At 41.6% G+C, this 115375-nt stretch overlaps 3 protein-coding genes and 1 long non-coding RNA gene across 9 annotated transcripts; 2 read left to right on the top strand and 2 right to left on the bottom strand.

Moving 5' to 3' along the window:
• The first annotated feature begins 28832 nt into the window (after positions 1-28832).
• ilf2 (interleukin enhancer binding factor 2) lies at positions 28833-38155 on the top strand. The gene is made up of 15 exons (XM_031278658.2): positions 28833-29003; positions 29560-29619; positions 30026-30068; positions 30854-30958; positions 31083-31160; positions 31576-31678; positions 32477-32542; positions 32897-33013; positions 33713-33791; positions 33912-33999; positions 34196-34257; positions 34351-34465; positions 34668-34758; positions 35528-35681; positions 37944-38155. The coding sequence occupies exons 1-14, from the start codon at positions 28999-29001 to the stop codon at positions 35677-35679; spliced, it is 1164 nt and encodes a 387-aa protein (XP_031134518.1). The 5' UTR covers positions 28833-28998; the 3' UTR covers positions 35680-35681; positions 37944-38155.
• Positions 38156-38247: 92 nt separating this feature from the next.
• On the bottom strand, positions 38248-50600 carry pex11b (peroxisomal biogenesis factor 11 beta). The gene is made up of 4 exons (XM_031278659.2): positions 50331-50600; positions 42276-42391; positions 42000-42201; positions 38248-40021 (listed from the first exon to the last, which is right to left on the bottom strand). The coding sequence occupies exons 1-4, from the start codon at positions 50384-50386 to the stop codon at positions 39640-39642; spliced, it is 756 nt and encodes a 251-aa protein (XP_031134519.1). The 5' UTR covers positions 50387-50600; the 3' UTR covers positions 38248-39639.
• A 9730-nt stretch (positions 50601-60330) lies between these two features.
• Positions 60331-114547, bottom strand: si:dkey-222b8.1 (uncharacterized protein LOC560317 homolog). Of its 6 annotated transcripts, none has more exons than XM_031278942.2 (13): positions 113369-114547; positions 90183-90258; positions 80620-80860; positions 72782-72956; positions 72555-72578; positions 69679-69891; positions 68584-68841; positions 64798-64899; positions 64255-64308; positions 63648-63831; positions 61616-61784; positions 61222-61360; positions 60331-60981 (listed from the first exon to the last, which is right to left on the bottom strand). In XM_031278942.2, exons 1-13 carry the CDS (start codon positions 113370-113372, stop codon positions 60770-60772), a joined length of 1851 nt encoding a protein of 616 aa, XP_031134802.1. In that variant the 5' UTR covers positions 113373-114547; the 3' UTR covers positions 60331-60769. The 6 variants fall into 6 exon arrangements, with proteins under 6 accessions (XP_031134802.1, XP_031134804.1, XP_031134803.1 ...); XM_031278944.2 differs by having other exon boundaries at positions 69679-69888; positions 80620-80863; XM_031278943.2 differs by having other exon boundaries at positions 64798-64896; positions 80620-80863.
• LOC116035688 lies at positions 89237-105606 on the top strand. The gene is made up of 3 exons (XR_004101429.2): positions 89237-89248; positions 103593-103597; positions 105427-105606. It is a non-coding gene; the product is annotated as an uncharacterized LOC116035688 (long non-coding RNA).
• Positions 114548-115375: the final 828 nt, after the last annotated feature.

Here is a 115375-nt window from a genome sequence, read left to right on the forward strand (position 1 = left end):
CCTGTTTCGGCGGCGAAACACACAAAATGCCACGCCCTATGACGAAAAGTTTTTCTTTTAACAACTTTTCATCTTTAATGTCTTAAGATGGCACAGACCGAATTTGAAGTTGATCAGATGAAATCTCTAGGAGGAGTTCGTTAAAGTACGACATGTGGAAATGGCCAAAATTGCACTAATTTCGAACTTTCAATTCGAAATGGCGGACTTCCTGTTGGGTATAGGATATGGCTCCAATGATGTCTTGTGTGCGTCCTGACTTGATACACATGTGTACCAAATTTCGTGAGTCTACGTTAAACGCACTGCAGGGGCTCAATTTTTTTAACTTTGTAGGCTTTGGCGCTAGCGAGCCATTTTTGGGCGCCTATTCCCGAAACCCTTAAAATACGTAAATTTTCACCAGACTTGATGCGACCGCCAAATTTGGTGAGTTTTTGAATATGTTAAGCCCCTCAAAAAGCCAATTCATTTGCCGGGAAAAAGAATAATAATTCCTTCAGTTTCAACAGGGCCTTCGCCGCTGTCGGCGCTCGGGCACTAAATATGTATCATATGTATATGTATATATCAATGGAAGTCGAATATCACAATAAGCAATAAACAAATAATGAATGAATACAACCTAAATTCAGTTGACATTGGCATTAACAGTTAAAAATAAGAAATTGTCTTGTAGGGAGGTAACGGCAGCATAGGCAGCGGCACTAGGCTATTTTTAGTGGTGCTCAAGCCATTACAGCAGGGTATTACAGTTTTTCTCAATTGCTAAAACACAATTTTCTCAATTGCTCCATTTTCTGAAAACATTAAACACAAAACCTCATCTTCCAGCACTATTTACAAAACCTACGACTCCTCTTGCAAAATGAAACTTTCGCCTCAAAACAGTTTTACCTGTGTTCAAAATCAAACGCTGCTCTCAAATCATAAACAAAGTGATCAAAATTATATACACTATCAAGAAGTCAGTAAACAATACACCAACAAATAGAAAACACATTGTTCAAAACATATAGTTCTCAGGGAGAAGTACATTTTTAATCTCAAAACAAATTTCATATTTTTCAGTCATTGTCTTTAGATGAACGAAAACATGTTCCATCATATTAGCTCAAAATAGCCCGAAATTACTACTCTGCTTTGCTCTTTGCAATTTGTTTTGTTCTTCCTCCTCCTTCTACACCTATTTTTACAGTACTGTACCCTGCATCTCACAAACTTGTCCTTTGTCTCTGTGACACTGTAAATCTTGTAATTCTTGTTGATATAAACCTGCAACCAGTCAAAATCTATTGAGCAGTCAGTACTGTTGGAAAGCACAATGTTTAGGGCCATACAATGTGTTCACTGTACAGTATACAGCCAACAATGCACTGTACTACAGTATACAATACTAAAAGGGACAAAAATCAAAGCAGTAAACATTTCACTTCGTCGACATCACAAGCAATATTGTCCCTCCTGAGGCACCAGGGGAAGAAGCCTCTTGTGTGCCATATCCAGCCCTGACACCTCGCATACGCACTCGTCAAATTACATTTCGGTAATATTATACTCGTTACAATCTCAGTAACGCGAGTTACAACGCATTTTAACGCAACATTTAGTGGTGCATTGTTTTTTTTAAGAATTCACCAACACCGTGACACATTTCTTCACAGGAAAAAAAAGCTGTATTATTTCCTGTCGCTGTATACGATGGTTGAGATGACTGCAGAGACAAATACATTTGCGAGATGGTTATTATTTTCAGGAGTTTATTACGCTGCGTGGAAGTGAGCTGTCCTGTTTCTGTTCCCGTGGTCAGAGCCAGAGACGGTACGGACAGCATGTATGTCCCAACAGGTGACGGTACGTCAGCGGCTGACAGATATAAACATGTCGGGAATTAATGTTGAGGCTTGCTACACGTAAATATCATTACATTTTATCAGCCGTGGAGAGTAACTCTGCCTGTAGTGGAATGGCTTCGAATGACGACCAAAAACGCTTGTCTTTTACTGTGACCATTTACTGTTCTGAAGGGGGTAAGCGTCTCCTCACAACCCAAACCCCGACAGCGAATAACTTTACATCTGAAGCATAGGTGTGATTGGCAAAGGACAAAAAAGCAGGAAAATATACGCCGCACCCATGACGCTGTGACAGCACCCCATTTTTTTTCAAATGCTATAACATTGAATGAAACACCCCAAATTCAATGAAAGTAATCATTAATATGACTTGCATAGAACGTTGTATGCAGGGGTTAAATTGGGATTTGTTATGTGGGGGGGGGCTCTCCCTAGGGGGTTCCGGGGGTATGCCCCCCGGGACATTTTTTTGAAAAATAAACAATTAAATGGCACTTTCTGGAGAGTTTTGTGCAAAGAAATGGAGAAATTGAGTCTTACATGATATGTGCAAAACTGCAAGGTTAAGAACCTATACTTTGCATTGTTGTAGTATCAACAGGTATTAGGGCATTTAGCATTAGACCTGCCTTGGCGCCGCTTACGCCTCTTGCCAGTTCTGCATCCGCCTGCCATCTAAAGAGCTTAACGGCGGGCGGAAGCTTTTCTGGAGTGTCAGGCTAGCGGGGAAGGGGATGGCAGCTGGGCAGACAGACGGCAATCCGTCAACACCCTGGATCCACCGGAGGAAGGCTTTATTGACGAGCACGAGTCCGATGGCTCGATTCTCTTGGATAACGCCTCCGTCACCGGCTGTCCCTCCTCCCCCTGGGAGATCTGGACCTCAAAACGGGGATCGATGCCCTCTCATTGCGGCTCTCCCCATCTCCGGAATGGCCAAGGGCACTGCTCCGGCGGTCTTCCCCTCTGCCTCAGGCGGCTCCACCCTCTCTTTTGGATCTGCCGGAGATCATCAAAAGGCGGCAGACCAGAGAGGCATAGCGCTCCCGGCTGAGCTTCCAGCCCCCGCTCGTGGCCTTTTGAGCGGGGATGTTTACGCTCAGGAGCCGCCCTCCTCACGGGCCCCACTCTGGCCGCGCTTCACGGAGCTTCGGCCGTTTGTGGAAGAGGCGCTCTCCCAGCCCGGGAAACTGAAGGCTCCCGTCTTTCGCTACGCCCCATTTACCCGGGTTCAAGGCGACACAGAAGCGGGCTTCCCTTCGGTCCCCCCTCTGGAGCAGAGTCTGGCGTCCATCCTGCTTCCGAAGGCCACTTTTTTTCGGCCACCGGAAGCCTACGCCGCCTTCGCCCCATGGTTCAGGTATGTGCTCAGGTCACTGACCGGTCACACCAGTGTGCGGCCCAGGGTCTCGCGGCACAGAACAATATAGCTTTGCTAGCCGCCTCCGCCATGGCCATTAGCCTACTCCGGGAGCTCCTCCTCCGGAGCTAGTCACGGAGATTGGCAAAGCTATGACCGCGATCCTCACCCTGACCACGGCGTCCACGGTGGCGTTGTCCAGAGTCATGGCATGGCAGACTGTGGAGCCAGCGGAACATCTGGCTCCACATGACACAGCTACCCACTGACATCAGACGCAAGCTTCTGTACAGCCCCATAGCTCCTGATGGACTATTTGGGCCCCGCCTACAGACAGCCACGTCCCATTTGCACCAAGCGGAACGATTTCGAATGCTCGGCTCTTGGAAGGCGGCTCCTCCACAGCAGCGCCGTCGCCATGACAACCGGCATGAAAGGAAGCGCGCCACAGCCTCTGCTGCGGCTGCCTTTTCCCAGGCTTCGAGCTCCGCTCCTCCGCCCGGCCCCCCTCCGCAGCGACTGCCGGCTCCACATGACCAGCAGGCCTCTCGGAGCCGGAGGACCATGAAGGCGGCCCCCACCTGGTCTAACCCACCCCCGAGCCCCCCAACAAACAGCGGCGTCGGGGCGCGGGAAACGTCTGTCCACATACAGTTGAGAGATGGAAACACAACGGTCTTTTTAAGGGCCACCCCCACCCATCTAAAGAGCAGTTTCCCCTCAGCCAAGCAGCCCCTGTTCCCATTGAACAGTGCGCTGACAACATGACAGTCGTTCCCCACACAAGCACACCAGCCCACCGCTGCACGCGGAGCTCTACCGCTCTCTCACTATGCAGACAGCGGGAGCGCTCCCACCTCTCACGGCGGTGACCGGCCCTTTCGACAGAGCCCTCCATGGGCTGGGCGTCACAATCTCACATCTCGCCCAGCGGTGGATGACTGCTGACCATGTCCGTAAACAAACATACAGACATGTGCACGCCTGCTCTCAGAGCACAGCACAGCATGGATCAGGCTGACACACATGGACTCATGGATGTCAAAGCTGATAACACGGGGCTATACACTTCAGCTCGCCTCCCCCCCGCCTCGCTTCGCGGGCGTATTGGAGACAACCGTGTCATCCCAGGCAGAGCCAGATGCCATGACAGAGCTAGGGGAGCTACTGTCATGGAGCGCCCATTCCACATGCTGACCATCAGATATGTGTTGGAATGTGTGCGCCACCAAGAATGATTTACATCTGTGGATCTGAAAGACGCATACTTTCACATCCAAATCATTCCCAGACACAGGAGATTCCTGCGCTTCTTTTCCAAGGGGTCCATTTTCAGTACAACCGACTACCGTTCGGTTACTCACTGGCACCCTGCACTTTTTCCAAGTGCATGGAGACGGCACTTCAGCCGTTGCAGAAAAAAAGGCGTCAGAGTCCTGTTTTATCTGGACGATTTGCTCATCCTGGCTCCCTCTCGGAAACGGCGGAGCTGCACACTGTGGCAGTTCTACAGCACCTGCAGACACTGGGTTTCGCCATAAACTGGCAGAAAAGCTCATTGGTTCCCACACAATCGATAGTTTATCTGGGCGTAGTGCTAAACTCGATTGTTATGAGAGCCAGGCTGTCAACACCAAGGCAAGACGCGCTGCTCTCTCTCCTGTTGCGCACCACGCCACGCGCAAAGGTGTCAGCGCTGTCCGTCATGCGCCTTCTGGGCATGATGTCCTGATCATTCCTCCTTCCCTACAGTCGGACCTGTCATATTGGGGGAACCCCCGGACCTTGTCAGCTGGGGTTCCCCTGGGCAAGGTGACGTCATACGTGACAGTGTACACGGACGCGTCCCTCACTGGCTGGGGGGGGGAATGTGCGAATCACAGGTGGTGGGAGGACGCTTTCTCCCACCACCCCTGGCCCAAAACCCTCCTATATGCTTTTCCCCCGGTCCCTCTGATTCCTCGTCTCCTGGAACGCATCCAGGAGGAGAATCTGTCGGTCATCTTGGTGGCGCCGGAGCGCATCCTGGTTCCCGACACTGGTCCAGCTGTTGACGGGTCCCCCCTGGCAATTGCCGTGGCGCGAGGACGCCCTGTCACAGCTGGACGGCGCGATATCTCACCCCCCCCCCAGTGATAACCCAGCGACTGTGGGGCTGGCTGCTGAGCGGGAACGCTTGCAGAGGTTAGGCTTGCCTCCTGCCGTGGTGCGCACTATTCAGAGCGCGAGAGCTCCCTCCACAACAGCGTGTTACGCGGCGCGTTGGTCCGCTTTCCAGCGCTGGTGCACGGAGAGGGAAACAGACCCTATATCGTGTCCCCTGCCTCTCGTGTTGACTTATCTCCAAACATTGGTAGATAACGACCTGGCTCCGTCCACAGTCAAAGCCTACGCAGCGGCCATTTCATCCTGCCACGAAAGCTATGGAGAGAGAACGGTTTTTGCGCACCCCCTAGTAAAGCATTTTTTGAAAGGGGTCAGACGACAAAAACACGCCGTGCGCTCTCTCACTCCCCAATGGGATCTGGCCCTGGTGCTTCGAGCTCTGGGGAAGCCTCCTTTCGAGCCCTTGGCACAAGCCTCTCTCAGGTTGCTGTCCCTAAAAACGGCGCTTCTCCTTGCCCTGACGTCAGCCAAGCGAGTGAGCGACTTATGTGCGCTGTCAGTTTCACCGTCCTGTCTCTTCATTAGAGGGGACGGGAGCGCAGCCACCCTACAGCCTACCCTTCTTTCACACCGAAAGTTTTAACAAATTCCTTTCGGTCGAGGGTTTTTTCCCTCCAGGGTTTTTCCCCCCCGCCTCATTACAACGACGTGGAGGTTTCCCACCGATTGTGCCCGGTACGTGCATTATCACAGTACGTTTTACGCAGGGTTAGGGTTCGGTCCTATCCTCACTCAACGACGGATGATGCCCCGTCGTATGTGGGCCGGGTGCCGAGAGGAGAGCGGCGTCCCACATATATGTGTAGCCTATGTATATATGTACATATGTATATATATATATATATATATATATATATATATATTTGTCGCTATCACATATCCTCTCTCACTGCCATGCACGCCTACAATCATGATATGTGCCACTGCATGTGCACTGCCTGGGGTCCTCCCCCCCTCCCCCCCTACTCTGGGTGGCTGGGAGGGACTCGGGCGTCCCATAATTATCAATCATGTACTACCCTCACCAATCATGCACGCCTGCCCTCTCGGCTAGGCCAAATTATTACCATGGCAGGCCCCGTTACCTAGATAACGGATTATCTGATACAGTCCCCTGTCAGTGCATGAGAGAGAGACAGAAGGGAAAAAAAGTTTAGTCTATGTTCCACTGTGGGCTCTGGGTCGCAGGTGGCATTGACTACATCAGCTTCGCCCTAACCCAATAGCGTGGCTTAGAGGGCGAAGCCTATACGAAATAGAACGATAGTTACATTATTGTAACTCCAGATTCTATGAGTATAGGCGTAGCCCTCTAAGATCCGGGCCACCTGCTCCAGTTACATTAGCTGAAGAAAAAGCTTATGTTGGGAGCAGAGCTACGGGTCCGCTCTGTTTATATACAGTATTTGCGGACATAGTTGAAGCCCGAGCGGCACGCTAGGGCGGGAAAGAAAATCTTCATGACTGCGCATGCGCGAAAGGATAAACCCAATAGCGTGGCTTAGAGGGCTACGCCTATACTCATAGAATCTTGAGTTACAATAACGTAACTATCGTTAATCAGTTATCACTTGATTACACATTGCATTACCTTCTTATAATATAAATAATGTGCCACATGAAGACACAGTGCAGCATATGACAGCAGCAACAGCTGAGAAGATTTGGGTCTGTGGTGACCAGGTCCACCTCACACAAACTTCCTTCTCCCATTCTCTGTCCTTACTACCCCCCTCCCCCCCCCACCCACCCACCCACACACACACACACACACAGGCACTGTAGCCACACCAGCCCACATTACCACGCCCATGCAGCCCCACCCACGGACATGTGCATTCACTAATTACATTTGTGTACAGATGGTGAAATAATATAAGCAGTACCTTATGTAACATATTTTTAAACATTTAATGTAAAAAGCAAACAATGCTTTCTACTTTCTAAAGAGCACACGTTTATAACAAATTTTTATTTATGCCGTTTGTATGCCGTTACTGTCATTCTCTACAGTATGTAGGTATGTAGTATGTATGTTGTCACTGTCTGTTCGATTGTCCGTGTTTCTCTCTGTTGACACTGTACATATTGTCTGTCTGGTTGTCCATCTTTTCATCCGTTTTAACTCTAAAGACGCGTTCTATCTACCTCGGAACTCGGAAGCCGCAACTGGGAATGACATCATACCCGAGTTGAATGCGTTCTATTTAAAAGTCAGATTTTCATTGTTTTCATTAGCTCTAGCCCGGTTAGCTATTGTTAGCAACCAGTTGGTAACAACGCATTACGCCGTTTTTTGTGCATGCAAACAACGTAACAACATGTCCAAAGATAGAAGTTGGACATGCCTGTGTGACAGAGACACAAATAAGACAGAAGTGCTGATAACTTTATGTTACTGCAGCTTTCACAACTGTTGATACAGGGAGCAGCCATGTTGGATTTTGAACTCGCACTACTGCAAGGTTGTACGAGTTCCGAGCTCGTAAATACGAGGTCAGGGGGCGTGTTTACGACTTTGACCTCGTAAAAACCGAGTTGCGAGGTAAATAGAACGCGGCATAACTCTGCAATTTAAATGTTTTTTATGGCTGTCTGTGATTATACTTCAGGGTTTTTCCTTGCTGAGAATTGGTCTTTGCTGGAACGCACAAAGCTGGGGGGGAGGGGGTCTGGGGGTCCTCCCCCAGGAAATTTTGAGGGTAAAAGACTTAAATTCCTGCATTCTGATACATTTTTAGGCACCAATTTATGGTAAAAATGACAATATTTATTGCAAGGAAATCACAAAATTCTGGTGGCAGGTAACAATTCAAAATACAAAATATAATGGAATATTATTATATTCAGTAGTCCAGTAAGGGGGCTTTCGCATCCGGGACATGGGCCGGATACGACAACACTTTACCCCAAGGTCCAGTTGTTTAATTAGCATGAACAGGGCTTTATGGTCACTTTTTTTCCCCAGGAGCATGTTTTGCTTCCAAGTTGAAAAATGTAGGATTGACTTAGGCTACTTAATCAGTGATGTTGAATATAGCCTACAGTGTAACGGACCACCACAGTTCATACATACATGTGAAAATACATGTAATTGCAGAGTTTAACCTACATAGTGTAAAACTACTACGTGAATGGGGCACAGCAGGAAGACGGAGCAGAGCGACGCTGCTTGTTCAGGGTTGTCATGTGTACTCCTATAGGCATACACTTCGCACCAGGCGTTAAAACCAACTGTACCGAATTAGACTACTATCCCCCGAGAAGAAAATAAAGGGAAAACAACATTTTCCCGGTGCTAAAACGATACTTTTAAAACGGTGCTATATATAATACCGTATATACCCGAATATAAGACGATCCTGAATATAAGACGACCCCCCCATTTTCCAGACTTATTTTTGGGGAAAAAAGAGATTTTTGTGGAAAAAATCTGGTTTTCAACAGAAAATAATTTTATTGGAAAATTCTAGTGATAATTCATTGGAAAAAAAACATTTTAACACCATTCATTAAATATTTGGATTAATTTGTCACAAAATAAAGTGCACTCATGTCAATGAGTTCAGAAATGAATGAATGAGTGACAAAAATTAATAACCTTTTCACAAAAATGCAATAATTACGTAGGCCTATGTATGTATGTAATTGTGGTACTGTGAAGATAGATAGAAAATAACCATCTGCTTTTAATCAAACACATCTGACATTAAAGTCTTGAAACAAACCAAACTGTGGGGTTGCAATAAGAACAGCAGTGCAAATGGACCTTTATGCTGCACATTAAACTAGGCCTAGTCCTCACAAAGATCCCCTGCCTCGCTATGCTCACTCTCACTGTCATCACTATCATGATGCTCCACGAGCCCATGAGCCAGTCCACAACCAGGTCAGTGTCCATCCAGCCCTTTTCCTGGGCACGTACGATAATGCCAGCTGGCATTGTCTCCTTCGGCATAGTCTTGCGTTTCAAAATCACATACGGGGCGAGACACGCCAACATTACAGTGATTCGGTTTTTTTAATTTCCAGTAGATCGCACAATAACTGATTTGTCCCCTTTCTTGGCAACAGTGACAGATGTTGGCATGTCAAAAAACACTGGTGTTTGGTCAGCATTCCCTATCTGATCCAGGGGGTATGAGTGAGTTTTCCTCAGTTTAAGCACATATCGCTGAAAAGACAGCAACTTCTCCTCGAAGTGTGAGGGCAGGCGCTGGGCCAGACTTGTTCTACGACGCAGTGTCAGCCCTTTGCGCCGCATCATTCGTGTACACCACCCAGTGCTAGCTTTGAATTCATTTGTCGGTATGTTTAGCTCCTTGGCTAACTCCAGAGCCCTCAGCCGAATGATTTCTCTTGTGATTGGCATCGCATCCCGACGTTTTTCTATCACATATTCATAGATTCTATCATCAAGTTCTGCAAACTTGCCACTTTGAGGTCCACGGAAAGCTTTCCTTTGGCTGTTGGTATTTTTTAGTCGTTCTTTTTGTGCTCGCCACCTCCGAACGTTGCATTCTGTGACTCCAAATTTTTTGGCAGCTTTGCAATTATTAGATGATTCCGCCTCATTCACGACCATAAGTTTAAAGTTGGCGTCATAACTGTTTCGAACGTGTTGGTTTATTTGACCAACTTTTGAAGCGCTTTTCTCAAGATAATCTCTTGACCTCTCCACTTTACTGTTTATTTAATTCATAACATTGTCACTACCTGTAATTACCGGTACATAGCCTATCTTGTTGGCGCACTCTACTGTTTCCCCCTGGGTATATACGGTATATATATACATATATATATATTTTTTTTTTTTTTAAAAGGAGCACCTTGTTCAATTGTATTTGTCTGTTCAAAAATATAAAACAATAAAAAGTTGATCTAAAAAAAAAAAGGAGCACAAAACGACAGTCGGCGTGTTTATTGCTAAGGCCACAGGGTAAAAATGAAATGATTTATTAAAAATTTAATAACAATAACTTATTTCACCAGTAAATTCCTGTTAAACAACTACTGGATGGGAAAAGGGTATTTTACAACAACTTTGAATGCACCACAAGGCTGGCGAGGCGAGGCTGTGTTGTCTTTCAGACAGCGGCAGCAGCAGACTGTTGTTGGAGTCCTACACAGTGACATACAGACTAACTTTTACACCGTTTAGCTACATTGTAACCAGAGATCCAAATTAGCATCATCTACTAGCCAAATGCTGGTAAAATATGCAAGTGGCTGGTAGATTTGCTACACTCACCAGCCAAAAAAACAATGGTACTCTATTGAGTGGCTGGTAAAATGTGAACATTGACTAGCCATTTGGCTGGTGGACGAAAAAGTTAATTTTGAACCCTGATTGTAACCGTGTTTACTCCAGCTGCTAGCTAACGGTAGGCTGCTGTCGAGTGTAGCGTCCCGTGCGGCGATGTTTCAGTTGCCTCTAACATCTGTTTGTGGAGCATGAGGGAGAAGCGCAGGCATTTAAGAGGCACCGAAATCCACGGTCCGGCAGATAACAGTCGTTAAGGCACGGAGGTCTCGGATCGGACCCCCCCCCCAAAAAAAAAAAATAAAAAATGGATGACATTTTCCCATTCAAAACGGCGATTTTCGCCGAAAAGCTAGTTTGCAGGTATGTAAGAAGATAGTTCGCCCCCACACGTCCAAAATTCTTATTCAAATAACCTTCCGCAACGATTGCAGGCTCTTTAGTGGAGCTCTGCTCTGAATGAAGTTACATCGTGACAAATTAATGGACTACTTGCGGAGTGATACGAAGACATGAGTCAGAGGCACAAAAAATGTTGACAGCAGTGACCGGTCATTAGGTTTACCAATACCCCCGACCCGTGCCTTGCGACCCCACCCCCCCCAAAAAAAAAAAAAAAACTGAAGAGTTTAAAGACTTCATTTGTCCATTGTTTATTTCTAAAGAAACACGACAATGTATAAAAGGCTCCATTACCTTGTACCTCACGTTATGGCTCCGTAGCAGACGTTTTTATAAAAATAGGCTAACGATTGGGTCATAACCACGAGACTTACTGTCTCATAGTAGAGGAATTACCGTATAGTACAGGAGAAGCTCTCAGGCAGTTTGGACTTCCATTAGCTGTTTAAGTTTAATTACTAATGTTAACTATCATTTTAGTGATCAATAATTAGCCTGTGTCTATGTTATCTCCTTACATATACCTACGCTCTCCGTCTCTGCTAGATTGGGAATGATTGAGATTTCTCTTGGCACAGCTACCAGAAGACTTCCAACTTTCAGACAGGTTTCTCACGTCACATCTACGTCTTCAAGCTCAGTTGGAGGCTGCTCAGTAACGCTCAGCCATCACCGGAAAAGTGCTTCTAATATCCTTCACTGGTCTCCGTCCAGAGACACGGGATCTGGTGGTCCACTCTTATATACTGTCTATGAGTTTTACACACAAGAAAGTGAACAACTTGAGCCTGACAGACATGTTGCATCTCAGTAAGCTAGCAAGAGTAGGCTACACAACAGACAACTTCCGTGTAGCCTACTTCAAAATAAAAGCACTTCCTGTGACGGTTCACAGTAAAACTAAATTACTGTTAAAAAAGGTTGTGTAGGCTACCTTTTCACAAATCAGCTGTAAATCAAGTATTATAAATAATGTAAATAGTGAGTTTTAATCACACTATAATTGAACATTTCCTTTAGAGTGTTTTAACCTAAACAACATGAATTTCTTATTCAAGTGCTATAAACAAACATTTTACAACAATGCCGTACTTTTAATTGAGTATTTTCATTTTCTCCTACTTGCCTATTATACGTTTTACTTATCTATTTTGTATAGCTTTAGTTACTTTGCATATTTATATTAATTATACAAAATATGAATAATCTATGATGTATTAAAGTGGATAAAGAGGAGACTTTATTGATCCGGTGGTGAAATTCACAAGCTAGCTGCCAAATCAAATTTCCCCTGTTATTTTGGTGAAAGTAACTCAAAAGTAATGCAAAAGTAGTGTAACGCATTACAATTCAGAGACAGTAATATTGTAATAGAACTAATTACTCTCAAATGACAGTAACTAGTAATCTATAATGTATTACATTTTGGAAGTAACTTGCCCAACACTGTTTGTAAATAGTGCTTGAAGATGAGGTTTTGTGTTTAATGTTTTCAGAAAATGGAGCAATTTTCAAAAATTGTGTTTAACAATTGTTAATTGTGTTCATTTATTGTGTGAATTAATGTTCCTAAAATCGTGCAGGGAACATCATTAAAGAAAACACCAGATCAGTTATTCATCATTGGCTTGTAGAGAAAAATTGCTATGCAGAAAAACAATGTTGACATTATCTATCTTAGTATTTACAATATTTATATTATACTTATATGTGTCAACATTCTGTAAAAAACTGAAATATGGCAAAAATAAAACAATAAATAAAAAACTATAAATAACTAAATAATTGTTAATCCATGATGTTTTTCAGTGTTGATGGAGTTCATGTTTCTTTACTCTGCCTCTGCTCACTGCAGTCTGCATGGAAGGACAAACACAAATCAGATTCAGTAGGAGTAATAACACTGATACATTTTCAGAGCTGGAGTAGGTCCATAATCACAGAGAAAAGGAGATGTGTAAAGCTGGTACATAAATCCAAAACATCACCTATCTTGCTCTTGAGTTCGTTGTCAAAATAGCAGGATCATTTTAATTCTTTTTGAGTGTAAAAGCTCTGGCAGTTTGGGCATCGAACATGTGAATTACTTCTTCATAATGTTATTTTAATTCCATGTAACTTGGCTCTATTTGGTACCAGTTTTGACATTCCAATTACAGGTTGAGAAAAATGCAATGAATAGGAGACTATGTGATTTTTTTTTTTTTACCTTTCAAATGAGAGCATGAGTAAAAGTTTGGGAACTGGCATTACTAACATGGTCAAACCAAAGAAAAGATGCTGCGTTTAAGTCATCATTTATTTTGACAAATTGGCTATATTTGGTTACATTAATGGCACAAGTAAACGCACAATGAATAAATGGTAGGTTTCTGTTGACATTGTGAACAGAAACCTATAAGCTTAACAGAAATCTTGCAGATTTGTATTATTTATTAAACTATGTGCTCTGAACCCATTTTTAGAACATTTTGATTTATAGAAGGCATGACTTTGTTTAATAAACTCGTACATTCATAGAAAAACACAAAGCCCATCCGCCTTGTATTGTCAGACAGCACCTTGGTGTACATGTCAAACAAAAGTAATGATAAGTAAACTGTGATTAAGACCTATTGTTGAGAGATAGGGAGAGGTCAGAGTAAATTCACTCCCTCTGCATTTCAACATAGCATTAGATAACTGTCAGTTTCAAAGCATGCTGTCCGAATTCAACTGTATGTATTTATTTAGCCATTTATTATTATGTTGCTGTAAATAAAAACGCCTGTATCACCAACATGTCAACTCCTCAGGAACTATTCTTGTGTTGCTCTTGGTGACAATGCATATTATGAAGATAATGCATTGGGTAGGAGCATTTCCTAAACCCATAAAAGAGAATGTTTCAACTTTTCAAAAAAAGTTTTAAAAACAAATCATGAAATATGGAGATAGTGCATTTTCATAAACATGCATGCAACTCAAATCTGGCAATGTAAACCACCATTTTCAAGCTATGTGGTTTTCACAAGCATGTAATTCAATACAAGTTTAAAAATGAATGTTTTATTTCCATGAAAATGTTAATCAAAGCATCAAAGGACTTCACGGATACAGGCAAAACTTTTTTTTTTAAATCAAAGCTACCTTATTCAGTATAAAAGCATGTTGGATAGCTCAAACAGTCTACCAAACCTAGCATAGCAGAACTAACTATAGAGCCTCGGAGCACAGGATTAGCATTCACATGGTAACATTCATCAAAAATCCCATAATTCTAAACACATCACAATGTAAATATACAGTATATATTACTTTTTTCATAAATCATATTTTGTGCAATCAACAGAATATCAAACTAGTGTTGTTTTGTAATTTTTAGAATGACTTTTATCTGTTTTTACAAATGAACTCTTCCATTTGAGGTTAGCTTTAAAGTACTTGTGGACAGATCACTGCGTCATTAGAATCAAAAAGGTGTATTCCCCTCACCTGGCTGGGCACCTATCAACATACTTGGATGAATGAAGTGTGCTACCTTGTTGCTTGATGGCTCCCGTTTATCCAGTGATTCTCAGGGATTTACATTATAGAACCCAGTCCTGTTCTTCTTAGGTGTGCCCCCCTGTTAAAAAAACATGAGAGGACCAAATGTGTTTAAATGCATGTAACTGTGTCATTTAATTTACAGAGTAATACAAATAATAAATAACACTGTGCAGTACTTACAACAATGACAGAGGCCGACCCCGGTTTCTGTGTCGCTGGAGACTGAGGTGAGTACACAGGCAGAGGGTCCTGGGGTGGTTGTTTCTGTTCAGTGTAATATGGAGCCTCAGTAGTGTCCATTTGATCACTTTCTGTTTTCTTACAACACCATCGAACCAACTGAAATAACAGAGCATCAAAACAGAGTTCAAAGAGTAGAAAGTAGAGTAAACTTCCACATCAGGAAGCTATGTCCCAAATTCCTCCAACAAATGACATGGTCTATAAAAGGTGTCTAAGGTCAAAAGAGTGAACCTATACCATCCTAAAATCCTGCACTAATTCTTACACAGACCAAAATGAAACCAGCACTCATTGGAATTTGGGGTATAAGGGCCACAAAGGCAAAAGACAGCTGCATTTCTGTCATATTTGGAGCAGCCATCAGAATTGGACAGCCTGGCTATAATGTATTCTGTCATGTAATGGAACATGCACTTTAAATGATGCCGCCCCATGGATGTATACTGTAAACAGTTGTAAACAGAGTGATCCAAACGTGGCTTCCCATTTATTCCATTATATGCACATAAAAACATGTCTATCACTCCCTACTTCAGTTTAGAGCTTTTTCACTGAAAACAGCTGCCTGCCACTACTGGAAACAACACTGATGAGAACTGTGGGACTGAACAAAAACAGTAAAGTTTGCTGTAAAACCAAAACAATGAGCCGAAAGAGTCCAAAAAGCTCTGTGGGCTCTGAACAACAACTTTTCACATTCAACATAATCACTTGTTCCATTGTTACATTAACATAAAAATATTGGCTAGTGCAGCTATAATTATGGCACTGCACCAGTGAGTTGGTATTCACAATACTATGTATATGTTATATATATATATATATATATATATATATATATATATATATATATATATATATTTTATTTTTTTATTTTTTTATATTGCATAACAAAACAAAACATGCAAGAATTAAATTCCCTTCAATGCCATGGATATAGTGCCACTCAGCCAGCCATGCTAAAACAAATTTATTATTATTTCAAACCGGAGAGCGGAGTTCATTTTGCGGTGAAAACAGAATACTTTCACCCAGGAAACGTTTGTTCCCCGGGAGTGTTTTACCACAATCTTTTCCCTAAACTTAACTAGTCTTCTGAAAGGACTGTCAGCTGGCGGTGCCTGTAGCCAGATTTTATGAGTATAAGATTGTATATGTAAACCAGTTACTGTAACATGTCATATAGAGCCTAGCAACAAAAACTGTGAAATGAAGAAGTATATTGTGTTTAACCTGCTTGATAACTCACCATCATGATGAAGATAATTATGAGTAGCAACAAGACGACAGAACCTAATACTAAGAGGGCAATAGCCCATCCAGGTACCCATTCCCTGCTCCCATCGCTGTTGCTGCCACCTGATGTCAGGGGATTATTGGGCTTTCCAGTTGAAACATTGTGAGAATCTGTGGGTTTTTCATGTGGATTGACAGTTGTAATGTTGTTCTCTGCTGGGTCTTGTGTGGGATTTTCTCTTCCATCTGTTGTGTAAATGTCACTATGGTTTCCATGATTTGTCTTGGTGGTTGGAACCAATACGTTGTCATCAGGAGAGGTGTTTGTTTTGCTTGAAGATGTTGTAGGATCTTGGATTTTAGTATGAGCAGATGTGAGTGCTGGAGTTGTGGGTGCAGTGGTAGTAGGTGTTGTTGTAGGCGTTGTGGTCATTGTTTCAGGTGTTGTGGTTGTTGTAGGTGTTGTAGTTGTAGGTGTTGTTGTATTGGAAGGTCTTGTAGATGTAGGTATGGTTGTTGTAGGTGCTGTGGTTGTTGTTATAGGTGTGGTAGTTGTTGTTGTTGTAGGCATTGTGTTTTTTTTAGGTGTTGTAGGTGTAGTAGTTGTTGTTGTTGTAGGCATTGTGTTTTTTTTAGGTGTTGTAGGTGTAGTAGTTGTAGGTGTTGTGGTTGTTGTTGTATGTGTTGTGGTTGTAGGTGTTGTAGGTGTTGTGGTAGTAGTTCTAGATGTTGTGGGTGTTGCAGTAGTTGTGGTAGGTGTTGTGGTAGTAGGTGTAGTAGTTGTAGATGTTGTGGGTGTTGTAGTTGTAGGTGTAGTAGTTGTAGGTGTTGTTGTTGTAGTTGTAGGTGTTGTGGTAGTAGTTGTTGTAGTAGTAGGGTTTGTGGTGGTGGTAGTAGTTATGGTTGTTGTAGTAGTCGCAGGCACTGGAATGAACGTGATTCTGTCACCTGAAGAAAAACAAGAAGTACTGATTCTATATGTAGAACACCACTTTAACACCCAGCATGTACATCACTAAAGAGGAACAGTTGGAATGATATGAACAAAATTGGATCTTACGGGTTGTATAGTCCAGATTAAGTTGGAGAGTTTTGGGTTCGACCGTGTTAACATTTAGATGAAAGTATGCAAAGACAATGGTTGGATTGATAGAGCCGGTATTGAAGACTACAGTTGCATTTGCAATCACTGATCCAGAGCTGTGAAAGAAAGTTTTATTATAGAGCAGTAAAGAAGAAGTTATACACAACTATATTCAGCATTTGTGATATAATATTCTGATCAGATAATTATTTCAACTCTTTTTGCAAATAACTACACCTACTTCCATTGTATATGCATAAGTAGTAGTTCTTCTAAAATAATGAAATACTAAGTATTGAGGCTAGAATACTGGAATAGTGCAGCAACATTTACAACCTTCTGCTATTACACTTATGGTTTGGCTAGGAAGTGGAGTCTGTGCTGCCTGCCACTATTATCTGGCGTGGCGTATACATCCAAATGTAGTCCTCCCTGATTGAGAGGTCAATGATATTGATGATACCTGAACGTTATTGCCCGAACACCTCCATAGAAGGTATTTGTTGGACATGTATCATAGTCAGGGCAGTCATAGACGTTTTCTAACTGCAAGAGAAGAAACAAAAAACAAATACAGATCAACACCTTATACCTTAACTTCATAATACAGACACAATAGTACAGTGTAGTGACAACTGACAGCATGGACATTTATATAATTTTGAGCACATATACTGTATACTTACTGCTGGGCCTACCTTCTGTACAAACTGCAGCTGGATTGCATCCAGACTATGTAAAACTCAAATCACAAAGTGGTCTTGGCCAATGTGTGGATAGCAACAGTATCTATACATGGAATGAAAGTCTGAATATATGGGATGACAATCTGAATATATTGAATGAAACTTGAGAATATTTAGAATTTAATCTCACATCATCGAGGCTCTGGTGCCATCTTGTGTTTTATATGTGATTAATCAGTACGGATGTTGCTGCAACAAGTTTATGATTGCTTAAAAAAGTCCCTTAAGGCTTTCCAACTGATCCAGAATGCTGGAGCATGTGTACTGACAAGAACTAGAAAAATAGATCATATTTCTCCAGTATTAGCTTCTCTGCATTGGCTTCCTATAAAATCCAGAATTTAATTTAAAATCCTTCTCCTGAATGCTCTTAATGGTCAGGAACCATCATATCTTAAAGAGCTCATAGTGCCCTATTGCACCACTAGAACACTGTGCTCCCAGAATGCGGAGTTACTTGTGGTTCCCAAAGTCTCTAAAAATAGAATGGGAGCCATAGCCTTCAGTTTTGGTTCAGGAGACAGACACCATCTCCACATTTAAGAGTAGGCTTAAAACTTTCAAGCATTCTGGGATGGGGAAAAAAACATGCTCTGGTTTATTGTCCTTTCTTGAAACCAATCACAATCATCTTGGGTGGTGATAAGCACTGGAGAAAAGCCACGGTGCCGCTGCAAAATAGTCTCAGGAAGGAACTTGTTTTGGTGGAACGTGTGTACGTTCAAAAGTAGTTTTAGTTGTGCAACAGAAAACTCAGATTGGACAGATAGTCTAGCTAGCTGTCTGGATTTACCCTGCAGAGATCTGAGGAGCAGTTAACCATAGTCCTCAGAAATCCACTAAAAGCCATCACAAAGGAAGCCCAAGGCAACGGATACCCGGCCTAAATGAATGAAATCCGGCGGATTTTCCGGTGGCAACGGAGCAATCCCAGAAGTGGAACGTCAAGGATATAGACTAAGTATAATAGACTAGGGTTAGGGTTAACCCTAACCCTAACCCACTAAAAATACTTGAATCAGACTATAAAATACCACTGTGTGCACATTTTCCATTGTGGAATGACAACGTGTTTCAGGTTGCAGTACTTGCCCTGGTGGTACTAAAGTGAATTTATCATCATGTATTGTTATTAATCTTACCAGGTCGCAGACTTCTTTATACAATGTCTGATATTCTTCAGATGTTGGGTTGAGCAGTGCAGCGGTGAAGACTCTGTTGGTAATCTCCATTGGCAAGGAAAAGGCTGTAGGGTTGGATATCTCTTCACTGAGAATGTCATGCAGATGAAGAGACTGAAGAGCCAGAAGCCCTACAGGTTTAAATGTGACATATTATTTGTTAAATTGAGTGAGAAACATGTACCAGAATATCACTCACACATTGATGTTTCCAATCTGATTTGTCACTTCAAAGCCCTGGATATGGCCACAGTCTTGCACCCTCAAAAATGTCGAAATAAATGAAAGGGGACTGTCATAGTCATCCTCACTCTTAGAACCCAGATGGATATCAAGCAGTTTTACATAGAGTCAACCCGGAGTTATGGCCTCTGATCGGCCATTGAGACAGTAAATTCATACCTGCATCTTAATTTTGCCACTAGGATTTTGGCATTTAAAACCTGTAGTATCTTGAGCATGATCAATGAATCACCGAAGATTCACATTTTAGAGAACCATATCATAATTACTGTAAGTAAATGTAAGTAAATGGGCTAAAATATGCAAAAACACCAGTATCAAATAATCAGCAGAACACATTCATTTTATTCTTTCAAGTAGTTATTAATGCATGAGTATTTCTTACCTGAAGTAGCCATGGTCACTAAACACAGAGCATGGGTCCACAGCCATCTCAGTTGTACCATAGTGAATACAAGCCAGAAAACTTTAGTCCAATATCCAATATCCTCTGGTGATCTGTGAGATGTTCTTACTTGATTACAAAAATGGTATTTTCGTCCTTTATGTCAAGGGTTTTATTCATTCAGGATAAGAATGGGCAGGGATTAGAGGCTGGTCCACAGATGAATGATGTCTCTTTTACATGACTGATTCTATAATTCAGACGTAAAGGCAAATCTGCCACACCCTTAGAGTTTACTTTGGCTAGAAAATAGAAGATAGAGCTTTGATTAGTTTGTGTAGATATCTGTGTTCTGTGTGAACTTTGTATTACAATTATTATCTAATCTTAATTTTACCTGAGAAAGAAGGTATAGGAGCCTGTTGTATACGCCATTGTCTGGGTTGATTGTCAAACTAAAAGCCTTGGGAGAATGCTTCATTGTTGTTTAAAATAAATCAACTGAAACAACACTCCATACTTTCCCACTCCCTCAGGTTGACTTGAGTTACACACACAGTTGTTATTGGTAGGTAACTGTACCTGTATATAGCTCTTTTGCTACTGGTACTCCTGCTGCTATTACTACACATGAGAGTTTGTTGTAATAAAGACACTGTGTGATAGATAGATAGATAGATAGATAGATAGATCGATAGAGACTTAATTGTCATAACAAAAAGAATTACAACTAAATTCAGGTGCACTTAAGTACTACTTTACAACAATAAAATGTAAAGTAAAGTCTGGGGCCCTGAGGGCTTCCATCAATCATGATAATAAAGCTGCTGTGGGCCGTGCTTTATTCCGCTGTTCCAACTGCTTTATTTTATCATTCAACTCTACTCTCATTTGGTTGTTTCTCTTCTTTTTGCCAATGTTGTAAAGAAAACTGCCGTTTGCAAAAAATGTAATGCGACACAAAAAATGTGCTGGGATGTAAGAGCATGTCTACGATGGGTGATGTTAGTGATATGAGGACGGATAAGGTTATGTAGGCTACATAACTGATGGGAAGAAAAACCATACCGCTCAAATAGGTAATGTATTAAAATACATCTACAGTCTGGGCCTCAATATCATCTCCAGACGTATGTTTAAGTCCCTGAGAAGTAATACAGCTTCTTCATCAACAGGATCGTCGACACAAGGAAATGCCATGTTTTGAGAAAAAAAAACGTTTTATAGTCTAAAATGTGCCTGATACAGACTGAATGAATGAATGAATGAGGAAATGAAAGAGCGCTGTGTCAGAGGGAGGAGACTGAGAGAAGAAAACCTGCTCCCAACCAGGTTAGGTTCACAGGCTCAGTTACCATAGTAACTGACTCTGAGGTTAAGTTACCATAGTAACTGACTCTGAGGCTGGAGTTGCCCCTCTCTCTCAGGTTAGATTAACCTCTCTTTCTGTTTCCCTCATCTCAGAGTTTTCACTAAACCTGCTTTCCGCCGGCTCCGTTTGTCAACAACACACTCACTTGTGTTGTAGCTTTTGTGTTTGTGTTGAACCGTCTCAGCCACCGTAAAAATACCCCCGCGAATCAAATCCATAGGCTACTTCAACGTTAACCGTCAAGCCACTAAACCTGTATGGAAATGAACACCTCTGGGTCCGTTTCAGAAAGCAGGTTTAGTGAAAACTCTGAGTTTGTTAAAGGTGCTCTAAGCGATGTTGGGTGACATCACTTCTTGTTGACGTTCAAAGTATTTTCAAACAAAACAAGGCTAGCTCTCCCCTCCCTCCTCCTCATCCCGTCCCCTCTCCCTCCCTTCCGTGCTTCCGCGCACTAACCCCCCCAACCCCACCCCAAAATCCATCTTGTCGGTTATTGGCTGGAACACTGGAAGACGTTTGTTATGTTTGGTGGTGCAGGTTGGCGCAGTTTGTTTTTGTTGGCGTTTGCGGAGCCTGGGCTGTCTACAGAGACCGTGTTTTTTTACAGTGTGTTCAAGGGACAGGCAGCCAGCAGATATTGAGGAGATGTTTTTTTACAGCGTGTTCAGGGGACAGGCAGCTAGCAGATAGTGAGGAGATGTTTTTTACAGTGTGTTCAGGGGACAGGCAGCTAGCAGATATTGAGGAGATGTTTTTTACAGTGTGTTCAGGGGACAGGCAGCTAGCAGATAGTGAGATGTTTTTTACAGTGTGTTCAGGGGACAGGCAGCTAGCAGATAGTGAGATGTTTTTTACAGTGTGTTCAGGGGACAGGCAGCTAGCAGATAGTGAGGAGATGTTTTTTACAGTGTGTTCAGGGGACAGGCAGCTAGCAGATAGTGAGGAGATGTTTTTTACAGTGTGTTCAGGGGACAGGCAGCCAGCAGATAGTGAGGAGATGTTTTTTACAGTGTGTTCAGGGGACAGGCAGCTAGCAGATAGTGAGGAGATGTTTTTTACAGTGTGTTCAGGGGACAGGCAGCTAGCAGATAGTGAGGAGATGTTTTTTACAGTGTGTTCAGGGGACAGGCAGCTAGCAGATAGTGAGGAGATGTTTTTTACAGTGTGTTCAGGGGACAGGCAGCTAGCAGATAGTGAGGAGATGTTTGCTGTATGTGACAAAAAATGTTGTAGCCTAAAAAACGCGTGACATTGCTTAGAGCACCTTTAACCCTGAGATGAGGGAATCTCTGGGTTTTCTGTTTCTGAAAAAGAGGTAACACCTCAGAGTCAATTACTATGGTACCTTAACCTCAGAGTCAGTTACTATGGTAACTGAGCCTGTGAACCTAACCTGGTTCATTTCCTCATTCATTCATTCAGTCTGTATCAGGCGCATTTTAGACCAGTTTGTTATCGGCATGAATAAATAAACAGGGTAGGTTTATTAACCGTGTTAGGCAGACTATAAAACATTTTTGTTCCGAACATGGCATTTCCTTGTGTCGACGATCCAGTTGATGAAGAAGCTGTATTACTTCTCAGGGAGTTAAACATACGTCTGGAGATGATATTGAGGCCCAGACTATAGATATATTTCCATTTCCAGATAACTACCTATCAGAGATGGGGACTCGAGTCTGAGACTTGTACTACTTAAGTCACACAAACAGTGACTTCAGACTTGACTTGCGACTCGACCCGAAAGACTTCAGACTTGACTCGGACTCGAGCTTCGAGACTCGTCAACAACCTGTTTTCATGCAATTATTGCTTATTAAATCTAAATGTATTCATGTATTTCTATATTCTTTTATTGGCGCATATACGTTGGGGAAATGTATGACGAGCTGCATGTCCCCCGCCCTTTGCTATAATTGAATTTGAAGTTGTTCCTTTTGTCATTAGTTTTGCTTTCAATAACTTGGTAAACAGTGGCAGTAAGAGAACAGCTACATGCAAGGTGTGTGACACCAAGATAAATGATGCTGGATCAACAACGTCAAACTTCATCAGGCATCTCCAAACGCACCCAGATAGGTCAGTCACTGGATAATGTGAAAGAGACGTTACATTTAGCATATATCGTCACAGGTAACAAGCTAACCACCCAAAGTGTTGTGCTAATGCTGGGAACAGGCAAATAGTATCTTTATAGTTGTATCCATATGATGTGCCAGACTTAGGTTCATATTTCACCAGGTTGTTGTTAAATAGCAATACGGAAAGTATCAGTTCTCACATGTTTGCACCATGGTTGGTGTATTAACTTTCTATACAGAGGTTTCCCTCACACTTTGAACACTGAAAAATGTAATGCATGATGAGGTTGGGCTTTACAGCCAGTTAGTAACACAGACAAACATGTATTATTTGGTGGAGATACCAAAATGTTGAAAAATACAGTTATGAAATTGAAACAGAGTTCTTAATTTGTGTTTCTTCAGATTGCATTGCAGTAGACCCCATAAAGTTCTCCTACAACTGATGTTGATACTGGACTGTATGGATGACAGGACATGCTTTGAATTCATAAGATTTAACAATACAGTGTTAGGGACAGATCAGATGACCAGAGACTTGAGACTTGACTTGGACTCGAGCTCAAAGACTTGAGACTCGACTTGAACTCGCCCCTCAAAGACTTGAGACTTGACTTGGACTCCAAAAATGACTTGTGAACATCTCTGCTACCTATTTGAGTGGTATGGTTTTTAGCGGTATGGACACAAACCAGTAAGAGCCATTAAAAAGGAGTTCCACAATATTGCAGGTAAATGATGTAAACCCTTTGAAATAAAAGATTATGAATTATAATTTTGTTAATGATGGTGCTGCAGCCTCAGAATGGGATTAGTAGGCCTAGGACTTTTTCGCCCGCAGGATTGCACCTAAATGAAATAGATTATAGGTTCAATACCATTTCACCAGTAATATTATACTTATGATTAAATTTGATATTAATACACTATATTGGAACTTACGTATTTACTCGAGCAGCAATTTTCTCCCACGCAATTTCTCTCTCTTTTGCAGCAGCTGCTGTGTTGTTTTTTAACGAAATACATATAAACATATATTCAAACTCGCTGTATGTGCGCATGAGTATTTCCGCCGACCAGTTTGTTTGTGGTTGTTGCCATGGTGAATCGTAGTATCATGGCTCCATTCATGCTGCCTTTTTATAGTGGTGGTGCACGAGCGAGAACATACTCTGAGTTGATTGAACTCAAATCAGCTGTTCTGGAACGGAAAACTAAGAGTTTCTATCTCAGGGTAAATCAACTCAGAGATCAGGGTTAGACTCAGAGTTTGTTAAACCTCCTTCCTGAAATGGGGCCCTGGTTTTCATTGTGATATTTTGTGATTACGTTCTGCATCTGGCCCGTTCAAATATAGCCTAGTAGTACAATGGCCCTCATTTATCAACCTAACGTAGAAACCAGCGCAGATATGAGCGCAGAAATCATCTTACGACAGGCTTCACGTGTGATTCATGAAACGTTTGTATCACACCAATCAGAGCGTAAGAATGGTCGTACATTGATAAATGCAGCGGCTGGAAACGATCGTAATTTAAATATCACGCCCCAATATATTCTCGGTTCTGAGGCCTCGCCCCTACAATTTACGACATGGCGAGACGTAATCTGGCTGAGAAGAGGCACTTTTCAGAGGTAGAGATTGAAACCCTGATATCTCAAGTTCATTTGCACTAACGTTTGTAGTTTTGTCAGCCTGAAAACTGGTATTTAAGGCTGTAGAAATAATGCGGAATGGAAAGAGATCACTGATGCAGTGAACAGTGTTGCCGTGGTAAATCGGACTCCAGCTGAAGTTTATTTAATTTATACATCCTTGACATATGTATGCTATAGTCCCCATAGTAATATACAGGCTTATATTGCAATCTCTTAGGCCTACATGGTTTACGTATATTTAAATAAACACACAGTAGCGGAGTTTATGCAGTGTCTTTTATTTTACTCGTGTTTTTTTCATGAGTCAGAACTGTGAGGGAGAGCGTGTGTCCTCCGCCCCCCGTGCTGGACCACCACCTTGACCCTGACTCCTCCAAAACAAGCCGAAATATATCGGTCAATGGCAGAAATAAATGTTGTGCATCGTCATGTTTCCTGTATTGAGTATCATTGCCAAACATAACACTATACCTTTTAAAAATGAGGAATAATATCCTGTCTCCTTCGTATAGACCCAGTTGGGGCTGTGCTGGACACTGCTCTCTGGGCATCGGGTCATCTGGCTCCAGAACCCCACAGGCTAAAACAATGTTGCAGAATTTTTCTGCCGTGTAAAGTAGGGTCCCCCCCGCTGATGCAAGACCAAGCCATCTACCCTTAATCAATCCGATGGAGCGCTCCACCGTGGCCCGTGTGCGTACGTGTGCACTGTTGCACCGGCGAATAGAGGTCTTATAAAAGAGCCAGATCTGCCATTGCTGATAAGTGATCAACTGATGACTTCTCCTTCTCCTGATAAACTTTTTATATGCTGCACCGCAAGTCCACACTGACTCGAAAACTTGCGTACACGACTTCAGACCAGACGTGAGATTTTATCGCAGCTTACGCTCACGTTCAAATTGATAAATCCCTTGCTTTGCGTAGGAATCGGCGTACGCCCGTCCTACGCCTGTTTTTGGTCGTACGCACGTTTCATAAATGAGGGCCATTGTCTTCCTTTTGATGTAGAAGTAGGGGAAAACCGGGACGATTGAAACGGGGGACGAATGAAACATTCCAGTTTTCTCTGAGTGCAACGACCACAGACAGACATCATTTGGACAAAACATAGAACATATTAACCTCCGTTGCTCAGCCAAATACCTTCCTGTTACGTCCTTTTATCACGGAGTTACAGGCGATAAATGATTTTTGATAGTCAAAAGTAAACTTCATTAGCGGTTTATTTTTTTGATTATTAAAGAGTGTTTTTCATCTAAAGGTTCGACATCATGCTTATTCAGTAGACCATTTAGTGCTCTCTCCAATCCCAGACTTTCACATTGCATGTTTGTTTGCAATGGATGCTCAACAGCTTATAATGCTAAATGTCTATGGCGACCAGGCAGTAAACCCTATGTATTCTAAGTAATTGCACACATATCTGTGTTGATAGTATATTTTATGCCGGTGAGACATAGAAAAGTGGTTTTACAAAGATGTAAATATATTTGGGGCTATCAGGTAGGGGGTCGAGTTTTGCCATGTTAACCTATGGAGACTGACGGCCTGTGGGTCATGAAGGGCACTTATTTGGATGTGCGGTGGCCTTACCCACATAAGAATAGAGTGAAATAACATTTTGTACTATAGAAACATTATATAGTTGGAAACATGTATTATTCTAGCTATATAAATGGCATAGTGCCATGCTATTTCCATAACCGTGAGATACGCGCTTCACGATGACAGCAATGAGTTGTTAACAGACATTCACCAAGACGTATAGCCCTGCAGCAATCTATCACCTGCAAAATAAAGATCAGATAGGTGAAATAACACCTATCTGATAGCCTAGAAATCTAGACCACCCTAGCAGCAGCAAATGTAATTTGCAGCCAGGGTCGTCTAGCAACTCTCTGTTGGCTTGTGAGCTGGAAAAACCAAACTCTAGTCAGGCCAATCACATCGTGTATAGAGTTGGTGGGCGGGCTTAACATAAGGACGGCAGAGTTGCGATGGTTCCGCATGAATTCCCTGCTACTTGAAAACAAAGAAGATGGCTGCTGCTGCTGGCGAACAGCGGTCGACTCTGGAAGACTTGGAGTTAAGCTTTTCTTTGAGAAAAGAACAAAGAACGCCACTGAAGTCATTCTTAAAAAAGGAAGATGTCTTCGGAGTTTAATCTATCAATTAGCGTTGCTCTGGTTAGCTATGAGTGCAGAGGGAATTTGAAAGACAACCGTTTATCCCGCCCCTCAGATTGAGCCCAGCCAATGGTGAGTTCCCAGACCCAACATCTGGATGTGGGTCTGGCTTGTCAGTAGGATTGGGCATCAAGAACCGATTCCTACTTGGAATCGTTTCAAAAATTACGATTCCAGTAGAATTGTTTTTTTATTGGAATTGTTTGGAATCGTTTAGAGGATTTGATTTCAAATCATCGCTTCCCAATTTAATATGCGCAAGTTTTGGTTTCCGTAGTGACCAGGCACTTGTTGTGTTGCAGCCATGGAGCACAGTAAGCGGCGCTCTAGTGGGGCTTTATTTTACGTTGAAAAAGCTGTAAAACTGCAAACCACCATGAATCAAAACAAAACTGTCCTCTTATTTGTGAAAATAGGCATGTGACCCGTTTCAACTCCACCCTCAAAGAATCGGAATCGAGAATCGATAAGAACCGGAATGGAAAGGAAGAATCGGAATTGGAATCAGAATCGTTAAAATCCAAACGATGCCCAACCCTACTTGTCAGGCTACCTATCAGAAGTACCATTTGTGATATGTTGCCAAATATTGAAGTTGTGGGAAGTGTACATAGCTTAAACTGTAAGTTTCTTTCGTCCCCCATGCCTGTTTCATTCGTCCAGGCCAGGAGGGACAAATGAAACAAAACGCACGTCCGACTTCTGCTTAAATAACTCCCGAACGGTTTCGTTCAGAGCTGAAAATGCAACTGTATTTGACAGAGGACAGATGTAGGTTGCTAGTGTCAAAATATTAGCTTTCATTGTTTTACGATGTCTTTGTAAATGACATTTAATTAAAAACTGTTTCATTCGTCCCGGTTCTCCCCCACTGTAAGTCAGAGTTGCATATTAAGTAGTTTGGTGTCATTCTGTAAGTCATTTCGGGGTAGGCCCTACAATTTGGTTTTGAAGAATGATGTCACTGCCCGATGTGAGTCGAGTGCAGATGTGAGTTGCGCATGCTCAGATTTAAACGGTTTACGGCATAACACCAAGGGATCCGGCAAACGTTTAGCTATCTATGATTGTTTGATTGCTAACGTTAGCTCAAAACGCCATTCAAGTAACAGCCTTTGTTGTCTTTGATTGAACGTGTAGCCAGCAGTGAACCAACTCCGTTATGTAGGTCCATTTTTATTGTATTGACATTACAGAAGTCTCTGTTAGCAAGTTCTTGGAGGCTACTTCAGCCTCTAATCTACAACTGAGATCAGGGATCATGCCGTGAAAATGTGATGCCTTATGTATGTATGTAGGCTAACGTATGTACCTATCTCATTATTCTGTGGCTAACAGCAAAACAGATCTGCGTGAAATCGTCATTGACGCAAAGTGACGCATGCGCAACTTACATCTGCACTCGACTCACATCAGGTAGTGACAATTCTACAAGCAGCATTAGCACAGGCCAAGCAATCGCCCGTTCCAAACAGGCACATTTTTAACGGGCTCTGTACTAGTATTGACAATGCGGAAAATATAAAATAATAGATGAACCTGGTAGAGATTTTATTTCTTAGGAAAGGTTTTGAGTTTTTTATTTTTGTGTTTCTGCTGCTTAGAAAGCTATTTACAACATAATCCAATGCAAATTTCTAAACCCAGTCTACCATAGACAGTTAAAGAAAGCACTCGACGCCATAGATATATAGAACTATATCTATACTCTCTACGCCATAGACATATATAGAGGGTTATATATATATATATATATATATATATATATATATATATATATATATATATATATATATATATAAAAATATATGTCTATGCTCTACGCCCTCTAGTACAGTAGGTGGCGGTGTGCGCCCTAAAGTTGTTTGCTATTCGTCAGTTTTCCGAGAGAAGAACAGAAGAAGAAAACAGGCAAGCCAGCCAGCAGCAACAGCCGCCGCAGAGAGATCCATACTTCTCCAAGGATTTTCGCAATAAATTATCAAAACGTCGTACGCAATGAGGTAACTATATTTGAATACATGTAACATTTATTTCCATTGAGTTTTACATGTGTATACAACCAAAGTGTTGACTGTAGTCGCGTAGCTCCTGACGTTAGAGTTAGATCGGCGTACCTGGTAATACGAATTATGTTATCTTAGCAAGAAGCTAGCGGCGTGCATTGTTTGAACGCTCACGTTAGCTAACATGTTAGAGAGGTACTTAAAGGTAACGGATTCATTCACGTTAGCGTTATTTATTATGTGTCGTCGCACTGAAGCGTGTTAATGGTATTCTGAACTGAGAAACGTTAATTTAACAACTACATTTCATAGTGGGCTGACGTTAGCTAGCAAGCTAACATTGCCTAGCCAAGTAGCTAACGTTAGCTAAACGAATGAATGAATACACTGATGTGGATGGTAGCGTAATGCTAGCGGGGGAGTAACGTTACGTTAGGGCATTCAACGCAATGGCAATACATAGTGCCTAAAGCGAGTCGTCGTGGCGCCATTAACCTTGTTGTAATGTAACGTTATGAGAGCTGTTCCCTCATGTCGCTGTGTTTGTGTCCAGAGGAGACCGCGGCCGGGGCCGGGGAGGCCGCTTCGGATCCCGTGGAGGACTGGTCCAGGGGTGAGTTCAGCCACAGAGCTGCTGTTTGCTTGTATTCATTAACATCGTAAAAACAAAATGATTGAAACAACCGGGGCACGTTCTGAAACGTCAATGGAGTAAATTAATGGAAAACTAACTTCCGGAGCCGTTTAAAAGTGGGCGATCACTGTTGAGCTCTGTTGAAGAACTCTTATTTAGCACTGTTGCAATCATGTGACACCCCTAATGACATTGATATGTTGTTGTGATAATATGAACTTTTGTTCCTTAACCTTTTCCATATATCACCCACCACTACTGTCTGTGAAATATCCATCCAACCATCCTAGATACCCCTGTTCTTACATCAGATATTCTCTCTAGGACCACTCCTTGAAGTCATTACTACAAACAAACTGTCGATCTTTTCTATATTCCTGTTTAGGTACCGTCCATTTGTCCCACACATCCCATTTGATTTTTACGTGGTGAGTAAAAAAAACCATGTGTGTGGTGGGGGGGTTATATTTAGACATGAATGATGCTTTAAAGAGTAACTTAACAACAGGCTGGAGAGCAGGCTTTCACTGCTGTCTCTGGTTGGACCTTTTAGTCTGTTTCTCCTCTGACTGCAGTAAGCATTGCTTTTAGATGTGCTTGGCACTATTTTAAATACAATACAATGGAAGGAATATGGCTGGATATTTTTTTTCTTTTATCAAAATGAAAAGTGCCACTGCTATGGCAACAAGTGACAGCTGCTGCTAGTATAGCTTTAGCTCAACAGTCCGACCAGTAAGCACATATATAATTACAATTTGGCATATCTAAACACAATCAACAATTGCATTCAACAGCCATACCCCTTAGGATCTTAGCCAATGTTAACAGACACGTTGTAATTTTAAAGATTAGTAAAATAGGAGCCCAAATCCCAGGGAACTATGCTAGCATAATGAATTGCAGTGGTTTCCGCTACATCGTTGTCATTTTTGTTAAGGTTACTAATTTAACAAACTCTGCTCTACCACTCTCATATAACACAAAAATAACTAACAGAAAAAATCGGAGTGACATTTGCGATATGTCCCAGCCTTTTGCAATGTGTTTATTGCGCCATTTGATATCGCGATGACGATTTAAAAAAAAAAAAAAAAAAAGCGATATATTGTGCAGCCCTGATATAGTCAAACTTTCATTCAAATCAAAAGAGATGAGAGACCCAGTAGTGTCATAGTATACGTACTGAAGTAGGCTGTTGTTTTTTCACCAGTGTGAGATGGCCTTTCCCAGAGTAAAGCCTGCACCTGACGAGACGGCTTTCAGTGAGTGTCTGCTGAAAAGGAACCAGGACCTGAGCCCCACCCCTGCAGAGCAGGTCAGTCCACAAACCTACGTTAACTAGATAACAATCCATCTCACCAATTTCTGTTTTGGTAATGCAGTATGTTGGTTACGTTCACTGATATGAACACTGTTTTTTGGTGTTTTCCTGCATATAGTCCTCCATCTTGTCCCTGGTCACAAAGATCAACAATGTCATTGACAACCTGATCGTTGCACCAGGCAACTTTGAAGTGGTGAGTCATTTTTCTCTTACTGTACAATCTAACCTTCTTAATGACTCCGTAATGAGCACATTATTGTAGTCCAGATCAGTGTGTGCAGTGTACCACGTCACTACATATTGCAATTGCATGATAAACGTGACAAATAAAAAAAAATGTTCTACCCGAACATCGCAGGCTATCAGGAATGTTTAAATATTTAGAAAACTATACAGCATTTCTTTGAAATAAACACATTGAATGTGACATGTTGTGTATAAAAACCCACCGTAGTTCAGTGTAAATATTTGCTGACTAGACTGTTTAATTTCTATTTGGCCAAATCTGAGAAGTTTTCAAATATGAGTAAATAGATGTGGAATGTGGAAATATGATGAGCTAGTTAATAATGCTAGTACATGCTAATGTTATACTCTCTTCTTCATAGCAAATTGAAGAGGTGCGTCAGGTGGGCTCTTACAAGAAGGGAACCATGACGACGGGACACAACGTGGCTGACCTGGTTGTAATCCTCAAGATCCTCCCTACACGTGGGTGATCAGTAGTGGCATCTGTTTAAACATTTAACAGGCAATCAATGTAATAATCCAAAGTACAACACTGTCTAAAAGCAAGCTGCTGGTAATGTACCTGTACTTGTTTTGGATGTAACTCTGAGAATGTCACATTAAGGTGTTTGCAGCCAGTGAACTGCTAGTGATGGCCGTGATGGGGCTTTTAAAGTAACATCATCTTATTCTGTTCAGAGCCTCAGATTCAGAAAGCTCCACTAGTGTGCATGCTTCTATATGATGTGGACGCATCAGTTTTTATCAGCCAAACAAACTGAGATCCTCGAGGTTTTCTGCTGCGTCACTGAATCGTGAGGTCAAGTTTTCTGTGCAGTGGGTCTGTTTTTTGGTAGGACCATTTCACGATTGACTACTGTTTAATGGCATGTCATATCAGGGCTGTGCCTTCCTTTGAATTCCTTAATTGTTTAAACACAAGCAGCCAATGTATAACTAACTTAGCCTAAAAGTTAAAAGTGTACCTCTCTGATTAAACAAGTCTATAAATCTGCCCAGGCATTTGACTCCAGCTTTGGGTATCTTGACAATTTTCAATACTCATGTGCAACAGACTCATTTTGATTTGTAGCAAAACAGTATTAGTTTAATACAATACCCCCATTGCTCAAAGAAACAGTCTTGAGTTGGTCAGTGTGACTGGCCTGTTTCTTACATTAAAGACCCCTGTGCATCAGTCAGTAATGTAACAAGAGCTTTATTGAGAGCCCTTTGTAATTTAATTTGTGTAATGTTTGAAGATGAGGTTTTCTTTTACAGTGGAGGCAGTTGCTGCTCTTGGGAACAAAGTAGTGGAGACCCTTCGCACACAGGACCCTGCTGAAGGTAACACACCGAGGGACTGTCGGGATAAATAAGTGTACGCTTTAAGTTTCACAAGGGAATACAAGAGATCAGATCTACTGAGGCCCGTTTATCTAGCAGATATTTAATGAGGTTTCGCTGGACTGTAAGCAATAAAGAAGGGGTTTTATTGATGCAGCAATTATGAGCGACATTATTTTGTTTAATTTAGGATTCAAATAATATACTTGATTGTGAGACCTTGTTTTGTTGTGGGGTGTCCTGGGAAAATAAAAAGCATGCACTTTTAGTATTTCTCAAGCTTTAGTGATTGATTGATTCATGTAATACTGTATGTACCTGCTGGGCAACTGACTGTGTATCTGCTGGTTCCAGTGCTGTCCATGCTGACCAATGAGACAGGCTTTGAGATCAGTTCAGCTGATGCTACGGTCAAGATCCTCATCACCACTGTCCCTCCCAACCTGCGCAAGCTGGACCCTGAGCTGCACTGTAGGATCTTGCACACATGTCCACAACACACACTTGCACTTAGTATGTAACCCCGTAGCTCGGGGGTTAACACGAGTCCCCAAGTCGCAATGTCTCCACATCTTTAATGTAGTCGTACATCTCGTCATCTCTCCGCAGTGTGTGATAAAGGCATAAAGATACACAAAAATATTTTTAAAAGGAAATTGTCTCTGGTTGTTTTTGTATGCCCACTTCAATCTTGGACCATTAAGTTCTATACAAATGGGAGAATATGGGTACATTTTAAACTTCTACTTAAGGGTATGCTAAGTAGAATTAGCTGGCTGTTTGTTGCCACACAGAGGCAACAAACAGCGCCCTGGCTCAACTAGAGCGAGCACTAGAGAGTGGCGGTGGTCAAATGGACCGCCCGGGCAAGAACACACCGTGAATCAGAGGAATAAAACCCTTTCCAACAGGGTCTCTGTCGATACAATCACCACCACACACTTCTAGTGGGTCATAAGTAATTGAGAGGGATTACTTTTGTATTCTATATATTGATTTTAGTAAAGCGCTGATGTGTTAATACTCATAGAATTCAGTTCTTCATTATAATGATCAGGTAGCTTGTGGAAACAGCCAGCACACAGCTCCTGTAGTCTACAGCTTAAGGTTGTCACTGTACACCACAAGGTTCCTGGTTCATATCCTGATGGTTCATTTTCTTTTCTTCAGTGGACATCAAGGTGCTGCAGAGCGCCCTCGCTGCCATTCGCCACGCACGCTGGTTTGAGGAGAACGCCTCTCAGTCAACGTGAGGAAGTCTACTTTCACTACCGTTAGGCTTGCTGTTCTATGTATAATAATACATGAATATGACCACACAATAGGCTCACATGAATTTATTGGATCATGTGATGTTCATAATCTTCAGGGTCAAGGTGCTGATTCGCCTGCTGAAGGACCTGAGGCTGCGCTTCCCTGGTTTTGAACCCCTCACTCCTTGGATCCTGGACCTGCTGGTAAGACCACAAGTCTGCTGCTTCACACTCCCCAAGTCCTGACGTTTGACCCAACACGGTCAGATTACATAAAAAGAAAAAGTGTGATTGCATGTACAGTTTACGGCTTGAATTGCATACTTGGCAGATGTAGTGGGTAGGTGTCATCAGCTGTGATGCTGTCATAATGGTGAGGTTGGTGTCTGTTGTGTTCCAGGGCCACTCTGCGGTGATGAACAACCCGTCCAGGCAGCCCCTGTCCCTGAACGTAGCCTATAGGTTGGTTTCCACTCAACTCAGTTTTCATTTGGATGCAGTCTCTACAGATGGGGCGTTGTTTTAAGATTTGTGTTGGACTCCTGTGTTTTGAAGGCGCTGCCTGCAAATGCTGGCTGCTGGTCTCTTTCTTCCTGGCTCTGTTGGCATCACTGACCCCTGTGAGAGTGGAAACTTCAGAGTGCACACAGTCATGACTCTGGAACAGCAGGTAGGTTGGCCATCCACAGAGCTAGATCATGCTTCTTTATGATGGGTGGCGTTTAAAGTGATACGTCGCTGCTGTTTCATCATGGATTACATTAGTTGTGTAACAGCGTTCATGTCTAAAACTCTTCTCTTTATTAATGTGTTGAGTGTTGCATGAACCCAATGACAGTGTGCTAATGTTCAATTTGTGTGTGTTTGTGCAGGACATGGTGTGTTTCACAGCTCAGACACTGGTGAGGGTGCTCTCTCATGGAGGGTACAGGAAGGTCCTTGGCCTCGAGGGAGACGCCAGCTGTAAGATAACCTAATTCCTAATTATGAGTATAGCCTGCTTTTCTGTTTCCAAACTCATCTCTGCAATGTCATGATAGCTTATATATAAACATTTTCAGCATTTAGAAATAAAGCAACATGCTGGAAACCAGTAAAGGTTTAGGCATTAATAACCTAACCCAAATAGCACAAAGTTAGGAAGTGAGAATAAATCTTTAACAGGCAGCACAGGTTAAAAGAACAGCCACAGGTCTAAACAAAAACCACACATGAAGTGCTATATAAACATGTTGATTGAGAATGCATGCACCTCCTGCACACTTCAGACCAAGTGGAGACAAAGCTTTATAAATATGATGCGTATGCATCTTGACTATTGTAACAATATATTGGTGTCATTTTCAAAATTTCTGGGGAGAGTACTAAAAATCAGCCAGAGGTCTTCAGAAATGTGATTTTCAAATACTCATTTTTCATTACACTGTATCACTGTTTTTGTCCACATGGGCTGTGAAATGATTCGTTTCATGACAAACAATTGTACTTCCAGTAATATTTTGTCCAAAATGATGATCTCTTGATAACATGTTAAAAAACACAAGAGTTTTAAAATAGATGAATATGGCAATAAGCAGCAGCCTCAGGCCTTTAATCTGTGTATTTCTGTTTTTACATGGGACTTCCAGTTGCATGTTTTATAAAGAAGGCTGTCATTCTACAAATTATGCCTGCATGCACACTAAAATGAATAAATAATACTAACCAGACTGTTGTATGTCTGTTGTTGCAGACCTGGCAACAGAGATGTCTACATGGGACGGTGTGATTGTCACTCCGTCAGAGAAGGCCTATGAGAAACCTCCAGAGAGGAAGGAGGAGGAAGATGAAGCTTTGGAGGAGGGAGGAGATGGAGAGGATGAGAGCATGGAGACCCAGGAGTAAAGGCAAGAAAAGCCCCAAATAATCCTATATAAAGAAAGCATTTGTTATGACCGTAACCATGTGTGTCCATGAACAAGAGGAGAGAAGAATTTGTTTGAATGGTCTTAAGCGTGAAGCCTGTATGAGTGGGTGTGTGAACACACCCCTATATATAAAAACTATAATTTGTAGGGATGTTGTGATCAAGTTTTTTTGGCCCCTGATCAGAGTAATTTAATATTGAGTATCTGCCGATACGGAGTTCCAATTAGTGCATTTTCATAGATAATACAGTTGCAAACAGTGCAGACTTCAAGTACATTAGACATGTCATAGTAGGAACAGCACAGGTGTATTAATAACTATTAATGATGGCTACATTCCCCTTAGGAGAGGTCCTGGTGTTGTTCATGCTGACTCACTGAAATGGCTTACTGGGACACTAGATGGAACTGATTCATCGTTAAGGTTATCAATGTCAGCTGTGCTTTTCCTACTATGACAAGTCAACATGTCTGCTGTGAAGAAGGTCCATTGTGGTGTGCATCTGATCTGATATGTATCTACATACATGGGCTATGATATGGCTCACAGACCATACATTTTAATATGGAACAATTCAATGCAATTTGATTTTATGTTGAATCGATTCAGTGTGATTCGATAAGATACAGTTAATATTTGTTCAATGTAAACACATTCATGTTCCATTATAAAAGAAAAGTTGCCTATCTTTAAATAAATATACATTTATATATGTAAAAGGTACCAGGGAATAGCAAAGCTAGGACATGCTAATAGTATAACTTAGTTTAATTATTTAGCCACTTATACTCGTGTTGCCAGACCTTCCTCCACGGCGCTGCAGAGGAAGGTCTGGCTAGTCCACGCAGCATTCTGGGATGGAAGAAAAACGTGCTCTGGTTTATTGGCATTTCTTTAAACCAATCATCTTGGGCGGGGCTAAGTGTCGGACGGAGCCACGGTGCCTCTGCTAAATAGCCTCAGGAAGGAACTTGTTTTGGTGGAACATGTGTACGTTCAAAAGTAGTTTTAGTCGCGTAACAGAAAACTCAGATTGGACAGATAGTCTAGCTAGCTGTCTGGATTTACCCTGCAGAGATCTGAGGAGCAGTTAACCATAGTCCTCACAAATCCACCAGAGGTTAGAACACCAACACAAAGAAAGAGGAAGGGGACGGCACCTGAACAATCCCAGAATGAAACATTGTTGATATAGACTACACCACTGTAATGAAACCCCTACTTGCTGCTGTAATCTTGAAGGCAGTAACTCAAACTTAGGTCCACGTGACACAGCACTCCAAGCTAGAATGTCTGGTTTCTGTCTGTGGACAGATTTTGTTACCGTGACAGCTTCACAACCATGCAAGAGGCAGTCACGAATCTTTACAGGTGTGTAGTTGAGATCAAAATGAAGGCTGAGTTCAGGGGTAGGGGCCATTGACAGCTCTGACACTTCACTGGCAGCCCTCTTTACCTCTATCTTCTCCACCTCTTGAATGAGAGCATCCTTAGAAGGCCTCAGGTTGTCTGAATTTGTGAACTATCTGAAAATAGATGTTTTCTTATTTAAGTACATATCATTTATCTATTATTAGAACTATTAAAATGCCCTACCCGCAAAAAAAGTCACTGCATTTGTTATTTAAAAAGACAGTTATAATGTTGTTGATGGTGGAGATGGAGAGCAGTATAAATGTGGTGAGGTTTGGATATGCCAGGGAGAGCGGTGTACTGACTGCAACATTGTAGCAGTGAATGGGTACGTGGAGCTTGTGTCATGGTCTGAGCTGAGTTTGTTTGGTGGTCATACAGACCTACTGTATGTGTGTTCAGCACAGTGGGCGAAATGGCTGTAAGACACGGCAATTAAATCCTGGGGCCGTATTACAGAAACTTCAGAAAAGTCTGAAATCCTATCTTCTCGGTTTAGGATGACATTTAGGATTTTTGGTTTTACAGAAACAGATTTCCTATCTACATTAAGGGGAAAAAAAATCCTAGCTTATGTTAGGATAGAAATGTAGCCATTACTGAACTGGCCTAACTTTGATGAATGGACTTTCCCAAGTTGGGATGGTATAGACCACGGGTGGAAAACGTCCGGCCTCCGAGACAGTTTAATCCAGCCACAAGTCAATTCAGAAAAAAATAAAATCGATGCATTTTCAAATGATATGAAATTAGCCTCCACAATACAATAGTTTGAGTAAAGTGACAATCATAGGTTCACTAACACGCTTGCTCTGCTCTTTCTACAGTCAATATGCTTACCAATAAGCCTATTGAGGAACTCCTTTCCTCTGGGTCATGGTGTGTACTTCTGATGTAACCTGGACAGAAACACCAGCAGGAAAAATGTTCCACCTGAAAGCTACCAGTCCCTCATTTGTCAGTTTTTATTGTTTTTACTTTCCCCGTTTGGTTTTTACTTCCTTGTTGTAACATCCTGAATTAAAAACTTTTTTATTTAGCTTGAGTCTTGTTATTTGTGCCAAAATGAAAGCAGGAGGAGCAAGGATCAAACAGCCCAGCCACAATTATAGTAATCAACAAAGTCACGGATTTCAGCACACAATTTTATATGGGTGTAAAATTTGCCTGATGGTATCTGACATATTTGGGTCGAGGTTCCCAAATGACAACATACTGTAGATGCTTACTGCCGAAAAGTGATACGGGTGACAGAATGTTATTTAAAAAAAAAGAATCATCATAATTAGATCATTAAGTCCAAACAGAATGTAACAACACAAGCAGTGATATTTCAGATTCTAGGTCAGAAAATATGCATTTGTTCATCTGAGTACGGGAGACATTTCAGTTTTTTCCTATTTACATGTTAAACTGGGAAGGTGTTCTCTTCTCACACCGGCACTCACTTGACAAATAGACAAACTGACAAAGGGTGAAGACCAATGTACTGTATACCACATGGGGACAAAAGAGAATGGGTGTAGTCCAGATCAATGACAGGATTCTATTCTCCCTATTGAATCTTCCCTTGGGCCTGCTACAACATGCAACACAATTTGGTATAACATGACAATTGAAATATTTGTCCTCCTAAGGCATTGTGTTTTGGCTTTAGAATCAAATGCTTCAGCTTTGTACTCTCAACAGTTGATGGAAGTCACTGACCTTTTGAAGGTACACAATTTAAAAAGCTATTTTACAACATGACCAAAAGGCAGCATGCTGCGGCCTCCATCAATTATGTCGCCAAAACCTTGCATGTTGATCCCTCATTTTGATTGGTTGTCAAACATCAAGATGGTGGGTCTTATCTAATATGAGCCTGTCAGAGGGGAGACGCAAGAGGAGAGAGTAGAGACACGGTCATGTGAAAGTTGCGTGCTGCTGATAGTCAGTAACCGTTTGTTAAAACTGTGAACAATGATAACCCTCATCACTAAAGAATTCTTGGCTTTAGTTTCTGTCTGTGTTTATTTGTTGACTAAATTAACTGAGGCCAACACCAAGGGTAGGCAACATGACCCATCTATGTAGGGGTAAATCAAGTAGGTCACTAAGAAGCCTCCCTACCACCAGGTGAGTTTGATGACTCAGGACTGACATGTAGAATGACTTAATGGATGAGGGTTAGCTTTGTGAGTGGGGGGTCTGTGCAGCACTGCTACACTGCTGGGTCACAACTTTCATCTAAAGCATGACGTCGTAACTTTGATCAGTTCAAACATGCAGGTCAGTAATAAGCTGTGAGCTGTTAATCAGTGTAAGCCGTATGTAATGCAGAGTGGAAGACACTCCTCGTGGATGCAACCTGTTTGAGGATATTTGAAGGATTTTGTTGCCCTGCCACTATTCCAAAATGTGATACCAGTCACTAGCACCTGCTGCATTTACAGAATGATGAGGGTTTGTTAGCTCCGTTAGATTCTCATCTGAGTCCTCCTCGTAGCTCCTCAGATGGACCCCTCCACTGTGTATCTGGGTTCATGGCTTAAGCTTGAGCCAGGGATGGACCATGGTGAGGATGGAGAGGACAGAGGAGGCCAGGCCACAGGCCCCGACAAAGCCTTGCCCTGTAGGGTAAATCCCCAGCCGGTCCAGTGGGATGAAGATATCGCAGCTGTTCTTCAACAGGTCCAGCAGCAGTGGCGGGTTGCTGTACAGCACCGTCACCAGCAGGTGGAGCTGTCTGCGGAGCCAAGCCAACATATCAGGTGTGGAGGGGGACAACAAGTGGTCAGTGGGCAGGGTGGGGCTGGGTGAGGGTGGCGATCTGGCAGCTCTGTAACGTGCTTCACACTCAATGAGGAGGCGCAGCTCATAGACATCCCGAGTCAGGTTGAGGATCAGAGCAAAGAGGTAGTACCTGCAGATTTCAACCCAACAGTATTATTAGCACAGTACAATCATCATTTACAAATGAGAAAGAAATATTCATGTTTCAAACTCCATGATTTGATTTCTTTGAATGCTTTAAATCTAGTTTTGAAAAAGCTGGAGAGAGAATCGTCAGGGTGTCATGCTTAAACTGATAACTGATATTTTGGATGCATGGCTTGAACTGGACTTTGTTACTTGGGATGTTATATATTGTATTATGGCTGTTATCTTCTGTTTTGTGTCTGTTTCCAATTACTCGTTTGTATCTTGTGCTGCTGCCTATCTTGGCCCGGGCTGCGGTCGAAAAGTCAAAAGAATTACATCGTGTATCTTGTTCTAATCATTTTTCTTTGTCTCCCTTGTAACTATGCAACAACGAACGTTATTGACATAGGCCTGCTTTGGTCAAACTGCCATGTTCTGAAGATGGACTACTAAAAGCCTCCTAGATACTTTGCCCTGTGTGTTTCTTACTAGGTTTCATACATGCTGTACTGGTGAAAAATATGACTTCACTACCAAGGTTGGAATTGAAATAAAAAAGAATATAGACTACCATACATTAAGAATGGTTGCTCACGCTCACTCTCCTGTCCTCCTTGGAATCGGTTCAAAAATTATGATTTCATTAGAATCGTTTTTTTATTGGAATCGTCTAGAGGATTTGGTTTCAAATCCGATCATCGCTGCCCAATTTAATATGTGCAAGTTTTGGTTTCCGTAGCGACCAGGCACTTGTTGTGTTGCAGCCTTGGAGCTCAGTAAGCAGCGCTGTAGTCTGGCTTTATTTTACGTTGAAAAAGCTGTAAAACTGCAAACCACCATGAATCAAAATAAAACTTTCCTCTTATTTGTGAAATAAGCATGTGACCCGTTTCAACTCCACCCTCAAAGAATCGCAATCGATAAGAACCGGAATGGAAAGGAAGAATTGGAATCAGAATCGTTAAAATCCAAACGATGCCCAACCCTAATGAATATGACGGTAGGAAAATCAAGGCTGCCAACCCTTACGCACTGACAATGAGATGCCAAGCATCCTTTTTGATGCGTGGAGAAAAACAAAGTTGTAACTGAGAGCCTACCATTAAACTGCAACAAACTCAGCCGCTGCTGACTTGGTCACAACTGAACATTCAGACAAGTACAGGACTATGGACTAACAGTTCATTGAATACGGCGTTTAAGCCACCACCATTTCCAGCAGTGTCCTAACTGGTATACTTCGCTCCCGGGTTGTGACCCAGGTCGGATCAACTCGTGTTGACTTGCTGAAGGGTTAAACATGCTGGTCCGACCCTGGTCATTGGTGTGAAACAGGGTCATTTCACTCAGTTAGAAACCTTCCTAAGCAAAAAAGACAATTCGACCGCAGCCCAGGAGTCCCTTTAAAAGAGATTTTTGATCAAGATGGGACCTATCCTGGTTAGATCAAAATAGATCGATGTTTTGGAGCTTTACATAGATAGGCCTGTGCAGAGCTTAGAGTCTAACTAGTGAATATATGCACAATTCTGCAATAATCAATATGCAGAATTGTCCAGGCAGTGTGTGGGTCACTTGGCGCTCTTTATTAACCCCGTCAGAGCTTATTGGACCAGCAGAACCAGCTGCTGTTACGTTGCTGATGCTAAGAGCAACTCATTCAAACTCATCTAAATGTTGGCAGGCAAATCAAACATTTAAGAGTCTATTTTAAACTGCAACAAAATCATGTGGTCTCTTAATCCCAGGTCAGATTTCTACAGCTCAGATCACTTTATTAAACCTTTTCCATGTAGTGTCTTATGAAGACAACATATCAAACGCAGGCTATTGTGTAGTTCTATTTAAAAAGTGTTGAATAGCCTCGGTTACGTTTTTACTGATTATTATTTTATGTATGATTATTTGAAATAAAAAAGTGCTATGAATATAAATATAAATTTGTTGTTGAAATGTACACAAAAAATAAGGTGACTCACCTGAAAGATCTCTGACTCCACTTGTGCTGGTCCAGTTTGGAGACGAGGCCAGTTTTTCCAGCCCACAGGACGTTGTCACAGGCAAAGTACATGGCTCTGTTGAGGTGGCCGATTGTCAGGCAGAGCCTCAGCACGCTGTCAGAAAGATGGATGGCCCTCTTGGCAGCTTCCAGCGCCTCCACAGAGTTTCCCAGGCGCAGCACTGTGGTACACAAACACACATGAGCCACAATCCTTCACCTCTGGTGCTTAGAAAATAACTTCTGCTTCACTCACACTTTCTCGATAGGCTCATGTGTGCTTCCAGCTGACTGACGGTTTTACGCAGTTCAGCTGCTGCCCCGCCCTTCTGCAGCGTGTAGCCCAGCAGAGTGCAGGCATATTGAGCCGCCCTGTGAGTGGACAACACAAACAAATAAATCAGACTTATTGTAAAAAAGTAGACCGGTAAATCAGCCAGGCCAATATATCACTTCATATCAGCTTACTGCAGATACATGGTTAGATTTGGGGTCATTTAGAAAAATAGCTGTGTTCAAAACCGTTACCTCATTCACTCACTCACTATTCCCTATATAGTGTTTATTAAATAGTGAACTATATAGGGAATGACTAGGGGATGACCAAACCAGTCTTCTGCTTCTTCTCTTTGGGAAAAAAAACAGGATTGCGTTGCATTGTGGTATACGGGAGTAAAATGTAGGGTACATCGTATGTACACTCAAATTAGCTGTGTATTGTGGGTATTTTATAGTCTATACAATGAATGAAATCCACAGCTGAGATTCAAACTCCACTACAAAATGGTGAACTACACTATATAGTGCACTATTTCCGTGATAGGGAACGATTTTGTACACAGCTAGTGTCTACATTACAGAGTTAGTTATCCTTTCGTCACCTGTCAGACAAATATCAGAACAGACATGGAACAGCAGAGTGCTCCACAACAACATCATCATCATCACCTCTCTCTGGGTGGTTCCACAAAGGAACGATAGGAGAGAACCAGTACGTGTCTACTCCAAAGTAGTGGTTGTAATCCTCTTTTGTAAATGGCACCTGACAGTTTTACATCAGTTACTGGCCCTAGATATTTATATTCATTTACACTTTCAATACAGTCACTATTAATAACCACTTGATGGTGTGTGTTCCTCCTTGTTCTGAATCAGAAATCCTTCCCTTACTTTTCTTCTAGCTGAAGAAATCTGGACACCAATCAACACGCTTCTTTACTCCACAATACTTTTTTTTAGCTTCAGTGATTTAACCAACAATTACTGGGTCATCAGCAGATTAGTTAGCCCTACTTGCCAGGGCACAAGCAGGAGCACTAGAGACTTTCTGTTTAGACTCTCCACTAACATGAGGATACAAGTATTTAATCATGCTGTGCAGCTCTTCTAGAGTTTGCTCTTTCAAATGTTATCGGACCCAATGGATCAAATTCTGATAGTGAAAGGAGGCATTTGGCGGGGTTGGACCAGGGGTTGATGCAAAGACTGTATAAGTAGAGCTAAAACATCTGGATCGCCGCCTGGTGGCTGTTCTGCAGTATAGGTAATAAATCCCACCCCCTCCATGTAAGCCAATGGGACATAGACCAAACAAAAAGTACAAGTCAAATAATTTATTTCCAAAGATGGTTTCTGTAATTTTAGGTAGTTCTTATTATGCTGATGTTTGTGAAAGTGTTCATTTCTCAAGTTTGGTTTTTATTAGTTATTTCATGCTATGAAAACAGCATGATACGTCATGATTGACTCGTCACGAATCAAATCACACCTGTCGGATGTATGGGTGGGACGTCTCCACCACCCAATCACTACGCTCCAAAATTACAAGATGGCAGCGCCTGTATTCGGAATATTTTGGCTTTACTTTTGTGCAATGGAAGGAAGTGGAGACGCTTCTTCCATCTTTATGTACAGTTTTACTGTGTTGTCACAATAATAGAGTTTAGATTCTCTGCCTGAGCCCGAACTTGAGAAGATATTTCCCGCCCTATCTGGCCCGGCCGGGCTGTTGATCAAGCATTTGTGTTTTTTTAATCATGACTTTATTAGCCTTATTCGGTGGGGAGAAAGCTCTGCCTCTCCAGCTTCTCCCGTAGCTCTGGGTGGATGTCCTGACCTGACTTGAGTGGGAGGTAAACTGGGCTACATAGTGTCTCCCCCGTCTGTAGCAGCGTCTTCCATAATTGCACAACCAGGCCAGATAGTTTCAGATATCTCACCAGTCCTTTAGCAGCAGATAGATCTCTCCTATAGCCGGCGCGTTGTCGGCCAGTGCGTCAGCATGCAGACCGTGGTGAAGGACAGTATTAATTAGGTGATGAGACCGTGGTGAAGGACAGTATTAATTAGGTGATGAGACCGTGGTGAAGGACAGTATTAATTAGGTGATGAGACCGTGGTGAAGGACAGTATTAATTAGGTGATGAGACCGTGGTGAAGGACAGTATTAATTAGGTGATGGAGACCGTGGTGAAGAACAGTATTAATTAGGTGATGAGACCGTGGTGAAGGACAGTATTAATTAGGTGATGAGACCAGAAAGTCTCCTATATAGTTCCAGGTCTTTGATTATGTTGATGTCTTGATCTGTTCCCCTCACTATTCAGCTGAGGGAGCTTATAGGGTCGAGTTTTTTTTAGGTTTCTTCATTCAGATCCATTTGCGATCCATTCCAGTCTGAATAAACAAACAGTGCAGTGTACATGCTTCGTCCTTGTTGCATTACCTGTATTTATTAAGATAATTTCTTAACAGATTTCTGTAGTTCAAACAACTCAGAATTGTAGTTGAGAACGTCAGTCATAACGGCCCACGTATTCAAAATCTAAGCTTTACACAGTAACATAAAACCAATCACCATTTTTTCTTAAACTGTTCAATGGCCACGGCCAACAGTTCACCGTCTGTTCTACTTTCATTCTATTTCTATGGGCTCAACATAACCCAGTCGCTCCGCATACATTACTCTGGAAAGAGACTGATTTAAACCTTCACTGTGAAACAGAATATCCTGATAACAACTTGAGGCCTATCCCATTTTCCCAGTTCCAACCATAGACTATGAAATATGGACATAGTCTCCTTGTGTCACCCATAGGTTTCTGAAGAAACTAAATGAAGTTCAAAATGGGCAGCTCCCGGTAGCCATCTTGGCAGTGCCTGACGTCAGCTAATCAAAATATGGGCAAAGAGGTGGAGCATTAATGGAGCTGAGGCGGGCTGAATGAAGCCTACAGTCTATTAGTACGTCCCATTTGTACTCAGAAGTCTGAATTTCAGAGGTCAAAGTGGGAAACACACCCCTTGAACTCGGATTTCCTAGTTAGGAGGTCGGACAACCTCACAGTACCCTGTACTAAAAATCCAACATGGCTGCCCCGTGCATCAACAGTAGTGAAATCTGTAGTAACCTACAGTTTATTATCACTTCTGTCTTATTTGTGTCTCACTAAATCAGTCGTACACATAGTCCTGTCCAGCTTCTATCTATGGTCATGTTGTTAAGCGGTTTGTATGCACAAAAAACTGCGTAATGCGTTGTTATTGACTGTTATTGCTAACAATGGCTAACCTGGCTAGAGCTAACACCACAATGAAATATCCGACTTGGTAATAAACCTGTTTGAGTCATGACTCACTCAGTTCTTTCACCCGTGTCTTTAAATAAAAATAAAAAATCCCATTGATTTTCTCCATAAGGATTTGGATTATAAGGATTTGGATTATCATCCATAAAGTCTAAACCATCCGAGGTAGACTGACCCCGAGCTCCGAGTTGTTAAACTATAGTTTCTTAGAAGTCTGTATGAAATCAACCTGGTTTTAATAAAATCATGTTTTATTCATGATCTTATGGAGAAATACTACACTACAATCCTAAGCGTAACAGCGACGAACTTCTACCTTAGAAATCTCTGATAGTTTCTTTACACAGTCTTGTACCTTTGCCTTTTTCAGTTTTCATATTGTTCTTTTGCGCCAAATCAAATGTGTTATGGTCACCATTCATCTCGTAGCTGGTTGGCTTGGTTCCAGGCTTAAAACTCTTTATATAAGCATTTAATGAAATGTCAAAGGAGATACTGAACGGGGAAAATCACTTCCAGAACCAGAGCTGTTCAAAAAGTGGGCGCTGACTGTTGAGCTCTATCTGCTCTCCTGCTGTAACGGCAGGCAGCCACCACCTGTCACTCAAAGGGGAACGCCCTTTATTAATTATGGTAAACTTAGCTATAGAGACCAAAACAGCTTAACATTACTCCAAGCTACTGCTGCATCTCCCGACAGAACACTGGTTACATGTCAGTCTCTATTCCCATTGTTAAAACAGAGGGCCCCCCCCCCCCCCATACTATATATGACTGAGTGGTATTTACACACTTTAGAAGTGATGATCCTCTCTTCTGTGAGTACGCCTTCAATCATCCACCTGATTATTTTCTTTGTTTTAGAAACAAATATCCCACTCCCCCTTTTACCAGTCGTAAAAGTTGCTTTTCAATGAATGAAATGAATACAAACGTTGCTTTTTAAATAATGCATTGTACTGATGTATGAGTGTTTAATGATTTATTTTAATGAGAGGCTGCTTTCCAGGGTGAGGAGAGTTCCCCACCACTTTAAAAACCCGTGACAACATGTCCGGGTTACAACTAGGGCTGCACAATTAATCGCAATTTTATCAAAATCACAATATGGACTAGTGCAATATCCAAATCGCAGAGGGCCGCAATATTTGTTAAAGGCAAAATATGTCTCAAACCATTGTCAATGAAGTATTGTGTCGCTGCAGAGACATCCCGGACTACAAATCCCATTTTACAGACTACAGAAAACATCTTTCTTTGGTACCGATCCTCGCAAAAATCACACTATAATCACTTTAATTTTGATTTAATATTAGTCAATGAAAATGAGAATAAGGACACAAACATGATCATTCCTTTCAATATCGTGAATCATATAGCAATTGCAATATCAGTGAAAATAATCGCTATTAGATACTTCCCTCATATCGGGCAGCCGTAAAGCTGGAGGGTCAGACCAGATCGATGAGAACTGGGCTAGGGCTGTGGTTGACCTGGGAATCTCGCTTCATGGACCAGGCTAGTCTGGACGGATAGCTAGGTTTCCACGGTAACTGCCCCCTCCGAGGGTTTTAGTGCTACCAAAGTTAAAGTACTGCGGTCAAGCCAGCCGACACTCGGATCTCCGTGGTCAACTCAGCCGACACTAAACTTGTAATGCGCTCTTATTCCGGCACGCGTGGTAAATGCATTCAAACGGCCGAGATCGAGTAGCGAAGTTGGCGAGATGATACACATTGGACTACTTCCGGTTTTCAAAATAAGATGTTAATACAAAGTACATATAAAAACTAGTAATGGATTATATTCACCAGAAGTAAAATACATGTAACCTGTGTCTGTCCATTATACAAAACAAATGAGTGAATTGTGAAAGGAATGTATAGTTTGAGTTTACAAGAATACAACAATAATTCCAGACTGATTTATTTCAGGGGACACCTCTGACTACACCCATATTTAAAATCAGGCAATTAAACGTATCAATTTGGGGATTTTTGGAAGCAAAGTCCCATACTTCTGCTGTAAAATGACTCAAAATATGAATTTGGAGGTGCTATAAAAGGACTTTGGTCCATAGTTCCAGGCAATGACTGACATATTTGAGTACAGGGCATCACTTAATACTGTCATACTGAAAATCAAACAATTTTACTGTATAATTTTGGAGATTTCTGGAAGCAAAGTCCCATACTTCTGCTGTAAAATGACTCAAAATATGAATTTGGAGGTGCTATAAAAGGACTTTGGTCCATAGTTCCAGGCAATGGCTGACATATTTGAGTACAGGGCATCACTTAATATTGTCATACTGAAAATCAAACAATTTTACTGTATAATTTTGGAGATTTCTGGAAGCAAAGTCCCTTACAGCTGCTGTAAAATTACTCAAAATATGAATTTGGAGGTGCTATAAAAAGACTTTGGTCCATAGTTCCAGGCAATGGCTGACATATTTGTGTACAGGGCATCACTTAATACTGTCATACTGAAAATCAAACAATTTTACTGTATAATTTTGAAGATTTTTGGAAGCAGAGTCCCATACTTCTGCTGTAAAATGACTCAAAATATGAATTTGGAGGTGCTATAAAAAGACTTTGGTCCATAGTTCCAGGGAATGACTGACATATTTGAGTACAGGGAATCACTTAATATTGTCATACTGAAAATCAAACAATTTTACTGTATAATTTTGAAGATTTCTGGAAGCAAAGTCCCATACTTCTGCTGTAAAATTGTTTGATTTAAAGTATGACAGTATTAAGTGATGCCCTGTACTCAAATATGTCAGTCATTGCCTGGAACTATGGACCAAAGTCTTTTTATAGCACCTCCAGTTTCATATTTTGAGTCACTTTACAGCAGAAGTATGGGACTTTGCTTCCAGAAATCTCCAAAATTATACAGTAAAAATGTTTGATTTACAGTATGACAGTATTAAGTGATGCCCTGTACTCAAATATGTCAGCCATTGCCTGGAACTATGGACCAAAGTCTTTTTATAGCACCTCCAAATTCATATTTTGAGTAATTTTACAGCAGAAGTATGGGACTTTGCATCCAGAAATCTTCAAAATTATACAGTAAAAATGTTTGATTTACAGTATGACAGTATTAAGTGATGCCCTGTACTCAAATATGTCAGCCATTGCCTGGAACTATGGACCAAAGTCTTTTTATAGCACCTCCAAATTCATATTTTGAGTAATTTTACAGCAGAAGTATGGGACTTTGCATCCAGAAATCTTCAAAATTATACAGTAAAAATGTTTGATTTACAGTATGACAGTATTAAGTGATGCCCTGTACTCAAATATGTCAGCCATTGCCTGGAACTATGGACCAAAGTCTTTTTATAGCACCTCCAGTTTCATATTTTGAGTCACTTTACAGCAGAAGTATGGGACTTTGCTTCCAGAAATCTCCAAAATTATACAGTAAAAATGTTTGATTTACAGTATGACAGTATTAAGTGATGCCCTGTACTCAAATATGTCAGTCATTCCCTGGAACTATGGACCAAAGTCTTTTTATAGCACCTCCAGTTTCATATTTTGAGTCATTTTACAGCAGAAGTATGGGACTTTGCTTCCAGAAATCTTCAAAATGATACAGTAAAATTGTTTGATTTTCAGTATGACAGTATTAAGTGATGCCCTGTACACAAATATGTCAGCCATTGCCTGGAACTATGGACCAAAGTCTTTTTATAGCACCTCCAAATTCATATTTTGAGTAATTTTACAGCAGAAGTATGGGACTTTGCTTCCAGAAATCTCCAAAATTATACAGTAAAATTGTTTGATTTTCAGTATGACAGTATTAAGTGATGCCCTGTACTCAAATATGTCAGTCATTGCCTGGAACTATGGACCAAAGTCTTTTTATAGCACCTCCAGTTTCATATTTTGAGTCATTTTACAGCAGAAGTATGGGACTTTGCTTCCAAAAATCCCCAAATTGATACGTTTAATTGCCTGATTTTAAATATGGGTGTAGTCAGAGGTGTCCCCTGAAATAAATCAGTCTGGAATTATTGTTGTATTCTTGTAAACTCAAACTATACATTCCTTTCACAATTCACTCATTTGTTTTGTATAATGGACAGACACAGGTTACATGTATTTTACTTCTGGTGAATATAATCCATTACTAGTTTTTATATGTACTTTGTATTAACATCTTATTTTGAAAACCGGAAGTAGTCCAATGTGTATCATCTCGCCAACTTCGCTACTCGATCTCGGCCGTTTGAATGCATTTACCACGCGTGCCGGAATAAGAGCGCATTACAAGTTTAGTGTCGGCTGAGTTGACCACGGAGATCCGAGTGTCGGCTGGCTTGACCGCAGTGTTAAAGTAAGGGGGAAATATGATCAAATGCACTCATATTTTAACATATAGAAGAGCATGCATGTTTTCTCTCTAACGTCACGCTCAGTCCCCTAGCTGAATGTCAGACCACACTGTTAGCTACTGTTGACTAAAAGACAGCATTTATCTTTCAAATCAAAAACATAAACCGAGTCACAATACCTCAGATGGAAGAGTCAGCCTAACGCTATCTCTGTAAACGATAGCAAATGCAACAAACTCGCTAGCCAAGTGGCTAGGAGATAAGTAACGTTAGCTAACTAGCTAGCGAACTCCGAGCGCTTTAACATGTGTAGCTAGCTAACTTAAACGTTATCGCCATTGTTGATAAAAAATGGTAACATTACCTAATGACTCTCTCCTTGGCCTGGCTCTGGGCGTTAAACCGAACCCAGGAGTCCATACTGGCTGCTTGATCTGGGCCTGGAACAGCTGCTGTTGAACCACTTAGCTCCCCCCTGCTACCTGTTTATGTCAGCACCTGTTGACTAGGTGTACTGAGTCCAGACTGAGTCCTGTGAGGACAGCTCATGATGTCTTAGAGACAGATCACAACAGATCAACTATTACCATAGACAGTATATAAGAAGATTACAAGTCCAGATATGACTCGCTTCCGAATCCGTTCAACCTCTTCTTCTTCTTCTTGGTATTTACTGGCAGTTGAACATGTGAGACAGCTTTTAGGTGCATTACCGCCACCTCCCGGACTGACCCGGACCGGACCGGACCGGACCGGACCGGACCAGCTGTGTGTTCATTCCATGGAGGTTCACTCGGTCTCTTGTTTATGGCCCTTACTGTTTCAATCCAGTTGTATTTATAGTGTCACATCATAACCGTTCCTTATCTCAGGACACTGCTCAGACAGAGTAGGTCTAGAGTAGACCACCAAGAGGAGTGGACCATACAGCCGTCCCATGTGATGTCATGATGATGATGTCATACAGCAGTCCAGACAGATGGCGCGTTCATGCCACCTCGGAATGACAGGGACCGCCCCCGTGATTACGTTGTTTTTCCGACTACCAGCGTTCACATGGTTAGGATGGTGTCGGGATGCGTGTTCTTCTTCTTCTGTTATATTGGCGTTTGGCATAACAACTTGTTGCATGACTGCCACCAGCTGTTGGTCGTAGCCGAGAGCATCAGGTGGTGAAAACATGGAGGCCACAGTCATTTGCTGCTGTTTTCTTATGCGAGCATCCAAACAGCACATCATCAGGTGTTTGTGTTATCTGCAGGACAACGAACGGGAAAGGACAAAGGTGTTTTGTTTTTTTCATAGGCCTATTTATGAATAATCTGAAACATGTTATGTCTGTATGTTTCTCAGCAGAGGCGTTTGTCCACAATAAATACGTTTATTGTCATTGAAATATGTTCAGTGAACCAAAGTCGCCTCCATCAAACGTCAGTTGTCAACAACGCGTCACCAACTGGGAAACTCGGTCAGCAAAATGTGGCCTGAGTTTCCCCCCTCTGATTCCCACAGGAAGGGACGTGAATGATGACGTTTTCACTCGGAAAAACGTTTTTCCGATGTCCGTGAACGCACGGAGAGTAGGTCTAGAGTAGACCACCAAGAGGAGTGGACCATACAGCCGTCCCATGTGATGTCATGATGATGATGTCATACAGCAGTCCAGAGTGTGGAGTGTGTGGAGGAGCAGCAGGTGGAGCTTGGTGACTGCTGTGATTCAGCAGCAGTGTGTCACAGTCACCAGTGCAGAGGACAGGCCTACTCCTGTCTTCAGATGACCTGCTACTGTCTACTGGAACTGGCACAACTCGACCAGTACACGCTGATGAACTTGTCAACTTCAGGTTATGGGACAAGCTTTTATTGATGATGACTTATAGAAAGTGTTTTAAAGCAATAGGCTGCCATAAGATCGACCAGCAGCAAACGACAGCATTAACAGCAACATACCTGTTCTTTATACTTATGTTCTGTATCTACTTGTATATTTCAATATTCCTAGGAAAATCAGAAATCAGAAATCATTTAATACGTAATAAGTGATAAGTGTGAGGTTTTTTTCAGAGGTGGGAAAACACAATGCAGTCAGAGTTGTAGTACAATACCGCCCAAACTATGTGAATATTATATATGATCAGTCAAGGGGCAGGGTCTGCCTGAGGTTTCTGCCTGGTAAAAGGGAGTTGTTCCTCGCCACTGTCCCACCAAATGCTCTTGGGGGGAATTGTTGCGTCTTTGTAAATTATAGAGTGTGGTCTAGACCTACTCTATTTGTACAGTGTCCTGAGATAACTCTTGTTATGATTTGAGACTATAAATAAAATTGATTGAACTGATATACTGTATCATTTTACTGTTGTGGGATTAATAAAGAATTTTTAATCTTGAATCACTGATATGTAAATGCAAAATGACACATGGCCAAACCCAGGGGCCAAAAAGAAATAGTATGCATGTCAAGGCTGTTTGACAGCCTTCATTTAGCAATACTTCATCAACAGAGTTTGTATTAATATGACAAGACCATTTGTTTATCTTATTTTAATATACAGTCAACATTACAAGAGCAGCACATTTTTACAATAAAATAATAATAAAATCAAAAGAACAATATTCTAACGTAGCCAAATTCAATTATTTAGTACATATATTGTTTAAGTGTCAGAATAAATATTTAGTTTGATGTTTTATGAATGGAATGATGTATACATTATTTTTTCAGTTTGTGTCACCAATTGGACACTGAACATTAAAAAAAATTCGTGATAATGGTCCATTAGTGGTTTTGGTATGGGATGAAATCAGATTTAATCCAGAAATGTCTGCAAATGTATATTGTGATATATATATATATATATATATATATATATATATATATATATATATATATATATATACATATATATATATTTTTTTTTTGAAGATAATTTTTTGGGCATTTTTAGGCCTTTATTTGACAGGACAGCTGAAGACATGAAAGGGGGGGGGGGTACAACATCCGGGTATTTTTGGCGTAGTGTAAATGTTGCTTTTGTTTGCATACTGCATACTACATGCTACATTTTGGCCAAATCAATGTACTGCTCAGGTCCCCAGGAAATGCGCCGGGATTTGAAGCCAATTTGACATAGCGGCCAAACAGTGGAATTACAACTTGTGTGTCCTTCACATGGGGCCCAAAAAGACTTTTCCCCATAGACCTGTATGGCGAAAGAGAAGTTTCACTATCATAATTGGATCCACTCAGTCCAATAACATTTGGAAAGTCTAGAAGAGCCACATGATTAAATCATTTAGTCCCTATTTAAGTTAGCGGCTGGGCCGGTGGAGGTCTCTAGTGCGCCTGCTCTATGGGCCGCACAGTGAGGAAGCAGCACCGATCAACGTAATGTAAGAACCTTTTTGGCTTCATGCGCCACTGAGCATGCACATAGGGACTAGCACAGTCTATGGTAAGGAGGTGTGGCTACAGGCTGTGACAAACCTACAGCATGGGGCATGACTGTTTAGTGCAGCTTTAACTCCATTCAAATGAATGCCATTATGATGAAACTAGAGGTGGTATTGTTATAATCATTATTACTTTGTTTCGGTTCAAGGGTGAAAAAGCAGTGGCTACAATCAAAAAATCATATTGGTCTTTTAGAACTTGGCCAAGGAAGTTCATTGGGAGGTAGTATGACAATAATAATCTCAACTCCACAGAAGGTCAATTTACTAGATTTCTTTCCAAGCTTTCAACCACCTCTCACAGTCTTCATCAGCAGATAGAGTTTGCTCACTCTTATTTCTAATTATTAATATTTATGTCATCAACTGATGAGACCATGAGATGTGGCTGAAAGACTAAAAGCTAGTCAGTGGACCTTGAGTTACGTCTCTGTCTGGACCAGGTGGTGTCTGTAATGATTTGTACACCACTCACATTACATACATGAAGGCTGCTATTGCTGTAAACACGAAAGACACTTAACTAATGACAAGTGTCTCCTATGCTCACACAGAAGACACTATGCATATGCTTTGGTCCATGCAAAAAGATGATCTGTCATAATGCAGCAGCACCTGTCTGAGAACAATGTGTCTGCAGGCCAAACATCGGCACCCCCAGACCTAAATTATTGATCAGTCAAGTATTTTTTTAAATTTCCAAGTGTTTTTATTACAACGCGCTTTTATACTGATACATATTCTACTGTATTCATACTATCAAACCACAATGTGACAATCAATCATACTCATCAACCACTGTAGGGAGCAGTTGGCTTTTACATTTTGTGATGACTCGATAGAATAAACTTCAGACCACAGATTTGAGGTGGACTTGAAAATGCTTTCTTTGTATCCAAGTTCAAACTCTTAAGGAAAGCAGCCTCAGGTCTGGTAAAACCTGGATGCTTTATTCATGCAGACGTCATTTCTGAGGCGTTTCCTGGAGAGAACTGTCATTTGGTTGTAATCATGGGGAAAACTTTCAGTTGGTACAATTTTGATTATTAATTCCAGTTAATAGCTGGTTTAATCAAGTCATTTTGTTAGTCGGTGCATAGCAGTTTAGATAAACATGCAAACATGTGACTATTTTCCCTTTAATTAGTACCAAAACACTGTACTTTCTAGGAAACTTCCTTGGAAATGATTAGGAAAACACAGACCAATTAAATGAAGTGTTACCAACTAAATCTGTAAAGGTGGCCCAAATGTGAGAAGGCCCTCAGACAGCAGGAAGATTAAAACAACTGTCAAGCTGTCCTACTAACACACTGGATGCTACCAACTTTATCACTTCAAACTGAAGTTCAAAAGCAGCAGTGATAGAATGAAGTTGAAGCTTGGCTTTAGTTGTCTAGACATTTTTACATCAATAGAGATGCACACACAGACAGGTGCTAAATGCAAAGCATTTCTGGACACATCATGGAGGTGATGTGGTGTGATTGTGGAGAGATGGGGATAATCCTCTGATGATGGTGAGATGATGATGAGTTTGCCATTATCTGAAAAAGCCTACTTGAAAATGTGTACCTCTCTGAATATGGGCAGAAGAGAACAGATAAATATAACATCTATTTGTGTTGTCCATGCTAAGATTAAAATAGTGCAAAGCGTACTCATTCATATTTTACACTCACAAAACACTAAGGCAATAAATAATACTACTCAGGTATGATGAGTGCTTTGTTAATAGTTTTTCTATCACCATAAAGCAGTTTGACACATTGTGATATCTTCAATGAACTACACAGATACCTGAGGGAACCACAGAATACCATCAGCTGAAAACCAAATCACAATGTGCAACAGAATTCTTCATGTGTAGAAAGACAAACGTGAGTCTGTCTTACAATCCAGTGTTGGTGCATCTATGGTTGATAACAAAAGGCACAAATCACAAATATGCATATGGCTGATCTTTGTAAAGCAGCTGAATCAGATGACACATGTTTCCTCACAGCTCTCATCTTACCACAGATAAACTGGTTGGTACATTTATTCACATTTGGATCTATATCAACAAACAATATTCCCTGTACAGCACAGTCCGATTCATCCAAAGATTGTACCTTTTGACATTGATTACAATGTACCCTTTTATTGGGTAAAGTCTGGTGTATGCCACAGGACAGCAGATCTCTTTTCTACACAGTACACTCAGCCTACATGCTATCTAAGTTCACAACAAGCGTGTTTGGAGCAGTTTCTTTGAACTCTGGTGTGTATCCTCCTTCAGTGTGAATCACTGGCCAACTAAAGGCTTGTACACATACACTTTACTGATACATGTGTCTGAGGTGTGCAGTCTGTGCTGGGTTTTGGCTTTAAAGGATAGGTTCTCATTTTTTCAAGTCTATCTTTATAAAATACGCACGTATGTCATATGTTCTGTATGTTGAAGGAGTAATGGGTCGCTGTAATCACTCCTCCTCTGCATACTGGCTGGGAAGTGACACCTTCCCAACAAATACTTAAGAGCTGTAAGCAACCCACAGACATTCTTCTGTGTAAAGTCACATTCAAGTGCAGCTGAAGACAATATGCGGTTTCTACAGTCTGACTAAGATAAATCCATGTAGGTTTTAATGCTACAAAAAATTGGCTACAAACCTACCTTTAACTACAAGAACGTATCCCTTTGGCACAGCGTTACGTCCAGAAACACTGTCTTTGGAAACACAAAGACTAACTGTGGAAGAGTTCCACTTTTGATTTGACAAACTCAGACTGCTGAAGCCTCATATTAGCTTGCACTACATGTTTACACAGAACAAGCCCTACATCACTCTACAAAAGCATCATTACATGGCCATAATGGGCTGGAGGGATGCTTACAGCAGCGCTCATCTCTTTCAATGTGTATGTCTTTCATGCTCATGTTTAACAGAGGAAACAACACTCGTAAAAATAAAATGAGACCTGATTTCCCCAGTGCATGCTGGGAGGGTTCCTAAAACACCTACAGTACCTGTAACTGTCATCACATGATCAGCACTCAGCCAATCATATAAATGCTAATCATGGTTTCAACTTTCTACTTATTTTGCCTTTATTTCAAAATAGGAGCGTACTGTTATCAAATATAACTATCAATCCTCAAACTGCTTCCAAAGAAGCAAATAAGTTGGATATGAATAAACAAGGTTTATAACAGCCTGATCGTCTGAATAGGAGCTGTGGAGGTACTGGAGACAACAACCCAGACTTTAAATAAACTGCCAGGTACAGGAGTGAACACACTGTAAGAGAGGGGCCCAATCCCAATATCCACCCTAAAGCATGATTTATGCTTCTGCGTTAAATCCACGCCGTGGCTACGTAGTAGGTACGTGGAGACACCGACCCTACGCCGGACCCTATGCCGGACACTACGCCAGACCCTACGCCGGACCCTACGCCGAACTCTACGCCGAACTCTACGCCGAACTCTACGCCGAACTCTACGCCAAACTCTACGCCAAACCCTACGCCGGACCCTACGCCGGACCCTACGCCGGACCCTACGCCGGACTCTACGCCGGACCCTACGCCGGACCCTACGCCGGACCCTACGCCGAACTCTACGCGGAACCCTACGCCGGACCCTACGCCGGACCCTACGCCGGACCCTACGCCGAACTCTACGCCGGACCCTACGCCGGACCCTACGCCGGACCCTACGCCGGACCCTACGCCGGACCCTACGCCGAACTCTACGCCGGACCCTACGCCGGACCCTACGCCGGACCCTACGCCGGACCCTACGCCGAACTCTACGCCGGACCCTACGCCGGACCCTACGCCGAACTCTACGCCGGACCCTACGCCGGACCCTACGCCGGACCCTACGCCGGACCCTACGCCGGACCCTACGCCGAACCCTACGCCGGACCCTACGCCGGACCCTACGCCGAACCCTGGACGCATGTCCTTCAGCCGTGGCTTGGTAGTGTTGCATTTCCCCCGACTCATTTCCTGAAAATATTTTCGTTAATGTGTAAATAACTTATATATAACTAATATTTGAAAACAGAAAAAATACATTAATAAAACAATACAATATTTTTAGAGGAAAAAACCTGAAGCAAACACAGGTGATTGTATTCGGCCAATGGGCGCAGCACGTTAAACTTTTGACCTCACTTCCACAGTAACATATTTACACAGAAGAAGAAGAACGCAATATATGGTAGCCATTAGAATTAGAGAAGTGAGTGTAACGTTAGCAATGGATTGTTTGTTAGTCCCTAAATGTCAACGTGTGGAGACTTTATCACAACCTGTAAATGAGTGTGAGAGATGTGGTGAACCTGTCACCAACCAGGACGATGGAGAGGAGGAAGGGGCGGCCCTGATGCAGCTGAGGATGCTCAACGTGACCCTGCTGTAAGTGACATGAGACCAGGGGATCACACAGCGGGGCCACGGTGGCTGAGGAGTCTAATAGGGGTCCATGCACGAACTTTCCTCTTATCTCTGTCTCGTGGTAGAACATTACAGTGAACATGTGTTTTACAGAACTGTGAATAAACGGATCACCAGATCCAAAGTTATACAGCGCACTGGACAGTGGTTTATTTTAAGCCCAGAAAACGTGTTAGAAACAGGTTCAGTCATTCGCCCTTAGTGGCTTATATAGATATATTAAGTCACTACAGATATGACTACATTATTTTTACCATGGGTGCAAGTATGAATACTGTGTGAGGATGCATGCCTGTGTGTTTATGTGTATGGTTGGCTGTGTGTGGTGTATTTGGCCTGCTGCATTAATCTTCTGCAAATGTGAGCTACTGTATGAAGCTGCAGTAATGATTGTGTAAACTCAACTTGTTGGCTGCTATTTGAAATATGTTCGGTGGGCTAATCAGTTTTATGGTGCTGTTGAATCGGCAACTTTAGTGCAGAAAAATTTTAGCTTCCTTAGTTTTTTTTCTTCTTCTTTTTTCATTCGCTGGCCTAATCTGCGGCGGAGGTGGGTGCGTATCTGCGTGTGTGTAGGCTATGTGTGTCAAGGGAAACTCTAAATTTCAGAGTACCCTCACTGAAACGTCGCGCAACCCCACAGCACCAGCAAAAGAAAATCTCTGGCGCCACCACTGCACACTCCCCACGCACACACACATGCCGGCCCTGCTATTCTCTTAAAGAGATCAACGCATAGGCGCCCGGCTAGCTCAGTTGGTAGAGCGGGCGCCCATATATAGAGGTCTACTCCTTGACGCAGTGGGCCCTGGTTTGACTCCGACCTGCGGCCGAAAATGCCCCAAAAAAATAAATAATAATAAGACATCAACTCACACACCAACGCACAAGTATAAACATCAGGCCACTTACGTAGACTACATCTGCGTGGAGCCTCCACAGAACCATAAAATAGGCTTACGGCTTAAACCCTGAACACTGACTTTACCCAGAGGCTGCAATGGCTCCAAATGGTATAAATGGGAAGGAACTTTGTGGCGACATAGCATGTTATCTTGATTGACGCCAAAACAAGTTATGTATAATTGTTGGTTTGGGACTTTTTATTATTTTACTTGTTAAACCTTCTTTACAGCCAAGGGCGATTTGAAGGTCTTCCATGCTCTTTACACAGTGAACGCAGCATTAAGCAAAATGAAAAGAAACGGTTAATGAATGAACTAGGTGGGCTTGCATTCCTGATTTCATGTTTTTTATGTAGCATTTAAAATCCTTAATGTTAATGTAGTGTTTCTGTGTAAATTTAATATGTTAAACCCCCATGTGCCAATCCTCCTTGTTTACGTTTTTTAATACTTTTGAGCTTCCCCGGTAACTTTTTTTAACATCACAACGCTATCAATTGTGGGTAACTCCCCTTTAGGCGAAGTCTGCAGAGATGCAGACTTATGGAAAGGGTGCATGAAGGGTTCAAAATGTCTGCAAGAAAGCTGTCGTGCACTTGATGATTTGACAGCGGGACAGCCCCAAGCCCTCACAGATTTAGCAGGAACGCACCTCAAAGTCTGCGAGTCTGAGAGTAAACATCGAGATTGGGCCATCCTCAGCATTCAGACTAGAGAACAGAAAGGCTCTCAGGTTTCTGTCTCTGGAGCTGCTGATAGTTGTTTTCCATTAAGCATAACACGTTACAATAAACTTCTTTCTGCTGTAAAACTATAGAGTAAAACTAATGTTCCACAGTAACACATATCAGTTAAATGATCTAGTACTGCTACTGCACATCACAGCACAGTGCATTATAAAGCTAAATAAATACAAAGCTTAGGGAGAGTTGTAGTCAGGGTGATATCAGAGGGCTTCATTGATTGACTTCAGCCTGTCAGTGATGAACAAAGTGTGTGCGCTTTAGACAGAAAACTAAATTGTGACTTTGCACTGTAGTTATGAGGTATTTTGGCTTTGGTGATTAACACCAACCATTTGGTTACATACAGGGTAGCACTGTTTCATTACAAATAACAACAACACTACTTTAAAGCTCAATATTTTTGGCTTTTTAGTCTTTTGGTACAAAAATAAAATAACTTGATCTGAGTGTAATAGGAGGGCTAACCAGATATCAATGCTAACAGTTTGAGTTTCAATCAACATACAGTGAAGAGCACAGTACAAGCACAGAGATGACATAACACTGCTTTCCTTAATTCACACTTCTACATCAGTTCTGTTTTGATAAGACATAAAGAGAACTGTAATGCTGTTTGTATTTACTAACAGCATTTTCCAGTTGCAGTTCTTTTTCTGGAGTGTTTTTCACTCCTGTATAACTTTTTACATGTCTGTGTGTGTGTGTGTGTGTGTGTGTGTGTGTGTGTGTGTGTGTGTGTGTGTGTGTGTGTGTGTGTGTGTGTGTGTGTGTGTGTGTGTGTGTGTGTGTGTGTGTGTGTGTGTGTGTGTGTGAAAATGAATGTGCTCCTACAATTAGAAATCCACATTGCATATAGGGGAACTGGATTTCTGAAACACATCCCTGGATTTCTGCAGTGTATACAAATGTCTTTGGGTCAGAGACAAGTTGATCAGAATATTTACCTTCAGAGCTCCAACTCCCTTGTCTTGGACTTTAGATTAAAGCATTAGAAAAAACATCAGCACTTTGATGTCTGTTTGGCTACAGACATTTTGGTTGCAGTGTGTGTGTGTGTGTGTGTGTGTGTGCATGTGTGTGTTTGTCTGTGAGACAACATGAGTGATGTGTGCATTGATTGTTACAAGCATAATGTGTTGTTTCCTGTGTATTTTTCATTGATTTGCTTTGTGTATTAATTATATAGCATATGTGTCTGTCTGTGTGCACACATTCATAGAATCCAGATTGGAATTTAAACATGGTCTTGGTCCTTAGTTAGCAGGCCCTGGGTCTGCCAATGGCATAGTGTGCAACACCTCATCCAGAAGCTGCAGAGCGCGGTGCAAGTGGACCTCCACCCAGCAGGGCGTGTGTTTGATGCTCTGCCGGGGGTAGTCAGGCCCCCAGCCCTTCACGAAGCTGAGCCGCAGGATGCACAGACGCCTCAGGTCATCCACACCAATCCCAGCCGCTGCAGACAGACCTGTCAGTGAACAAGAGGGAAATCAGAAATGATATCTGATGGTGCTCACTATCAGGGCACTGCTCCATCCCAGTGACATTCACAATGAAGTCAGAGAGAACAGAAAAGAAACTGGAATTAAGTGCAACAGATGACTCAGATTCATCAAATAGTCTAGTCTACATTTTGCATTTGCATCAAATTGCCATCTACCGTGTATTGTTAATGTCGAATGAACGTGAAAGTGTCAACAACACTTACTAACTGCAGGTGCAATGCCTCCGACGCTGCCTGGACCTGGAATATTTCCTGCCACAGCAGCTGCCTGTGCAGCAGCTGCAGCCTGAGCGGTCGCTGCCTGCTGCTGCATCTGTCTGTGGCACTGCCGCAGGTCAAACACCTGAGTGATATGCAAGCAGCTTAGATTACATCTGAAGAAGCATGGCACCATTCATTCTTTAATAACACTTTACAACAGTTTATTCAGTTCCCTATTTGCAGCTAACAATGGCTCGTTTAAATTAGTTGTCATGCCACCTATTTCATTGCTGCTCACTGGTGTGTGAACAAAATAACAAAATAGTTAAATAGTTTAGAAATAGAGAATATATGTGTGTGCATGTCACAAAATGTGACTTCTTGCGTGTGAGCTGACCTTGATGTAGGCTCCAGGATAGATCTTGTGCACAGCATCACCTGGTGCTCGGCCTGCCTCCCTGTCGAGGTAGTAGCTCTGTACAAACACAGCGTGGTCGCTCATACAGCGCATCCACACATCGCCCTCGCCACGACACTCCAGCTGCACACCCTTACCTATGTGCAACCTGGACACACAGGAAAAACACATCAGGACAAACAGACGTGGAACTTCCTATCATTTATTGTAAAAATAAAATGATATGTAGCATTTTCGCCCTTTATTTGACAGATGACAGCGTAAAGGCAGACTGGATGTAGGGGGAGAGAGAGGGGTATGACATGCAACAAAGGTTGTGGTCACATGTGCTGTAGCCATTGGGCTAAGGAGGCGCTCTGGCATTGTCTGTCTGAAAAGAAATGAGATGAGGTGGAAGATGACTCTGCTGTCCTGATACTGTGGGACCACAACAGAAAAGATCTCTGAGATGAGCACATGGTTTTTCAAATGTGGGGTGACACATGAAAACATCCAGTCCATTCAGTCAAATGAATGTTATGTAATGTACCTTTGCACAATGTATTGCATAAAGGACAATGTATTGCATAGTGCATAGTGACTTTACTCCAAAGCGGAAAAAGTAGTAGGAGTATTTTCTTCTACGATCTATTTTACAGAAGGAAAAATTACTTTATTAGCATTCAAAAAGGAGCCATTAACTGGGATTGCAGCTCTCTCAGGGTTACTACACATTTTCAAGGACAAAATGTCCATGAAAAATACAGTTTTTACTCTTTCTAATAGTTGGTCATGTTCATATTCACTTCAAATACTTAAAACTACAGGCACAGTCAATACATTGTCCTTTATGCAATACATTGTGCAAAGGTACATTACATAACATTCATTTGACTGGATGGACTGGATGTTTTCATGTGTCACCCCACATTTGAAAAACCATGTGCTCATCTCAGAGATCTTTTCTGTTGTGGTCCCACAGTATCAGGACAGCAGAGTCATCTTCCACCACATCTCATTTCTTTTCAGACAGACAATGCCAGAGCGCCTCCTTAGCCCAATGGCTACAGCACATGTGACCACAACCTTTGTTGCATGTCATACCCCTCTCTCTCCCCCTACATCCAGTCTGCCTTTACGCTGACGATGACGAATGACCAATAGTGGAATGTAAGAGAGTAAAAGTAATCTCGTATTTTATCTGCTTTTATATGTTTAACTGTTTTAACTGTTCTTCAATGTTTAATTTCTTATACTGCACTGTAACTTTTATTCTCATATTTTATCTGTTTTAAATTTTTTTTTTAATAGTTTTTATGTAAAGCACTTTGAATTGCCCTGTTGCTGAAATGTGCTATACAAATAAAGCTGCCTTGCCTTGCCTTTATTTTTTTTACGTTGCTTTCCAAGCACTAATATCAGTCTGGCCCTGGCTTTCAAGCATAAGGGGAAACGGAACAGATGGTTGTATCAGTGTAATCTTAATGCATTTGATTATAAACTCATTTCAGGATTCAAATCTGAAAAAACAATGCGGCATATTACATACTATTTTACAGCTCTCTAATGACCGATATAGAATTGGTCATTAGGAGAGCCATGAAATATTAAATGAACACTTACTAGGCATTATTCAAAGATAATCTGATTCAAATTCTATTCAAACATAATTTTAGCTGGCTGGCATACTGTACATGGAGGGAGAGGCAGTATGTGGGGAGAAAATTAAGAAATGTACCAAATGCATGCTCTTGGGGAGAATTGTCTCTGTAAGTTATAGAGTGGTCTAGACGTACTCTATCTGTAAAGCGTCCTGACAACAAAACATTGTCACACAGCGACGCAAATTAGAGCTATGTTACCTCAACAGCTGCAGAAATAGTTTGCCGTTATGTTACATTACATGGAAGGGTACCACACAAAAGATTACAGTAACAATTCATTTCATTAAACATAACCAAATTCCATGACTTTTCTAAAGCTTTCAAGCTTTCGACGAAACAGCTATTTTAAATCTATTTAAGAGACGCACCTGGCTCTCTCACTTGCATCTGTGCGGTGGACATTACTCAGCTGGCCCAGGCAAAAGCGATCGCCACCTGACGGGTCAACATAGCCATCCACGGTTACTACAGGGCAGCTGGAGGGCACCTTGAACATCTCACCCACCTGAACGTCCATTTCAAAGTAGGAGATAGAGCACCAAAACTCTGGTCCTGCAATGAAAACAGAGCAAACAGTGTGTGACAAAACTGTGAGTCTGATTTTCCTTCCACCTTTGTGCCCGGATGTGACGCATTCCACCGCAAAAACATGCAGTGTATTCATCACCCCAGATACTGTGGATACATGTCTAATAGGTCATTCTTAAATACACATTCATCATAAACCTAAAACCTACAGTGCACAAGCTCTACCTTTCCCATTTTTACAGTCTTTCTATACTATCTGTCAACGTAGACAAACCACAATGTAAACAGTGATGACATATATGATACACAAGAGTTCCTACTTACTGAGCCCAGTGCAGCAATACTTCTAATAACAGTAGTAAGCAATAGTTGTATGCCAGTTTAAAAATACTGATCAGTGGCAACATGTTCACAGTACATCCACTGTGGTGTGTAATACTCTCTTACCTGGATGGTTGGACACAGAAGGAGGGAAAGAAGTTGAGCCATGATGCTGAGACCCTGGAAGCAGAGGTATAAGTACATTAGCCTGAAGCTGAACCTGATGTGGACATTTGTGGGTGGTGGGAGAGCGAACTTGCATGATTTTAAGGCATACCATAGGCTTTCAGATTTATACAGGCACTATATTTGCATTAGCATCTTGATGCACCACATTACCACTTGATAGTGTAGCTTTGAAATAAATTATGAAAAATTCATACTTTGGCAACTCCTCATGGTAATATCAAACTAGAATTACTGCCTTGCGTTTGCAAACCAGTCAAGATGCAGTTTGTATTGAATTTGTTTGAATTCAATTAAAGGTATTAAGTGTATTGTTTAGCAAAATGTGGACGCTTCCTACACACCTTCAACCCGACAGCACAAAAGATAACATCAGAATAACATCACATCTACAATACAAAAAACACTTAAATAGGAGCAGTGTGATTCTGGGAATGTCACAGAATAAAAGTCAACATCATTTTAGTTTGAAGCATATCTTACAGTGGTGGTTTGGATGATGGAGGGGAGGTTGTTGGTGACCACGGCCGTTCTGCTGGGGTCCAATGGGAGTGTAGGAGGCTGTGCTGCTGCCTGTCCAAACTGCTGAATTACAGGGAAGTAAAGAATGACCAGTGTGACCATGTGCAGTGTCCATCAGCGTGCAGCGCAACAACTTAATGTTCCTTAATTCCTCAGTATATTGTTGATCATTCTCTCTAACTACATGAAAAGAAACCCTACTACATCTGCTTAATGTGTTATTAACCACCCAGCCAGATCTGAATGATTTCAAAATTCTCTGTCTGCTGAAGACACTGAGCTGAAAACCAAGCTGCTGCCATTGACTGCTGCATATCGACAGACTCTTGTTGCAGCTGTGTTAGTTCGCTGGCACATAAAAAAGTACCACACACAGTCTTTAGCACAGCACACACCCCCGAGCTGAAGAACAAGTGCCGCTCCGTGGTAACAGACTATCCTTAGCAGCTCACAGAGTGGGTGAAGGAAGCACAAACACTGATGCTATGCGCTCTTTTGTTAGTAGTATCATAGTTTTTATACGTAGGGGAGGGGTTTTGTTAAGGATGACTGTGCTCATCGAACCATGATTTCAGGCTGCACAAAAAATCCTGGACCCAGAAATGGTGACGGAAATGGTCTGACACCACAATTCAGTACTACACAGTTTACATGCTTTTCACATGATTTTAACAAGTATTTTCTAACATGTATAATGAGTTTAGACAGAAATCACTGATTTAGCTTTACGCATACTCTAACACAGGCTATAATCTGCAGATGCTTCCAGTTAAAACGAATGAACCTGTGAGCTCTTGCACGTTGCTGGTGGAAGAAAAGGAATATCCTCTGGACTCCAAATCACCTTGTTTATGTCTCTCCTACAGCTTGGCACATTTACAGTATTCAGTTAATGAATAGGTTGATGTTGCTAACTTAATTTTTCCTGTGCATGAGAAAGTACAAGAAAAAGAAAAAATACACTACAATACCTGTACAATGCAATACTACAGTTCTGTAATTAATGCTGCTTTCATGAAGATTCATCTTCATTTTTAGTTTTTGTTGACATCATTTCACAGTATTATTTTAAGTGTAAAAACGTAGTATGCATGTTTTAAGTTAACACGCAGTACCTAACCAATACATATTTGTATTTAAAAATAAAATATTTATTTGTGTTAATATCTTATGAATTATTATCCATTACTTGGCAATTGCTGAAGTTTTCCATCCCCTGGAAAACGAAAGAAAGTCTGAGAGCTTATAGGAAGGGCCTCCTGTTCCTCATCACTAATAGAGGAGAAGAAGAACAACCCCAGGTTTCTTTTCAGCACTGGAGCCAGGCTCTACTGAGCCATCTATTCCTCTAACGCTTCTTCCTCTTCTTTTTTGGCATTAAAGGCCTTTATGTAATAGAACAGCTGAAGACATGAAAGGGAAGAGAGCTGGAATGACATGCAGCAAAGGGCCGCAGGTTAGAATTGAACCTGCGGCTGCAGAGGCAAGGACTGAGCCTCTGTACATGGGGCATATGCTCAACCAGGTGAGCTACCCAGGCGCCCCTTCTAGAGCTTCTTTAATAATAAAATTCTAACTATTAGAGATAAAATTCATCACATCTTGCCCTCAAACGGTTCCAGTTTACCTTTAAACGCAGAAACGCTAGAAACAGCTGTAAGACCTTACATATAGACAGCTTTTCTTCTATCGACCTTCACCAATTAATGCTAAAGGTCTCTTCAACTAAGCCATCTACCTGTCTCTTAGACCTCATCCCAACGAGGCTACTTAAATAAGCTTTACCATTGCTTAACACTTCTTTACTAGATATGATCAATATGTCTTTATTAACAGGTTATGTACCGCAGTCATTTAAAGTAGCTGTGATAAAACCTCTTCTGAAAAAACCCACCCTCGATCCTGAGGTCTTAGCCAACTATAGACCTATATCTAACGTTCCCTTTCTCTCCAAGATCTTTGAGAAGGTAGTCGCTAATCAGTTATGTGACTTTCTACAGTACATAATAGTTTATTTGAGGATTTTCAGTCAAGATTTAGAGAGCATCATAGCACAGAGACAACACTGGTGAAAATTACAAATGACCTTCTAGCTGCTTCAGACAAAGGACTTGTCTCCGTACTTGTCTTACTAGATCCTATTTATGGTTGTGCGGTGGGTTCACACAGAGCTTTCGCCATAACATATGTATGTGGCCTGAAGTTTTTACTTGTGCGTTGGTATGTGCGTGGATCTCTCTAAGAGAATAGCATGGCCGGCATGTGTGTGTGCGGGGGGAGTGTGTGGTAGAGCGAGAGAGAGAGAGAGAGTGACGGCGAATAGCATTGGAGCGAGTACCGACTCTAGAGTCATAGTGAGAGAAACAAAGTGTCTCCCCTGTTCTTTCTGACCACGGTGGGAAATCTGGAGCAGGAGAAGTTAACCCTCTCCTTGATTTCATGTTGTTTATGGAGAAGGAGAATCAGGAGAAGAGCAGGTGAAATGCAACGTTACCAAGCCACGGCTGAGTGACGTACATCGCAACGACGTGTAGTTACATTTCTTGAGAGGTGACGTCAGGCTACGGCGTAGGGTTCGGTGTAGGGTCGGTATCTTCACATACCTACGTACGTAGCCACGGCGTAGATTTAACGCAGAAGCATAAATCACACTTTAGTCTATTACAGAGACTGAAACATTTAGTGGGCATTAAAGGAACTGCACTAAGCTTGTATTAAGTCCTTTTTATAGGATCAATCTCAGTTTGTTCATGTTAACGATTAATCCTCCAAGCACGCTAAAGCCATGGTGTTCCACAAGGCTTGGTGCTTGGACCTATTCTATTTACCTTGTACATGCTGCCTCTAGGCAATATTATTAGGAAACACTTTATTAACTTGTACTGTTATGCAGATGATACCAAATTATATCTATCGATCAAGTCAGATGAAACCAATCACTTAGTTAAACTTCAAGCATGCATTGAGGACATAGGATGACCTACAATTTCCTGATGCTTAACTCAGAAAAAACTTAAAACTTGAAGCTATTGTACTTAGCCCCAAACACCTCCAAAGCTCATTATCTAAAGATATGACCAGCTCTTAGTTATGCTGCTATAGGTTTAGACTGCTGGCGGACTTCCTATGACACAGGGAGCTCCTCTCTCCTTCTCTCTCTCTACCTCTGTGTGCATTCATGTCCCATTAATTCCCCGGAGTCCTTGTGCTTTTTTCGCCTCACAGATTTCCTTGGATTGTGGAGGCACCTGGATCAAGTTTACAGCTGCTGCTGTGGTCCTGCTCGATGCCCTGCACTGCTACTACTATTATCATTACTAGTCATAGTTCTATTATCTTTATTTTTTACTATAATTGACACTTTTCATCATGCCCACTGCTATAATTATTATAAATCATATTTCTGTATATTTGTATGTGTGTGTGTGTGTGTGTGTGTGTGTGTGTGTGTGTGTGTGTGTGTGTGTGTGTGTCCCACCCCACCCCTACCCCAAACTGGCAGCGTCAGATGGCCGCCCAACAAGAGTCAGGTTCTGTCCAAGGTCTCTGCCTGTTTAAAGGATGTTTTTCCACACCACTGTCACACCAAATGCTTACCCTAGGGGGGGAATTGTTGTGTCTCTGTGAATTATGTGTGAGTGTGGTCTAGACCTACTCTATCTGTAAAGTGTCCTGAGATAACTTCTGTTATGATTTCACAATATTAATAAAATCAAATTGAATGTATGTGTGTTTGTGTGAACTCACTGTGGAAGGCAGCCTGGCTCTGAGAGTGTTTATTGCTGCTGTATCCGTTCTGTCCATGCGAGTGAGAAGGAGGTAGGGAGGGTTGTTGTGGGTGGGGGGGTTGTGAGGATTGCTGGGCAGCCTGTTGCTGAGGAGGGGATTGGGTTGGGGTCGGAGGCCGTGGTGCCGGGGTCATAATTTGAGCTTGTGGAGATGCAGTTTGGAGACGGCCGTCACCGTGACCGCCCTGCAGGGGTAGCATAGAGCTGGTGCCAGACACTGTAGGGAGAAGAGAGGAACACATCAGGCCTGACATCACCTCTCTCACCTGTGTTTGAGAGCCTACTATTCAAAACAAGTAGCTGCAGCTGTCAGCAGTGTTCAGCTCCTCCCAGCTCATACATATTATTTATCTGCCACCTACCCAAAATAATGTACATAAATCAACCATAATAAGCAAGTCTGATTATGAGTTGGGCCCTGTTCTGACCTGGTTTTAACATCTGTCTTGAGTGATGCGATCACAAGTGGACAGCCCTAGGTCAGTAGAATGTGTCTCCAAATGCGATTGGATCTCACTTACCCGCTCTATATCCAAATAAACACGTACATAATTTCTGTTTGCATAGGCTGGTTGTGTGTGTTTATAAATCTCAGTTGTTCCTCTCACATAAATTAAGTGAAAAATCAACAAAGCGCAGGCCACAGTCCGTCTGTGTGCCGACCATAGACTGTAGGCTATATAAAAGGGTGCTGACATAAGGAGGTCCACTGACGGGTAGCGGGACCTGTGCAGGAGAAAAAAGTGTTCTTAAAGTCTCTGTGTTCAGCTCTTAGTGCGTTTGTAGCTCCTAACTGAATCTCTATGGTTTGAGGTTAAGTTTATATTATAACTGCTTTATTTTACCTTTCATGTTTGCTAGGAATCATCAGGATGCTATTAGAATGTGGACACATGCGGCTCAAACCACATCCAAATGTGTTTTTTGAGATCTGATCTCAATGCGTCCCGAGAGTGTTTTCACCTGTACCTAGAGCTGTCCACTTGTGATCAGATCACTTAGGAAGGATGTTAAAACCAGGTCGGAACGACAATAGAGATAATTAGGAGCTGACCTTTGGGTGAGACAGGCAGGTTAGTGTATCTGGTGACAGGTGGGGGTCCATGGGGCTCAGAGGACAGCTGTGGGGGAGGCAAGGGCTGGCCATAGTGGTCTGGAGGAGGAAGCTTCAGGGCCGCTTGGTGGTCAGACAGAGGCATGCCAGGTGGGAGTTCCATCTGTATACAGTCATGAATGTATTCCTCTTTGATCAGGCCGCCTGGTGCTGCTGCAAGAGGCAAGAGGAACAATAACTATGCTGTACTGCAGTGATTTTAGTGTGGGACATAGAGCTTATAAATCAGAAGATTTGAACACAAACAGCCTCGGAATATGGTGCTCAGGCAATAAACATTCAAACAACCTAATGGAAAAGCATTACTGGCTATTGATATTCAAGTCATTAATACGAGCCCTTAAGGGTCTCGGGTCATTTTGGTTCTGAACTGCTGATTTTGTGTGCATTCATTTTTTAGCACCTTTTAAACTGTCCTTTTTTTTTGCACAAACTCAGTTCATGGTTCAAAAAAGTACACACAAATACACACAATTATAGCAAAAATATATAAGAAATAACCCCTATAATATCTATATATATTTACATGTGAAGTGATTTTATCCCAAATCATTTTGTCTGTAAATCACTGACAATATTAATAATTCAGTTTAAAAAATGTCTTTCAAAAGAACATGTTATGGTGTACAGACATACATTGGATGTGTGAAAGCCTTGAACTGGTTGTCTCAGCTTGTCTCTAAAGAGTTTGGTTTCTAAACATGCTCAGTGGGTTTACTGATGGATAGAGAGACTCATTCTCAGAGAGTAGAGTACCACATGCACGTATTTCTGATGGTTAGCACAATTAAAGTGTGTGATGAGGTCAAATACTTAGGGCACTACATAACTGATGATAGGGACATTCATAGACAGTACTGTATGATGTATGCACAAGCTAATATGCTGAATCACAAATTTAGCATGTGTTCATTGTCTGTGAAGACCACACTTTTTAAAGCTTTTTGCACCCCAATGTATACTGCCCACTTGTGGCGTTGCTATAAAAAAAGCTGTATGCAGAAACTCAATGTGGCATATAATGATGGCATATAATGATGGCATGATGCTGCTGCTTAAAATGCCTCGATAGAGCAGTGCATGCCAAATGTTTGTAAGTGTTGAGGTATCCACCTGTCCTGCTGTACTCTGAACCTCATGTACAGATGTATGTGTAGACTAACTGAGTCATTGAATAGCATCATTGCAACATTAGTGAACCCTGCAATGACTGCGGTCAGGTTTACTTTGAGATTGTGGAACCATTGGCGTTTTAGTCTATATGCTAATATCTGAACACTCTTTTTGTGTATTGTGGAACTGACTGTTGCAGTCATTTCTTATTGTTTGTGTTTTATCTTGTATTTGTCTGTCTTTTGCTATGTTTTGTATTGTGCTATGGACCATTTTTTTGTGTCCTGAATAAAGAATATGATGATGAATGAATGTCAAAACTATTTGAATTAAAACTTATATTGTATTTCTTTACAGAACATTATGATGTCACAGTGAAGTTGACCTTTGACCTTTTGGGTATAGAATGCCACCACTTCATTATTATATCCTGTCATAATTAGCGTAGGAATTCTTGAGTTATGGCCACACAGCGTTTTAGGAAGCCACAGTGACCTTTATCCTCCAAAATCTAATCAGTTCATCCAAATGTGGTCCTGAGATATACGTAGACGTACATACAGGCAACCGCCCACGGCTGTCGCCGGCACAGAGGCATAAAAACACGATCCTCACAGTGCTTCCTGCTCTGTCCAGATGGGAGTGACCACGCTGCAGCAGGTAGATGATGGCATATTTAACTCCATATATTTATTTTTATATATATATATATATATATATATATATATATATATAACTGTATATATACACACAGGAAACTCAGGAAACAATATAACTTTTAAAATAAAACAACTGTTCTTTTTATGTGTTCATTTTCATCAAATTATAAATGGTAGTATCGCTGAGAGTATCTATAAGTATCGGTATTGATAACCAGTAACACATCCATAATACCCATCACCACCGCCAGGCCTCTTTAGAAGACTAGTGGCAGGTCCTGAGTGGATTGATTCAGATTATGACTAATACTTTCTCCCCATATTTACCAAAGTAAATACTGGACCCATTTTTCACAAGCCACATATATCACAAACATTCTGACACTAAAATAGCATATTTCAGACGGACAAATATAGCGTCAGATTGATGTGATATGTCATTAGCACGATAAAACATGCTCATGAGTAAATTATATTATTTCACATGAGGAGATATTAATAGCCACTCGCACATTAAGTCCTTGCACACCAATTCAACAACCGAGAGTTGTACAGTCAGCTGCGAGTGAGAAACAAAAACATGGGGAGAGGCAAAGAATGAAAAAGAGCACAGAGCAGCCACCACACACAAGAGGGCATCTTGTTGGGGAGCACTGGAGGGCCGACACGCTCTCACAGGCCGCTCTGCTCTCAAAGTTGTCTCAATATCTTGTCTTGATTTCAACTCCCAACTTCTCAGTACACACAAAGTATTGGAGGTTATTGTGAGCAACTCCCACAAAAAAAAAATTGTACTTAATTGTACATGTTATTTTCCTAAAGGCTAATACTATTTAACCTTGTGCTACTCTCTTTATGTTATGGCAGCCTTCAGTTCAGACTTGACTCACATGCTTATTCCAACATAAGGAATTTATGTTAATGTAATGATGTAATTAAATGCTAATTTTCATCCGTTGTGCCTAGGTGGAGGGCAGGGAAGCAAGAAATGGAATTTTGCAATATCTTTTAAATCATGATGTGGTGCTGGAGAATAGAACTCACCTGTATTTTGAAGGCTGAGACCAACTGTCAGAGAAGACAAAGAGAACATGAGAGGAAAACTTGACTAACAACATCATACAGAAAATAAAGCATCAGTCAGAAACTCACTACAACAGGGTGAGATTTATAAAGTTTGTTGAACTATGCTTACAATTATTCGTCAGTGATAATCTGAGACACTTTTTATACAGAGACTGTGAAACGTGTGAAGAATAAGGCTGACCTACCGATGCCGGGTGACACCACCCTCTCATAATGGTAGGGGTTGACACATACATTGTCGTACTTCAGGTCAAAGGCGTATTGGCAGAACTTGACATGCTTGAGTTCATTTTTGTGGAGGTCAGGCCAACGCCACAGCCGTGCATAAATGACGTGAGGAAAACCTTTCCTTCCTGCCACCTGAGGAGAGAGCACAGCATCATTATACCCTCTGTCATGCTCACTGAATCTTATTCTTTTTAAAGCTACTACATCCTAGCTCTATCGTGTTCTCAGTACTCTATATGTTATATTGGGATTCGGTCACACAGTGTTCCCTACGCCAACCTTAGTGGGCAAAATCCAAACGTTGTTTTTTTAACCTCTTATCCAGCAGTGGAATGTATCTTTTTATGTGATATTACAGATGTCTACTGTCTGCCTGCTGTCTAAATGACAGCATGTTTTTCCAGGGCCAAACCAATATTTAATTACAACATTTACACAGACTGCCAGAGCAGAGCTGAGCCTCTACGCTAGAACTGCCAGGAATAAATATATACTGAAAATGGCCACTGGATTTTCTACTTTAGGAGGTCATGTTTTTATTACTAGTTGTTGGTTTGTTGGCCTGTCTGTCAGCAGGATTAAGGAAACACTACTGGCCCGACATGAAACTTGGTGGAAGGGTGTAGCGTGAGCCAAGGAAAAACCCATTACATTTTGGAGCTGATCTAAATTTCGGGTCAGATAAACAAACTGTTCATGGGCATTAGGAACCAGTGGTGTAACTTGAATTTTCCACTACGTGGGGATACGGCTTTATGGACTGGAAAGACGCAGACAGAAACCTAGCGGCGGTGTTTAGATGGTGAGTCACATTTTTTTTGGAGTGATTGATCACATTATATTGATAGCATTAGTGTTATGCCAGGTCTTTTGGAGTAGTGAGCTGGTAGGGTAAATGCTGACATGTCACATTTGGTTGATCTGATTTAGCCAACGCGGCAGGCGTGGAGAGGAGATTCAGATTGATATTGTATCCTGAGGGAGGCAATCACAGGAAGCAGCACTCAAGGGACTTTTATTTTCTCTATTTATTTCCATGTGTTATATTCAAATGAATATAACAAGTAGCCGTGTAATAAGCAGCATGATGTAGAACGAGCTCATCACTATTGCAAATTAAAATCCTGACTGGGTGATGCAGGACCCTTGACGTGAAGGGGTTGACTCCTTCACTCGCTCTACATTATCCCTTACTTAGCACACATTCTACAACAGCCATCGTCAACTGCTTTCAGTCCGGCGCTCAGAATAATCATGAATTCAGAAAATGTGAAGAGAAAAAAATGCATTCTGGTATTCAGCATTTACAGCAGGTAACATTACACAGGTAGAGCACAAACCCAGCCCCTGTATGTGCATCTCTATTCACATGCCGGGATTCTGTACAGCGATGCCTGCGCTCCACACACACAGCTGAGCCGAGATGTGTGTGCGTTAAAACACGCAGTACCTGACTGGGAACGATACAAAGAAGATAATCAATGGCCGCTGGGAACTCACGCTAGTCTGGTTACTGTAAGTAGGCTACAATAAAACCTTTGTGAGTAAAAAGTCAATACTTATCAATGCACTCACCTGTATAGACAGGCATAAACATGTAGAAAGCCATATTTCAATCTGCTCTGTCTGCTCAGTCCACTCTTGTCCACCGCACTGTTTTACACGAACACAGCTCTACTCTGCAAATAGTGAATTTTTACAAACAAGCTAAAACAAAAGCTGTCTGTTTGTAGTCTAACTGTTTATCTTAGTTTGCCGGGAAAATTGAAATTTGGACAAATTCTTATGAATTTAACTGCTGGCTGAACGAGCCATTCTCTCCGCTGGAGCGGTAAACCTATGGATGTATTATAAGACTAAAACATATACATGTGGCTACTTAATATGCACGTGAATGACGCGATCGTTACGTTGGCGTTCTTCATTCTTGATGATGATGCCGGTTGTATTATTTTGCAACAGCGTTGTTTCATTGCAAATGAGGCATACAGGACGAATACTAGCCTGCTTATCAGTCCATTCATCATTACAGCTGCTGTTTTCCACGTCAACTTTTCACTTCAGCCTCTTTGACTGTGACATGTTTACCTGACAACAGGCTTTTCTTTCTGCAAGCATTTTCCACCAATCAGGACATTGCATACTACAACAACGTTTCAGTAATCACTAGGGGTGGTACGGTTCATGAAAAAATATCCGAACCGCTCGGTTGGCTTGTCTCGGTTCGGAGCGTGTGTGCGTCTCACGGCTCGTCAGTGCACTGTTAACGTGCACTAACCTCTTACTGCCGTAGTGTCCACTTTATACACCTATGTTAAAACACTTACTGCAGTAGTACCACTTTATACACCTATGTTATAACACTTACTGCTGTAGTACCACTTTATACACCTATGTTATAACACTTACTGCTGTAGTACCACTTTATACACCTATGTTATAACACTTACTGCTGTAGTACCACTTTATACACCTATGTTATAACACTTACTGCAGTAGTACCACTTTATACACCTATGTTATAACACTTACTGCAGTAGTACCACTTTATACACCTATGTTAAAACACTGCAGTAGTACCACTTTATACACCTATGTTATAACACTTACTGCTGTAGTACCACTTTATACACCTATGTTATAACACTTACTGCTGTAGTACCACTTTATACACCTATGTTATAACACTTACTGCTGTAGTACCACTTTATACACCTATGTTGAAACACTGCAGTAGTACCACTTTATACACCTATGTTAAAACATTGCAGTAGTACCACTTTATACACCTATGTTAAAACACTGCAGTAGTACCACTTTATACACCTATGTTATAACACTTACTGCAGTAGTACCACTTTATACACCTATGTTAAAACACTGCAGTAGTACCACTTTATACACCTATGTTAAAACACTGCAGTAGTACCACTTTATACACCTATGTTAAAACATTGCAGTAGTACCACTTTATACACCTATGTTAAAACACTGCAGTAGTACCACTTTATACACCTATGTTATAACACTTACTGCTGTAGTACCACTTTATACACCTATGTTAAAACATTGCAGTAGTACCACTTTATACACCTATGTTATAACACTTACTGCTGTAGTACCACTTTATACACCTATGTTAAAACACTGCAGTAGTACCACTTTATACACCTATGTTATAACACTTACTGCTGTAGTACCACTTTATACACCTATGTTAAAACATTGCAGTAGTACCACTTTATACACCTATGTTAAAACACTGCAGTAGTACCACTTTATACACCTATGTTATAACACTTACTGCAGTAGTACCACTTTATACACCTATGTTAAAACACTTACTGCAGTAGTACCACTTTATACACCTATGTTATAACACTTACTGCAGTAGTACCACTTTATACACCTATGTTATAACACTTACTGCAGTAGTACCACTTTATACACCTATGTTAAAACACTGCAGTAGTACCACTTTATACACCTATGTTATAACACTTACTGCAGTAGTACCACTTTATACACCTATGTTATAACACTTACTGCAGTAGTACCACTTTATACACCTATGTTATAACACTTACTGCAGTAGTACCACTTTATACACCTATGTTAAAGCAGCCATATTATGCTCATTTTCAGGTTCATAATTGTATTTTAAGGTTGTACCAGAATAAGTTTACATGGTTTAATTTTCAAAAAACACCATATTTGTGTTGTACTGCAGTGCTCTCACTGCTGCAGATCCTCTTTTCAGCTGGTCTCTGTTTTAGCTACAGAGTGAGACCTCTTTTCTTCTTCTTCTTCTGTACTATCTTTGATTGCACTGCACATGCCCAGTAGCTCAGATGTAGATCATGTCAGCTAGCTAGCTCCATAGACAGTAAAAGAAAGGCTGTTTCTACAACTTCGGTCAGTTACAAGGCAGGATTAGCTGGGAGACTTCTAAATGAGGGCGCACATGTAAGTAGTTCTTTTGTAGATTATGGTGAACTTGTGTGTGTTGTAGTAGTGCTTTGCTATTGAGAACGAGGTAGCATGCTAGCGTTAGCATGCTAGCGTTAGCCATAGCGTTAGCATGCTAACGCTACGAGCTAATGGTTGCGGTTAGCCTGCTCGTTTCGGCTTGTGACGTCACAAGCCGTGCCGATTTTGAACAGCTCACCCAGAGACTGAAGGCAGGACACATTCAGAAACCGTATCTCACTCTAAACAGCATGGATGGATTTTTTTCAAAGTTTGTATGTGTGTGGAAGCACCAGAGACACAACATAACACCCCAAATCCCAGAAAAAGTGATTTTTTCATAATATGGGCACTTTAAAACACTTACTGCTGTAGTATCACTTTATACACCTATGTTATAACACTTACTGCAGTAGTACCACTTTATACACCTATGTTATAACACTTACTGCTGTAGTACCACTTTATACAACTATGTTAAAACACTTACTGCAGTAGTACCACTTTATACACCTATGTTAAAACACTTACTGCAGTAGTACCACTTTATACACCTATGTTATAACACTTACTGCAGTAGTACCACTTTATACACCTATGTTAAAACACTTACTGCAGTAGTACCACTTTATACACCTATGTTAAAACACTTAGTGCTGTAGTACCACTTTATACACCTATGTTAAAACACTTACTGCTGTAGTACCACTTTATACACCTATGTTAAAACACTTACTGCTGTAGTACCACTTTATACACCTATGTTAAAACACTTACTGCTGTAGTACCACTTTATACACCTATGTTAAAACACTTACTGCTGTAGTACCACTTTATACACCTATGTTAAAACACTTACTGCTGTAGTACCACTTTATACACCTATGTTAAAACACTTACTGCTGTAGTACCACTTTATACACCTATGTTAAAACACTTACTGGAATCGACGAGGGGGATGAGCGTGACGAACGCAACACATGACAGCTGATTGGACGAACGCTTCACGTGGTTCTTGCTGCTCCCGAATTTCAAAACAGACTCTAATGGCGTCTCGTTCTGAATACGATCTCGTATTTTACGAAAATAGTTCACCAAAATGTGTTTCTGACATTTTACATTTTAACATTTTAAGCGAGAAACAGGCCATACAGTTGCTGAATCGGTCTGTTTTTTTGATCGACAAAGATCAGTTTAAAAGATTTTCGTCAGATTTTGAGAGGCGCTGAGCCGACCGCTCCTCAGGTGGAGTGTGGAGTGCTGCAGGTCACGTCACGTGTAGAGATGTCAGGTGGAAGAGATGAGGAAGGCTGTAGAGATGTCAGGTGGGAGAGATGAGGAAGACTGTAGAGATGTCAGGTGGGAGAGATGAGGAAGGCTGTAGAGATGTCAGGTGGGAGAGATGAATAAGACTGTAGAGATGTCAGGTGGGAGAGATGAGGAAGGCTGTAGAGTTGTCAGGTGGGAGAGATGAGGAAGACTGTAGAGATGTCAGGTGGGAGAGATGAGGAAGGCTGTAGAGATGTCAGGTGGGAAAGATGAGGAAGACTGTAGAGATGTCAGGTGGGAGAGATGAGGAAGACTGTAGAGATGTCAGGTGGGAGAGATGAGGAAGACTGTAGAGATGTCAGGTGGGAGAGATGAGGAAGGCTGTAGAGATGTCAGGTGGGAGAGATGAGGAAGACTGTAGAGATGTCAGGTGGGAGAGATGAGGAAGGCTGTAGAGATGTCAGGTGGGAGAGATGAGGAAGGCTGTAGAGATGTCAGGTGGGAGAGATGAGGAAGGCTGTAGAGATGTCAGGTGGAGAGATGAGGAAGACTGTAGAGATGTCAGGTGGAAGAGATGAGGAAGGCTGTAGAGATGTCAGGTGGGAGAGATGAGGAAGGCTGTAGAGATGTCAGGTGGAGAGATGAGGAAGGCTGTAGAGATGTCAGGTGGAGAGATGAGGAAGGCTGTAGAGATGTCAGGTGGAGAGATGAGGAAGGCTGCCCGGAGCTGGAGGATGCTCCAGCATCGTATATAGTCTGGTGTGTGGGAACATTTTGGATTTCATGTTACTTATGATGACAGCGGAAATAAAACAATTAGGGCTGTCAGCGTTAACGCGTTAATCGTGATGCGATTAAGGGCCGACGCGATGCGATTAATGTTTTTTAATCGTAATTAATCGCATGCAGCATTTATTAATTTATTTTATACTTCACTAGGCTTTGCGAGGTGCCTAACAGGCTACTATTTTGATCCTTTGCAGCACCGTTACTTCTCATCAAGCTGCCACTTCCTCCTAACACATCCTGCTGCTGCAGGCTGCAGCATGATGGAGAAACACAGCAGCAATAACTCTGAATGGAGCTTTTTATTTTCCAAAACTCCCGGACGGCTCGTAGACAAGTCGAAAGCCATACGCACATTGTGTAAAGCCGAATTAAAATATCACGAAGCACGTCAAGCTGGAACTACCACCTACGGAGCTAAGCATATAGTTCAGTTAACGTGATGCTAGACCACCGGCCCTCGGGGGGCAGGGGAGAGATGAATGTTCGGAAATAAGAGGTTGCTGTGGCCCACCGTACAGCAGCAGCTGCGGCGGCTGGAGCGAGCAGCTGCAGCAGCCATAGCGGGCAGCGGCCGGAGCGGACGATCACGCGGGGACATCCTCAGCGGTGAAACGTGAACGAGGGCTGGAGTATAACCTAGCTAGGTGGAAAGCTAACGCTAGCCGGCCACCTGTTCCATCAATCCTGCTTTCAAGTGTCCGCTCATTAGACAAAAACTGGACTACATCCAACTTCAACGAAACTCCCAACGCAAGTTCAGAGACTACTGTGTTTCTGTTGTTGTGGAAACAACAGTGTACTGGACTATCCAGCCTGTTTCTCTGTCGCCAGGTAAGAGTGGAGATGGGCTGTGTTAACACGGACTTGTGCAGAAATGAGCTGCTCATTAACCGGTGATCACTGGACGTCAGTGAGGAATCAACATTATTTAGGAGTTACTAAACACTATATTGACTCTAGTAAGGATAGAGATTTGTAGTTTTTTAGTTAGGTACTTGGAGGAATTGTGCAATAATGACAGATTCACACGTTTCTTTTGTTTACAGTAAATAAATAATTACAAATCTTAAAATCAAGTTCATACAGTAACTTTCTTTGCATTCATTTGATTCCCAATCAAGATCCACTGGTAAAAATTGCTTTTGATTGTTAATATGTGCTTAAAAACTGTTCTGAAATGCAAAATAATAGAATTTTAATCATGTGATAAAATATGCAATTAATCGCAATTAACTATAGAACTTCAGCGATTAATCGCGATTAAAAAAATTAATCGTTTGACAGCCCTAAAAACAATAGATAGAACTGCCACTGTGTGCAAACTGAACCGTGGATTTTGTGAACCGTACCACCCCTAGTAATCACAGACTTTAACCATCACTCCTCAGTGACCTGCCTCCTAGTCTGAGATCTTTTTCTAGTTAAGGAGCCTATCTAGTTATCATTATGGATTTTCCATGTTTTTTAGGAGTTTGCTCACACTAATACATGCAAAAAATATAGCATTAATTCAGTAAGAAAGTGAAAATATCAAACAAGAATAGGTGTATTAGGTATAAATACATTTGATTTTCTTTATTTGCAAGTCCGGCCCCCAGAGTGTCTGCTTAGAAACATTCCGGCCTTTGGAAAAATGTAGTTGATGACCCCTGTACTCTCCTGAACTCTTTGATCATCTTTTTAGATATTTGTCATGTTAAGCTGAAGGATGAATGATCTCTGCACCAGCTTACAAGGTTAGACACCTGCATGTCGGAGGTGCACTGACCTGCAGCCGTCCGTCCAGCGTCCTCTGGATGGTGACACACTTGCTGGGATGGACACCATTGGTGGTGATGGCAGTGATGAGCGAGTCCAGCTCGTCCTTCTTCTCCTTCAGCTTTTTCACCAGGCTCTCGATGGCCCGCTTGGCAAAGCCCTCATTCTCTCCGCCCTGCCGGTGGCACATTAAGCTGTGGACGATGCTGAGACAGGCGTCATTGCTGCTCGGAGGGTTCACTGACATGATGCTGCTGCCACAAGACACAAGAGGAAGGCTTGTTATGCTTAAAGGTGCAATATGTAATATATTTCCTGTAATAAATCCAAAAATGACCCAAATGCATCATCAGATATTAAGGAAACATAATAAGTTGAAATACTATCTTTTCTGACAACAATGCTAATGCCAGTATTTTCTCCTTTTGAAATTTCCATAATGTCTGTTTGTGTTTTGGCCTGTGTGTTGGTATCATCTGTCCAGTTTGTCAGCCAGGCCGGGTTGCCAGATATACCTGTAAACACGTAAAGCCAGCGCGCTACAGCTATAACGTTAGTAGAGTCATGAAAGCAGCAAACAAACTAACAGGATCAACGGAGATAGATTCTACCCGACCTAAAAAAAACAGCATGTTTCTAACAGCTGCGTGACCAGAGACGTAACAAACCCGTCTGGGTAAATATTGGAGATGTATTTGAAAGATGGAGACAGCTTAGAGCCCAAAAGGACGCAGAGTTGGCTAATTTCCTCCTGAACAGGTAAGCATTAGCTTCAGGCTAATTTATCATCATGACGTTCCCAAGATGGCAGCATGTCTCTCTGTTTGTGCGTGACTGAGTGATTGATATTTGTTTGTTCATGGGAAAATTGCCAACTGATCCCTTTGTGAGCTTTCAAACAATACTACTACTCTAATGAATTGTCGTATTTGTTATACTCGATGGTTGTTTATGACGAAAATCCGTATAGTTTAAGTCGGGACTGACATCCCCAGTGAAGTGGCTCTCTAGTCCTAGTAGTGCATTCTGAAAACTCACGGTATCCATATAATCCCTGTCTGGAAAAGTGATTACGACCATCAAGCTGGTACGGAAATTTACTTGGAACCTTGGTTTACTTCTTTGCCGTTTCTGGAGGATCTGTTTCATGCTGACTTGTCGGTGCCTGGAGCCTGTTCACCTGCTGGAGCTCGAGTGCAGACATGTCGCTGATTTTGATGTGCCTGATCTCTTCATGATGAAGGAAAGTGCTTTTTTCCTCGTTCTTACTGCTGGTTTTAAGATATAGTCTGATGTTTTAGAGGCGGCTGGTCTTGATTTTAACTCTTTTACCTGCAGCATTGCTACACTCGCCGGGCTTCCTGTTTACGAGTGATGACACGCCACATCATCGGTCGCAGTGGTGAAACGGAAAATCCGTACTGGATTTCTTCTGTCGCTGACCCGGACGCCGTTGTGTACTTGGGCCTGTTTCTTGGCTGCCGGGTCCCATGTCATATTCTGTCCTTCCACGTCTGGATGGTGCGATGGCCATGGAGAAAAAGAAGAGGTTGCTCCTTGCCTCTCTATGTTTTTACTTTTCTTTGTCCTTATTTATTACTGGGGGCACCTACCACTGGAATGGCTACTCCGGTCCAGTACTCCCAATACCGTGTGATTCATACAAGGGCACGTGCGCATCTGGCTGACACTGTTGACTTAGTCTGCCTGTCCAGTATCATGACGTTATGTGACAACTTTACCACTTTCTCTTGTGTGCTCCAAGATTCCAATTTTGGACGGAAAAGCAATGAACCGTACAAAAAATCAATTAAGCACAAATATTTAATTGTTTTATTGCTGTTGATGTCAGGGAATGTGCAGCCCAACCCAGACCCAGACACCCCTATAAGTTTTAACACCCCGGCAGATTTTAAAGAAAGATCTGGTCTTGGTTTCTTTCATTTGAATGTTCGCAGTCTTGTTCCTAAAATGGACATGTTGCGTATCTGGGCTCACTCTACAGATGCTGATGTATTTGTCTTGTCTGAAACCTGGTTAAGTAAATCTGTTTCAGATAAAGAAATCAATATTAGTGGTTACAATGTTTTTAGGACTGACCGCCCTAATAGAGGTGGGGGTGTAGCAATTTACATCAAAAATCAATATCAAGTTAATGTACTACTGTCAAAATCATTAGTTAAACAGTTTGAATTTTTAGCTTTGGAGCTCGAAGTCTCTAAATCACTTAGTATAAAGTTGTTGGTTGTTATAGGACACCTTCAGCTGTTAACGGTGCTCTGCCTCCTTAATGCAACTCCTTTCTGATTTTAACTCTAAGGAATTAGAAGTCTTCGGAGACCTTAATTGGAACTGGTTACAACCAGTAGCTGATGATTTCAGAGCTTACTGTGATTCATTAAATCTTTTTCAGATTGTGGACAGTCCCACACGGCCAAACCTCCAAAACCCGGAAAAATCATCGCTAATAGATGTGATTTTAACTAACGTTCCTCATAAGTATTCAACTGCTTCCATATTTACAAACGACATCAGTGACCACTGTGTCGTAGCAACAGTTAGAAATACTAAAATATCTAAAACTAAACCACGCATTATCGTCAAGTGTAATATGAAGCACTTCTCAGAACAAGACTTCCTTCATGATTTATCTAACTATGACTGGGAAAAAATTAATATTAGTACAGATGTTGAAAGTGCCTGGAACCTCTTTTATAAAGGGTTTACCAATATAATTAATGAGTATGCTCCACTAAAGAAGTACAGAGTCAAAAGCCGAAACAATGCTTGGTTTTCACCTGATTTAGCAAATATCCTTCATGAGCGCAATGTGGCATCAAATCAGAACTCTGACTGGCTGGACTTCAGACAACTGCGAAATACATGTACTCTCAAAATTAGAAATGCCAAATCTGACCATTTTCTTTCTCAAACCACTCATAATCTGAATAATCCATCAAAATTTTGGAAAACTATAAAATCATTATCAGAAAACAGTAAAGGCCAGGAGCTTCCCTCAAGCATTGTGAAGGACTCTCTAAAAGTTACCGACAAGGCCAAAATGCTTGATTGTTTTAATGAACATTTCATAGCCTCAGGATTTTTATTTGAGTCATTCAGTCCTCAGCATGAGTGTTCCTCTACAGTTGAGACTGTTGGTCTAGACCCTTCTAGTCTGTCTTTTAGTTTCAGTCCTATCACAGTTTCAGACGTAAATAAAGCCCTCAAGCATTTGGACACAACAAAATCTGCAGGCCCTGATAAACTGGATCCCTACTTTTTAAAGCTAGCGGGAAATGTTATTGCCGTGCCCTTAACTAATATTTTTAATTTGTGTTTGAATACAAATGTCATTCCTCCCATCTGGAAATCAGCCTTTGTGGTTCCCCTGCTAAAAGGTGGCGACCCTTCCATCTTAAATAACTACAGACCAATCTCTAAACTGTCTGTCCTGGTCAAGGTTCTAGAATCCCTTGTCAGTGATCAGTTAAAGTACTTTTTTAACAGTTATAATGTGTTATCAGACTTCCAATCTGGTTTTAGAAAAGGGCATAGTACAACGTCGGCAGCTCTTAAGGTTTTAAATGACTTTGTTGAATCCATGGATAATAAACAGCATTGTGCAGCCCTTTTGATTGACCTTTCAAAGGCATCTGATACAGTGGACCACATAGTGCTTAAGCAGAGACTGCATAGGGCTGGGCTTTGTGAACAAACTGTCGGTTGGTTTGTTAATTACCTTACAGACAGAACTCAGTGTGTGCAGGCAGAGGGCAGCACTTCTTGCTATCTCAAAATAACAAAAGGCGTGCCTCAGGGGTCAGTCTTGGGGCCACTGCTATTCATCCTCTATATCAATAACATTGATCATAACGTGTCTGATATAAAATTTCATTTTTATGCTGATGACACTGTACTGTATTGCTCAGCACCCACCGCAGACCAGGCCCTCTCCCAGTTACAACTTGCTTTTAACACGCTTCAACAGAAACAGATTTAAAACTTGTTTTAAATGCAGAAAAAACTAAAGGCATGCTTTTTTTAAATTCGAAATCTAAATCAACTCTCCCGTCAATCCTCACTTCCCAGGGTACGAAACTTTAATGTGTTTCTAAGTACAGATATCTTGGTATTTTAATTGATGAAACTCTTTCTTTTACCCTTCATATTCAGCAGCTAGCAAAAAGATTAAAACTTAAATTAGGATTTTATTTCAGAATCAAATCCTGCCTTTCATTCGAATCTAGAAAGAGGCTGGTCGCTGCCACTTTTACGTCTGTACTTGACTATGGTGATGTTCTATACATGCATGCTTCGTCTCAAAGTTTACATGCACTGGACACTGTATACCACGGATCTCTGAGGTTCATCACTGGTATGAAAGCCCTCACTCACCATTGTGAACTGTATGAACGTGTTGGATGGCCTTCTCTATCAACACGGAGACTTCAACACTGGCATACCTTCATATACAAGGCTATTTTAGGTCTCCTTCCATCCTACCTTCTGACATATATCAGTGTAAATAGTAACGGGACTTATGATCTTCGTTCCCAGGATCTTTTCCTTCTGTCTGTTCCAAAGGTCAGAACTGAGCTGGGAAAAAAGGCGTCTAAGTTTGCTGCTCCCTCTGCTTGGAACAACTTACAGAAAATCATGAAACTTACTGAGCTGGTCTCATTGGTCGCTTTTAAGAGGATGTTGACTGACTTGGAGGCAGCCACATCTGGCTGCAGATGTTTTGACTGATGTGTCTAGGAGTGTGGTTGACTTTGAAAGATTTGCTGTGTCAGTTGTTTTATGTTTTCGGTGTTTTTGCGTATTTCTGTTTATATGTACGGTATATGTGGTTGTACTGCTGCCTATCTTGGCCAGGACACTCTTGAAAAAGAGATGGGTTGAGAATTAAGAAAAGAATCACAGCTACTAGGGATGGGCATTTTATGTCATTTCAACATTTGTGTACTCACATTGAATTATATAGCTAGAGTACCCGAGTTGGTTACTCGCAAAAACAAATTGAGACAGAGCCAGTAAAGTGATCCCGACTGGTCCTGGCTAACAGCACCAAGCTAACCCTGCTAACGTTAGTGGAGGACCAGGCAAGCGGGCCTGAGTTTGCAGTGTGTTTAGCGATTGTTGCCGTAATTCTGGGTGGTGATGGCGCAGGGGATATGATGCATACCTTTGGTTCGATTCCCACTGCGATACATCAACCAATGTGTCGCTGAGCAAGACACTTAACCCCTAATTGCTCCAGAGGCGTGTTACCTCTGACATATATGGCAATTGGAAGTTGCTTTGGATAGAAGCATCAGCTAAATGACATGTAATGTAATTCTAAGCCGATAAAGTGTGTTCAGTCAGGTGGAGAGGATGGTGAGGTAGTGGTATTTTTAGCGGTTCCTATTGTAATTCTAAGCTGAGGAAGTGTGTCTGTCTGGCGTGTGGAGAGGATGGCGAGGTTGTGGGATTTTTAGCAGTTCCTACAATAATTCTAAGCCGAGGAAGTGTGTCTGTCAATATAGCCAGCATCTAACGTTAGCTACTCTGCTGTGCTGTGGAGTAATGTCTGGCTATGTGAGACAAGTGTCTAGCAACACTGTTGGATGCTGCAGTCTCAGCCTGGCAACCAACGTGAACTTGGAGTCTGGGGAGGAGGGGGCGGGGGACACGACCGTCTCCTGTATTTTGAATTTGTACTGCAGTAACTATTTTAAACACTAGCTGTCAGTATTATGTATTGCACCTTTAATGAACACATATTATCTGCTCTGGCCAACTCGTACTGGCCCTTGATAGATACTCTGGTATCAGGGATAGATTCTAAACAGCCTTCTCTAAATCTAAATCTAATTTGCTGGTGATGGAAAATATATACCGGGAAAATTTCCACTATATGCATTTGTGGATCAGGATCAGCAGGTGTCCCAGGCATTTGCAACACAGGTGAGGTGACTGACTACGGTAGAGTGGAAAGTAAGGAAGGAAGGAAGGAAGGAAGGAATGTCCCCAGTCTGAATCCATTTATCTAGCCTTATATACAAATACTGTTAGCAAATCAAAACTGACTACATTACTGTATGACAGAAATTTAGGTTGACTCAACTTTACAAATTTGGCGGAGTGGAGGGACCGAGCAGCCCGATGCAGCCAGCTGGCTAGTGAGCTAGCTTGCTTTTTACACCCAGCATGCTTTTGTGCTACACTGGTTACAGAAAATAAGCCGGACCAAGTTGTCACACATCTGGCGATGTGCCTAGACTAAAGTGTGTGAATGAAACATTAAGTTGTTAAATTTGACTAATTGTGGTTGGAGCTCTGTTCTCAGTGTAGCACCAACCACGCTGCAGAAGCAGTGAGGAGGAGAGGTCTTCTCTCTTTATATTAAGTTTTACGGTATAAAACATTATTCTATTAGTTTAGTTTGTAACATGTAGATATCTAGATCTTCTAAAAGACAATTCAAATGTCAGTTATGGCCAATTTTGACAGCCCTATATGTATTGGATTGATCAGATGAGATGCACCCTGGCCTACAATATTTCATCAGCGTCATCAACGTCAAATAACATTAAATAATTGCAGTACTTTTGAATAATATCTTCTAATACTGTGGATACATCGCAAAGTACGGTTTTACTTGTTATATAGTGTTTGTGTGTAAATCGCTGCAGTGAGGCTGTGATGTCAGGCGCCCAGAGCACACGGAGGCACTGCGGTGGCTGCCACACACACACACAAGTTTCCCTGATTATAGGCATTCAGGTTTCTAGTGGTGACAGTTCAGGAGTGCCCTTTCCCACACCAGAAGCAGACATGCTATGACGGTGGGATGCAATTATTATTAATTGTATGCCTCCACCTTCAGATCTAGGTAAGGCTACTGTCCTGTCTGTCACTGCACTAACCACAGCAGCAACATGTTGAACTCACTGCTGTGGCCCCTAAACATTATGTCCTTTCTGACCTCCACCTCACCAATAAGCAGCTTGGCATGAATATTCATGAGGTGCTTTGCATTGACCATTTATGGTTGAATGTAGGCGTGTAAAGGGCGGGATATGAGGCTGATCCACATGCACACATTTTCAGGTGGACTATGATTTATAAAGGGGTGTGTGAGCATGGTTTTATAAATTAGATATTTTTTTCATTTTTGGATTTTGTGCACACACACTTTTAGTCTGGATCCTACGCACTGTTTTCTATATGATACCCCTGGTGTGGACAAAAGAAATGGTTGTGGGTGTTTACATTGGTCATTTACATTTAAAAAGGTGGTACATCTAGTTCTTTAAGTAAATTGTAGCACACTACAGTCAACTCTAAATAACATGTAATTTCCCACAATAATGTGGCTACTGAAAATGCTGCGTGGCTAGTAACTGCTAGTAGTAACTAGAAAACCACTAGCCACAGCAGAATCTCTCACTGCTAGAAATCTTCTGTCAAAACCTGGAACTAGACATCAACCTCCACACAACTAAGATTATGATATTGCACAAAAAAGCCAGATCACAGAAATCCAAATACTTTAACATACAATGGAATACAACTACTTGAACATAATCCTCAGTGAATCTGGGAGGTTTGGCAAAGCAATACATTCTCTCACAGATACGGCACGGAGGGCCTGCTATAGCATGAGGAAATCTCTCAAATAAAATGGCTAAAATTACTCAGTAACGCTATTCAACCCATCCTCATGTATGGACGTGTGGAGCCCTCTAATGAACCAGTGGCAGACATCTTGGGACACAACCCCCACTGAAAAATGTCACCTACATTTCTGCAAGGACATCCTCAAGGTTCACAGAAACAGCCTAAACCACACAAGTAGAGCAAAACTGGGGGAATTTCCGTCCACCTCTCCACATGATTAAAAGAGCGATCCAGTTCCAGCTGATCCTGAATCCTACCATCACACAGCCTTTATAAGCAACAGCATCTTCCAATAGAAAGAACCTCTGAGAATCATGAAAGAAACCTCCCAACTCAAAAAACCAAGAGCTCCATCAGCCCTCCAAAACAAGGAAACAAATCCAGATACATTAAATACAGGCAAAATTAAACCAAATCCATCACCAAATTAGAATAGTATCCTTTATTGATGTTGTCTTTTATCTCTTTAGCACAATACCTTATCAGCTTTAAAAAAAAAACATATTAACAATATCCATACTCAGAATGACCTTCCTAGACCAGGTTACAGCACCAGAGATAACGTGATGAACTGATGAAACCACAATTTATACATTCAGCCACACACTATGTAACACTCTGCCACCATATTACAGAAAACAACTTCATTAGAATTATTCAGGTTGTATTTTATTGTTAGCTAACTCTAAATGTGATAATTATGTTAATCAGTTATCTATTTATCTGTTTAAGACAATGCGCTGTGATGTGATTAGATGTAATGAGATGTGATTCATCCTGGAGCCTTTTCTGTTCACTCAGCAGTGGCTTTTTACCATATTAGGTTAGGGGTATTATTTTAACATTGTGACCGTTGTTACTGTTATATTGCTCTATGAAAACTGCGGTTCATATTGTTGTTAGAAGTTTGATGAAGTTTGATGAATATATTATTACAGTTGATATGATTAGAAAAGGCTGATAAAGTTGCAAATGTATTTTAAATGCAGTCAGAAATGGAAGGGCAATAAATCAAGTCCTATACACGTGGGTTTCTATAGTGGTTCTAACAACGGCAGACTGGTCACAGACCAATACATCTTTCATTATTTTAGTTCATTTACTTCTTTTTGTATTCTTTAACAATAACAAAATCATGTATATTACTCTACCATGATGTGCATTTTATTTGGCATTCTTAGCACACAGTTTGTGTTTTCTCCAGTGACCTGAGACAACTATCAGATTTTCATTTGAATGTAAACACGTTCCACCAAAACAAGTTCCTTCCTGAGACTATTTAGCAGAGGCACCGTGGCTCTGTCGCACTTAGCACCGCCCACGATGATTGTGATTGGTTTAAAGAAATGCCAATAAACCAGAGCAGGTTTTTCTCCCATCCAGGAATGCTGTGTTGACTAGCCAGACCTTCCTCCGTAGCGCTGTGGAGGAAGGATTTAAATTTAACCATATGGCCTTAGCAATAAATAAGCCTTTCTTTAATCTTTAATTTTTTTTAGTTATTTTTTGTTATTTAAGATAAAATACTATTTCAGTTGCACTTTTGATAAGAGGACACATCTGCTGTTTCTCACAGTTTATATAAATAAAGGAATATTTTTTAATATTATTATATTGTGTAAAGAATGCACAATGCATATTTTCCATTTTAGCATCAGTAAATCTGTGATTGACCTTGCGGTCTGTTGAAGAAAGCCACGAACATGCATCTATCCAAATTACTTCCTCCTGGCTTGACCTAGTCGCACCTCCTTAGCCTGGCTTGGCCGTCGTGAAACACAGATAGCTAGGATGCACTGACTACACTAGGTCAAGCCTCGCTTTATCGGTTGTCCTGGATTTATGAATTATACTTTTGTAAAATAGCCCCCAGGTATTGCTGTCATACATGTTTGCTGTCTTGCTTACCTGGTATTAAGTTGGTCAGCCAATGAATGACCAGAAAGTTCACTGGCATCATGATGTCCCAGCTCTGAATCAGTCCCTGTTAGTAGAGTGGGGAGACCAGGAATTAGTGGAGGAAGTTCAGTGTGAAAACAGTTATTAGAGATTATCAGTGGTAGAAGAAGTATTAGGTCCTTTACTAAAGTCAAAGTTGTAATATCACAGTAATAATAATAATAATAATAATAATAATAATAATATGTTTCTATTTTGTGATCGACACATTGAAAAAAGATTAAGCAGCAGACTTTTAGTCTCTGGTACAGGTAAAGCACCAAAACCACTGACTATTACAATTTCCTATATTGCAAAGTGATAAATATATTTGGTTATATACAGTACCAGTCAAACATTTGGACACACTTTCTCATAAGTAAATGGGAAAGTGTGTCCAAACTTTTGACTGGTACTATATCCAGTGTTTCCCACACATAGACTCATTTGTGGCAGTGCGCCACACAATCAACACCGGCCGCCACATATTGCGTTTCGTTATTTTTTTTTTTTTTTTTTAACGCTATTTAAAACACACAGCGTATTCGTTCAGCTGCATTTCCTTTCCCTGCTCTCCTCCGTCTCTCTGTCACTCACGCGTCTCTCACACATAGGCTACACACACACACACACACACACACACACACACACACACACACACACACACACACACACACACACACACACACACACACAGCCCCTCCCTTCCGTGCCCACAGCTTCTGTATCCATCAAAACGAGAGAAGACAGCTGGCGAAATTCACAAGTTCAAGAAAGGTTGGTATCTCGTGAACACCTTTACACAATCACACATTAAAAAGTGCTATAAAAATATTTTATATTCTGAATACAATGTTGTCAGTGTGTTAATGTTGGAGTCCCGAGCTGACTCTTAGTAAACAAGTGATTGCGCCTACTTTAGAAAGTTAACTAGTCGTAAGTTTGTGGTAAAATGCAGTTGGGTTGTCGAGGTCAAAACACAATATGTAGCAGCTATGAATCAAATAAACTTATTATAAATAATGTTATGTCATTTTTTTACTCTTACACTGAATGTTTGCTGCTTCAATCCAGATGAGTATTGAAAAGTATTTTCGGCGACTGAAAAAGGCCCGTGTTGAGGATGAGGACCAGCCTGAACCAGAGGTATCAGTCTGAAACAGAGCTCAACAGTCCCACCAGTGGAATTAGTTATGTTATTAATCTGTTTACAATATTTTCAGGCTTCAACCAGTGCTGCTCAAGCAGAAAGACATGGTCACTGGGAGAGAAAGAGAGAGATTCGTTATGCATTGAAGAAAGAGTAGGAGAGGAGGACAGCATCCAACAGTGTGTCCTCCTCAGTTTTTGATACTTGATTGTTACAAAAATAACTGACACGGGGCGGACCCCCCCCCCACGCCACAAACTGCTTTCTAATCTGTGGGAAACACTGATATATATACAGTATATACTGTTATGCTATATGCAATATTTTTTTGTTGTACTCCCCAACATTATGTGTAAAATTGGTGGGTTGTCCCTTTAAATGTACATTTGTATTATCATCTCAAGCTACTGAAGTCATCAAAAGTAATAGTACTTGCTATGGCCCTTAACCAGTCATTAACTGCATGGTTATGTACATCAGAGGGCTTTTTAAAAAAACCTAGCTAGCAGATTAAGCCAGTATTTTTCCAGTTATCCTGGCTTCATTTAGCCATGACTCGGTTTCTCAGTGGCACCTAAGTTACCATGGAGATTTACTCTGTGTTGCTAGTCTGGTCCAGACCAGGCAACAGCCAGGCTTGGTTAATCCTGGTGTTTTTCTGTCCAGGGGCCTGTTTCACAAAAGCAGAATATATAAATCCAGGATAACTGATAAAGCGAGGCTTGACCTAGTCTAATCTGAGCATCCTGGCTTGCTGCGTTTCACGAAGGCCAAGCCAGGCTGAGGAGGAGAGACTAGGTCGAGCCAGGCTGAAGTAATTCAGATAGATGAGCGTCCACGGCTTTCCTCAAAAGACCGCGAGGTCGATCACAGATTTCCTGATGCCAAAATGGAGAATATGCATTGTTCATACTTTATCAGAATCAGAATCAGAATCAGAAAGGGCTTTATTGCCAAGTACGTTGCACATACGAGGAATTTGTCATGGTGTTGTTGGAGCATGTCACACATACAAATATAAGAAGGATAAAAAGATATAAACAATATAAGTATAAACATATACACACAGTACGTATTAATAACGATAAAATACATTTAAATAAGTAGTAAAATAAGTTAAACAGTAGTGAAAAGGGACACTACAGCAGAGTAGGTACAGTGGCATGAGGAGCCAGAGGTGGGGTGTGGAGAGAGTCAGGATGGATTCCGAGCCTTGTTTAGAAGGCTAGTGGCGGAGGGGAAAAAACTGTTTGTGTGACGTGAGGTTTTGGTCCTAATGGACCTCATCCTCCTGCCAGAGGGGAGTGGCTCAAAGAGCTTGTGTCCGGGGTGGGAGGGGTCCCACCCCGGACAGAGTATGGTCCCCCCATACAGAGTGAGCAGCAGCTTCTTGTGGAAGTATGATGATGTGAAACACATTATTTGTATAAAAAGAAAAGAAACACAGCCACTGTAATGAAACAGAGAGAGAAAGCGAAGCAGACGATCACGGACCGACTGAATGAGTAAGCAGACTAAATATATACATTAACTGACCACTGCTCTGAACTGGAGCCGTCATAATCATTCCATTCAAGGATTAGGCTACTAATCATTTGCACAAATTAACAGTTGTACTCTTTGCCTTAAAAGTAAGCAGAAGATAATGTTACACAGGAAATTTACCATGAAGATCAATTTTCTACAACACTAGAGTATGATGCATAAATATCTCTTTCGCTCTGTTTCTCCCTCTCTCTCATGGGCTAAAATATAAATTTCTTAAGTCATAGTAACTTCAACTGCTTGCTTTTAATGCAAAGTGTACAACTGTTGGTTTTTGCAGATGACAGTGACTCATTGAATGGTTTCAGTTAAGAGCAGTAGTTCATACATGTATATTTTTAGACTATCATTCAGTCGGTCCGCTATTATCTGCCACGCTTTTTCTCATGTTTTTTTTATTTTTTATAGAGGATGAGTTTCCTTCTCTAAATATTATATGCCTTGCTCCCTTGTATATATGAACATAGAAAATAAAGACACTGAATAAATGTGACTCTAAAATCTAGAAACTATGGGTGCCCAGATAGCTCAGTTGGTAAAACGGGCGCCCATATATAGAGGTTTACTCCTCAATGCCGTGGTCCCGGGTTCAACTCCGACCTGCGGTCCTTTGCTGCATGTCATTCCCCCTCTCTCTCCCCTTTCATGTCTTCTGCTGTCCTGTCAAAATAAAGGCTGAAAATGCCCAAAAAAAACAATCTTTTAAAATCTAGAAACTATAAAGATAATTAAGTGATAAATTCCATGCACACTGTAAACATGAATGGAACAGAGTATATTCATCAGTTATTCCCTGGTCAGGAGCAGGCTAGCTGTTAGCCTGGCTGTTAGCCTGGTCAGGAGCAGGCTAGCTGTTAGCCTGGCTGTTAGCCTGGCTGTTAGCCTGGTCGGGAGCAGGCTAGCTGTTAGCCTGGCTGTTAGCCTGGTCAGGAGCAGGCTAGCTGCACAGAATAAATCTCCATGGTGATTTATGTGCCTCCACTTTCGTGAAACCGAGTCAAGGCTTAAATCATCCAGGATAACTGATGAATCCCTGCTTAATCCCTTATCTTGGTTTTGTGAAACAGGCCCCAGGTACATATTGCTGTTCAGTTAAGTACTGTTATTATTTTAACATTGTGACCATTATTTTTACATACTATTATATTGCGTTTATGAAGACTGCTGTTCATATTGTTGTTAGAAGTTTGATGAATATGTTATGGCAGATGTTAAAATGATTAGAAATGGCTGATGAAGTCAGTGATAAGGGCAATATGTTAAGTTCTATATACACGTGCATTTCTAAAATTGGCAGCAATGGCAGACTAGTCAGAGACCAATACGTCATTAATTATTTTAGTTGATTTATTTCTTTTTTATATATTCTTTAACAATCAAGGATTATGTATGTTACTCTTTCCAGTTTCTCTCGCTGTTTTCTTTCAGCGGCTTTTACAAATAAAGTGGTTCACTTCATCATACTTCCATGATGAGCTGCTGCTCACTCTGTTAATTATGCACAACGTTTCTTCATTTCAGCATCAGTAAATATGGGATCCACTTCGCGGTCTGTTAAAGAAAGCTGTGAACGTGCTTCAATCCAAAATACTTAATCCTGGCTTGACCTAGTCTCTCCTCCTCAGCCTGGCTTGGCCGTCATGAAATGCACAAAGCCAGGATGCACCGATTAGACTAGGTCAAGTCTCGCTTTATCAGTTATCCTGGATTTATATATTCTGCTTTTGTGAAACAGACTCCTGATCTCATCACCCTGCAGACTCATCCATGACCAGTTTGTTTATTATTTTACTGCAGTTGTACGGACTTCTGAGAAACTCAAAAAGCTTCACGTCGTACAATGGCCTATAATCCCATGGACTGAGGACGAGAGCAAATCATTTCACTTTGATGAAACCGGAGGACACAGTTGAGGAGCTAAATCAAATGGAAGAGGAGCCACTAAGAATTAGGGATCTACAATTTATTGGCTAGGCCTATCATATACATAGAATCTAGCCGATGTTAGTCATTTTTTATGCATCGGCTTCGGTCCGATGAGCAAAACTGGCCCAATTTCAAAAATTGGTGAATATTTCCGTCTAGCTGCCGTTGTGTGTCAGGGCGACGCTGGTGTGTGTGTGTGTGTGTGTGTGTGTGTTTTTGGCCTCACAGAGTTTGAGACACATTGACACAACACAGGATTTATATGCTGAAGACGAAGCAATGTCCGCGGTCTGGGTGTTTTCCATGGTGAAAAAAAAGACAGGAATTACAGTATGCAATACTCACAAGGTCAAAATAATGAGACGAGGATGCCGTGTCAAATACTTCAACACCACCAATTTCATTGCTTATATGGAAAATCGCCATCCAGAAGTTCACAAACAATATCAGGAGCAAGCTACTAGCAAGCTGCCTAAATGCAAAAAGTGGCAGCTGCAGCCCACACGTTATCGAGCATAGACATATATATGTAGATACCACATTGGCCACTTCTGTTCATTCAAACAATACGTCAACGTCAATTCTTCTTCTTCTTAAATTAAACACACACATACAGCAAACATCTCCTCAATATCTGCTAGCTGCCTGTCCCCTGAACACACTGTAAAAAACATCTCCTCACTATCTGCTAGCTGCCTGTCCCCTGAACACACTGGTCTCTGTAGACAGCCCAGGCTCCACAAACGGCAACAAAAACAAACTGGCCAACCTGGGGCCTGTTTCACAAAACCAAAATAAGGGATTAAGCAGGGATTTATCAGTTATCCTGAATGAATTTAGCCTTGACTCGGTTTCACGAAAGCGGCGGCACATAAATCACCATGGAGATTTATTCTGTGCAGCTAGCCTGCTACCAACCAGGCTAACAGCCAGGCTAACAGCTAGCCTGCTCCCGACCAGGCTAACAGCCAGGATTTATTAATCCTGGGTAGGCCTGTCACGATAACAAATTTTGCTGGACGATAAATTGTCCCAGAAATTATTGCGATAAACGATAATATTGTCGTTCTGAGACCATTTTCATCTAATATAATGACAATGACATAATAATGCAGGTACACCTTTTCAAAGATCAATAAACTTTTATTTCTAAAGAATATTTAACACTGGAACTGGAAGACATTTTAAATATCCATATGTCTTTGATCTCCTTTAGTATGTCGTCTGTCACGCTGTTTACAGTTGTGGAATTGCCGTTTGTGACACGTATGTTCTCCCAGGTAATTCATACTGGCTGTCAAATGTTTGCAGCATTAGTCGAGTGTTTGTGATAGACTACAGACTCTGTACTGCATTTAACAATTATTTATTAAACACTAAATATTAAATTTAAATAATACATTATATCTACCTATTTCTATGTGACTATCTGCCACATGGCGAGTAAATGTTTGTACCAAAATAGTTGTTTTTCAGTCTTCATTTTGGCGAAGGTGCAGCTATACTTTCTTCTGCTCCTCTGCAGGTCGGAGCTTCGCGGGGGGGGGGCAGGCCGACACACAGACACACACACACACACACACACACACACACACACACACACACACACACACACACACACACACGCACGCGCACAAACAGACGTCAGCCACCACGTCACTTCTGTTTACTGATAGCTAGTGTTTACCTCAGGCTAATTTATTAGCTAGTAAGTGGTGATTTTTGACAAGCAGGTAACGGAGTCTCAGTTCACCGTCCGGGAGCCTCTGACACACTGACAACTGTAGGCTTGTACCGGTTAATGTTCTGTGCATTGTCGGACACATACAGCAACTTTCCTGAAACCGCTTGCAAGACTGACAAGTCCACAGCGGCGTTTATGTCCGAGCCTGTCTCCACCGCCTCCAGCAGGTCGTCAACTGCGTGGTTTGGAATGAAAGGGAGAAAACCGGACGCCGAGTAACAAGGCGGATATCGCTCATATACGTCTTCTTTTCTTGACGGCGCCTTAACGGCAAAGTGCTGCGGGAAACCCCGCTCCAACTACTCTCTCTCTCTCTCTCTCTCTCTCTCTACCAAAGAGACTGGAGGACCACTCTCGGAGTGTTACGCTAAGGAACCGAGAGTGGTCCTCCAGTCTCTTTGGTAGAGAGAGAGAGAGAGAGAGAGAGAGAGAGAGAGAGAGAGAGAGAGAGAGAGAAGGAAAACAAACATGCAAATGGAAATTATCGCGGCCGGAAAAATTATCGAGCTAATTTTTTTATTGGTGCGATTAATTGATTTATTGACTATGGCGACAGGCCTAATCCTGGAGCCTTTTCTGATCACCCAGCAGTGGTTTTACCCTGTTGGTATCAGCCTGGATTAAAATACAACAGGTGCATAATGCTGTTCATTTAAGTACTGTTATTTAAAGTTGTGACCATTCTTTTTTTTTTTATAATTATTCATGTGTCATTGTTACTGTTATATTGCTGTATGAAGACTGCTGTTCATATTGTTGTTAGAAGTTTGATGAATATATTATGGCAGTTGTTGAGATAATTAGAAAAGACTGATAACATTTCAAATGTGTTTTAAATGAAGTCTGTTACTAAGGGCAACACATCATACAATGCTGTACATTTCTATGGTTGACCAATGCACCTTGAATTATTTTAGTTGATTATTTTTTTTAAATTCTTTAACAATAAGGATCATGTTTGTTCCTCTTCCATGTGCATTGTATTTGGCATTCTTAGCACACAGTGTGTGTTGTCCAGTAAACTGGGACTATAATTTGGGAGGATTGTACAATTTAAAGAACATATCCTAATTGTACAATCCTCCCAAATGATAGTCTTAGTTCACTGGACCAGTAACTATCTAGTGATGGAGGCTACTGTACATTCATGTAACAACAGGGAGAGGACATCTCAATGGTTTTTGACCTTATATTTAGCTGGGGGGGAAATAACTGATGAATATACTCTGTTCCATTCATGTTTACAGTGTGTATGGAATTTATCACTTAATTATCTTTATAGTTTCTAGATTTTAGAGTCCAATTTCTGTGTCCATATGTCCATATATACAAGGGAGCAAGGCATATAATATGTAGAGAAGGAAACTCGGCCTCTATAAAAAATTTAAAAAAAAACACGAGAAAAAGCGTGGAGCGGACAGACTGAATGATAGTCTAAAAATATACATGTATGAACTACTGCTCTTAACTGAAACCATTCAATGAGTCACTGTCATCTGCAAAAACGAACAGTTGTACACTTTGCATTAAAAGCAAGCAGTGGAAGTTAATATGACTTAGGAAATTTATATTTTAGCCCATGAGAGAGAGGGAGGAACAGAGTGAAAGAGATATTTAGTTTGTAAGTTTATTTGATTAGGATAATGCACATTAATCAACATTTCTGTAAATGCGCCAGTGTTAGCCAGTCGGCTAATTTTCAACTGTAGTCCTAATTACCTAGCATGCATGTATTTATGGTGGGAAGAAACCCACGCAAACACGGGGAGAACATGCAAACTCCACACAGAAAGGCCCACAACGACCTGGATTCGAACCCAGAACCTTCAAGCTGTGAGGCAGAAGTGGTAACCACTGAATTGATCTTCATGGTAAATTTCCTGTGTAACATTATCTTCTGCTTACTTTTAAGGCAAAGAGTACAACTGTTAATTTGTGCAAATGATTAGTAGCCTAATCCTTGAATGGAATGATTATGACGGCTCCAGTTCAGAGCAGTGGTCAGTTAATGTATATATTTAGGCTGCTTACTCATTCAGTCGGTCCGTGATCGTCTGCTTCGCTTTCTCTCTCCGTTTCATTACAGTGGCTGTGTTTCTTTTCTTTTTATACAAATAATGTGTTTCACATCATCATACTTCCACAAGAAGCTGCTGCTCACTCTGTATAAAGTATGAACAATGCATATTCTCCATTTTGGCATCATTAAATCTGTGATCGACCTCGCGGTCTTTTGAGGAAAGCCGTGGACGCTCATCTATCTGAATTACTTCAGCCTGGCTCCACCTAGTCTCTCCTCCTCAGCCTGGCTTGGCCTTCGTGAAACGCAGCAAGCCAGGATGCTCAGATTAGACTAGGTCAAGCCTCGCTTTATCAGTTATCCTGGATTTATATATTCTGCTTTTGTGAAACAGGCCCCTGCACCACGAAACATAAACAGTGTTCGGGATGAGGAGGAGGAAGGGGCGAGCTAGCCTCAGTTTTGTTTGACAATACGTCAACAAGAAGTGACGTCACCCAACATCGTTTAGAGCACCTTTAAGGCTACGAGGCTTTAAGCCTTAATATAAATTTCACCCCTGTACAGTTGTCCTGAAGGGTGAAATTAGCTATAGAAACCAAAACCGTTTTTGTACCAAGCTGTAAACATGTTTATTTCTGCTGTAAAGTTGGGATTTTTTAACATGGGGGATGACTTGCCTAAGGTGGCCACTCAAGGAACTGCAGTTCAGCAACAGAGCTGCCACTTGAATAACATTTTCACCATCTTACTGATACTGACTACATCTGAACATGTGTCATTATGTGATGTACTACAATAGTACATGCAATAATACCACATCTCCCCTTTTTAGAGAACAAATGGTAGACTGCCTTTGTCTTGTCAGACCTTGGAGGATTATTCTGCCTCTTTTGTTGAAAGGTCTGTCCCTATTTAAATCTTGTGAGTCCATACAGTGTAAACTCAGGCACTAGAGTAATACTTACAACAAAATACTGTGACATTCTGTATTACTCCTACGTGCTCAAAACTGAATCCCATTAACAACAACTTAATTTAACACTCTTTATTATTTCGCTTTTTACAGTTGACAGGTTGAGTCTTCCAGGTGGAACTATGGCTCTACCACATCTATGGCGCTTTTCCATCACATGGTACCTGCTCGACTCGCCTCGACTCTACTCAACTTTTTTGGTTTTCCATTACGAAAAAAAGTACCTGGTACCTGCTAACAGGTACTTTTTTAGTAACACCTCAGTCGAGGTTCCAAGTGAGCTGAGGCGAGCCGAAAAGGTGACGTGAAAGCGACAGACGGGGGTGTCCTGAACAAACCCACTATTTTTAAATAGTTTAGCCAGCTGTGTTTTTTTTTTGCTGCCTCCAGCTTCTTTAGAAACTAAATGTGTCTTCTGGCATCAACACACCTTCCACGTTCTGTGTGTGTGTCGTGTTAGGTCACGGCAGTTTACTGCGGTGCCGCTTGTTTTACAGTTCTGCAGAGGCTCCAGGCAGAGCTTTCGCCGTAGCCTACGTACACACACACACATGCTGGCACGATGCACACAAGTATAAACATCAGGCCACTTACATAGGCTACGGAGGAAGCTCTGCGTGGAGCCTCCACAGAACTGTAAAAACAGCTCAAGTGGCCTGATGTTATACTTGTGCGCTGGTGTGTGAGTCGAGTCAAGCAGGTACCATGTAATGGAAAAACGGCAATAGTTCTGAGTGTAGGAGTCTCTGCAGGTGAAAGTCGAAGTGTTCCTGCTCAGGAGATGGCTCTGACATTTGCTGTGTTGGAGGACCTCTGTCGCATGTAGGTGCATGTAGAGGTATCAGGTGATGGCGGTTGCTTCTCACCACCCCCTGAGGTAGATCTGGTGTTGGACCTTGGAGTTGAGTGCTTCTAAAGCACACTTCCTGAAGTCTTTGTGTCAGTTACCCATGCTCGTTCTCCAGGCGACAGGGCACTGAGAGCTTTGACACGATGACGCCAGCTGTGTCCACTCTGGAGAGATGTGGCTCTATAGGCAAGTAGAGCCAGGCAGGGGTCAGCTGCTTTTTTCAGAAAGTTTTTAGGTTTGGACTGCCCGCTCTGCTTCACCATTACTCTGCGGAAACATCGGGCTACTGGTCACATGTCTGAATCCATACAAGGCTACAAAGGAAGCAAAGGCTTGTCCAGAAAACTGTGCCCCGTTATCTGACATCAGAATCTCAGGAATGCCACGTCTGGCAAAAATCGACTTGAAATGAACAATAACATTAGCGGACCTGGTGTGAGATAACTGCAATCTCAATGTACCTGGAGAAATAATCGATGACAAGCAGGTAAGTTTTGCTCTCCAGGAGAAACAGGTCCGCTCCCAACTTTTGCCATGGTCTTTCTGGCCGTTCTGATGGCATGAGTGGCTATTTGTGACTTCTCCGCACCCTGGTGTCCTTTCGTGTTGTTTTGCTAGCACGTTGTTCCGCATCGCAGCAGGTACAACGAGCTTGACTGCATACGGTAGCATGCCTTGATGGTCTCCATCTCTATGCTGTCCACATGGATCAGTAAGCCAAAGGCAATGGTTGACTTCCCAAGCAAGGGCATGCTCAGGTTTTTGACCACATAGACTCTCCCCATAGTCTGCTTGGTTCCTCTCCTTAGCTGCAGTTTAGTGAACCCTGTCACATCCAGTGGATTCCATCCTGGACCATACAGAGGTTTCTCTGCTTTCTGGACAACAGGCTGTTGTGCGTCATTAAAAACAATCTGTAAAACAACAGTGACATCAGCTCCAGAGTCAAGTTTGAATGTGATAATCTTGTCCATTATGCCTATATCAACCGTCCATGGATCAGTATCAGATGGCACAGAGCCGAGAAAGAAGCCGCCTCTCTCTTTTTCTTCTTCTTCTTCAATATGCACAGCCTTACCTGCAAGGCACACACGCTGGTAGTGACCTATTTTTCCACAGGAACGGCACTTGTTAGCAGGACACTCCTGGGGTGTGCAGTGCCTCCACATTTGTAGCACTGAGAGCGTTTGGGCTGCATCACGATGGAGAGCCACCATCGTGATGCCTAGCCCCCCACCCTGTCAGACACACACTAATCCTAGTTGCGGGCGCTGGACGGGAAATTGACAACTGCGTCGGTCTTAAACTAGCAAAGACACTTGCGTGGGGCTTTATGGGGGTCCCTTATGTGGAAGCTACTTTTTCCCCCTTACGTGCAACCTATTTGTGAAAAAGACCATGGCTTTGAGAAGACTGGATTGGCTGTAGTGATACAGTCTCTCTCTCTCCCTGTCAGCATTAGCTCGCTCTACCTGGACTAGTAACGTATCAGCATGCGGTCAGGTCATGCTCTGCGCCTCGGCTTGGACACAACGATTTCGAGCGAGAGAGAAAATGCGTTAACGTGGAACACTACTGTGTGCGTGCATCAATAAGTAAGTCTGTCCTGTGGGTATGGACGATGTTATGCAGGATAGGTTAGCAACAGTAGGCTAATTCACGAGGGTGCTATTTTATGTGTGAGCTAATATTGGTTATTACTGTCGCTCTGTTAAAGGTAAACGTTCCACTGTACTGTCGTCGCAGATCACGGAGAACTGATTGAGTGTAGACTTCACGCCGCCGTAGTTAAGTGAAAGTGGGTCAAGTTGTAATTTACTGCCCAGCAGGCAGCAGCATAGCCATGTAATACTGTCCATTTACAGAGGGCATTTAGATGTATGTCTGACCGTTTCTATGTTAATATAGTAGTAAAAAAACTATTTATGTAAAGAGATATAGTAAAATAAATGTTTTACAGTAAAACAGTAAAACATCGTACTGCCAATTTAGGGGACATCGCCCAATCCTAATCTACAGTCTGATTTGCTGCTTGCTTGCGCATGTTAAATTGTGCACATTCATAAACGTTTTTTCTCACTTTGAACAACAACTGAAAGCCATCCCGCACTTTTGAGTACAGGCACAGATCTGCATCACTTAGCTTCAAGCTTCTCAACACATCGTGAGCTTCATCTCCCATAAAATATATCAAGGTATTCACCTGATTGTCTTCGGAGCTTGCTGCTAAATTGCTTGCTTGACAGAATCTCTCAAATCTGCGTGTCCACTTTGTCCACTCTTTTGGTTTGGAAAAATCAAAGGGCTCTGATGGCTGGATGCGAAACGACGCGCTGGGTGGTTTAGCCATTATGCTAGCTCCGTTCCCACTCTGCTCACCTCCACTTTCACTCATTTGTCTTGCTCACCGATCTCTCCTTTCCTCTTTCCTTCCAAGTAGACCTTCTTCCGTTTTCGGTTTAGTATAACAGCACTTCTGAAACCATGTCTCATTATTCATACGATAAAACAGCACGTTTAACATCTTGTGTAACTCTCCCAAATGTCCCCCTTTATCACAACTCCCATTCATATAGGTTCCTATTACATCAAGCTCCCGATTGATATAACTGACTACATCTGAATACATGTGTCTAGGGATGTCCAGATCCGATCACGTGATCGGATATCGGGCCCGATCACGTGGTTTCAGACTCGATCGGAATCGGACGTTACCTCCCGATCAGGACTCGGATATATATGTATATATATTCTCATTATTTTTTAACACTAGGGGTGTAACGGTACGCAAAAATCACGGTTCGGTACGTACAGTAAGGGAAAGAAATGCAAACATTAAACTGCAGGTTGTTTATTACTATAAACTTTTTTTAACAATTTGTTTACACTTTTTAAAACACTTTTTAATAAAATATAATAAATAAAATATATATAAAATAAAAAAAGAATAAGAAAACTACTGCTGCAAAGTTCTCCACTAAATAAAATACTCTCAGTCTCAAACCAATATCACATAATAAAATATAATGAAAAATATAAATAAATAACTATGGATTACAGTGCAGCATTACCAATCCCAGCTTGTCAACAACCGAGTACGGTCGTAGATCAGCTGCTATAAAAACACCAATTGCTTTCGTTATTGCGTTGGCCCGATCGGAATTACCAGCAAAGGTCTGTTTAAATGCCAACGGGAGCTGCGTTTGAATTACGGTCGTTTTTTTTCCTTGTAGTAGTGATGTTCACACTCGCGTGATGCCTTTTCAAGTGCGTTAACAAGTTTGAAGTGTTGCCAGAAACATACCCGATCATTACTGAGCAACGTCGGCACACTGTTTTCGTCTTATCGACTAGTCTTTGGTCTTATCAACTAGTCTTTGGTCTTATCGACTAGTCTTTGGTCTTATCGACTAGTCTTTGGTCTTATCGACTAGTCTTTGGTCTTATCGACTAGTCTTGTCCGTTGACGTATTTCACTGGGAAACCGAAGGTTCCCAAACAGGAGACCTTAATGATATGGGCGGCTCTTCAAGCTCCGGCTTGTCCGTCCTGTCTATGGGCTTGTCTGCATTGGCCATGGCGCTAGCTAGCGAGAGGCTGGGCTAAAGCGTGCCGTGTGTGATTTTTATTTTTTTCCCCAAACCACTTCAGCGGAAATCCCGCCCTGCAGTCGATTTCATTGGTTTAGGTTACAGTGACGGCGGGTAGGTTTAGAGATCAGTGTTTGGTGTCTGTACAGTGATTGACATATTGACATGACCAATGAAAACTTTAGAATCAGCTGCAGGGCGGGATTTGCGCTGAACGCGGAGACTTCCGCCACTTAATATGTTCGTGTGGAAACACGAAAATTGACCTATGTTCCGCACACAAAAGATTGCATTCGGTGCACATGCGCACCGTACCAAAAGCCCTGTACCGAAACGGTCCGGTACGAATACACGTACCGTTACACCCCTATTTAACACATCTATAGATATGCGGTGGCACAGAGTTAGACCCTTTTGACTCCACACAGAAACAGCAACTCGTGCGGCATGACATCACTTTGTTGCAGAGACGCTATTGGTTAAATGCCGGCAAAGTAGAACGCGGAAGCAGCTTGAAGCGGAAAGCGCGAGTATGTCTGCGGTCTGGAGGGATTAAAAAGTTGATGACAACAACATTGCCATAGCAAACTGTGAGATATGTAACAGAAGTGCTCTGTTTGTTAACAGAGTTGTTGAATGTTGAAATAAGGTGAATTAAATAAAAAAATAAGGAACATCCTGGATCTGTTTTTTTGCTCTTCTTTATTCTTTTTTTATATATTATAGAAGTATCGGATCGGGACTCGGTATCGGTAGATACTCAAAATCAAATGACTCGGACTCGAGGGCAAAAAAACCTGATCGGGACATCCCTACATGTGTCATTATGTGATGTACTACAATACATGCAATAATACCACACACGCTAGCATTAGTTTAATCTAGTATCAGGACAGTTACTTAACTTTATGTTAGCTTAAAAGGATTAACGTTATTCCTGTTGTAATATTAAATCTTTTGGTGTGTTGTATAGTTTTTTGTGTATGTAATAGATGTATAAAGTACAAAAAACACATTTCACTCCAAAAGGAGCTTTCTCTCCCACAGACAGCACTTTTTCTCAACTGCCTGAAACGCCTCGCCCACATGTTTGAAATTCTTCAATTAGTGATGTCACTGATTGAGAATGCCAACCCAGTTTTTTTATGTGCTGCCCATAGGTGCTGCCTGAGTAAGCACAGCCCGCCCAGCGGCTTTTTTTGAATTTAGTTGACCAATCACAACAGAGTGGGCCAGCTGACCAATCAGAATGGACTGGACTTTTTGGAAAGACAGGCCAAGAGCTCAGCATAGACAGTATATAGAATGGACCACCAGATCCCGTGTCTCTGGACGGAGACCAGTGAAGGATATTAGAAGCACTTTTCCGATGATGGCTGAGCGTTACTGAGCAGCCTCCAACTGAGCTTGAAGCATACCTGTCAAGTTTTGGATTTGAAAATAAGGGATATTTTCCGGCGCCCACCGCGAGCAGTCCCACCACCCCAACCAAGCTCCAGTATCCCTTACATTTTAAGACAGGTGTACAAGAAAGCTAAAATCACCACTTGATGCAGAATGCTGAAAACATTTACAATTTATAATATTGCTTGTCTTTACATTTACATTTTATTTTCATTCCACACATTCTTTTCATTTCATATTGCTTTTCTTTTACAGTTTTTCTTTTCATTTCACATAACTTTTCTTTACTCTTTTAGTGAGTTATTGTACACATTTGTTGCAGACTTTGCATTCTTTAAGACTGTTTTGGAAGGAGTGTATTTGTGGGCTGGGCCAGAGTGGTTAATTTTACATGAGAGTAGAGCGCAAACACTTCTGTTGTCTAACGTCATCCTATTCTCTGTAACAATCTGTCGTACCACGCTAAACACCCTTTCTGAACTCATCATCTGACCTCACACACTAACCTCGCGACAACTGCCCCCTATGCACCTGTAGTAGGCTACTGCAGGTGGCAGTTATCGCGAGGCTAGTGACAGAGCTCAGATTGGGAATGTTTTTTTTTTTTTTTACTCCGCCCGGGCCCAGGGTATTATTATTTTTTAATAACGCAAGTTAAAATACAGGAGATTTACAGGAAAATACTAATACGGGAGGACGGCGGGAAAGAAGGGTAAAATACGGGACTTTCCCGGCCAAAACGGGATACTTGACAGGTATGGCTTGAAGACGTAAATGTGACGTGAGCAACCTGTCTGAAAGTTGGAAGTCTTCTGGTAGCTGTGCCAAGAGAAATCTCAATCATTCCCAATCTAGCAGAGACGGAGAGCGTAGGTATATGTAAGGAGATAACATAGACACAGGCTAATTATTGATCACTAAAATGATAGTTAACATTAGTAATTAAACTTAAACAGCTAATGGAAGTCCAAACTGCCTGAGAGCTTCTCCTGTACTATACGGTAATTCCTCTACTATGAGACAGTAAGTCTCGTGGTTATGACCCAATCGTTAGCCTATTTTTATAAAAACGTCTGCTACGGAGCCATAACGTGAGCTACAAGGTAATGGAGCCTTTTATACATTGTCGTGTTTCTTTAGAAATAAACAATGGACAAATAGAGTCTTTAAACTCTTCAGATGTAGTTTTTGTCGCAGTTTTGCCGACCGGATACGGCAAAAGTTTAATCTATCAACTAGCATTGCTCTGGTTGGCTATGAGTGCAGAGGGAATTTGAAAGACAACCGTTTATCCCGCCCCTCGGATTGAGCCCAGCCAATGGTGAGTTCCCAGACCCAACATCTGGATGTGGGTCTGGCTTGTCAGGCTAGGGAAAACCCTGATTAGTCATAAAACCTAAACAGGGTGTTTTGTTTTATGATCCTTAGTTTTTGTTTATGATCCAAACTTGTTCACAGATGTGAGTTAAACTGGACATTCATTAAGTTATACACTCGCTACATGTTCTAAAAGAACCATGAAAATGAAGCATAGCATATGTTCTGACAGGTCACGGAGTCAACCTTGGCTATTACCTCAGTTCATAGCTGACAGTTCCTAAGACAGCATACCAGCTGATGGCTCAGCTGATTCCCTCTTTTGATTTCCAAATAGTCTATTTATTTATTTTTTCCCAGCCTACCTTGCTGCATCTCTGCTAGTGCTTGCAACCCACCTCCACCCCAGCTCCTCCTTTTAAATTTATGTTGTCTGACTTAATCAATGTCGTGTCTCTGTCATTGATGCTGCTCTGTTCTCTCCCCTATAGGGATCCTGCCCTGCTGCTCTCCCAGCTTAAGGCTTTCCATGTATGCACATGGAAGGGCAGGGAGGTGTGCCTCATGCTTTCCACATATGCACGTGGAAGGCCCCAGAACAGAGCCATTCCGCCAAATACAAACTGCAGATGAATGAATTTTTTGGACCAAGTGGTCCTGACTGAACTAACACTTGTTAACAACACATGTTTTTTATGGGGGCCCTGTAACTTGTTGAGAGAAAACAATGTGGTAAATGAATGATTTATGGGATGATGTTATTTTAAGTAAGGACAAAATATGATAGAAACTTCTTTTAAACAGATCATATCGTCATTGGTCAATATTATTATATACTGTATAATTCCGGCCAATTTTTACGTTAATTTTGATCGCTATAGCTACGCGAGTACTTAAAACGAAAAAAAAAACCCCAACCCAAATCAGTGCAGGCTACACGGAGTAGCTTCAGCTACGTGTACTAGTGTCCCCTGAGCTAAAACGGCAGTTGTCAAGTTGAAAACGCATCTTGTTGACACGTAAGGGCCCTGTTCATGTGGCACAGACATATTAATTGCATTTTGCGTCTGTTAAGAGGCACAAAGGCACTCTAAAACTTGCCCCAACAACTGCTGTTTTAGCTCAGGGGACGCTTGTAGTACGTAGCTGCAGCTACTCCATGTAGCCTGCACTGATTCAGGTCGGGGTTTTTTCTATCGAAAGTACTCGCGTAGCTATAGCGATCAAGATTAACGTAAAAATTCTCCTTTAACCTACATCCTGGACAATATACCTGCCCATTGCACACATTATATATCCCAAACTTTCTGCACATCCCTAAACATTTTTGCACATTCTGTACTAAACCATTCAGCCTATTTTTTCTTAATGTGAAACAGCTATTTTGTATATATTTGTCTCTGTATATGTTGTTAATTTCATATTAATGCTTAATGTCTTTATGTTTATGTATGCACCAACCACCAAACACTGGCTGTGTGGTGATGCTTGGCTCCAGAGCAGCGGGCTGTGGGTCCAGAAGACTACATGTAAATCATGCTCTCCTTCCCCCTCCACCTAAACCCCTCCACGCCCCATCAAAACAGTGACAGAAAGTTGGAAAAAAAACTTTTTGCCACTATTATTTATTATATATTTTTTTAAATAATATTTAAATGAAGAAATGAATGTTTAAGTATTATTGTTCTTTTTTTACACACCGTGGTATTGACTTTGGTATCGAGTATAGTCTACTTTTGGTGGTATCGGTACCAACTACTAGATTTTTGGTATCGTGACCTACTTGTAAGTGTTAAGGCCCTGACACACCAAGCCACTACACCATAGGATAGAAACACACACAAAATGAACACATACTATTGAAGATGAAGTACTCGAGAGTAATTGCCACAATATTTAGGCCCCGAGCACAGCAGAAAGTGTGAGGAACCCAGGGTTTTTCCTGACCCAGAATGGGCGTCAAAGACAAAGACATTTCCTGCATTCTGATACATTTTTAGGCATCAATTTATATGAAAACGTTTTAAACAACTTTATACTTTATTTATAAAAAAACTATTTAAATTTTAATTTAAAATTTAAAATTTAAATTTCTGGTGGCAGGTAACAATTAAAAATATAAAATAGAATAGAATAGAATACAGTAAGGGGTCTTATTGAAACTATCAATAAAATTGAATTGAAATTGAATTGAATTGCTATGAATACAAAACGTTATGAAGTGTAATGTTTTCTATTTTGAAATACGTCTTCTGTCCACTATGTGGTATGAGCTTATCAGGTAGTCAGGTCAATGCCAATAAAGTGGTTGCAACTGGTTTTCATGCCTACTCCCGTACCGTTCCCATCAGGTGTTAAAACCAACTGTATGAAAACACGGAACTGAAATACTATTTAACATGACTGAGACGTTTTTAACTGGTTGTGAAAGCATCAGCTCCTCGCTGCACCGCCGGTCCCCAGCAGCATGATCACCAGGAGAGTTCGGTACAGCTGACTCTGCAAACGGGGATCCCTTTAGTGCTAGCTTCACAGCGGAGAGCTCAGATTATCGGCCGTCGGACAGTCTGGCGAGGTCGGTGACTCGAGTCTGTTCGGTGTGTTCCGTCTTCCTTCATTTGGGCCAATTTGACATGTTGAATCGGAAGGCGGGCAGTCTGATAAAATGTTTTCAGAAACACGTTTCAGTGAACTATATTAGTACAATATGAGATCATATTCTGAACAAGCCACCATTATGCTCAGTTGTAAAGTCCGGGAGCAGCCAGACCCACGTGACGCGTTTGTCCAATCAGCTGCCGGTTTTCATTTTTTGGACAATACAGATTAGCGCCGCCTGCTGTTATGGAGACGTATTACGTCTCGCACACACACAGAACGTACGCTCAAGTCGGCGTCGCTTCGGTGTGTTCCGAGACACTTTTTTGATCAACTCGGGGAGGTTTCTGCCGAAGGTTGGCCGTCAGATTGGTGTGTCAGAGCCTTAAGCTAACTTATCAGAGCCAGCCGCATGTGTAAAATGTAGCAGCTGTGGATGAGAGGGAGGCAGGCTGCTGAAAATCAGACGTTTTGGAGCTTGTGATTTTCCTTTGGCGCTGGCTATAAACCTCTTTGGGGGGTGCCAAAGCTTTCTCTATGCAGGAAAAACCCTGGGAACCTATTGTTCTTGTAAAGATTAGGTTGGGACAAAGTTCCTTTGATGTTCACGAAATTAAGTGGAAGCATTGCTCTCATCTCTAGGAATATATTAAAAAAGAATTTTGCCTTACAGTTATCTTGGAATCTGTGCGTTCATTTTCATTTTACAAACAAGTTTGAGGACTTTAGGATGCACAAAAACTCAAAAATGTTTGCACCCATGTTCAAACTAGCAATTATTTCAATTGATATCACGTTTTTTTGGGCGTAGCACATCGGCTCTATAGGGCCCCCACAATTACTTTAAGCCTTTGTTTAGTGGGCTCCATAGTGCCCCCTAATGCGTGGAAGGCTTTAATTTAGTATAATATACATATATATATATACCTATAAGTATAGTACCGCCCAACCAGCAGTCAGCCGTTATGAATTTTATGTGTTTTTCATGTATTTTATGCAAATAATTTCGAACTCCTCCTAGGTAGTTTATTGGATCCATTTCCTATTTGGTTGGTATAATCATCCGACTAATGTGACCCTAAATTGCAAAGAAATAGTCGATAGCTCAAACGATGATGTCATAGGTCATGTGAGAACATGCCATTTTTAGGCACTTTATATGTATGGAACTTTTTAAAACTCCTCTTAGAAAACTCAACAGATCCTTCTCAAATTGGATCAGCAGCATGTCAAGACTTTCACGATGCCAAATTGCAAAGCCTTTGTACTAACATTAAACAGTGTTGCTGTTGTGAGGTGGACAATTTGCATGTTTCGCCATGACACAGGAAGCTGTTGTAACTTGACTTTATGTAGTCCAATCTGCCCCAAATTTCATATGCTGGATAAGAGTACTGGCCTGAAGACATCTACATGCCCATATTTAGTCACAGCGCCAACAGGAAGTCAGCCTTAATTGACAAAGATCATCCGATTTACATGAAATTTACATGTTGTGGTCTACATGTTGAATTGAATTACACAAGATATACAACATCAGGAATAATTAGTTTGTGTTCTCTAGTGCCACATAGTGGACAGAAGACGTGTTTCAAATTTTGCCATGCTTCATTTCCAGTGCCACGCACTCCACCTAGGAAACAATGTCTATCTCTTGAGCGCAGGGTCAGATAGTTAGGAAATCCACAGCTGCACCAACGCGCAGGTAGCCCGCAAGGGCCCGTTCATCACTGTCATTCTGATAAAGTAGCTACCGTTTCCCCCATACGTTTTCTTGATTCAATTTGTGGTAGCTAGCTAGTTGACCAGTTAGCGAGCCAGCAAGCTAACATTAGCCAGCAGCTAAAACCACAATGTCACAATATATTTACGTCAGTGTCACGTCTTGGATGTTATCAGCACCAGGGGAAAAAGGGTTTGTTGTAACGTTACTCAACACCGCTGAGAGACTTACTTCGCAGCTGGGGCTGGCCGCCAAGTATCTCCGGTGCTGAGCCGCGGCCCCGGAGATACCGGCCGAGTATAAGCCTACATCAATAGGATGGCTGCCGGGTGTTGCTTTCGGACTCTCCCCACCTACACCTTTTGTCCACGGGACAGTCAGCATTTGTGGGTCAAACGTAACTGTAAAGAAGACCGCTAAATTTCAGCACAACAGACTCTGACGCCTGGGGCGATATGGTCTGTTTCCCCGACGGAACATAAAACCTTCTGTTACTGCCGTTAGCATCGTTATCACCCGGTGCTGGAGTTTGTGCTGGCTGGGTTCAGACTGCTGTAAGTTTATAAGAGTGGCTGGCTGCTGGCTAACTGTGGATGTGTCGTGTCCCCGGGGCTGTTGTCCGTTCTCATCCCGACTGAACTAGTCCCTTAGCGGTGGGGAGTGAGGCAGAAAAAACAGGGTGGGATAGCTGGCTAAATTAGCAATAGATCTATACAGCTAACGTTAACGCTAGCTGGCGAACTTAATCGTGGGTTAGCCCAGTGCTGTTTAACGGTAACTTTACCTTGATCAAAACAATTATACTTAAAATAACTTCATGAACGTGTTGAACATGCTTTAACCTTATAACGTTAACGTTCCCCACCGAACATTAGCATGAGCTAACGCTAACGTTACTTGTCAACGTAGCACATTACGTTAAGCTGGATCAATCGATATTAAAATGTATCAATAAATAAGATCTCTGCTGTATTACTGTGTTGTAAGTGGCATGTAATTAATGACAAAATGATGCTGTGTGGCAGAACGCAAGCTGTATAACAGTTACTGAGTGTTATTCTTTCTGTGAGATTGTATGATATACGATTACTCTGAACGTATCATCTGGTGCCGTGTTTTGACGGGAGTTAGAGGAACCAGAGGGGTCAAAGGTTATATGACGCCACTGACAGGCGCCTAAAGGAAACGGGCCGTGTCATTAAAATAAAATAACAGCTTTCTCTGGGTTTGAACATTGTTGGAAACATTTAGGATAGTGTAAGAACAAATCTCAACAAAATATATAACATAGGTCGTTTTTAGACATTTTAATGCAGAAATGTTACATATTGTACCTTAAAAAACGTTTAGCCTAGCTAAAGACGAAAGTAAAAAGTGCAATATTACATCTGAAATGTAGTATAAGTATAATGCACCATAAAATTAAAATAGTTGAGTGCTTCAAAACGGTAGAGTACAGTATGTGAATACATGTACTTAATAACCTTTGGAGATTACAGCCTAACATACATGTAACATACATGCATCTCATTTGAACATTGCAGCTCTCTGTAAGTTGTTTTAATACTGATACTGTATTATCATTTACAACCAAACACACTGCACAGGGACATCAATTAATGGTAAGTAGGGTGTCCTGCAACATGGCTATTTATTAAAGCTTTATATCTCATACAGCATATAAGAAGCCTATATGCTGACAGTCACAGGTAACTGTTGCTGCATTCACACACACACACACACACCTCCCGTCCATGTATCTTACTAAACATAGGCTACTGTTTATAATACTGGCCGAACGTCTAAAACCAATTTGAGGGCCCCACAATTCAAATGAAAACTTCCAACAGTGTGATCCGTCGGAAGAACCGAGCCTATGTGCGTATACACCCTGAGCAGTGCCCAGGCCATTCACTGCAGTTCACTGACATCCCAGACTGGTTAACATGCTTATCGCACATCCCTAACCCTTGATCTCAACATGTTCAAGACCCAGCTAATTTAATAAATAAATACATATAAGACATAACTTCTATTTATAGAACTAATTTATCTGACTGCCTAAAGTTTAACGAATACAATGAAATAAGGTAGGCTATAGAAAAAGCAGAATAGGCTATACAGTACAATGTCGGCCAGTATAAGCGGCAACGTTATCACTGAAAGACTGAGACAGCAGAACAGCATTTGAAGCAGGTTACAGTAAGCAACAATTTAGCAAGCTAATGTGACTGACTTCCCCCTCACATTTCGGTTATCCTGGTTGGCGAGAGCAGGAGAAAGCAAAGATGGAGATAAATAGTTTGTACTTACACATCAGCCAGAGTGGAGAGAAGAAGTTGGACAGAAAGATCGCTGTTGTACTCGGATAGCTGTTCGTATTGTATGTGTTGACTAGGGCTGCTATCTGTGTTAATACTCCTTTGTATTACCTATGGATTGCTCTGCGTTTACAGGGCGAATGTTTAATAAATGCCTGTAATGTAACGAACTAGTGTTTATTTCTCATACGTTGTACAGCGCTAGCTTGATGTTTCTCGGTTGTTTTATCCTTTTATCAGCCCTACTGTCTCCTCGTGCATCCTGTCTGTTCCCCTCGCGCACGCCACAATAACAATAGAGGGGAGACGTCGTGCGCGTCAGTGTCTCGACATGCTGCAGCCAATGGGCGGCCAGGTCTCACAGGGACTACTGCTTTCGGCCAATCACGTAGTAGTTCTCACAGCAGGGCCGCGAGCCAGGGTCTGTCTGGTTCGTCAGATTGACAGGTCCGCGAGACTGTTTTTTTAAGGTGGCGCCGCTGAGATTACCACCCCAACACACACTCTCTCACACACACACACACACACACACACACACACACACACACACACACACACACACACACGCACACACACACACGCGGACTGCAACTGTTATTTGAGCAACACTCCACTTTTCAATGGTCAGAGTTAACATGCGAAAACTATGCCTTCTTCAGTGTTTTCCCCACTAGTACACAGTTTCTCAACCTTTTCTTGGCTGTGACCCCTCATCCTCAATCCAAGTGTTAAGGAAAGAAATGCATTAGTTCAGTGCATAACTTCATCATCATTTTACTATTTTATGTTCAAAAATCTAAAGCCTAAATATATTTGACAAATCTCCCAAATGACGTCAAATGGCGCCATGTGGTGTCCCAGTACACCAGACTGTGATAAAGTATAGTATGTGCTTATATGGTCCCCAGGCGATGATTCCTCTACTGCAACTGTCAATAAATATGTCCCTTGACTAACACGTTGAACCAGGATATTTTAAAGACTAATGGTTTTCCATGAAATGTGGATATCCATGGTTTTCAAAGAGTCAAAACTTTGCAGACAAGGTATAATATAATGGCTGGATGGGACCTTTATATTTTACGGGTCCATTATTTTGATATACTTCAAATGAATGCTAAGCTAGAGTTACCTAAAATCTTTTAGTCAGTTCACAGCAGGCCATCTGAACTTGTCTGGAATTTGCTTTACAAAAATAAATAAATAAGTAATTAAGTATTTACTTGGGTTTAAATAAAGCCGTTCATTTAAAGTGCTCATATGATGCTCATTTTCAGGTTCATAATTGTATTTAGAGGTTATATCAGAATAGGTTTACATGGTTTAATTTTCAAAAAACACCATATTTTTGTTGTACTGAACATTGCTGCAGCTCCTCTTTTCACCCTGTGTTGAGCTCTCTGTTTTAGCTACAGAGTGAGGCATCACACTTCTGTTCCATCTTTGTTGGGAGTCGCACATGCTCAGTACCTAGGTAAGGACAGGAAAAAGCCAAAAAGCAAAATATGAGCACTTTAAGTAAACTTTGAACATTTAACAAGTGCTAAACTCAACACAACTGATCAGACTAAAAAATAACTGTTGAATAATTGTATCTGTTTTACCTAAAATAAGCCCGAAATTACTTAAATTCGTAAGTATAGGTATGGTCTGCAACCATAAAATTAAGCGTTACTGGCCAGATTGCTATAAAATTTCTAGGCACATTCATGCTCACTTTCTATTTGAATGGTCCTATGGCCTTTCCTCTAGTGCTACCATCTGGAAAGCATTGATTGTAAGGTGCTGAACAATTAAATCATCAGTATGTTTTAAATTTTGTCCAACACCTTCATGTTGGGGGTGCAATAAATATTACAGCCTTTGCCTTCATCAGCGTGTTGACAAATTATTATGTAAGAAACAGTTATGCAGCTCAAAAATGTGAGAAAATGACATTCTTTAGAAACAGCAATGCATATCATACATAAGCTGAAAAGCACAAGTAATATGTAAGCAT

The sequence above is a fragment of the Sander lucioperca genome, chromosome 16, assembly GCF_008315115.2.
Source record: "Sander lucioperca isolate FBNREF2018 chromosome 16, SLUC_FBN_1.2, whole genome shotgun sequence".
In the NCBI taxonomy this organism is placed as follows: domain Eukaryota; kingdom Metazoa; phylum Chordata; class Actinopteri; order Perciformes; family Percidae; genus Sander; species Sander lucioperca.

What these genes read in the sequence shown, in the direction of transcription:
- ilf2 (XM_031278658.2), top strand. An exon ending in CGTGGAGGACTGGTCCAGGG is followed by an intron (nt 29,620 to 30,025) that starts GTGAGTTCAGCC and finishes ATTCCTGTTTAG; the next exon opens with GTACCGTCCATTTGTCCCAC. An exon ending in TCCCATTTGATTTTTACGTG is followed by an intron (nt 30,069 to 30,853) that starts GTGAGTAAAAAA and finishes TTTTTTCACCAG; the next exon opens with TGTGAGATGGCCTTTCCCAG.
- pex11b (XM_031278659.2), bottom strand. Translation starts at nt 50,386, where the DNA reads ATGGACTCCTGGGTTCGGTTTAACGCCCAGAGCCAGGCCAAGGAGAGA. An exon ending in GCCAAGGAGAGAGTCATTAG is followed by an intron (nt 42,392 to 50,330) that starts GTAATGTTACCA and finishes GTCCACTCACAG; the next exon opens with GGCGGCTCAATATGCCTGCA. An exon ending in CATGAGCCTATCGAGAAAGT is followed by an intron (nt 42,202 to 42,275) that starts GTGAGTGAAGCA and finishes TGTGTACCACAG; the next exon opens with TGCTGCGCCTGGGAAACTCT.
- si:dkey-222b8.1 (XM_031278941.2), bottom strand. An exon ending in CGCTGGACGGACGGCTGCAG is followed by an intron (nt 72,957 to 80,619) that starts GTCAGTGCACCT and finishes CTCTCTCCTCAG; the next exon opens with GTGGCAGGAAGGAAAGGTTT. An exon ending in GAGCCAGGCTGCCTTCCACA is followed by an intron (nt 64,900 to 68,583) that starts GTGAGTTCACAC and finishes CCTGTAATTCAG; the next exon opens with CAGTTTGGACAGGCAGCAGC.